The sequence below is a fragment of the Amblyomma mixtum genome, chromosome 1, assembly GCF_055824585.1.
Source record: "Amblyomma mixtum isolate Tamu chromosome 1, ASM5582458v1, whole genome shotgun sequence".
Classification (NCBI taxonomy): domain Eukaryota; kingdom Metazoa; phylum Arthropoda; class Arachnida; order Ixodida; family Ixodidae; genus Amblyomma; species Amblyomma mixtum.
The window spans coordinates 322,136,179-322,280,357 of NC_143012.1; the positions used below are offsets into that span (position 1 = coordinate 322,136,179).

At 46.6% G+C, this 144,179-nt stretch overlaps 4 protein-coding genes across 6 annotated transcripts; 2 read left to right on the forward strand and 2 right to left on the reverse strand.

The window, feature by feature from the left end:
• Positions 1–254: 254 nt before the first annotated feature.
• Positions 255–75,615, reverse strand: LOC149372703 (oxysterol-binding protein-related protein 1-like). Of its 2 annotated transcripts, XM_089567259.1 has the most exons (26): positions 75,439–75,615; positions 75,156–75,324; positions 74,310–74,395; positions 68,802–68,876; positions 65,303–65,414; positions 65,051–65,136; positions 62,868–63,012; positions 62,396–62,508; positions 60,129–60,202; positions 59,905–59,968; positions 58,726–58,827; positions 57,381–57,506; positions 54,281–54,493; positions 52,791–52,962; positions 33,075–33,195; positions 26,526–26,601; positions 25,562–25,696; positions 24,019–24,116; positions 19,593–19,769; positions 15,717–15,795; positions 15,527–15,645; positions 14,559–14,811; positions 12,563–12,685; positions 9,839–9,962; positions 9,411–9,501; positions 255–1,236 (listed from the first exon to the last, which is right to left on the reverse strand). In XM_089567259.1, the coding sequence occupies exons 1-26, from the start codon at positions 75,532–75,534 to the stop codon at positions 1,134–1,136; spliced, it is 3,132 nt and encodes a 1,043-aa protein (XP_089423385.1). In that variant the 5' UTR covers positions 75,535–75,615; the 3' UTR covers positions 255–1,133. The 2 variants fall into 2 exon arrangements, with proteins under 2 accessions (XP_089423385.1, XP_089423386.1); XM_089567260.1 differs by having other exon boundaries at positions 75,156–75,615.
• Positions 75,616–75,801: 186 nt separating this feature from the next.
• Positions 75,802–81,036, forward strand: LOC149372704 (ATPase inhibitor mai-2, mitochondrial-like). The gene is made up of 4 exons (XM_089567256.1): positions 75,802–75,907; positions 76,319–76,373; positions 76,659–76,748; positions 80,762–81,036. Exons 1-4 carry the CDS (start codon positions 75,849–75,851, stop codon positions 80,891–80,893), a joined length of 336 nt encoding a protein of 111 aa, XP_089423382.1. The 5' UTR covers positions 75,802–75,848; the 3' UTR covers positions 80,894–81,036.
• Positions 81,037–96,407: 15,371 nt separating this feature from the next.
• Positions 96,408–113,218, reverse strand: LOC149372705 (uncharacterized). Of its 2 annotated transcripts, none has more exons than XM_089567257.1 (3): positions 113,029–113,218; positions 101,899–102,013; positions 96,408–100,017 (listed from the first exon to the last, which is right to left on the reverse strand). In XM_089567257.1, exon 3 carries the CDS (start codon positions 99,959–99,961, stop codon positions 96,560–96,562), a length of 3,402 nt encoding a protein of 1,133 aa, XP_089423383.1. In that variant the 5' UTR covers positions 99,962–100,017; positions 101,899–102,013; positions 113,029–113,218; the 3' UTR covers positions 96,408–96,559. The 2 variants fall into 2 exon arrangements, with proteins under 2 accessions (XP_089423383.1, XP_089423384.1); XM_089567258.1 differs by lacking the exon at positions 113,029–113,218 and adding an exon at positions 109,213–109,420.
• A 2,132-nt stretch (positions 113,219–115,350) lies between these two features.
• LOC149372706 (neprilysin-1-like) lies at positions 115,351–117,498 on the forward strand. The gene has a single exon (XM_089582440.1). The coding sequence runs from the start codon at positions 115,351–115,353 to the stop codon at positions 117,496–117,498; it is 2,148 nt and encodes a 715-aa protein (XP_089438566.1).
• The last annotated feature ends 26,681 nt before the right edge of the window (positions 117,499–144,179 follow it).

The following is a 144,179-nucleotide window of genomic DNA, read 5'->3' on the forward strand; positions in this document are numbered from 1 at the left end:
GACATCGCACAATACACGGACCTCTAGAATTTCGCCTCCATCGAAATTAGACCGCCACGGCCGGGAACGAACCCGCATCTTTCGGGTCAAGAGCCGAGTGCCATAGCCACTGAGCCACCGTGGCAGCTCTAGGGCTTTGAAAGAGTGCTTTTAGTGCATGCAAAGGCTACAAGCCTATACAGTGCGACAGAATATGTTGGCACTGCCAGGAATATTTCGCCGCACAAATCACTGCACTACACAGAGGCAACACAATGGCTCACATCTTTTAATTTGAAAAACATATAAAACAGTATGCACAAATGTTTTTGTATATCAGCTCCATGGCTGCTGCTTACCTCGCAGATGCCACTGTCAATAGCCGCTCTGAGGTGTAAAACAAAAAGTGACTAGCTACTGACACCATGTAGCTGCTAGTACATGTCTCCCAACGTCTTAAAACACTGTATTGCAGCCTATTACAGGGGAGTAAGCAGCACGTGTAGTGGACATCCAGGAACTTATTCATGCTAAAAGCTATTCTAAAAGTAACAATAACAGACACGAGCCCTACAAAAACAATCCGGCCCTGCTTCAAAACCTGTACACTAGCCAACGCATGCACAACAAATGCCACGGTTCAACACTCTGCAACAGGAGGACCACCCACAGTCTAGAGAGCTCCTTACGCATTATGATGGATCTGCTCTCGGGAACAACAGCAGCACAGATCTACATTCTTGGCCCGAACTACCGTGTGCACGCACCACATTATGCTACAGCTACATAACAGACATGCACCATTTGCCGCCTCTGGGGCGAGACGAAAATGCCACTGCTGCTTCGCACACACAGCAGCGGCAGCAGTTGTTGCCTGTGTGCTGCACGCGACAGACAAGCTTCACCACCCTGGCTAACCCAGTGTGGCCGCCCTTGAACCACCCTGCTGGGCTTTGCAGGGGTTGTAACAATGGCCTGCTGAGAATTCAATGTCGTGCACCCAAAGTCCGCTTGTTTTGTGCCGATGGGCTGTTTCTTTTCCCACGTCAAGCACATACTTTGCCGCTTCATTCGTCTCTTCTGAGTGTGGGAGGACACTTTGCTGGCTGATGGCTGAAAGTAGTCCCAACACGCTGGGCTTAGGCCGAGAAACTTCAAAAGATGTCGGGGCATGAGGAAAAGTCTCGGTCCCAATATTTGCCCGTGAACTGCCACTCGTCACTGTGTGAGTGTGCTCCCTTGATATGGCGAAACCACCTGGGAAAAAAAATTAAGCAAAATGAATTAACGATAGTAACTAAATGCTTCCTGGTGACAGCCACCAGAAATTGAAAACTGTAGCTAGCTCCGAAATGATTTCAGCTCAAATTGACCAATTTGTTTACACACCCGAAATTTGCACAATTCCAACAGTATGTTTTTCATGCTGCCTCATTTGCATCAACAGATCTGTTGTAATCAATCACAAACAAAATGAATTTAGCCACTATATCGGTTGTCAAAACAAATTCTTGCTCCTATCATACCTTGCGTAGTAATAAATCCCCAAATTTTTGTAACTTTCTCAGAAAAGGGATGTATCATGTGACTAAATATGATATTACCTGAGGAAAAATCTTAGGTCCTCTCTACTCAGGCAACAGCATCAAAGCAGTCTGCACCTTAAGGGGAGGCGCGGGTCTTGAAATAGCAAAAGGGAAAATTTCGATTTTTCTGAAATGGCATATTCGGATTAAATATACTATAAAATATTTACCTAGAAAGTATTAAGATCTAATTCGACCTCCAACTACCAAGAAAATTTGATGCCATTTAAGCGCTGAAATGGCGATTTTGGGGCAAAATTCAGAACTTCGTGCCCGTCACTCCCCTCAACTGCATCCCCAATGGCTGAAATCTTGGTCTTGCTCGAAAGCTGCGCTCTTCCTTACATCCTGGGATTACTGACACTTACGAAATCTTCTAAGAACGCCCTTTACATTCTGCTGTTTTTCGAGGCCTCTACAACTACCTCCGTATGGCTGGCGCATGCACTTCCAATGCGATTTTCTCAACTTGAGTGTTTTTTTTGCCAAAATGACAAATTTAAGACATTTCCATTACATTTTGGTGCGATTTCATTTACTCCAATAAAGTCTAATTTAGAAAGGACTGAACTATGGTGCTATGCTATATTTTTATGGCCGAGTCGAACATATAAAATTTTGTGAACAATAATGTCACCTATCATATTTCATAATTATAGTGCCACAACTGAATATATTTATATGATGATGTCAGTATCAATATGATATATCAATGACAACATAAATAGCACAGCTCCGCATGGCAGGTTTTTTGCTACAGCTCCATTTCAATGAGAACTAAGAAATTTTCATAGAAAGTGTCTTAATGACTCGCAAGAAATCACCGAATCAAGCTTCAGTTATTTTACCATAACATGGGAACTAACTGATATATGCTGACAGTAATTATACTTGTGAAAGCTGAAGGAAGAAATACATATATACATTAACACCTAGTAACTTATAATCCAAACTGCCTAATTTTGAGAAACCTAATAGTTCAATGAGGTACAGAGATACTAACTGACAATATCACTTTGTAAAAATGTCGATAGGCATTTCTTTGCACAAGACCCGTTGCACAAGATCTGAACAGATCCTTTTCTAGTGCTCGTAGGAATCATTCCGCGTTTGCGCTGTCTCAAGCGCGGAAGGAACCTCGGAACCCATCCGGTCCGTCGAAGGCAATGGCGAAAGTAAGCAAAATCTCTGCCTAGTCATTTTCGGATGCTTCGCCCAAAGCACCTATGTACTGCGGGGCAGACCCACCCCGCTCATATGTAAGCGCACTGCTGTAGTTCGCAGTTGCTTCGGCCGCTTGCCCTTATGTACCGCGAAGAAATGTCGGCGTTTTTCCTTGACCTAACAAGACCTAACTGACAACAATGCACATGGAAGTTATGCAATGCTCATCATGCGAGACATCATGCATGATGAGCCTTGCATAACTTCCATGTGCATTGTTGTCAGTTAGGTCTTGTTATCTGTTGCTTTTCATTCATTCTTCTTTTTACCTGATTGTAAGATCGCACGTGCCTCTGTCTTTAAAAAGCCATGAAGTTTCAAATAAAATTTTAGTTGCAAGTACCGCCCGTGTCGTCTTCTTTCTCTGTCCCGTGTCCGCTGCGGTGTTTAGCTCCATGTCTCACCAACTGGCCTACACATCTACCCTCCTAAACACTAGTCATTAGGTACACACCGTGAGCAGTGAGCAGCGGCACGCGGCCCTCACTTTACCGACTCTGCGATCGCTAGTCAAGCTGCATGCACAGAAAGCAGCAAGTGGCAGATATCGCTGACGTCGCGGGTGAGCATGGTCACGTGGCCTGCACGTCACAGACTTCACGATTGTGAGTTGCGCTGTACGCATCGTGAGTAGTGGGCTGTGGTTGTGTGGCTGTAAATAAATCCCGTCAGCCATAAACAGATCTGCATGAATGAGTCTACCATGCTTCTAAAAAACGGACTATTTCCGTTTTGGATGATAAGAAATTTCAAATGATACGAATTATTTTGCGACCCTGCGCGATTCATATCACAGAGAGCCTACTGTATTAACAGCCAGTGATGCTTGCTTCTGCTTTGTGCAACGAACATGCATACATGCTAGTGCTTTCTAGAACATGTTTCAACTTTTGCTTAGTGTGAGGCACTATGTACGCTACTCAGCACTGGAACATCCAGGCTCTGATGATGATGTCAACAGCTGCGCCGTCTCGAAGGGTGGCCTGCATGGCTGCGGAAAAGCAAGCTGAGCTGATTTGGAGACCAACAGCAATGGCAGTGACATTTGCTGGGATTACACAAATCTAGAGGCACGTAAAACAGGATGCGCATGGAAAAAAAAAGAGTCGAAGTGACTACCACAGGAAGGATGAATATAATGAAAGAATGGGCTGTGCAAAGATGTACAGTAAAATCTCGTTACAAGAGACATGGTTACAAGAGAAACTTGGTTATAAGAGACATTTGAAAGTGGTTTGGTTGGTTTTTCTATGTTCGCCATGTTAACATCGTATACAAGAGACATAGTTACAAGAAACACTCGGTTACTAAGGACAACTTTTTTAGGTCCCTAAAGTAAATTCTTCCCTATTTAGAAGACACAACCCAGACAGGCTCACACAACGTGGGCGACGTCGTACCAACTCGTAAGCGCTGCACTTTTCATTCCCTTGCCTCGATTCTGTTCCATTCTGCAGCTGTATGACACACATCACATAGTTGCGATTACTGTCTCGCTGCACCGAAATTGCTATCACAGACTGCGTGTCCTCATGGAGCGATCATGAACTTCCTCAGTTACTTCCCAATTACAGCCCCGATGATGTGTTCAACGTAGATGAGAGCAGTTTGTTGCACAAAATGAGGCCACGAAAGACACTGTCATTCGTCCGATGCATGCCACAGCAGGAAGCGGTCGAAGGAGCGCATCAGCATCCTTCTTTGTTGCAATACATCAGAAACTGGGAAGCAGCATCTCCTTGTGATTGGGAAGGCAAAACGACACCGCTGTTTCAGCCACTGGCATCACATTCTCGTGACGTACGAAGCAAATCAGAATGCATGGATGACATCCAGCACTTTCAACTCCTGGCTGTTAAAATCTGTTCAGAAGATGAAAGCTCAGAATCATGATGTGCTTCTCTTTGTGGACAATGCTTCTCGCCACACCAAAGTCCCTGTGCTCAAAGCCACTAAAGTTATTTTTTTCCCTCCAAACTCTACATCCAACCTTCAACCAATATAAAAAGGAATTGTGCACTTTGTCAAGTTGCAGTACAGAACAGGGTTGGTAGAATGTCTGTTGTTCAACATGCAGCAAGACCGTGCAACAGTAATTGACGTGAAGTTTGCTGTTCAGGTGATTTCAGCCATCTGGAATGGCCTGAGAAGTGAATTTATGGAAAAGTGCTTCAGAAAAGCAGGCTTTACATGTTGTGACATGATAAAAGTGAGGTCTTATATGGATCCCGTGCAAAACTTCCTTGAAAATGAAGCTTGGGCGAGCATCCAAATGACTGCAGAGGTACCAGAATCTTTTGAGGAGTTCGTATCTGCAGATGTGGACCTTGTGTGCTTTGAAGAGCTTACAGACCGTGCAATCCTCGTGGAAGTAAATGGTACGTGTGCCATAGAGGACAAACCAGAGGAGGACGAAGATGACGTCAAGGACATTGCAGGGGAAAATGTGTCAGTATTTGAGGCTGACGAGCATCTAAAAGCGGTTCAAAGGTATTGTGAGCAACAGGAAGGCCTGCAAAGCGAAGTGCTTTACCTCCAGAAGTTGGGAAGGAAGCTAATACACTCTGCACTCACAAAAAGACAAACTACTATGAAGGACTTCTTTAAGCCATCCTGAACAAACTCCTGTTAATGTGTGTGAATGTGTTTAAACGCACTCATATGCTGATGTGCAATAAACTTATCTAGTCCAACTCCTCAGAGTTTTTAGAATCTCTGGTTACAAGAGACCTTGGTTATAAGAGAGATCTTTCTCGGGTCCCTTGAGTGTCTCTTGTGAAGAGGTTTTACTGTATGTGACATTTCTCTGGCGTTTGAATTTCCATCAGAATGCACACTGCTGCAAAAGAATGCAAAAACAGTGTACCTGCAACACATGTATGAGCTCAGAGATCACAGTCACAAAAACAAGAAATATCTGCTAGAATAATAGCCTCAAAATATACAAAAGCCTACAGATTACAGTAAATAATCAGAGCTTCAAGGAACCGAAAAATGTTCTAATTAACGAATAACCCCGAAAAATGCTGTCAAGAACTGCGTGCATCATTGTAAATCTCTGTGGTGAGAGACTTGGCAACTGCTCTGAAAATCTTAAGGGTTTCTGGTATCCTTCACGGTGTGATGCGGTGGAGCTCTATTGCTACCACAGCACACCCAACGTACACGGCACATTACAAACAGCGAACGGCACGTGATGAGTGCGCAGTTCAAGTGCACTGGAAGAACGGAACCGCATGGATGGAAGCAAAAGAAATGGCTCAGTGGATACAAAGCCGGGTTAAAAATAAAGACAAAAGAAAACACCTGCGACGTGCCAGTCAATGTCCGAAACAGTGCACAGCTGGGTTAGGTTGGCTGGTTGGCGAGCAGCTATCGCTGCAGGCTGGCACAAAGCTCACAGAAGTGAAACCGAAACCAGGCGTTTGGACAGTCCTCAGATCAGTCTGTCGTCATGCCTGCTATTGCGCCAACATCAGAGGTGTGTGAGAGACTCTGCAGCATAGAACTTGGGTTCTGTGTAGGGCTATTTCGACGATTTCTTGCATGCTGGTCATACCCGGACGTGGCCTTCCTTCAGGAGCTGTTCGGATTAACAGGTGCGAGATCTGTAGTGTCTTAATTAGCGAGCGTCTGACACTACAGGCTTAAATGGGCGTTAACTGGGGCTGAGCCAACAGTTCAAACTGTCCAGATTTCCTAATTATTTGGGGTAGAATTAACAAGCTTTTACTGTATTACAGGAAGCATACAAAGGAAACCACACAGCTGAAGGTGCTGGATGTTATAAGATCTTTTCCACGGCTTTTCCATGTACAGTAGAATCTCGATAAACGGAAATCGGTTAAACGGAACTACCGCTTAAACGGAACAAACGCCTCGCGATTGGTTGGTTTTGTATTAAGCCGATGTAAAAAAAATCTTGTTAATCGGAACTCAAATTTTGCGACCACCGCGTTAACGGAACCGAAAAACTCGAAACCGCAACTAGTTGGACAAGCGCAGTGCCATCGCGGTACGCATCAATGCTCCCCTCCTCCTCCTCCCCGCGTCACCTTTCCGGTTTCCGTCTCCGGCGGTTTCCGGTTTGCTCGTACACTGCCCTCCGCATCGCTCGCTCACGTTCACGGCGGTTGTGTTCAGTTAGGCCTAAGCCCTAGAGCTTTTGTTCGGTCCGATGGCAGCGCAAAAACGACCGCACAATGCACTTGCGTTGGAAAGGAAGATGGAGATCATCAACGACTTCGAGAGTGGTCGCTTCACGAAAACGGCGCTAGCGACGAAGTACGCCGTCCCCAAAAGCAGCCTAACAAGAATTCTTCAGGACAAGGACAAGCTGCGGGAGGCGTTCGAGACGTCACGCTTTGGTCCTCAAAGAAAACGACTGCGAGCGGCTGACCACGAAGACTTGGAGAAATGCCTGGTGCTTTGGCTGCGCAGAGCCCGCAGTGAAAACATCCCAATCAGCGGGCCACTAATTCGTGCAAAAGCGGAAGAATTTGTTCTTCACCTCGGCATCGAGGGTTTCTCGTGCAGCGAGGGGTGGCTGACCCGGTTTAAAGAGCGCAATGGACTGGTGTTTCGTGCTGTTTCAGGGGAAGCTGCCGCTGCTGACGCGACGGCATGCGGAGACTGGCGAGAAAGACGGCTGCCCGAGATTCTGGAGGAATACGATCCAGAGAACATCTACAATGTAGATGAGACTGCACTCTTTTACAAGTTGCTCCCCTCAAAATCGCTATCATTTAGAGGAGAGAAATGCACCGGAGGGAAACTGAGCAAGGACAGGCTGACCGTCCTTATCGGTGCCAACATGACGGGCAGCGATAAGTTGAAGCCGCTAGTGATCGGCAAATCGAAGCATCCTCGTTGCTTCAAAAACGTCGCAACCTTGCCCGTTTCATACCAGGCCAATGGCAAGGCGTGGATGACGCAAGCCATTTTTAGTGAGTGGATTTATCGCGAGGATGCGCGCTTCTCTCGCAACAAGCGGAAAGTTTTGTTCCTGGTGGATAACTGCCCTGGACACGGAACTGTGCCAGGTTTGAAGTCCATACAGCTGGAATTCCTGCCAGCGAACACCACAGCACTGCTGCAGCCTATGGATCAGGGTGTGATTCAAGCGCTCAAGTCGCGCTTCCGCAAAAATCTTCTTAGGAGGATGCTCTTATGCATGGACCAGGGGAAAGAGTACAAGGTAGATGTACTGCGTGCCGTTTACCTCCTGGATGATGCTTGGCGGCAGGTTAGTGCAACCACCATTGCCAGCTGCTTCAGGCATGCGGGGTTTGCCGCAACCACAGAAAAACCCAGCACACAGAGTGAGCCTGATGATGTTCACGACGCAGCCGAGGAAGATTTGCTACTAGAGAATTGTGCTGCGATGGGCATTCAACTTGATGAATATGTCCAGATCGACAGCGATGTGGCAACGTGCCCAGAAAATACCGTGCACAGCATTATAGCTGATGTCTGCCCCCCTGATGAAAGTGAAGACGAGGAGGAAGAGCTTGAAAACGAGACCGCTGACTCTGATCCTGTGGTGACACCTGCGCAGGCGGAATCGGCAGTCCAAATGCTGAAGAGTTTCTTCCAACGAGAAGAAGGTTCGGAAGTGTTTCTGCACAGCCTGTCAAGTATGGGTGATGCCATTAACAAAAAACGGCTGCGAGAGCTCAAACAAGCAAATATAAAATCCTTTTTCACTAGCCAATAAGTGGTAATTCCCACTCTTTTGACATTTTTTTAAAAATTTCAGTACTAGTACTACTGGAAAAAAAATTCACTGCTTATTTTTCTCTAATAAAGTTTGTTCTCATAGTGTACCGTTCTCCTTATTACCTAGATTTCGCAAATTGAGATCCGCTGAGACTGCCAACTGCGCGTGCGCGCCAGCCGCGTAGGGATCACGCGGAAGCGGATTGCGCAATGCTGAACCTATTCTCTCTCTAAACGAAACTCCTGATAAACGGAACATATTTTCCCGGTCCCTTGAGGTTCCGTTTAACGAGAGTCCACTGTACATCCTTGTCTTCATTGTTGATGTAATGACAGCCAGACTTCAGTAAGAAAGAGGTCTTTAAGCATTTATGGTCAGAAGCATCAAAACTACTAGAAAACTATTAAGCCAAGTCAGTACAACCACTACTCTCTATGGGTTTTGTTATCTTTGTCATCACTGCCACCATTACTCACATATGTGACGGTTAGGTACTACTCACTGAATAGCTGACTACAAGACTGCTGCTTTAAACCCAACGAAGCACATGATTCAGCACTTGATTTGTGCTTGTGAATTTACCTCTCTTCAAGGTAAGAACATTAGATGGACACGCTGATTTCATCTGCACACTAAGGCAATTTGTACGGTCACACGAATTTAAAATGAAATTTAGTTATTCAGCATAATGTTCAGCAGACTATCCCAGCTTCATGCAGAAAGACTATGCTGAAATTACACATTACTGTAACAGACCTTCAATACTTTGAATTGGAGAGTTTTTACACCGAGCCTACATTCATTGCTGCACAACAATTGGTGATCCTTTGCATGTAATGCCTACACCTAAGAATGAAAAGAAAGAAAAAGAGAGAGAGACAAAGGTAGAAGTGTGTGCTTACCTTGGCTCCCAGATATCCTTGTGCTTCTTGCGATGCTTTCGGGCTTCCCTCTGCTTCTCTTCCAGACGGTTTTTCTCTGCCGCAGCACCATCTGCAAAATAAAGAATATAGGATGTGTGAAACACCACTGCATTTGGTAACATGATGAATCGATTAATCAAGAATCAACATGTACAAATGACATCTTGCATTATAAGTAAGATAAAAATAGTCTAATTAGGCTTGGACAGATAGCGCTAAATTCAAGCTTTCAAATGGTACTGAATCACTACTTGTAATGCCTAAATGTGTATTATTAAAGGTCACTGAAACACTGACATACTGCTTTCGGAGGACTAATAAAAACTGAGTGTCTCGACTCACTTAAATCTGCACTACAATATGCACAAATGCTTAGAAAAGAGTCACCACAGGCAGGGAAACTATACCGAGGTCTCCGGCTTCCAGCAGACGCATGTCTGGCCGCAGTCGGCAATCAGTCGAGGGCAGAGTCTTGTCCATTCCCTCCTCCATCTCATTTAGCGCCATTGCAAACAACGTGAAGTTGTAATACTGCACAGAACACAAGAGAGAGGAGCACAGCACATCAGGGCAAATGGAATCAACCACAGAGTGCAGCACACATACTATTGTGCAACATTGTGGAAGCCATGAACTGTGCCCTGTGGGTATAAGTGTGAATGTGGAAGTAGTGAAGTTTTGAGAACTCCATGACCGTAGTGGGCACAGCCAAGTGAGCGTTAGCGACTGTGCACATGTGTGTTGCCCACATAACACAAGCAAGTGACACCGCAAACCTGATGGCTCAGCTAACCTTTGCTGTACTGTGCGTGCTCTCACTCCGAAGAAAGCAGGGCACAAGACTGATGGCACTAGAGCTTATTCAAACAGAAAGGTGCATTATAAGCACTGCATCAATCTCCAGACCTTAGCACAACCCATAGCTGTAGGCCTAGCCCAAAGGTGGTGGTCAGTGGACCCAAATTTGCAAGTTGGAGACTTAATGGGTGTCGGAAGAACTAAGGGTGTTTTTGCAGGCCACGTGACTAACCTCAAGGTTCAGCTGAGCAACATCACACAAAGGGTGGGGAGAACCAAATGCACGCAGATAATCCGGGTGACAAGGGTCACATATTGGTGGCTCTTTCCGTTTCACCACTGGCAATGGTCAGCCCCTCCCAACTCCACAAAATGTACATCCACATTGGAAAGTGACAGAACACACCCTAGGCCTTGACTCAAGCAAACATACAACGTGCATGCCTGCCATCCGATGAGATAGGTCCCTTAGCAAGGGCCACGCAATTGGCAGAAAAGACTGTGCACTTCGCTGCTGCGCACATTAGCTGTGGCTCCGTCTGGATTACCACCCATGACTTTGCACTGAAACACCACTCCAGTGGATCACTGGAAGTGGCCCAAAGGGGATGCAAAGCCCGAATAAGAACAGTTGTGGTCAAGAATGATATTGCAAAGTAAGTGAGACACCCAAGAAACTTCTCTGCTGTGCAGACATGTTTTGGTTCTTCAGCGACGTCTAGACTTCATTTGGAAGCTCTCAGAATGTCCTCCTGGGTGGGGACCAGATGTATGCTGCCAGTCTTGAAGCAAAATATCACCTCTCATCTGCCACATTTAGCAAACTAGAGTTTATTTACAATACTGCCAGCTGCCTTTTAACCGCCAAAGCAGGAATGGGCAGAGTGCAGTGCATTAGCAAACAAACAGGCACACACATGGTATACATTGGGTTATGACAGAAAAATAAATAGAAGAGAAGATACAACAAAGTACATCAGATGCGAGGCCTGTGCATAGCTTACAAATATCTGAACTATAGTTTAGAAATATAATTAGGCGACATTATTGTTCCCAAAATTTGAGATGTGACCCAGCCATAACAAAAATAGCATACCTCTATAGCTTAGTTCTTTCTGGAATCAACAGTATAAGAGTAACTGAAAATTAGGGGTGTGCGAATATTCGAAATTTTCGAATATCATATTTTTAGTATTCGTATTCGATTCGGAATCCAAGTATTCGTGTTGTCTCGAATATTCGTATCTAGCCGAATATCCATTGTGAGCACCGGCGTTCATTTCGGTCCGCAAGCCCCATCGACAGAGACACAACAAGGCGGCGCCCAGAGCAATGCGCGAAAATTCTTCCTTCCTCCAAGGGCCATGCCGTAGCTGACTGCGCTGGTGAGCTCTTTTGTGGGTAAAACTGCGAAGCTGGTATAGTCAGAGCTGTGCAAGAAGTACCTCGCAATACGTGCCAGTTCAGTGCCAAGTGAGAGGGTATTTTCTGTGGCTGGAGAAGTCGTTTCAGCTAGAAGGGAACTACTTCTGCCTGACCATGTGGAACAGCGCAATTTCCTTCACTACAACCTTTTATGTTCATCCCAGCAACACGCGTTTGTGCTGATGGCAAGCTAGCCTTAATGCTGTGTATCAGCCATCTTCTCTGATATTTCCACTCTTCTAAGAATAATGTTCGAGTCTGATAATTTTTGTGCAGCCACACACACCTTTTGTGTTCATTTAATCATCGCTAGTTTAACTGTGATGTTCTTGGGTGCTCAAATAATGTTTTGTAGTGGTTAAATGCGTCTGTCCTTGATTATTCGATATTCGATTCGATATTCGGAACCAAGTATTCGTATTCGATTCGTATTCGAAAAATTTGATATTCGCACACCCCTACTGAAAATGCACCATAAAAACACAATAAAAAATTCCACAAGGCTGGCCATGCTGGCAAAATCGTTGGAAGTTGAGAAAATAGTGTTTGAAGTTCGTGTGCCAGCCATTTGGAGGTAGTTGCAGAGGCTTCAGAAAATGGCAAGTATGGACGTTCCAAAAGGATCTGACAACAGTGAGTAATACCGGAATGCAGAGAAGAGCCCTAACTTTTGAACAGGACGAAGATGGCAGCCACTGGGGACGTAGTTGCGGGAAGTGACAGGTGCTAAGTTCTGCAGCATTTTATAGCCAAATCGCCATTTTGCCACTTTGGAGGCGTCGAATACATCAATTTTTTTTTTAGTAGTTGGAGGTCGAATTAGACCCTGAAGCTTGTAGGTAGGTAGTTTAGTGTACAATGAACCTGACCCATGCCTTCCGCTAACAGGCCAAGAGAATATAACATACCTGAGCTGCATACTCTGGTCGTGGGGTGGCCCTCCAGAGCAAGCGGGAGTTTGGGATGTCCAGTGAGTAAGTTGAATCACTCTTGGGAATCTCTCCATCATCAAGGTCGCAGGGTTCGGGGCTCTGCACAGACCGAACAAAATATTCAAGTACGGGGCATTGTGCAAGGAAGCAGCTACATGCCATGGGAGTGGCGAGGGTTCTCAATTAAAGGCTCAGTCTAGTGTAGGCAACAAATAACAAAATATTGGCACACTCTGGTAGCCCTCTGGCACAGGAAACAAATGCAGTGTTAGTTGTTTTGTCAGAAATTCATAATTTTCAATAGGCAGAAGAAGCAATGCTGGAACTGATGGCGGCAATGTGCAAAATGTCACTCAGCTGGTACATAGGTTGCGGTGTTAGGTTTATTGGGGTTTAACGTCCCAAACCGACTGAGGCTATGAGAGACGCCGTAGTGGAGGGCTCCGGAAATTTCGACCACCTGGGGTTCTTTAACGTGCACTGACATCGCACAGCACACGGGCCTCTAGAATTTCGCCTTCAAGAAATTCAGCCGCCGCGGCCGGGATCGAACCCGCGTCTTTCGGGTCAGCAGCCGAGCGCCGTAACCATTGAGCCACCGCGGCGGGGCGTTGCAGTGTTAGGAGTTATTTCTTAAAATAAATGTTAGGCTGCTTATGCCTCTTCTTTTTTTCCATGATAGGCTACGACGTCTTTTCAGAAATGCTTTCTTCATCTTAAAAAATGTTTTGGAAAAAGTAAATCGCATTCACTAGGTGCCGCTCTTAACATGCTTGAACCAACGATGCTTTGTAGACTATGCGTTGTGTGCCCTCCTGGCAAGCAGAGAGCCTGGGTTCTAACCCCAATGCCAGCTATATTCTTTTTCTACATTTTGATTTCTGGGATTCCGGGATTTTTTCCGAATGACAGCAGAATGCGCTCTTTACACTATAGCATAAAAAGTTCTTTAAACAAGTTTTGTAAACTGTTTCACTGCCTGCTCTGTGCCATCATTTTGATGCGAACTTTTCCGTAAAGCAGCATGTTAGCTGCTTGTAGACAGATGCCGATTCAGAACTGAAGATTTGTCAGAAAAGGTGCGACAGTAGAAGAATAACGCATTGCTAACATATTTGTAGGGGTGTGCGAATATCAAATTTTTCGAATACGAATCGAATACGAATACTTGGTTCCGAATATCGAATCGAATATCGAATAATCAAGGACAGATGCATTTAACCACTACAAAACCTTTTTTTTGAGCACCCAAGAACATCACAGTTCAACTATCAGTGACGGAATGAACGCAAAAGATATGTGTAGCTGCACAAAAAGTATCAAAGTCTCGAACATTAATCTTAGAAGAGTAGAAATATCAGAGAAGATGGCTAGTACACAGCATTGATTAAGGCTAGCTTGCCATAAGCACAAAAGCGCGTTGCTGGGATGAACATAAAAGGTTGTCGTGAAGGGAAACACCGGCTGCTACACATGGTCAAGCAGAAGTAGTTTGTTCCCTTCTAGCTGAAGCGACTTCTCCAGCCCCAAAAATGCCCTCTTACTTGGCACTGAACTGGCTCGTATTGCGAGGTATTTTGTGCACAGCTCTGACTATACCAGCTTCGCAGGTATAGCCACAAAGAAGCTCACCAGCGCAGTCAGCTACGGCATGGCCCTTGGAGGAAGGAATGCGCATTGCTCTGGGCGCCGCCATGTTGTTATGTCTCTGTCAATAGGGCTTGCGGACCGAAATGAACGCCGGTGCTCACAATGAATATTCGGCTTGATACGAATATTCGCGTCGGGTTGAATATTTGAGACAACACGAATACTTGGATTTCGAATCGAATACGAATACTAAAAATGTAATATTCGAATTATATTCGAAAATTTCGAATATTCGCACACCCCTACATATTTGCAATGATCTTGTGACCATCTTGCGAGGGCTACAGAGGAACCAGCACAGGGAGAATGACAAGCCACGCACCTTGGGACCCGGCATATCGCCCTGAGATCCTCCCGTGAGCGAGCGTGTCAGGCTGTTCAGTTTGGCATACATGCGCCTGGGTGTGTGTGCGGGACTAGGCCCTGCGCTCGCTGAAGTGGCCGTGCCCGATGGTGGCGGATGGTCTGGAGGGGCACGGAAGTTGTGCGTCTGCATGTACTCCTCATACTCTGCCACAGGGGCTGCCTTGAGGTAGTCTGTCCACTTGCCGTACAGGAAGCGCAGGCGGGACTTCCTGAGGGGAAACAAAACACGGACATCGCATTTTCAGTGATGGTAGCTGAACGATAGGGAAGGGAGCTCAAATGCCCAAGTCGGGCACCTGAGTATGTTTCAGCACCTCTCCAGACATCTTTTTAAGTGGTGGAGAAGTGAACAATTTGTAGCACAACATTCACTTTGCCGGACATTGCATCATAGCTCCTGCACTTTCATTCCTTCGCGGTTAGACCAACTAATGCATCAAGTTTCCCCTCGAAACATACCGCTTAAGCACATGCACATATGACTGGCTTCGCAACCAACAGGTTTTTGGGTTTCACACTTCGGTTCTGGTTGGTTGGTTTATCGGGTTTAACGTCCCAAAGCGACTAAGGCTATGAGAGACGCCGTAGTGAAGGGCTCCGGAAATTTCGACCACCTGGGGTTCTTTAACGTGCACTGACATCGCACAGTACACGGGCCTCTAGAATTTCTCCTCCAAAGAAATTCCAGCCGCCGCGGCCGGGATCGAACCCGCGTCTTTCGGGTCAGCAGCCGAGCACCGTAACAACTGAGCCACCGCGGCGGCCACACTTCGGTTCTGTCACAAAGCACAGTAAATTGCAACAAACTGTGCAACAAAAAGGTTGCAAGGAAAAGCACGAAGAGTGCCAATATGAATGTGAACTGCCCATTACTTTGAAAGGCACAGGCAGCATGACATGTTGCAATCGTCAATGCACACTCACAGTTTGTCATAGATGAAGCCCTCTATCCGGTGAAGATCTTTGTAGAACCAGCCAGCTTGCTTGAATGTGAGTGCCGACGTCAGCCCCGACTTCTGGCAGACAATCTCCATGAGGCCATACTAGAATGAAGATGAAGCATGTTTTTTTGTCAGGGGCAGGAACAGAGGAGGCTGCAAGCTCTCAAGCTTACCTGTTCAAACCACAGCTTTCCCACAATGATGTTGTGAATGCAGCAGTTTACGTTGGTCCACGTGTACGCTTCACCATGCCTGGAAAAAAAAAAAAAAATGAATATGCCCGCCTCTCTGCCCCACCCAATCGGAGCCATTTTTACATGTGCAGTATTTTCACAATATGTATTATGTGGGGTAGTGCATTCCTGCAGCAAGAAATACAGTAGACTCCCGTTAAGACAAACTCGCTTAAGATGAACCCTTGGTTAAGATGAACCGTGGTGGTCATTTGTTCGGTTTCCCATAGAGTCAATGCAAAAAAAATCTGCTTAAGATGTACACTGCACACGTGCTAATTGGTTAAGATGAACTTTCACGACCAGCCGTGCCCAAGCCATGCAGCTTTACTCGACCATTCGAGCAGTATTTCAGCGGAAGGAAAGAAAAAAAAGCTAAAAAATTGAAAGCTTTTTTGCACCGCCGACGAACCATGCGACGCGGGGAGGCATAGAGACCTAACCACGTCTCCGTTGAAAGGGCGATTCTGTGAAAGCAGAACTGTCGCTGCTCCTCCCCTGTGAGGGCACTGAAGGATATCTTGGAAGGTTAAGTGATATGCCTACGTTGTAGCAAGCAGACGATTTTCTCGACAGACACAAAAAAAAATAACAGACTGGGCAACACTCAACAGTGCCTGATGCACTGCACTAGTAGTGCAATAAATGCTTATGTTGCAATTATTTTTTTTCTTAAAAGACTATTTCATGGCTTTGTTCACATATACGAAGTATTTGGACACACACTGCATGCTCGAACATCATTTTAAGAAGCACTCCTAATTAGATGAACTTCTGATAAGATGAAGTCTTCATGGTCCCTTGGAGTTCGTCTTAAAGGGAGTCTACTACACTGACACTGCCATGTTTCTGGTGGTGCATTCTAATGAATTATGTGGGCCAAATCTTATTTCTGCGTTGAAAGCGACGTCAGAATGCTTTTCCGAGATTGCAAGATATGCTGTAATATAGTAATGAGAGCGTCAGCTTGAAGAGAGGACCAATGTGAAAACATGCATGGTTTGTAGAAAGGTGGCTGTACGAATGTTTCAAAAATGAATACCAATCATTCGATGTCTGCTGTTAACAGAGGTTGATTTGGTATGGTACGGTATGGTACGCTATGGTACGTGGAGTTTAAGGGGGGACACTGGTCTTAGACCTATTTTCCTTATTTTTAGCCCAATCCTAATAAAACTGTACTATCTTGCTCAGTTTTTTATACTGATTTCAACAATGCAATTATCTTTCTCATAAATTAGTTGGTTCCCAAGATAATTAATTTTAATTAGTCATTCATTAGTACCTTGCTGCAAAAATAACTGCTCTATAAAAAGTCATTTTTACTCCACGGCTGCATAGTATGGTGAGTAAAGAGTGCAATAATCAAAGCAGTTTTTCCGTTTTACCCTCATTAGTAATTTTACAGCACTTGGAATATCAGTGTTCAAGGTATGAATGTAGTGCATCGGTAAAATTTGCGAAATTATAAATTTTTGAAGTGTGATTGCACAAATCTGCTTCGATTATTGCACACACTGTGCCTTCAGCTTCCCTTAGCAACTAATACAACATCTCTATCTATCCTAGATGTTGAGATATCGACATACTAAGATAGCCAGATGTCCAAAATTTTCATGCTAATAAATTGTCAGCGCCTGCATAAATTCAGCCCACACGATGATCTGAATTTAATATTATGGTCAAAATGATGACTTCTTAAAGGAAGAAAGTGGTACAGTTGGAAAATGATAGCTATAAATTCCACAAATGTCATTTTTTGAAAATCGTTTTTTTGGTCATTTTTTGGTCTCAAAGACCAGTGTCCCCCCTTAACACCCCAAAATTGTACACGGGCTACGAGAGATTCCATAGTGGAGAGCTCCAGGTTATTTTCATTTATTTAGACATGCAGTCAGCCTCTCAGAGGCCGCTACAGGAAAGGGTGAAATTAAAGAGCAAATATATACTGACATATAAATGTAGGCACAGGAACTTAAACACCGGTTAAACTTAAAAATTGCTGCCACGAAACAAGTCAGTATTTTGAGCAAAAGGGAGAGAGTACATTCTAGGAAGCATTTTGTATAAAAATAGGAACAGCACATTCTCACAAGTACGCAGAAGAAATTGAGAAAAAAGGAAGTGTTCTTGGCAAATATTCAAACAAGAAAGAATTAGACTGATAAAAATGCTAGAAGAAAGAATACATGGTAAAACTCAAGAGGGATGAGCAGAACTTAGCTAGGATAGGTTTTGGTTTTATGAGGTTTACCGTTTCCAAGTGACTCAATCTATGAGGGACGCTATAGTGGAGAGCAGTGGAAATTTCGACCCCCTGGGGTCCTTTAACGCGCACTGACATCGCACAATGCATGGGCTCTAGCATTTCGCCTCCATCGAAATGCGACCACCATGGCTGGGATCGAACCTGTCTTTCGGGCCAACAGCCATGCGCCATAGCCGCTGAGCTATGGCGGCGGCTCACTAAACGTAGTGGCCGGGAAATCATATTATCTGGCAGTGTAACTCTATGGGACATTATTATTGCCTGTGATTTTGAGCATAAGAACCGGGCAATCACAAGAACTGTGAATGTATCGATGAGGTCTACTGTATTTGTGATTTGATTAGATTAGCACTGTACTTTTGCTGCTTAAGCATTGGAATGCTTATTCGAAGACTACAAATTTTCCTGCACCCCTGAACTCGCAGTCGAGAATTGGTTGCTCTGAAAGATGATCACCAGTTTCTCGCATTGGTTACATACATGAACCTGTGCCCTCCTCGTGCATCAATTGCCAGCACACAGCAAAAGTGCACACGCAGTACTTCCAGGCCTTACATCTGTGCATAGCTATATGTGCTGATCACACTGATCAGACCCTCAAACCAAATGCACTCAGGACCACTGACTTCAACACTTCGACTGTGGTAGCAATTTTTAAAGTCTTAAACCCTGTGCATCTGACTCACCCTGTGTGGTTTGACCTACCGGTGAGCCACTGGCAAAACCAGCTTTGTGCCATGAACAGATCCTTGCATGGGTGCTTTTTGCAGGCTCCTTGAACATAGTGAGCTACCCATGGCTTTATCATGCGATTTAGAATTTGCAGCCACACAGCTGCATACAGGACTTGACCCACCATTGACCCACAACGCAGTGAATGTGTGAATTAAAGGTGCACTGAAGAGGAATCTGAACTCGTCTTTTTGACACGGGAACTCAATCTACACATTCTAAGCATTCTTAGAAACTTCGATTTATTGCCCTGTGTGGCTGATTTTCCTAATTAAATTGAATTAACGTCCGGCTCCCGCCTATTTTTATTTTTTTTAATTCTCCCTCGTACGGTGGGCGGAGTCGACCAACGCATGGAGGGCCTTGCAGCCAGCTCCGTGGAGGCTTTGCTTTCGCTTTATTTTGTTTTTTTAGGTTTCCGTGAATAAATAGTTTCATTCGCAGATAATATAGCCGCAAAACAAGCCCGCAGAAATAAAAATACGCGCGGACTATTTGCTTCTACGGACTACTACGTATTACTCCGCCGATGGCAGAGCGGCAAGCCGCCACGGGACTGGGTGAAAGGTGCGCCACGCGTTGGTCGACTCCGCCCACCGTACGAGGGAGAATAAAAAAAAAAAATAGGCGGGAGCCGGACGTTAATTCAATTTAATTAGGAAAATCAGCCACACAGGGCAATAAATCGAAGTTTCTAAAAATGCTCAGAACGTGTACATCGAGTTCCCGCGGCAAAAAGACGAGTTCAGATTCCTCTTCAGTGCACCTTTAAGGCCCTGGCACCTGTCTCCCCACAACTGTACTGAGATACTCACGAGAGGAGCTCCACGGTCAGGTGGCCCTCGGGTTTGATCTCAATGGACTTGCCCCAGAATTTCAGCTTGGGGTAAACGGAGCCATGCACCTTGAAGTGGGATGACTCAGCATGGAATGCACTCACAGGAGGGTGGTGGCTCACTTGCTCACACACCATGCGGAAGCCCACGTCGTCCCTGCAGAGGAGAGGACGCAGAAGCAGGGAATCCAAATTAGATGTCTCTTTCGAAGCAATCAGCACATATACATGAGGCCTGAAAGGACACAGAGCTGAGCGTTTCTTTTTGACCAGTGCACAGTAACCCGAGATAACCTTGTGTCCCTTTCCATGAACACCCACCAACCCTACTACTACTTTGCCTCCACCCTGCCTGGACGTCAACAACACCATGTGGGATGCTCACTGCAAGCACACACATAATTCCAAAGCAACTCCCGAGGTTGTGGCCCCTGGCAGAAACTGAGTGAGACCACCTAACGACACAAAAGTGGACGTCTAGCAAGAGAACACAAACTGAGGGCAAAAGACCTCCATCAATGTGACAACATGAGCTCTCTTCTCACTTTCCCACTGCTTGCCTGCCTCTCTTCTCAGTGTAACCACCATTAAGGGAAGCCTTTCCAATTCTACGATTCGCAATAGACTGTCTGCCACTTGGCTAGCTCATTTTTTTGGAAGTTTCTGTAGCCACAAGTGCGCTGGCTGCATGCAGGCATGGGGGGAGTTCGTGCAGTGGCCCCTGCCCGAGCGTGAGATGTGCAACACCTGTAGAAGCCTTAAAGGGGCTGCGAAACACTGCTTGGGGGGATACCGGCTATACTTCAGGTGGGTTCTTTATGTCACACAGATGCTGACTTAAAAATAGTTACAGAAATCGATGCACAGGAACGGGAGTTATTCAATGAAGAAATTTCAAAGTACAAGCAAACAAAACACTGCCCTCAACTCGATTTTGGCGGGGCTTCCCACTCCTATTTCGCTCTCCCAATGACGGCACCTGGCGCAACCAATCAAAACAGCCAGCCAGAGCACATCGCGGAAGTTTGCATTCCATGGTTGCCTGCTCTCTGTAACTCGTTCTTGCTGAGACTGGCAGCGTCGTTTCCATGCCAGAGCCCCTGGTGGTGTATTTTTATTTTACTTGCTTTGCAGGGCTTTTATCTAAGACAAACAGGTTGTTTTTGTTGATCTAATATAAAACGCAGACAGGTGACAAAATGTGTCTGTATTTATTCAAACAATTTGCATTATATTTACTGTTTGTAAAATCATCGAGCTCGCGCCAGGTGATGTCATATCCGCTGCTAAAACCCGCCACTGTGTGGGGACACCATCAGAGCCATGAATTTGTTTTTGGGAGGACATTAAAATATTCAAAAACGGAATATACGCGATATTACCGACGCTAATAGCACCATTATAACTCACTGTATGCGATCAACAGGCAAAACAGTCAACTAAGATTGTGTTTCTGGGCCCCTTTAAAAGCCAAAGGAAGGTTGTTGATCCAAAGAATGCATTACCGTATAAACGCACGTAAGGGCCGCACCCGTGTGTGGGCCGCACCCCATTTTCCCGAAGGAAATATTTAAAAAAAAATAAATCCGTGTAAGGGCCGCACTTGAACTTTCCATGACCCTGGTGGGAATAGCCTCCTAAATGCATGCGCCGTGGCCTCCGCGATCGGCTCAGACTGCGAGCAAAAGTGCGCTTGATCGCCGAGGCCATGCACGCGCACAGGAGCTTCCAAGTGCCGTCCATGGATGGCACCCCAGGCCGCGGTCATCATCATCATCATCGTAAACTTTTTCTCTGCCGTGACCTCCCGCCATCCACATCGACATCAGCATCGCCAGCTCCAGCCTTTTGTTGTATTTGTGGCGCGTTAGCGTGCTTGCCGTTGTTGTGGTGGTTGTAGCTTTCGCGTGCTGCCGCCGAGCCTAGCAGTTTTAGCATGATGGGCAAGCGCCTTAATAGCTACACGGCTGGGAGTTAGCTCTCGAACACGCAAGCGTGCGGCGGGCAGGAAATTCAGCGCGGCCGAGGAGTGCGTCTGATGATGGTGCAACCAGAAGGATGCATTGAGAAACACAAGCTGCAAAAAGCCCGCTTTCCGATGCAAGCCGTGCGAGTTTTCCGAAATGGAAGAAGAGCTGCTCTCTTATGTGATGGAAGTGCGGAACAACGGCTATGCATTGACAGCGGATGTGCTGCGCAGCTTCTTTTGGGATGAGCGTGCACCAGAGCACAGCACCAGCTCAGAGTCGTAATACTCGGCGAGTGACGATTGGACGCAGAATAAATGCCGTTCATTCCCTGATTGGTGTGTTTTTAATTAAAAAAGAAATTTTTTTTTTCGCAAATCGCGTGTATGGGCCGCACCCCGAAAATTGGCCCTCGAATCTGAAAAAAAAAAGTGCGGCCCTTACACGCGTTCATACGGTAATTCACGTAAAAGGCAGCATGCTAAACATGCTGTTGGTAATGCCCTCACTATAAAGTTGTTAAACGCTGACATAGTCCCACAGGTATCAGTCACCTACAAATGCCAACTAGGTTTAACAATTTTAAACATAGTTCTTAGAGCTTTTTTTCTAAGTACATTTTAACTCTTACCAGGGCGAATGTGTTCTGCAAAAATATCAGCCCATGTTTGCTTGATAGCTGATGCCCTAGCCATGCATAACAGCCAATATCTCACAGTTTACAGCAAAGAACCAGATGATTCAATAAGCTACGTAGATGCAATTTATTTCACTGTGTAGTTTCTTCAAGAGTACTCACAAATGCACTGAAAAAAAAAAAAAACATTTGCCACATTTTACATGTGTGCTCATGTATTTTAGCAGCGCCTGACATTAGATAGTGTCTGTAGCACGCTGTCAATATGTTACAGCAAACAAAAGGAAGGATGATAAAATGCACATGTCATCCTTCACATAATGTTAAAGCCCATGCAGCACTTTCATGTTTCTAACTTATTTCAACTTATCCCTATCTTCTATTCTTCCGATAGAAAGTGTGGCAAGACAAAAACAGTATTACCTATTACAGTGAACAAAAAAAATACAAAAAGAGGCAGGCTAGCAACAAACAAGGGAGCGGAAAAACCAAGGGAAGTAAAAACGACAAAAAGAAAAAAACAAAGCAAACACACTAAGTAAAACTGAGAACAATGATGAGAGTTGAATGCACACAAAGCAAGTGCACAACTGTTAGGTGTAGCATCTCTCAAGTGCTGTATAGTGTTCACAGTAGGTCCTGTTGTGTGCATTGATGATACAATTCCCTGCTTGGTGACAATTGTAAACGTTGGCATTAACAATGTGTTTAGTGAATGCTAAATGTAAGCATTCAAAACCAGTTTCATTCTACATAGCTTCACTGTGACTGGATCTGTCGATGATAGAACCTGCAGCCACTGAATGTCAAATGACATTCATCTCACTTGGTTTTCTTAAACGTAACCTCAGATACGCCCCTATACACATTAAAAAGCTTGCTTATATAACTCTAATACGCCCTAAAATCGAATATGCTGCGGCCATTTGGGACCCTATTCAAGCCTACGTTATCACTAACATTGAATCCTTGCAAAACCGTGCTGTTCGTTTCATATTTTCAGACTACTCACCCTTCACAAGCGTTTCAGCATTAAAAAAACGTGCCGAACTGGAAGATTTGTCATATCGCCGTAAACTTGCTCGCTTAACCCTTTTCCATAAGCTTTATCACCACCCATCCCTTCGCCGTGATTTGTTTCAGTCACCTGATGCTCTCTTTCCACGCCGTGATCATTCTTTCAAAGTTAAACGCGTAAACTGTCATTCATCGTCTCATGCCAATTCATTTATTCCCCGTACTATCACTGAATGGAATAGTTTGCCATCAGTCATTGCCACAGAAACTGACAATAAAAAATTCCATGAGCTTCTTCGCTGTGACGGAAATGTGTAAATGTTTGCTGTTTTTGTTAGTGTTCAATTTTTCTCTGTGTGATGCCTTATGTCTTAATTAATGATTTTTTGTTACACTTACTTGTTAAATGTATCGTGATTACTTATGATTGTACCCCCCCCCCTATGTAATACCCTCTTCTGGAGGGCCTTTAGGGGTAACTTGAATAAATAAATAAATAAAATAAATAAATAAATAAATCTAAATATTGGCTAAATGTTGGTTCAAAGTTTTCAGGGGAATCCCTAAGGTGGAGTAGATTTGTAATAAAGGAGCAATTACCCATTAGCACCAACCCAAGCAAAGGCTTTCCTTTGTAGCCGTTTGACTGCACTCGAGTGGATGCTAAGGAGTAATTACTGACTGCTCCTTTATTACTGACTAAATGTAGAATGGTGCTACAACAATACTGTAGTACCATCTGAAACACTGCTACATTTCGTGATGCACCGAGGCATGCTACTCACCTGACTAGCTCGTATGTTTCACCAAGCAGTGGGTTGAATGGCTTGCTCAATCGTTCGAGGTTTGATGCAAGCGCCGACACCGCAAAGGCAGTCACCAGCTGAAATGTAGACCAGTCTCTCTCAGTGATTCATGTTGCAAGAAACTTCAATAAAAACACAATAAGCAGTGATAAATCCTAACTGCCATGACTGCACTCCTGAATCACTTTTCCATGCCAAGGATAAAAAGAAATTAATGACCAGGAGAGCACTGAAACGCAAGCGTTTGATACTTCATAATAAAACATGGAAGTGTTGCTGTGTTTCAGAGTAGCAAAAGTAAGGTAAAAAATATACTGCAAGCCTGATTATGTCCACCCACTGTCAGAAGTTCATGAAATGCAACCTTGGAGAAGAAAAACTATTTCTTTGCTTATGACATGCACTGCTCATGGCTTTACGCTGCACTGTAGTTCTCGCTATACACTTTTCAATCCCTTGATGTCCGAATGGCAAAAGCGGGAAACAACATCTTCGTACACTACATAAAGCAGACACAAGAATAAGAAAAAACTGAAGACTAATAATGCCAGTAATACTGCCCTTACAGTTAGAGAAAAATTCCAACTGCAGACAGCAGCACACTGCCAGAGTTTTGTGTTGTTACATGTGAAAGCTTCGTGAAAAGAGCAAACCCCCCAAGGGCATAGGTAAGAAATATTAGTAATTATACATTGCAATTGAAGCTTTCCAAACACCAATGTTTTATGTGCCATAAAAGCAATGTGTTTGGTGCAATGCGTCTACTACTACACAAGAGCGTCAGCTTCTACAATGAACATAAGTGACATGATGAACTATACTTTTCCATCAGCATGTAAGCTCTTGCAAAATTGCTCAAGTGCACAGCTGAAATGGATGGGCGCACACCAATGGCAGTACACACCAAACATGAAGGCATAAATTACTTTACTTTATGAAAATTTTTGTTCAATTCTGGGACAGGCTTCCTTATGAAAGAAACTAGTAAGGCCGTACTTTTGAGGGAGAATCCATTTCTTATTATACCACTTTTAGCACAAGAGGCAGTGGACAACCTTAGGCAACAACAGCGCCACAACAATTTTCATATAAAACAAGCTACTATACACCAATATGGAAAACTTTTGCTATGATAGCGATATGCCAAAGATTTTTCATTTTTTCATCAGAAACTCTGAAACTCTGAAACAATGCTGCACGTCTCAGAGCCCTGCCCTGAGGAACAAACCATTACTAATATTACAAGTGTGTGGATGGCAACACGACTGCAACACGACTGCTTTCAGGGAGCAGAGATATGATACTAGACTGCACTCATTTGAGAAAACAAATTGCAATGCTGATTTCATTTTTTTTTTTACATTGCTGGCCACTGGCATCATATCTTTTGTCCTTTTCTGCTAATTATGATGAACAAATTCTCAGTTCAAGATCTGCCCTCCCTTACGTTCTCTGTCAACAGACAGCAACGAACAGCAAGCCAGGTTTCAATAGAAGGAAGCAGGAAAAGTGTGCTCGCTACCTCAATCCTGTCTATGGGGTCAGTAGCTTCATCAGCTTGAACAAGAAGCTCGCTGTACTCCATGTTCTCCGAGATGCGCTGCAGGAAGCTCAGAGGTTCGTTGAACACCACTGGCATTGTGATCTTCGAGAGTTCCTGCAAAAAGCACGGGCATTCCTCTTACCGCATGTTCACATAATTGCTACTTACGAACGCAATTCCCGCATGGAATGCTCAGAATGAGATAATTTGTAGTACAGCTCGTTAAAATTCTGTTTACGTTTCGATGCTTTCAATGTGCATTAAGAGCGCTTAATTAAGATAGCACATTCACTTCATCCATTCTTGCTTTAATCTTTTGTTTTAGTGATAAGCAGGCTGTGCAGAGGAGAGCCTGAAAATCGGCTTTGCGTGAACACTCACTCAAGTAACACACCAAATTCACACCTGATTGTATGTGCAGAAAATGATCACAGACAAGGAACAGTCTGAATTTCGCAGAGTGAACCTTCAAATGAGGCTGACGCATTGCTGAAGTTATTAAATGGCACTGCAAGGCCAATGCTTCATTGCATACGAACAGTCATTTTTGGTAAATTAAACATAAGCAAGCAGCTACAGTCAGCTCTGTATGAAATCAGAGAGATAAAAATGAATTCTTTAGCTGGCAGAAACACTTGCACCAGCCTCCAAGTGGTGTACAACAACAGTTCATGCTTCAAGAGCAGTATGACTTTTCTTCAAACAAGCTGTCATGTAATATGAATAAATGAGATGGGACAACAAGACTTCCATGGTATTCTCCTCTAAAAAGATACATACGGTTTCTAGCTGCAATGCAATACTATCTGCTATCTTTCAAGTTAAAACACAGTCAGCATATGCATGATCAGTCACAGGTAAGATTTCTTTTGAGGTCCCAAAGCATGCACGGAAGCTGAACACCAAAGCTGCAACAAAAAGTGTGCTGAATTGGCCACCATACCTTTCCTATACATTGCTTTAGTATGCTCCACAGGCTGAAGTCATTCTTTGAGAACATGGGTACTGGAAGACGTGTTCTGGACACAGAAGAAAAAAAGAAAGAGCCAGTAAGCCTTTTGTAAGGGATTTATGGTGAACAAGTACTAAATTACTGCGATTACTAAAGTACTGCCATTGCTTCCCACGTGACTTAAAAGCAGCTCCTGCGGCAACAAAAAGTGTTATACCCCTGTCAATCGGGCAAGTTAAGTGCACTTACGGGGAGTGCGCTTTGGCATCCCGAGTGACACTTTGGGCTACGCAGTGCTAAACGGGAAAGCAAAGTGCACTCGTAGTAAAAAAAAATGACGACAGAAAATGAGCGGAATTTCTGAACAGGACGATGGAAAAGAAAAAAGGCTCATAATATTTGATTCCTTAACGTGATAGCGCAAATAAAACAAGGTTCAACAATTTTTAACTATGAAAAAAAGTGAAAATAGAAGAAAAGCCAAGTCCAGCCAAGACTATCCAGAATTTTGACAACAAACAAGATGGCGGCGGGCAGCAATGTTGCATCTGATCACATTTACTTGTTTTGTTGCTTTGCTTGTAGCTATAACATACGAACTTTTTTTCTGAAAACAGTGTTATAGCACGTAAAATAAAGTTCTAAGTACTTTTTATGCACTATAAATTTTGTACCATTGGAACCGCTGGCGTCGAGGCTTCGCACTCGGCCACCAAAGTGTGGTCTGTGAACGCACTCCTAGCGGAGTGCACTCTTCCGCGAGTGACACTCCACTTGCGTCGTTTAGATGCGACAAAGTGTACTTACAGCGAAGTACACTCTCCGTAAGTGAACTTAACTTGCCCGCTTGACAGGGGTATTATTTTGGTACAGCAGGACTTTTCTGGCACAGCTACATGTTTATTTGTACACATGGACGCACAAATACAAATGAAAAAACCCCATGCCCCCATTTTTAACTCAACCTTCACAGAAACTTACCAACAAAGCTAAGAGCATTTAAATGCTTTAATTACAAAGCTACTCTAACAGAAACATCAAAGTTCCTTTAAATGACTTAACCCCTTCACCGTTTTTTTGTACCAACGAATTTCATAACAAAACTGCTTATTTTTTTAATTTCTGATTTCGAATATTATTGCAATAAAAAGCATGCATTCGATCTTTGAAAAATATTTGGAGCAAACACAAAGTCAAATTAGCATATTGAAGTTTATTATTCCTCACAATACAGAAAACCAACTTGTGGTTGGTAATGAGCAATAAAAATTAAAGAATGACCATCATCAGGCTAGCTTACAGTGAACGTCTTACCAGGAACTGCCAGAAAAGGAAACTGAGGGGGTTGCGTTGGAATGCTACTGGCGTTGATCTTCATCTACTGACGCGCGCCCGCAAAGTTCGCTTCTGAGCTCTCCTCTTCTTCATCGGAAAAACTGCTCAGCATAACGTCATCACTGTCATCCTCGCTCCCTGAAACAATGTACACTTCGGTGTCTAAGTCACCATCGTCTGAAGAAGATGACGACGAAGAAAAGCGTATTTTCCGCGAAGACGGGCCAGGAATACACGCGTCGCCTCCGCCGGGTGCCATTTTTAAAACCCAGGTTGCCATACGAAAAAAACATTTATGCGGTAGAAGAAAACGAAATAAACAGGTCAGTGCTGCCATCTGTCGACGAAAAAGCCATCTAAGCCACGCACGAGCGCTGATCGTCCGAAACGCTGAAGGGAAGAACCTATTCAGCGAGGACGAGCTACAGTCGTCCAAAACAGTTTGGGGACAGCTTGGCAGGGACGAGCCCAGCTCGTCCAAAACGGTTAAGGGGTTAAAATGAACAATACTCACTTTAGGCTTCGCTCTATGAGAAAGCAATAGTTCATAAATACGGCTTCTATAAACCTCACGCAACTATAGGTATAAAGTGGTAATATACAATGCAAATTATGTCAGTTTTGCTTGTCTTAGAAACATTTACATCACGGCCACGGCAGCTGTACTTGGATGGAGGAGAATTGCGAAAACGTTTGAGTGCTGTGCGATGCCAAAGGACGTTGAAGAATTCCAGGTGGTTGAAATTAATCTAGAGCCCTGCACTATGGCACCCCTGATGGCCCATGTGCATCTTTGCAATGTTAAACACCCCCCATCATCAAAAGGTACACATCTCCATATTTTTCACGTGCTTCAATCCCACTAACTTGAGACTTTTTTGGAACTTCTACAGATGCTTGAACAGACAAAGTGGTGCTCTGTTCCCGCCCAAGACAGGAAATATTTAGATGAGACACACTTTACTGCGACTTCTTCAGAGGCTACCTAAACAGTGTTAATACATTCATTATGAATTCAAGTAAAAGAAAATCACATGGGCCAGAAACTGAAATCTGCATTAACTGTGATCTTGCCAATACAATGCAAGACATAAGACATCAAGCTTCATGATGTGCAAAATGCCATGAAGCAAAACAAAAACTGTCAAACTTCTTGGTAACTGACATTCTTGTGAAACGTAACTGCACTTCTCGCACAGCCTTGCTTCCCGAAGGCTGCTACAGCTATGAGCAGGTAAGCTGTCAGAAATGGGCAAATTAAAATTTTTTTTTTTTTTGCTTGACTGAGGACAGAAGTGTTTCTGATGCAGCTTGACAGTTTTACTGCTGTGCAGCCAGGCTTTCCCCTTGACCTAGTGTATCTCAATGCTACAAGTGTCAAGGCATTCACTTTCCGATGAAGGACAACGGGTAAATGGGTTAATGGGCACGCTGTACAGAAGGGCTCCAGACTAACCTTGACCACCCAGAGTATTTCAACGTGCACCGAAATCTTAGTATGCAAGCGTTTTTTCGTTCAACTTCATTTGAAGTCCAGCCGCTGTGGCCATAGCTGAACCAACAAGCTTGTGCTCAGCAGCCAAAAAATACCACAGCCCTTGAGCCACCACAGTGAAGGAGAATGTTTGAACAGGAATGATGATGAGCAGCTCTCAATCAAAGTGAAAAACGACTTAAACCAATGTCATGGCTGACTGTTTAGATGTGGAAGCTCCAGTACGATTCCCAAAATGTTGGGCAAGCAAAGGGCGAGACACACAAAAGAAAGCATACTGCTGTACCACATTTACTTGCTCCACTGGTACCTAACTGTACTCAGTACTTTAAAAAGAGTGTGTCTGACATGCGAGATAATTCAAACAGACACTCGGCCATGCTCATTGCACTCTTCGAAAGACGAAACAATCCACTGCAGCGATATTCTCGATGCGGGTTTAAATATACTGTTATAAGAGCCTCCTCAGCATTTCTGTGCTTTGGAAAGACACGAGTAAGAAAGTTAGTTGGCGAACAAGTCGCCAGCTAGCCTCAGCATGCTCAGAAATCTGTGCTTTTAGGTTTTAACAGATTCAATATCATTTCAATTGCAGACTTTTATCAGTGTGTCTGTAAAACCAGAAAATATACGGTCTAATTACAAGCAAAAGAGGAGAAAGGCATTAGCCTTGCTTTGACAACTACGCATTATGCAGCAGCTGCAGAAATCCATAAGCAGATTTTCTGGCCTGATGCACCATGGCCGGCTGTTACAACAGTACATGCTTCATATGACTTAAACTAGAAGTAAAAAATGTTTAACCTGTTTTTGCACAGCTACATTTCCGCAGATAAAAGGGCTAAAAAAAAAAACAAGCATGTGCATCTGCTGAACACGGTACACGCAAAGTCCGACGCAAAGACGTGAACAGGAAAATAAAATGGTCAAAATAATCAAAGAAGAAAAACGGCATAAAAAAAAAAGGTGAACAGGCGGCCACTGACATCACCAGCTGTGCTTCCCCTCTCGCATTTAATGCCCAACGGTGAAACACGCTGCGCAGGTGTCACTGCCACGACGCTCAAACCGACAAGGATGAAGGGAAAATCCGGTAAGCTGAATTTCAGCCCTGAATTTCCCGACCACCGATCACCCCTGCCGGCCATGTTCGCCGCTATGAGGCTCCCTCGATCGCGGTTCAATCGAATGCCGCCGCGACGCGACCTTCGCGAGTTGCCGACAGCAACCGCCCAGACGGAACGAAGGGCGCAGAAACCCGCCGCGAGAAGGAATTATGCTCCCGCAACCCCTGCGCGTTCGGGGGCAGAAGGACTGATCGGAGCTAGACGCGTGGTTTACGCACTCTCACAGAAGGACTGGATAAGATGACGTCATTGACAGCCGCCAGCGCGATACCGCTCACGATTGGAACTCAGAAGAGAGAAAGGCTAACGCGGGAAAAACAGGATTAAACGTAAGAACTCTTCTCCACCGGCGGCGGTCAGCGCGCCAATTCGAACGTATCAGCGGCGGCAGATCTCAATCGATTTTCGACGGGTATGCATACACACACGCGCGCACACATCACATACACGCGCCGAACAGGGCTCGGGTGTGTGACACAGACTGCTGAGCTGCGAGGTAAATGATCTCTCCAGGCAAACAGGAAAGCACAACTAAGTAGTCAGGTCCTCGTCCCCACTTCCTGCCTCGGCCCGACAGGATGAAACGCCTTCTATTGAGCTGCCGATAAGCGTTCTTTTTTCCTTCTCGGCGATATTAAACACACCTCCGCAGTTTTTTGGTTCCCCTCCATTTGCGAAGCAAATCAAGCGCGGTTATTAGCAAAACTCCTTGCCGAATCTGTATGCCATAAAACGCCTCTCCGCATCAGCAGCGTGTGTGCGCACCGGGATGACCCTGAGGAGGACCACCAGTACAGTGGCTAACCCACAAGATAGGCGATAATGAGCACGGTCGGAGCACTGCTCCATAACAGCGATTAGTTAAAGCGACGCCTACAACGACAGCAAGGAAAGCTCCGCTGAACGGAAAAATCCACTACTGAGCACAAAAAGATGAAACGGAACAGCGAAAGATGACCACCTGTATGGTGGGGCCATGTCATCCAGCGGAGCGGGAAACCCTCGCACGGACGTTCAGGGGCTCGCAGGTACCTCCGAAAATCGAGCAGGCACGCAGGCAAGAGAGGCGGCGACAAGATGGTTCAGGATGAAAGCGAAAGGACGCACGCCCACAGACACTCGAAGCACAAAAACCACCGGCTCTGCCGAGACGGCCGCACGGGTGTAGCGCGAGACTTCGCAGGTCTCGCGTCACGGGGCCTCGGGTTTCATCGCGGCGGACGCCCTGCTGTGGTCAACAGTCAGCCGTTCGCGGCGGTTCGATCACTGTCACCTGTGCGCGCACACACGACACACGGACCCACGGGGGAAAAAAAAAAAGTACTAGGAGGAGGGGGGAGAGAGCCGGGCAATTTGGGCGCTGTCACGTCGTCAGCAGCGTAGCGGTTTTCTCTTTCTTTCGTCTCGGCCGCTAGTGATGAGCGCTCCAATAAGACCGAAGGACACGGGACTACGGGTCGAGAGCAAGAAGTCGCCGCGCGGAGCGGGGGAGGAGTGGCCCAGCGCTGTCGGCTGCTGCTCAGCGGAGCCAAGAGTCGCACGAAGCGGCGCCGGCGGTGGATCCGAGCCGAAGGCTCTCCGGAACCCTTTTCCTCTCTGTACTCCCGGGCGGCGAAGCGGTGGTTGTCGCGCACTCGCAGTCCGATGCCGGCACCAGCAGCGTGTTTATTACACCCGGCCTAGCAGCACCTCAAACGTTGCCGTCTTGCCACAGCACAAGATTGCGGAAGAGGACAGTGCGGGGAGGAGGGGACATCGCATTCCAGCAGCGGTTTTTCCTCTTCTAAAGTTGAACGCAAAGACGGACGTATATTCTCAGTCTGCCAGGCCACGTATTATCACGCCGTGAGGAGTCTGAACTCGGGTGTGGTCCCTCTCGGTCGACCGTGAAGGCGTGATGAGCCTCGCCGACGAGCTGCTGATAATTAGCGGTCTCGAGAAGGTCGTGAAACGATTCTTTTCTGACTCCTCTTTCGCAGCACGAGCGGTCCGCGGGACGGCGAGCGACCCGCACGGCGTCAACCGCGCGACGAGCACCGGTTTCGACGCGCCCCTCTCCTTTTCGCTCCGGCGTCGCAACACCGCGCAGCGCTCACAGCCGGGACGCGTGCGCGCGCGATCCCGCAATCGGGAATAGACACAGGCGCCGGGGCGGCCAATCGATGGTCGCACAGCTGATGAGAAATAGAGCTCGGCGCACTACTAAAGTGTAGTTCACTTTAGCACTACCGCCACCGGTCGCTCGCGAGGGGAAACGCGACGGCGATCACGATGATGATGACAACGCCCTCAGACGACAAAGAGACACCTGGTGGCCGGCGACGAGCCGAAAGCGAAACTCAACTTGCACGATGTCAGCAGGGAAGGATGAGAGCGCGCGCGTTTCAGATTTCTACTTTCAAAGACAACACACGCGCTACCTTGTACCGGCTATACGAATTTCGCGTACGAGAAACATGTCCGGCGGCCAAAAGCAGCCAAAAAAGCACGAAAAACGCATTCCAGAAAACGACAATGCAGCGGGAAATCGTGATGAGCCCACAAGACAATGAGGCGTGGAAACAAAGGCATTCATTCTCTCACCTTCCCCAGAACCCTCTGTCCACTTCCTTCGGCAGTGACGAGTACACCTCCTCAGGCATGCTGTCTCCCTTTGTAGTTTCTACCTCGAGTGGTACTTGACTGTCGCTTCCAGGAGAGGACTCTGCATCGATAAAAGGTTGTGAGAGGTCAATGTCCAGCACTGATGGAGAATTGTTTTTGACAGCCATAAAAAAAAAAAAAATTCTAAGTAGTTCGAGCTACAGAAAAACAGTTTCTAAGTAGTCCGAGCTGCAGAGAAACAGTCAGCATGTAGATGATCCTAAAGGGAATTCTTTTATTGAGCTCATTCATGTTACCTAGAGCACGCATCAGGCTTTCTGGGTAGGGCAAAAACGAAATTCTAGTGAATAAAAATAAGTGCCATAAAGCCAGAAAGTGCTGTGGAAACTTGAGGGCACTTCTAGTGTCAGCAACAGTGCAGTTCCTTTCCATTCAAACTGAAAACAAAATGTAGTGTAAATAAACGTTCAATGCAAACTCAAGAAGAACTCCAAAGACACAACCCTTCAGTGGGCGGTGTCACAATCATAACTCAAGCGGGACAAATCCCACTTGAGAAGCTACAGCCTGAACTAGCAAGTGCTTTGTGTGACTTGCTGTACAATGCTTCTATTCAAAAGGACAGCATGAAATTGGACAGGGAAGTTTTTGCCTGTCCAGAGCAGGCACACATAAAACTCTTGACCCCATTTCCGCGCGCGCGCGCACACGCACGCACGCACGCACGCACGCGCATGCACGCACACAACAGGAGTGATAAAAGCATTGCACATGAACCCATGAAATAAAATAAAAACTGAAATTAATATGCATGCAGTTCAACAACGTGCCACAGAAATGAACAAAACGCAAACACAGCTATACAAACTATTCACTTCCTCTCAAAGCCACAGCGTTTAAAGAAATAAACTATAGTTTATATAGTGTGTATACACACAGCCGCCACATAAGAAAGACAAATAAACTCCAAATATGTTTGCGAACAACGGTCGCCGCGTTGTTTAGTACCAAATGTGCCGCCTTTTAGCCTGTCTCGTTCCCTACCTCTTCCGGCAACCCGCACGCTTGGGCGACCAAGCGCGACCAGTCAGGGTCGGCAATTTCCCGTGCAGAAGCACCGCTCGCATCAAAACCAATCGAGGGCCCGTCGGGGTACAGTATTTTCGTTGGGCCCCCGGAATTTCCTCGAGCAGCTGAGGGACAGAACTGGAGCTGGAATAAAGGGCTGACAACAATACCTTCCTTCCAACCCCCACCCCCTTCCCCCGCAACTTACGCGGCCAGCTGTGGCTGCGAGGGTACGGGACTAGCTTTGAACCCCCCCCAAAAAAAAAGCGCTGGCAAGAACGAAGAGATCCGAAACCTCGCTACGTCTACAAATAGAGAAAGTTCCGAGGAACGATCTACGCGATAGACGATCGATGCAACATCGGGAGACGAAATACAGTCAAGCCAGCAGTCGTTCGTCGTATTCAACGATCAAGGCCCCTAAAAGATGTCCAGTAGTCGGCGCGTGCAGGCGATTAAGACTCGGTGCATGCGCTCGACTAGGGCAGTCGCTTCCGTAGATAACACACACGCAGCGTTGTTCGCGAATAAAAACTGAATGAACGAAAAGCGCATGGACAGAGAAAGGTTTTCAGCGGCTGAGAGTTCCATAGTGCTGCGTGTCGTACCGCGCCAGTGACCACGGGCGTGCGATAACGAAGCGTCCTTGATAACATTGTGCTTCTGATGCATTATTCCACGGTACTAAGCGAGCAGGTCAATGGCGACCGCGTTTTTCGCTGCTGGCGAAGGAAGCCTTTTTTACTCGGCATCGGAAACAACCCGACATGCTGGATTAGCCTGCTGGAAGTTGCCATGCGAACGGTTGCTAATCACGTAACTAGCGACGCAGTACCAGGCGCTTCGTAACCGGCGCAAACAAGCAGGCCGGAAGGTGAACAGTGTTCTCGCCCGGAAGAAGCCTAGCTGCCGATTTCGCAAGGGCAGCTAACTGCAGCTAACAAAAAGGTCAACATGCGAATGTGCGCACTGTAGCAGCGCTCGGCGCCATGCAGTGCGCATTAAAACAACGAACTACAAAACGGCGTTTCCGGTTATCCCAATGATTTGAGGTCGCAGCTCGTGGGGCGCTCTAACAGGAAGTAGGGGGTGGATGTTGAGAAAAAAAAAAAACACGCACAGCGAGAACAAGAAAACGGAAAGTATATCGTATCACAGACCGTCCAATGCGCGAGAAGCAAGCAGCTGGTGGGAAGCTTTGCGCGGCCGACTTTCCCTCCGTTCCCGGCACAGCAACACACACACGCGCGCGAGCTGAAGCGCTGTTTATAGCCCACACCAAAAGCAGGAAAAACGGCTCCCAGAACTCAGGAAAGGCACGAAACCCGCGTGCGGTCCGCCTAAGTACGGGAAAATTCAGCTACGACGATCTCTGCCACCCCCAATCGCGGCTTCCCTCGCACGCGTCACATCCTTCGCGCGTACACGGCACACGACTTCCCAGTCATCACCATCGATTGCGAGGAAGGGGTGCATGAACTCGGGTGCACGCGCACCCAGAGAGAGCAGTCAAACGGCGGTCGCTCACTTCACACAGCTGCGGCACAGCACTGAGCGCCGATCTTGGCGAGCGGCAACCGCGACGTCACACGAACTTGAAATGTCTGCCAGCAGCAGCGGCTGGCCGAATTCGCAGCAATAATGACGACAGAGCGTCACGCGACGGCCACGAACTCATACGTACCCTGGCGACAGCTGCTGCGCTGTTCCGCTGCATACTCGCCGCTGCCGCTACTGCTGCTGCCATACGAGTAAAGGTATTCCGCTATGGACGCTAGCATCAACGCGGCGGCAAGAACAGCTGTTCACCCGGGAAGAGAAGGACAAAGAACGCGACGACACCGCCACACAAATGTGGGTGAGCGATCGGCACACACCGAGGGTTTCACGCACGCCGTTGACTCACACAGGCCGCGCACAACACGGGACACCGCAGACAGCGCGTCCACAGCAGCACGGAGTAACAGCGCTCAGAGCAGCAGTCCACTAGCGAGGGGGGAAAGAGAGCGCCTGTGCCGCGATCCAGCCAGCCGCGTCGTACTACGTCCGTCGGTGGGGGGAAGAGTCAGACACTGCAGCTCGCCGGCTGTTGCTCGGATGACTCGGTCGCCACTCGTTCGCAGCTACCAGGTGCGTTGTCAAGAGCGCGCACTCGGCAATCACCTCCAGCGAACAGCGGCGAGACGACGCTCGTCGACCCAGTGCGAGTCACGGGCATGAAGCGAGCGCGAAAGCGAAACGGGCTCCAGCGATCCACAAGCGGACGAAGCAAAAAAGGAACAAAACAGCAGGAGCTGCAGCTCGCGCAGCGTGGAAGTGACGGGCGCGAGCAAACTGTTCGCAGCAGCAGGCAGGCCAGTTTCGAGGACCCGCGCCAAAAACGACAAAGAAAACGACGCAAAGGAAGAAGCAAAAAAACGGAACAGGCTGGGCGCCGGCGCGTACGGTGGCGACACCTGGGAACCATCGCGAAAACCTGCCGTAAGCGCCCATCGCAACAAAACGAGCGCGCGCCTTTTCTCTGCCCTTTTCCGGCCCCAGCGGCAGCAGCGCTCAGCTAGCGTCAGCCAACGTTGCAACGCCTGCCCCAGGCCACGTCATCGCACACCAGCCTCCAGAACGCATCTGCACTTTTTTTTTCTCTTTGCCCAGAGAGGTGTCGGCTTTTAAACCAAACAACCCCCACTGCTTTTTTTCTTTTTACCGCAGTGCGAGGAGAGGCGCAAGGCATCATCTTTCCTAGAGTGGGTGCAGAACACTGACGAAAACACAGTCACGTGCGAAAGAACTTACGAAGTTGCTCTCAGCAACAACGAACATACATTTGCACGGACATCCTGTAACGCAACACGACGTCGCAGACTCACGGATAAGCAGTTCCGCTCAGAAAGCACGAAGCAAGAGATCTGAGATAAGAACGACTTCACACCGAGTAACGACGACCCGCCGCAGTGTCTCTGACGCTCGGCTGCCCATCCCAAGGTCGAGGGTTCGGATCCCGGTCGCAGCGGCCGTATTTAGATGGAGGCGAAACACAAACACGCCCGTCTGCCGTGCGATGTCAGCGCACGTTAAAGCTGGTCTAAACTAATCCGGAGCCCACCACTACGGCGTCCCGCGTAGCGCATGTATCACTTTGTGCCATTAAACCCCACACAACGACGCAAGAAGAATACAACGGGACTTCAGCGTTTTACTGGGTGAACAAATATTTCACTGTGAAGTTTTAAATGGTTATCTTGGATGACCAGAGACAGCAAAAAATTTGTAGGACGCTTAAGCTTCGCCTTTAAGAGAGGAACGCGACAGCGTGTTACAGCGCTGCCAAGAGGTCCACGAAACGCCTTGCCCGTTGGAAACACCTTTGAAAGCATTTTTCATTTTAAAAAAATATTATATGGCCATGTACGCGTCATCAAAAAGTGTCCGCAAATTTTGTCCGCACGTTCATGTCGTTATATAAAGATGTATTAAAAAAGATTGCTTGCATTAGGTCGTGGGCCAGAAAATCCAAATTTGGTTGATGTGGTTTGGTCTCCACCAAAGAAATTCAACCGCCGCGGCCGGATTCGAACGCGCGTCTTTCGGGTCAACAGCCGAGCACCATAACCACTGGGCCACCGCGGCGGCGACACTTTCTGGGGAGAACAAGATATGTGTTGGACGGCCGGATTCGAACGCGCGTCTTTCGGGTCAACAGCCGAGCACCATAACCACTGGGCCACCGCGGCGGCGACACTTTCTGGGGAGAACAAGATATGTGTTGGACAAATATGTAAATGTGGCTCCACAACCATGAGCCAAGTATTTATCCATGTTGTGAAACATGCAAGCAAAATGACGAAAGCAAAAATTACGATGTGGAGCAATTACTTAATTAAACGCCAAAAACACACTTAGACGTCGCAATAGCTATGTACGTCGATATAGCACTTGGACGTCAGAATAGCCAACGCGTGGACGTTTTGCTTTCCCATTGCTCCAATGCGGGTCGCCACAGTGACAGAAAAAGAAAAAAGAGGAATAAAAAAATGAGGGAGAAGAAAAGAACAGGGAAAGGCTCTCGCATTTCCGCTCTTCAGCAGACTTAAGCGCAATTCTGTGATTTTTTTTTTTTTCAGCTTACTACCACGTGCCGAATAAATCAAAGTTGAGTCAACGACCTTACGCGTTAAGCCGAAGCCGCCCTCCACTCATAAGGTTACCGACACCGGCTCGGAGGAAGCGATCAAGTTGCGCGAAGCGGGCTGCCAGCGACCTTCCGCGCATACAGGATTCAGGACGCGCTTGGCAACGTTGTGGCTTTTCGGCGAATTCTTTGGTCTAAACCTCTTCCACTGTCGCCACATGCAGGGCAAACGAGGTGACAGTTAAAACTGTGGTCCCTAGAAATAGTATATATAGGGACCATATAGTTAAGCCACGCATAGCGCAGGCCAAGTTTATTATCTCTTCTGTCACTTTGGATGGCGGTTACAGAGCCAAGCGTTATCAGTTTCGGAAAGCTTCCGATTACAGTGAGGAAAGAAAAACAAAAACTGAAAAGCAGCGCCAGAAGAAACAGCAGTAGCGCTCGCTCGCCACAAACGCAGCCCCACATATGGGACACGGTCGCTTTCGACATTAGCTGCGCGCTATGCAACAAATACTGCTTTACTGACCGTGTACTGAAACGCATAGTGTACTTACACTACGGCTTAAGTGGCTCCATCGAAGGAAAGGGATGGTGGCTCTAGTTATTGGCTCTAGTGCTTATGGTGCTCGGCTGCTGACCCGAAAGACGCGGGTTCGATCCCGGCCGCGGCGGTCGAATTTCTTTGGAGGAGAAATTCTAGAGGCCCGTGTACTGTGCGATGTCAGTGCACGTTAAAGAGCCCCAGGTGGTCGAAATTTCTGGAGCCCTTCACTACGGCGTCTCTCATAGCCTGAGTCGCTTTGGGACGTTAAACCCCATAAACCAAACCAAATCAGTTATTTAAGCACAGGTGGAGAGAGGAAAAAATTCAGGGGGCACTTTGACTGTCTAAAGTGCGTAGAGGCGAAAGCGTTTTCCGCACCACTGTCGCTGCTTCTGTGGCACTGGTGGCGTCACATATAATTGAGTACTAATTACTAAGTGATGACAAATCACTAATTAATGGTTAATTACTGATCAATGCCTGAATACTAATTAACTGCTAATTAATGACGCTTAAGCTTCGCCTTTAGGAGTGGAACGCGATAGAACTGTAGCGCTGCCAGGGAGTCCACGGAACGCCACCACCTGTTCGGCGCGATGCCTTGCCCTTTGAACGCAACGCTTTTTGAGGAAAGGAAATGGCGCAGTAATTGTGTGTCATCTCGGTATAGTAACGTTGACCTGAACCGCACTGTAGAGGAAGGGAGGAAGTGGGAGTGAAAGAAGACAGAGAGGGCCCGTAATGAAGAAAATGAAAATTCTATTTGAGGAAAGGAAATCACGCATTAACTGTCTCACATATCTCGGTGGACACCCGTCAAAATTCAGGGGGGCACTTTTTTGACCTAAAGTGTGGTCACTGATGTGTGGTTAAGATGTTAAGCTCCGCCGCTAAGAGTGGAACGCGACAGCGTCTTGCAACGCTGCCATGGAGTCCATAGAACGCCATCGCCCATTCGGTTCTACGCGTCGCTCGTCGGTAAATTGGTTTTTGAGGAAAGGAAATGTATGTCTCATAACTCGGTGGACACCTAAACCTCGCCGGAAGGGAAGGGAGGAGGATGAGAGTGAGCGAAGACACCGTATTCACTAGACGCGCTTTTGTTCATTCCAAACCATCGAGCTGGCATGGCGGAATGGATAGCACGCTCGTCTCGCACGCCGAAGACCGGGGTTCGATTCCCGAGCTCGACCAATTTCCTACTCGGTTTTATTTATTTATATGGCCTGACTAGAAACGTTAATTAGGGTAATTAAGCAATTAATTAAGCTTAGTCCCTCTTACTTGGAGCATCACTATACGATCCCTTCAATTGGTTGCATGGTTACTAGCCAAAGTACAATTGGCCCCGTTTGAAATTCGCGCACTGTGACGTCACGACCGTTTCGGCCAATTGAAAAGCGTGACATTTCTGTCGACAACTGCTGCTTACAACGATGAGACATTAAAGGCTTTCGCCTTAAAAAGAAGGAAGAGAAAAAGCGGCTGGCGGCCTGTTTTACACAGGGCTTTACACAAAGGGGAGATACATTTTTAAGGCTGCGTTCTTAGCTCAATTTATGACACGAACCTGAAACAAGCGGTGCCCACACGCTGCCATTGTGCTCGTAGTTGTCGTACAGCCTTGGAGCTGAGTGGCAAGCTGTGGTCTGACTTGTGGTGTTAGGGCACGGGTTTAAAAATGTGCTGCGCTAGAGGACAAGTTTACACTGTTTTTACCCCTCTCTCCTTAGAGTGCACTCTGACATTCAACGCCCACAAAATGGAGTGTTGCCGGCCCATTTACTTTGCACGCCGCGCTGTCGACAACTGGTCGCGCTTGCTCGTGCTAACGGATGAATAAGTATTCCCGCATCGAACCCGCCGCTGCTCTCTTGATAAAAGCGCTGCGCTGTGCGCTTTTAATGCGGCTTATTTACAATGCAGATTCGCGCACGGCAGCTCGGTCGAAGATATTGATTGCCTCATGGATTGAATTTCAAAACTCGAAGCGGATACATGGCACGGCATCACGGGGGGGCACATCATCACGGCACCCAGTGCTTGCAATCGCTGATGCAAAGAAAGAACTGCGCAGACGAGACGCGGACGGCAAAGACGCACACAAACGCAGACGCGCACATTGCGCTTGTATGCGTCTTCGCCGTACGCGTCTCGTTTGCGCAGTTCTTTCTTTGCATCTATAATGGACCAAATGGCCCGACAGTTCCGCCCGCTATTAGTGAGCTACGCACGCTTTGAAATCTACACTTTCTGGACATTCTTCTTTCGCACTGCGGGACGGCTGCACCCGCACGCAGAGAAACTCCAACACGCCAGCCACCGGAAATCAACGCCGCCGGATCACTCGAACGGCCGGAAACAGTAATGGCCTCAACATGGGCAGCCAGCAAGCGAGCGCATCCGCCAAGCATGTGAAACTTTCAGGAGAAAAATCTTAAACGCAAAGTAGAAATATATGCGCCGAGAAAGTAAAACAATTTAATCTTTACTCACGCGTTTGACGAGTTTTCTTTACTGCAAATCGCAATTCCCATTTCTTCGCCATCATTTTTCAAGGACTTTCAAGGGTGTTAAAAAAAAAAAAATCCTGAGCATTTTCAAAAGCTCCGCATATGGGATTTCTAAGGAACGCACCTTGAAATTTAATTCGCTCTCCTAACTACGCCATGGACCCACCGGTTTCGAAACGGCACCTGCGGCACCCAAAGAAACAGTTTCCTACGCGAAGTTAGCGAAGTTAAAATGCGGCGATAATTCGCAACAACAGCTTAGCTGGACGACCCAAGGAAGACCACCGTGAATGGAAAGCGGCAAATAAAAATTGGAGGGGATAATTCAGCTCCGCCTTAAGGGTGTGACGCGATAGCGTGACCTGCGGAACTGGTCATTCCCGACTTCACACGACTCCCTGGGAGTGACCCCCCCCCCCCCCCCCCCCCCCTCCTGGCGCAGTGGTGCAGCGGTTAAGCGGTGCGCCACTGCCCTGCGATGGCAGGTGCTGCCACTGGTGACACTCGTGCGACCCAGGTTGCTCTTATTGAGCGACCAATCATCAATTTAACTGCCACTGCAGTCAGTTTGCTCACAAATCCTATGGGCAGGTTGTGATGACGCCACGAGGTCACGTGACCTAGGTGGCCAACCAGGTTGCTCAGAACGGAATTTTTCGCTCACAACGACGCCGGCGACGCCGGATTTTGTGCACAACGGCAGCTTGAATGCCATCGCCTTAAAACAGTAAGAAAACAAGGAAGCGTGCACTGTTTCCTTTGGATTGCCTTTTCCATCCCGACAATGGTAGCCCCAAACACCCAGAAGCAAATACGTTTGCGGTCAGAGGAGGGCAAGTATATTGGAACCCTATTGCAAAAGCGCTTCAAAAACCGCACAGTACTGCATCGTGCGGCCTTGGAAAGATTTGAACACAGCGGTATTGTGAACTTAGCGCTCTTAGTATTCGAGAAAGCTTCCCAGCTCAGTACATGCAGTGTTGTGGTAGCTACTGGTACAGTTACGTCCAACGTTACCAGAACAAACTCTAGTAACGTTGGTTACGTCCTCGTTAGTCAGTTCGGGACAGCAAGAATGCGTTCCATCACCGCGCCGCTCCGCTTTGCCCCGCCATTATGCGTACATGCAATTCCTTTCCTGGAATCGTCCGCAGCTCAGCATCCGTATGCACCGGCTTTGCTCAGTGTTTTTTTTTTTCTTTTGCAATTTGATGCCCTTTTGTAAGCGACAAGAGGCTTACGGAGTACAATGCGCTGGTTTAGAAAAGCATGTGCAAGAGTCATCACGGAGCAATTCAATCTTCGCACGCAACCGCGGGCTAAGTTTTCGAAGTGTGGTAAAATATGGCTGCAATTGACGCCGCAAAGTTTCTTTTTCTCTTGCTGCTGCTGATCATCGTGCTTTTCACACGATGTGGTAAGACCACCGCTGTCAACAGCGGTGTCAGATGCACGCATGTATAACAACCGCGCGTGACGGTTTGGTTTGGTTTATGGGGTTTAACGTCCCAAAGCGACTAAGGCTATGAGAGACGCCGTAGTGGAGGGCTCCGGAAATTTCGACCACCTGGGGTTCTTTAACGTGCACTGACATCGCACAGTACACGGGCCTCGAATTTCTCCTCCAAAGAAATTCAGCCGCCGCGGCCGGGATCGAACCCGCGTCTTTCGGGCCAGCAGCCGAGCACCATAGCCACTGAGCCACCGCGGCGGCTCGTTCGATCCCAGTTGCGGCGGCCGCGTTTCGATGGAGGCGGAACGCAAAAAGCGCCCGTGTGCTGTGCGATGTCAGTGCACGTTAACGATCAATAAGAGGTCGAAATAAGATGTACAGGAGGTCGAAATTATTCCGAAGACCTCCACTACGGCGTTCGTCATAGCCTGAGTTGCTTTGGGACGTTAAATCCCCATAAACCACGCACGCACGCACGCACGCGCACGCACGCGCGCGCACGCACGCGCGCGCACACACGCGCGCGCACACACGCGCACACACGCGCACACACACGCGCGCGCACACACGCGCACACACACACACACACACACACACACACACACACACACACACACACACACACACACACACACACACACACACACACACACACACACACACACACACACACACACACACACACACACACACACACACACACACACAAAATCACAAGACACTCAGTGGTCTCATGGTGAAGTTCAAGGCAGAAAGGGGTCTCTCACTTCCATTCACAGCTGTACAGGGTCCATCAGATCCGCGAGTCGAAACGTTACAAAGCGCGCAAATTCGTGCGCGACGAACGTGCGTACGAATCATACTCATCATCGCCAGTCAGACTGCGTTCACTGTAGGATAAAAGCCCCGCCCATTTATCTCCAGTAAACTACCTAATCACCACCTCCACGCCTGACTACCCGCCGCCCTCGGCTAAATTACCGTTCCCTCGGAATCCGCTCTCAAGTACTCGAACAGACAACAATTGCTTACCTGCTATTCGCATTACATGTTGTCCGCCAAGTCCATTCCCTCCTCTCGGTTTCCTCTGGGATATCATTAACGTGAACGACGATGGCCTAACGAGGCACACGCCGAGTCATTTGCTCGCCTGGTACAAACTGCCGCCCCCTCCATTCGTTCTCGTTTCAAGGCCATTGTTGGAATCGTAGCCCGGTGACGGTACATTTTCTCCTAATAAGGCACGGGGGGGGGGGGGGGGGGGGGGACCCGTCACCGCCGACTTCGATCGCGTCCGCGTGCTGTGATGATGGGACACGGCCCGAGACGCTGCACCCTAATGTCTCGCTTCGAAAGCAAAGGCGACGCAATGAGCCGACCCAGACCAAACCCCGTCTAGGACGACGGCGCTGCTAAGTTGTTTACACGGCGCCGGGTCGCATAAGCACACGCGGTATGTGGGAGAGGGAAGGTGCATTCAACGCCGCTCGTCGCCGTCCCAACGGAGGGAGCGAGCTCCGTCTCTCCCTTTGTCTGTAAGCCCCGCCGTGCTCTAAAAAGGACAGCCGCATACAGCCGCCGGTTAGCAGCTAGGTTCGAGACAGCGTTCAAGGCTGCCACATGCCACTTCTGTTTGGAGCGCTTATTCGTTCACACTTACGCTCAGCTGCTTGCTTGAAAAAAAAAAAAAAGCTAAATCACAGAAAAACTCTGCCAAGCACTCCGCTCAGGCCCTGACGCGTCGGACGTCTCATTTCATTTCATTCATTTTACCCTCAAGGCCCGAGGGCATTGAAGAGGGGAGTGGTTGTATACAGTGGTTCAATACAGGGCGTTTCAGTTCTAATTATACAATGGTAACTAAGGCGGAACAAAAACGCTAATGGTCGATGATGGAGGCTGACAAGTGCGACAATAAGTGCAGGCCGCATTGGACCTCCTCGCTGCAATGTGCAGTTCTCACCACTGCACTTCATTCATTAATTTAATACACAGCAATGCCACAAATGTGTCACTTCTACCCCACATTTTACACAGAACAAAACGTGTTTTTGATGTAAAAAAAAACAACAACCTATATTTAGGTATTACTGTCGGTTGAGACAACCTCTATTATGCGACAGCTCCACCACTGGAGCGAACGGCGCTAGTGTCGATCTTGCGCCACAGGTAGGATCACGTGACTCTTCTTGCTGCGGGAGCATAGTGTGTTCGAAATAATTTTTGCGTTAAAAGTCGCAGGTCGCATTATTCCCTTTACGGGGGTAGTACAGCCAAACAGGCTTTAAAGCAGCTCTCGGAGCAGAAAAGTATGCGTTCTGGAGCATCTACGGAGCGTAAAATGAGCATTCCGGAGCAGCTGTGGAGCAGCAATATTTCGGAGCAGTAATATGAACAATTTGCAGCTACTTCGAGCGCAATACGTAAACTGTAATTGATGTGAACTCGCATATCTCGTAGTATCAGTGACGTCGAGTTTTTCACGCCCCACAATAAACTTCAATAGGCGCTGCATGTCACCGCTAAACTTGGATGGTTTTCGTGACGATACTTGGATATATGAAACTCTGGACAGCGAGAATTTGAAAAACATGCCATCAGCCGGCAATCGGCGCCATCCACAGGTCACACTGCGTAACATGCATAGGCAAATTTGTACATTCGCGCGCTGCTTGTGCTCACGAACGTGAAGCTAAGCGAGGACAGTGTCCGTTTCCAAGAACAACGACAACCAGAAAAATCAACAGAGGGGTGATGCGGAAAGCCGCCTCCAACCTGCGACTTCGATTAGTTCTTTCTGGGCGAGAACATACCGATGTGCAATATCAAATTCATAGCGAATCGAATCATTTCGTATAAAAATGCAGGCAGCCGAGACTAAAGCATACACATTATATTCACAAAACAGCCATGAAAATAAACATGCATTCAATAAACATTTTGCTTCACTCATCATCGATCATGTTATCGTGAAAGATGGACAGATATTTCTTCACCGGTGGAGGGACATCAGTGGTTGCTATCGAAGCTGGCGCCAACAGAGCTCCACACTGCCGGCAGAACGAAGGAAAACACAGAGTGGCCCCTTGGTATATAACGCGAGCGGGAAAATGCTTTACACTTTATGCACTTGTCCTGACGCCGATGGCGGAATGCTTGCCAAATGAGCTGATCCCGTCACGGCATAAACTGCCTAGCTAGCCCTTAATTGCGTATCAGGTTCGCCGCACTGCTGTTCGCAGGACGGGCAAAAGGCGCCCGTGTGCTGTGCGATGTCAGAGCACGTTAAAGATCTCCACGTGGTCAGCTACAACTCGTCCGACTGGCCGAAGCCGCCGCGGAGAGACCTTTCGGCCATCGTATAGGGGGTAGCCACCCTCCGTCTGTTGGACATTAAAAGTTTTCCTATCCTATCCCAGGTGGTCGAAATTACTCTGAGGCCTCCACTACAGCCCCTCTTTCTTCATTTTTTATTTCGGCTTTCACTCCCTCCTTTATACCTCCCCTTACAGCACGGTTCGGGCGTCCACCGGGATATGGGAGACAGTTACTGCGCCATTCACTTTCCTCAAAAACCAATTTTAATTTTTCCGAAGGCGCAAAAACGAAACTGCGCGGCTAGATGCCCCATGCGGGTCACGCTGCACGAGACGCAGTTGCGTGGGCTGGCTTCAAGGTCTTCGTTCCTGTCATCCGTTTTAAAATGACAGCGTGTCCTTGTCCAGCGCAAATCCGGCGTCGGCGTTGTAATACGTAGTTGCCGGCTATGTGAATGAAAATTTCGGATAGGCCGAAAAGGTGGCTACGTCATCTGGGAAGCGGAGGATCTGAAAGTGATTAAAACAGAAGTGCCCATAAATACGGGACTGGTGATTCTCTACTTCACAATCATAGATCCCTGGGAGTCCTCATACCCCTCCTGGCGCTGTGACGAAGCGGTTAAGCGGTGGGTCACTGCCCTGCGATGGCAGGTGCTGCCACCGGTGGGACTTGCGCGGCCCTGGTTGCTTTGCGGAGCAACCTCACGCGACCAATCATTAAATTTAAGTGCCACATGCCGCGGCGGGCAGTTTGCTCACAATCCGGTGGGCAGGTTGTGATGACGTCACAAGGTCGCGTGACCTAGATGGCTCATCCAGTCACCCACCTCTTCAAGATCGCAGAGGAACTTGAGAAGCACGAGCGAAATCGGCGAGTGGAGGCTGTAATGCTAGCGCACTAAGATCCGCAGAGAGGCAACCTAGGTGGCAGGTGGGCCAGCTAAGTCACGTGACCTTGGGGCGTCATCACAACCTGGCCGTACAACGGCTACGCAGCTGAGTGGGTGGAAGTACTACTGCTAGCAAACTAAATATCGAGCTCGCCAGGCAACTTGGCCCATTCATGCCAAATTTATTGCTCTTGGTTAACACCCCCCCCCCCCCCCCCTCCCCCACCGCACCTACTGGCCCTCTCCAAGAGCAACCCATAAATCCGCTCCTGACGTGTAACTGCCGAAAAAGTCAATTTAATACCTCACATAGAATGCAAGCAGGCAAAACAAGAAGCCATAAACGCGCTGCACAGCAGGAGAGCGACACACGTGATCCTCTTTTCAGCGTTAGGCGAGCGCAGCCGAGAGGTGGCGCCTCGGTATGTCCTCGCGCCCAATAATTTATGTAAGAGGTGTACACACACACGCACGCACTACTACTGAATTCTTGGCCTGCGCTGAGCGGGCGATGTCCCACAGATTCCCTTTCCAGGAGTAGCAATTTTCGACGCTCTCCAGTACATCTCAGTTCGCTCAGTGTAATAAACAGACTGGCAAGATAACGTCGTCGATGAAAGTGCTTCCTTCCTTAAAAGTTCGGTTGCGACGTCTTTCTGTGCATGCACTCGCCGCCACGGTGTCACACCCAAGGACCCAATTTCCACGACGATCCCGCAACTCGGTGATAAAACACAGCACACTAAAACAATTACGCGCGTGCGATAAAAGAGTAGCAAATCATACGGCACACCGCCAACGCAAGTCGAGCGCCGGCGGCTCGCGTGCCAAGAGTAATTACAAGCGCCGTACCCTATCGCAATTCCCAGCTGCACAGGCGAAAGGCAATAAACGCACTCGTACTACATCGCGCTACTGAAGTGGAGATTATCGCTCCCACCCAGATAGGATACCGTGCGGAACGCAGACGCAGGGCTGTATCCTGATATGGCGTCATTTCTTTTTATGGGATGCAAAGATAAACGTAGGGTCCAGACAGTGAGTACCGTTAGCACAGCCGGTGAGAGAGGAACTGACTGCTCACGGAAACCTTCATCGTTATAACTGATAGCAGCAGACCAAAGTTCGCGCATTATCTAATAGTGCGCCACATGCAGCACCCATGTAGGCGGGGGGGGGGGGGGGGGGTATATTTTTGATCACGACCATCATCACTACACACCCGTAATTTAATATGGGTGTGTTCTGATAAGAACGGTAATCGAGGACCCACGACCATTTCTTGTTTTCAAGGAAATTTTTATATGACATGGGCAAATTTGTTGACACAAGGGAATCTCACTTAGTTTTGAAAGAAATGCTGTAGTTTTTCTGGAAAAAATCGTGTATGTGCCGGCGTGCGTCAGAGAGTTGTTCAGGCAAATCTACGTGTGCAGTTTTTTGAGGTGGAAACGCATATGAAAAATGGAAACTATTTTTTTTTTTTGCGAATGGATGGAAAAAATAACAAACTTTGGGCCTCGCTGCTCATCCGGTAAGCAAGGACAGTGCCAAAGAATGTAAGAACGTGTCTAGTTTTTCTCTGTACTTGGAAGGCGGCCAAGAGTTCCACGAAGCATAGCTGATGCGGCAAGGTACAGCAGGGAGAAAAAAAACTGTGCCAGAGGTAGAGGGCTGCAACCCACTGACCGAGTCAAGATGCCTTAACATCCTGTTGTCACAAAATTCGGTGCATTACAAAAAAAAAAAAAAAACGGTGCCGTGCGGACACAATCTCCCCAGCGTGTGTCCTTAGAAAGGGGAACCACGGAGAGCGCCTCGCCTTGTTGTTGCCCTCTCCACCATTGCTTGTTGGTGCGATGCCAAGGGGATGGCGTCAGCGCATGTCATCGATTTTTCTGGAATGTCGGAGTCGTTTCTGCTCGATGATGGTGGAGAGGACGTAGCTTTGAGTGTGCTAAGTGATGCCCTCTTCCTCTTCACTCGTGAGTCGGTGGTGGCGCCAGACCAGAAATATCTCGAAGAAACTCGAAGCCAGTCTCAGCGCCTGACCAATAGGGACGCGCGCCCGGCATGAGAAGGAGACTGCACAGCTGATACTGTGTGTATGTGCGCGCCTGCCTTGGCGCGAAGAACAAACAGACACGGAGCGCGGCTATAAATGAAGGGCGTTGACCGCCGTCAGTCAGCCCTAGCAGCTGTTTAAGCTTCCGAGAAGCGCGCCCGCTCGACTCTCGGGACAACACCACTCGCCCAGCCATGGTCCAACGAGGCAGCGCGCCAGTCTGAGGGACGGCACCGTCGTGAACCTCTGGTCGTTGGACTGCCGCAGTGCCCGGTGAACAATGTTTTTTGTTTGTCACCTCTCTCTTGTGTTGGTGCACTTAAATTGCAATAATTCATTTGTATTGTAATCTTTCTCGAGTGCAACTTTGCAAGAGTTGCATTGTTTTCTTAATCACTTTGTATGTGCTCGTACGAGTGATCCTGTATAGTGGCTCTGTATCCTCTCTTTGCTGTATAAAGTTTGATTTTTTTGTGAACCTTTGGTTCTGACCCATTCTATGGCTTGTGACCGGTGAAAGCTGGGCACCAAACAACCAAACCACTTGTCACTTGGTAGGTGGTCTTCGCTGAGCTTGCCACGCTGAGTCGAGGGCATCTCCTTTGTGTCCGAGACCGCTACCCCCCCCCCACGCTCTAAGGGTGTCTGGGAATGCACGCTAAAGTGTGCGAAGTGGTGACACTTGTGCATCGCCCGTAGAGGCTTAAAGGCACCCTTGAAAGCCTCCTAGCGTCACCCGCTTGAAACAGGGCCGGTTCGCTCTCTCCGGCTTCTCCATTACAGCGAATTTTATTTGCCGATCATGAGGGTGTGCGCTGACCATTTCTGGGGTAACAGGGGTTGAAAACAAATCAAACTGTTCGATAGTGGGCATGCGTCCAACGACGGATCAGAGCTTTGTGAGCAGATCTATTCGATGTACACACAGCATGCTTACCACAGGCTAATGTCACAAAGCCCAGCTACGACATTCAACTTATCATGACATCGGCGTTGTTTTTAATGTGTAAGCATTACTAGCCTCATGCGTAGTGTGAATAGAAAGTGTCCACCGGCTGCAATCTGCAGCCATTAGGAGCAAGCTCAGGCAAGTTTGGAGGAGTGCTGCACCAGCTGTGCGAGAAGTTGCTCAGGAAGAGCAACACGGGTCACACAATCCCCACGGGTGGCTGTGACAGGAACAGCCACTTGCCAGTGCAGTGGTGCATCGCTTAACCGCTCCGCCACTGCTCTAGAAGTGGTGTGAGAACTCGCCGCCAACTAAGAATGGTAAGTGGAGGATGACCAATTCTGCATATATGGGCATTAACCCATGGAACTCCGAATGATGTGCGGTTTGGCGGCGAGCGCAAACTAAGTTACACAAATGTGCAGAATAACACAGACATAACCAACCGCAAACACACCAAAGGAAACAGCAGTAGTAAAACAATGCTTTCACATTTATAGCATGTAAAAAGACTTAAGTGCCTCTGGTAGTTTTTTTGGTGTTTTAAATCAGTGCCGTTGTCTACGTGGCATGTCTGAGCAAAAATCCGATAGGTGAATTTTTTCCGTGAACTGCGTGTGGTGCCTGCCTCGTGTGCCCGATCAAGCGGACAGCGACAAAAGCGCGCATGAAAAGTGCTTCAAAGGCAGCCTTGTGGTGAACATGATGAAGGAAAACCTGGCTTTACTGTATATATGAAATTATACAATGCAATGGTGCACTGTTTGGCCATGGCCTCTATGCACAGCATGCTCCCTGATGTGGAGAACTAATGCAGGACCTCTACTTTATTTCAGCCAGTTGTACTATCCTCACAGCAGCAACAGCATCCCTTCCCTTCAGTTCAAGAAGCAGTCCTTGTACATGACTTCGACTGTTTTCGAGCAGTCCCTTATTGAGATTCCAACCTTTTCAAAGTTCACGTTTCAATGTTGAAGTGAATGAGAAAAAATTCGCGTATGCCTCCTTCCAAGCTCATCCATTTCTTCCACAATATTTCTCACCCTCATAAATACGCACAAAATGGCAATACCTATTTAAAACAAATATAAGCTAGGTAATTTCTTAATGGCACATTTATGCATTTATCGGCTTTTACAGGCAGATGCCTAAAGATCAGGATCCTAGTAATGAACAATGGACTGTTTCCAGAATTCTGCAAGCCCGTCTAATTAGAGAAACAGCAAAACCTTATAACTGAATACAGCTTGGTTGATATGTTTCATGAAGCAGAACATGTCAATGTCGTTTTCTTGATAACACCAGGTACTACAGGGCGCAAAAGTCTCCAGGACACCTGACTGGCAGCTTTGGTGTATAGGAGCGATGTGTGCCAATGATTACTCGATTCCACTAGCACACATTAGGAAACTTTCACCTCCCTGAGTACGGTCTGGATCCACTAAAGAATAGCAAATATAGGCACTTCAGTTACTGCACGCGTGTCCTGGGGACCTTAGTCCGCTATAGTACATCTTTCAAGTACTAGTAGCATGTTTTTCCCTTGTTTTACTGATGGCCAGTGGAGCCATAATTAGAGGAACATGCAACATGGTGAAACCAACACAAGTCACGAAAAGGGTGCATACTATCAGTGCTTTTGCTAAGAGCAATAGGAAAACAGCCTTTGGGACAGTACATGCATGGATATGGTGCTTCTCAACAACGATCCTCAAAAAGGATTTCAAAATTACAAAGTAGTATTCTTTATGTTTCTAAATAGCACGAATAAGCAGAGGTGGTACATTTTACACATACATACCTACTTACACATGATGGCCAGTAGGAACAGTGCATTTATTTCACCCTCAAAGGATTCAGAAGCTTTGCTTTCGAAGAAGGAACTTTACTCGGAGGAGAAGACTTGTAGCATGTGCACAACCTGAGCAGTCTTTTCTGTGATGGGTTCTGCTACCATGCAGACCGCACTTAATCAGAGACGTGGGCCTTGAAATGGTAAAAAAATGAAAATTTTGATTTTCAAAAATGGCATATTTCGGTTCAACCGTGAAATGATTTTGACAGGAATATTCTAGTGCAACAGATCTGTAGCGGTAATCTTTGTGGGTATTCGAGTCGAATTTGAAAGCTCTGCGTGGACCCTGTAATTTAGAAATAATTTATACAAATCACTGCTCACTGTAGCTCGCCAGCGATTAGGGTGACACACCTTACTGCGTGCCCCCTACTGTGATGACGTAAGTGGACAGCCCTTCTGCCCACTCACGTCATCGGGGAAGAGGACGTGTGGTGAGGTGTGCCGCCCTAATTGGTTGCGAGCAACTGCGAGCAGCGATTTTTAAAGATTATTTCTAAATTACAGGGTCCACGCAGAGCTTTCAAATTCGACTCGAATACCCACAAAGACCACCTCTACAGATCTGTTGCACAAGAATATGCCCACTGAAATCATTTACGGGTCCCTCTAAGTACCTACCTTCAAAGTTTTAAGGTCTAAATCGACTTCAACTACTAAAAAAACTATATATTTCCGCCTCCGAAGCACCAACATGGTGATTTCGGAGAAAAATATTGCAGAACTTTGCACCTGTCACTCCCCGCGACAGCATCCCCAATGGCCGCTATCTTGGTCTTATTCGAAAGCTGGTACTCTTCCCTATACATCCTGGTATTATTGCTCACTTATGTGAAGTCCGTTTGGAACGTTCACATCCACTAATCTTTGAACTGTATGCACACATGGTCAAAGGAACCTCACCCCCTTCAAAGGCGTCAAAGAACTCCTCATCGGTTTCCTCCTCTGGGACATGGTTGAGGTGGGGGTTGCTCAGTGTGCACTCCAGCTGATGGTGCTCCCTGGCGAGGACACTCAGGCTCTCCTGCAGCACTCGCGACCGTTCTCGCTCTTGCGCCAGCTCCGCTGCCCTTGACTGCGCAAAGAGAGCGGAAGACTCTTCTGCAGGTGCAGTCAACAAAAACCCCCCACCAACTGACAAAAGAAAAAAAAAATGCACAGGTGATCATACGATGTGATGAGACAAATCTCAATTAGCAACATTAGTTGTACATTGTGCTTTTACACTTATTGCCTTCCCATTGCGCATTGAAATTTGCTTTTTCTGTGGGCTTCTGTTGAGAGGAGGCTTCTGGAGGGTTGAGGTTGGTAGGCGGCTCGGTGGTGGATGAATGCTCATAACTGGTGGGTTACATGCATTTTCACTGGTGGGTAGCCCAGATTGGGCACCTTCTGGGCCCAGATAGTGCCCGCAAGGTGGATGCTTCCCACACACAGATAGAGAGACAGCAAGTTTTCATTGAAAGAGGACTATACTGCTAATGCAGTAAAATGGAGGTCATCCCAGCTAAATGAAATTCAAGCCCTTAAGTCTGAGTCACCGCTAATAAAACACGGCACCCTCTCCTGAGGAGCATGCTATGTAAGCTTCGGAAGTGAAATTCAATGGAACCTACGCAAACTTTTTAGTGAAACCAAAAATCAGTTCGTTCATCCACAGGGCCAACATAATAGCATCAAAGAAAGTTCAGAGTTGTGCAGCTGAGTCAAAAGCTTGCAAAGAATTGCGACATTTTAGACATCATACCAGAGCAGTGACAGCTAGGTAACAAGGAAACATTTCCAGATGAACTAGACAACAAGACGGCATGTGAATTATTTCTCAACGAATAAATGACACAGCTTAGGCCCGTGCGTTATGTGGGTTGCAGAAGTAAGAAAAACCTTAGGTCTGTGCGAATATTCGATAATTTCAAATAATTGGTCTGAATGTTCGGTATTTCAAATCTGCAAGTATTCATCTCCAGCAAACAACGTTTATGGAACATTTGCATCACGTGGTTTCAACTCAGCGGTACTATCTCTTTCACGATGGCACCATGGCACATGCCCAGTTAAAGCCCTAATATAATGGACACTAATATTATGGACACTAAAATCGTCAGCACTGGACACCACATACTGACATGGACATTGGCTGGGACTCTGTTGGCAATCCAAATCATTCAGATTTCCAAATTAACGAGGTTTTGTAGTAAATAGTCTTAGCTGTAAACCATTTAGCCTCTCCCCCAGCATGCTACTGGCATCAGGTGTGACCTAGCTTAGTTCTTACATGCAACGCGAAACGATGCTATGGTACCCCGTGTAAAGTATTTCATGCCTAAGCCAGTTACCTGCGATAAGGCAGGCGTGAATAGAAACGCTTTCCCCAGGAAGCATTTGCCCCGTACCTCTTCCTGCTGCTTGAGAAGCAGGGTGCACTTGGAGAGGCTGCTGGCCACCGAGCGGGACAGCAGGAGCAGCTCCCGCCACTGGGAGAGCAGCTCGGTGCAGGGGCCGGCCAGGCCCAGGCGGTGGGCATCCATGAGCTGCACCAGGCTGGCATGCAGGGAGGCCGCCCTGTCCACACCTCGCTCCAGCAGCTGCTGCTGGGCCTGGGCGGTCTGCAACACACAGACAGGAGTTTTGCCCTTCATTCAGCATAGTCACTTCATTCCTGCCGATCAGAACACAGCACTCAGCAGAGAGATGGGAAAGCATCTTACACTTGCTCAGGAAAAAGCAGCAAGCAACAGACAAGAAAGCTTGATGAAGAAGGTTTGCATGTCACTGAGACCCTGAAACAAAGTTTGTTTTGCTCTGCCATCACAACGATTTCATCTCTGTCCAAGTACTGTATTCAGTACTCGCATAAAAAAACAATTTTATTCTAAAGATATTATAAAATATGAGGGAGGAAGGGGGAGGGGTACATTCATTGTGCAGAGTGGTATATTAGCAAGTATCAGTCCTCTGACAACCAAAATAGCAGGTGCAATCATTATGCGAGTGCATACGTTATATGACAGTACAGTCTAACCTGATTATATCAAACTCGGTTAGATTGAATTATCCTTTATGAAGAATAATCTCTGAACACTGCTAAGCTACAATATAAATGAAGAGAAAAACGTATGGCTATGTCATACAAAAATTAGCCATCACAATCGATAGGCCAAACTTCGAGCAAGATTGGGTGACTAAAGGAACTGCAGTTCCCTGAATGTATCTCCAGGGGCCTGCAGGTATAATCGAACTTCGGACAACAACAGTCAATTCAAGAAGCTGGCTTTCACTCCACACATCTCCGGAGGTTAGTTTTCGTGCAAGGACCTGCGGGTGCTATGGTGCTGCGTATCGCGTGCAGACCGATGAGGACGTGGATTTTCTATGACATAAGACGGCGGCTGCGTACCCAGCCAACCAGAATATGCATTTTTAGTGCTCTGCGCCTGAGTTCTCAAGAAGTTTTCGCACATATGGTGTGCCGTGCTGCCATTGGCAATTTTGCACGGTTTTCGTTGCCTGTGTGCACGTGCAATGGCAGCAAAGAAACAGCAGAACCTCTCCTTTTCCATGAAAGTGGAAATTATCAAGCGAGCTGAACAAGGTGAGAAGAAATCCGAAGTCGCCACAGTGTTCAAGATTCCAAGGAGCATGCTGAGCACCATTTTGAAGAACAAGGCTCATTCAGGTTAAAGCGGAGAGGAGACCCGGGGCTCACGGCACCAGATGTGTACTCACAACAGTGCAGGAAAATGTTGAGCCAGCTGCGTATAAATAGTTCGATGTCTGCCTCATCACAGACAACAGTTGTCCTTGCGCTGCAGTGCAAGTTTCAGGAACATTGTGCTTAGCTTCCTGCTGCCGAATGCTATGCTGGAGCTTCAACCCTTGGACCAGGAAATAATCTTCACAGTGAAGGTTGCTTGTAGGAAACATCTGACTGAATGGCTCCCACAGAACCTCAGGACTGGAAGACGCCTCAAAATCGACCTCTCGGGTGCCCCGTCTAAGCTCAGTGGATCGTGGAATGATGTAAAAAACAAAATTATGCAAAGCTGCTTTTGACAATGATTTGTCTCTTGATGACTGTGGAACGAGTTGTCCGGATTTCCTAGTGCTATTTGTGATGGAGCAGCCGTAGGTGACTGTATCCGTGGACTATGACGTTGAGACTGTGGGAGAGCTTGCGGACAAAGACATCATTGCCAACGTCACAATAACCAGAACACCACTGATGTGAATTGTGACGAGGACTAGGGAGAACCGATGCCCACATGTTGGAACATGTGCCATGCACTAAGCATGGTTAGTCGCTACTATTGCATGTTGACAGAAGGCTGCGGTCTCAGCTCTTCCGAGTCCATCGATAACATTCCCACAAAAAGACGAGGAGACGAAGGACAGGTGCCTGTCTTTTGTCTCCCCGTCTTTTTATGCTTGTACTTGTAGTTCCATGTCTTTTTCAAAAATGCAAAACGAACTAGACGGCAACATACACTGCTGCTCCTTCTATATTGAATTACATATATATTGAACTCGTAGGAATTTTTTTTGTGAGCTTGATATATATGCGGGTTTGACTGTAAATACAGTAGACTCCCATTCAGACGAACTCTGTCAGGACGGATTCTCGGATAGAATGAAGATTAAACCATTTGGTTGGTTTCCCATAGACTAAATATAAAAAAATCTACTTAAGATGAACTGTTTTGTATGTTCCTTTCAGTTAAGACGACCCTTAGCAGCCACTGCAGCTCACAGCGACTCCAAGGAACAGTGCTCGCTGAGTGTCTGCGCGGCACTCTCAAAGCAGTCAGGAGAGAAAAAAACAGATGCTTCTCCCCATTCACTCACCCCCACAAGGAAGCTTTCCTGCACCTTTGCGCCAAGGTGCACGGAAGCTTTTTTGTGAGGAAGGCAAGGCAGGGCACTTTCGTGCAGGCCTGCACGTGGCACAGAATCTGTTGCGGTCAGATATCCGCACTGCAAGCACATTTTCTGCAGTGGACGGAAGGATGTGTAATGCATCCGCTTGTGATGCTAGCAACGGCCGTGTCACGAAGGAGTGGGAAAAGAAAGACAGAAATATGATCACATACTTTCAGAGCCTGTAGTGCAAAGCTAGCTAGCAGGGCACCGTCCGGCCAGTCGGAACCGGAAGAAAAGCAAAAAGCAGGAAAACAACCAACAGTAGTCACTGTAGAAAGGAGGGAGAAAGAGACCGCGAAAAAATTAAAATAGAGCAATGCTGCTTTCAAGTAGCATGTTGCGATTTTGTTTCATGCCCTCACTGTTCATCCGCCTTCAGGTATAGTGCAATAAATGCTCTCTTTGCTATGGATACAGTAGTCACATCGTTGAAGACAGCAACGAGGCTCGGACAGCTAATTGTTTCCTACTGGCTAGCACATACATGATTTGACTTTGAGGACTACAACAACTGTATTCTTGAGCTATTACACACTGCACAGACTTCATTCTGTCTGCAAAGGTCTGCTGACTCACCGCCAGGACATCCTCGATGGACCCCAGGGGCAGGGGCTCGTCCTCCTCGCTGTCCGAGGCCCGCATGCCCTGGTGCGTGTAGTGCCGGCTGAACTCTATGTGCTCCTTCAGCTTGGCCACCCACTTCTGCAAAGGGCACACACATGCAGTTCTCTATGAGCCTGCTTTTAAACCGATAATGTGAAGACAGAAATTACCGTCCACATAGTTCAAGAACGACTGACACGTTTTCTTCTCACTGTGTGCAGATGTGATGGTGATGGCTATACGTCTCCCACACAATGCTACAAATGAATTGTTCCTTTGCCTCTTGTTTAACACCATTCACTGAATGCATGCTAAATGGCTCGCTACAGCAAGACATTATAGTAACTGGTTTGCAGCAGGTGCAGGTTGGTCGCATGACTTAATGACACCAAAATGCTTTCGGTTACCGACGCTGACAATGATGACCACCCCTCCAACCCCACAAAACCTCCAATACACAGCTACTGCCACAAAACAACTTGGCACGGCTAGCGAAATGTACCATGCCTTCAAGCTTGTCTTGGCTTTCACTGAGGCCGTCCATCTGCGTGCACTGAAACCACCTCTCCCGCACATTGTATATGCCTCGCTTTTGCCCTTTCACCCGACCCCTCCTCAGCTGGACATGCCTCCTCTAACTCTATCCTCTTAATTCGATTCCCCCCGCATAATGCCGCTGAGGTGATCCTGAAATGTAAAATGGATGCAGTTTTAGCACTGCACTCATGCCTTTTTCACCGTCACTCCACACCCACTTACAACGATAACAGCCTTCCCCTCCAGAGTGGCAGACATCTGACAAATAGGAAAGCAGATGGAAGTGAATCTTGAAGTTCAATAACAAATTAGAGAACATGGTAAATGAAAGGCAGAAAAGCTTTTTTTTTTTTCTATCAGTGATTTTTAGCAATTGAGAATTTGAGAACACATTATGTGCAGTTCCAGATGTCTTACAACTACTGCAGTTCATATGTAAAAAAAAAAAAATAAATCCTCGTGAATAAGGATAAATGGAACTGTACTCAACATGCAGGTATGTCATCAGCACCATAGCAACAAAACTCCTAAGCAAATGCAAGGTCCATTTGGATAAGCATGAGTGCACTTAAGCCATATATAGAAGTAGCGTACCTTAAAGATGCATTGATACAATTATCTCCACATAAAAAGAAAAATAACTGGCTTGATTCAAGCATAGCGTCATACAATAAAGTGAAAGAGATGGCTGTCACATCAGAACGCTTGGTTTCAGTCAAGTTTCGCTGTAAGCAGACATTACAATGTCCACAACACGAAATACAAAGACAACATCACTTACCATGCGATCCACCTTGTCATTTTCATCAGGAGGTACTGCCAGCCTTTCAGGTGGATCTTCAGGAAATATCACTGTAAATGCTGCCTCGTCAACAGGGTCGCTCTGCAAAATTCAAATTCCGAAGTAAAAAACCATAATTTAAATCCCCAAATGGTGCGAACTATATACGACATAATATTCCATACTAAACACAAACACTATAAAAATATAGTCTGCCTTGCAGACATTCAGCTTACAAGATTTGCTCAAAAGGCTTCAGGTACCTCATAGCTTAGAACAAGAAAAATCAAATGAGCTTGAAATGGGAATCAGTTGAAATAACTAGAGCATTAGACTAGGACTACAGGCTTAGCACTACAGAGGATTAAGCACTTAAAAAAAAAAAAGAAGTAACAGCTGCCACTTTTTTTACAATTGACAATCACAGTGCTGCACACAATTGGGACTTCATCTAGTTAAGTGGAACTTCTTAGCCAAGCTTTTCAAACAATGCAAGCCCAATCGATATTGATTTAATCTGTGATTCAGAACAAAAGACCTTGAAGTACAATGCTAAGAGAACTGATGGGTGAGCACATAGTACCATAATGTGAGATCAGACTGTTAAGGGTCCTTCAAAAATAGCGCAGAAATTCCAAATATACTTTTCCATATCTCAAACACTGCTTTCTTTTTATGTCCTAATGAGAACGTCCTTTCAAAAAGCCTCGTAAAATATTCACAAGTGTTTCTCTGTAGTTTGCTGTTCTGAGCCCTATTCATGGTTTGTGCACACATTTTTGTGTTTACTGCAACCTACTGTTAGCCAACTTTTGCACACAGGTGCACGATTATGCCTAAAGAACCATCATCGACGATTTATTAAACTTGTGATAGCTCTATATTCACTGCGCCTTAAAAGGTGTTTGCTGTTATTTAAAATAAAATGTTCCTCTCCTAACACAGGTAAAACAAGCCAAATTATCTTCTCTCATTGTGCACCATAGTTTATGCAAAGAAACATTGGCCATTTTATCATGGACTCATCAGTTCAATGCCAAGACAAACGTGAGCAATGGAGACTAGGTTTGAAAACAGAGAACTGATGTGCTCCACAGGTTTAAGTTAACAATCTCTAATTTATAAGCAATGTGGTTCCAAGGAACATCTCCCCTAAAGGAACACAGCAGGCATTCATACCTCAACTTGTGCAGCATCCAAGTAGTAATAGCGCTTCCGACGCATCCCAGATGCAGCGTCACCACTGCAAAAAGAAGAGAAAGAAAATGAGTTGGCTCACTTGCACTGACCTCACAGCCCAGCCTACTAAAACGGCTCCCCATAAACACTGTTTGTTCAACTGAATTTGCATTGCACATGCACGTCTGCTGAGCATGCGGATGAGAGGAGGAAAATTTACTTACCGTGAACGAAAGAAGGACAGCACACCTCGATCAAGCACAGCCCAGACAAGGCGGGGGCCCAGGAACCTCTTCCTCTGTGATCAGTAAAGCAGAAAGTTGGGCTAGTTGGTAACGAACAATCAAAACACGGCGCACAGAAAAACACCGAAAAAACAGGGAGAACGAACTGGACAGGAGCCAATACAGGAGTGCAGTGCGATATGTGCACCAAATCGCACCGCATCAGCCTTCAATGCATGAAGTACATTATGAACACAGTCTACTCTGGGGTTCCCCCCCCCAACAAAATAAAACAGTGTCGATGCATGCATTTGAGTCATGAAATTAGCCAGCGATGGCAACACCTGTATTCCATTTCTTGGTCTTTTCTACCTAATGGAAGCTCCATTTTCAGTGAGAATGATCTGTTTGTGATTAGAATGGAGTATCCTATCGATGCAAGCCAACTTTATTTGTCCCCAGTGTCCCTTCAACAGGAGAGTTACAGCCATCGCAATCAAGCGACTTCGCCATGCTCCTCTCCTTCCATTTCCTATACAAATATTTTCTCTCTCCCGCCTGGTCAACAAGCCTCTACATGCGAAATTTATCCACCTAGTTCGATTTTAGTGAGGTGTGCACTCTGCTGGAGTACATCAGATGTCTATGTCGTAGCCCCATAATAGGGCTCCCCCACTGTATTTCTGTAATAGCAGTAGTGGTTTATTAAAATAATGATTAAATGGAAGGAAAAGGTTTTTGCAAGCCCCGGCATCTGCCATCTGAGCTGGGGCAAGCACCTGAGCTGGGGCAGCGGAAATAGAAGGATAGCAGGCAGACTGGAGAAATGAAATGAAAGAGGTGAGGGGACAGCCAGAAAGGATAGGAGGGAGAGAGGTACTATATACGAGTATTCCATTTACCCAATAACATATGTACAGGTGCCGCCAGAAGTAAATGGAAGGCGATATTAATGAAAAAATTTAATCATAACCTCCTGAATTCATGCTTCCTTGAATACATATGTGCAGCCTAATTGTGACTGTGCAAATTGCACTGTGACTCAACAAACATGGACCATTATGGTTTAGATTTAAATAAATCAAATTTTTTGACAAAGTCGCCTTCCATTTACTTTTGACGGCGAGTGTACAGGACATTTCTGTCTTCAGTGCACTTTGTTTGCTTTGCAGCCCGAAGTTGTCGACAGGCGCGTTGCTCATCGCTGGGATTGGGAAGTGTGCGATCATCCTGGACCCCACTGTGTGCGCCCATTTGGAAAGACACGAGAAATGGGATCAGCTCAACACAGCCCGAGAATTTAGTGCGATGACGCAGTGATGTGACCACTTCATGTTAGCGAGTGTCCTTTCTATTCCTATATATTTGTTTCCGTGAGGTCTTTGCTAGGTTTTACGACTGGAGTGGTGGGTATCCCTTCTGCTCGAAAGTCAGAAGGCGAATTTTTGATGTCTGAACTTAACAGAGGGAACTCTTCAGCACTTCTTGGAAAGCATGCCTGTGCACATGTGTATGTCTGTGTGTTTCTTCTCTGCATCTGTGTCTTTTCTGTGTTTCTAAGTGCTTGGCTGTCAATGGTGATGAGAAAAACCAGGACAGTGGCAGTGTGGACAGGAGGGATGGGAGAGAAGCAGCGTGTGCATGCGATGCTCGAGTGTGTGAATGAGGGGAAGGCTGTATGAACGACACAGCACACAGAATTCGCTGGAGCATACATGGACGGGGACAAGAAACTAAAAATCGTTTTGTGTCTCTGTGTGCATGTACAAAACAAAAAGTGTGTGTGTGCAACCAGGAGGCAACACAATGCCATAGGAAGTATGCCGTTTCTTGCTACTTCAATGACTGCCCTTCAACCATCCATCAGAATGGGAGACCAATAGAATACCATTCACTCGGACGTCATGGCTAACACTCAGACAGCGGCTTGGATGCCAGCGAAGAGAATGAGGTGGTTGGCTTTTTGAAAGAGAGCTCGAATGGAATTTGGTTTGAATATTCACTGCACACAGCAGCAGCATTTTCAGAGGTTATCTTCAATGCCTGATTCAAGCATTGGGTTTGTTTTTTTGATTAAAATGTCCAAATTCTGGTCATGGGCTAGTTACTATATAAAAAAAAAAATATCATTTAAGAAACCACTGCAGGAAAGAATTGACCAAACCTGAATCAACATATTGCAAGGGAATCAAAATGAAATGGCATGGTGCACCTCCGCCATACATCGTACAGCTCAGAAGGCCAAAGAGAGACGGAAAGAGACAAACCCGGAGTAATGGTCCTTCGTGCCTGCTGGCATTCTTCCGCAACTGACGGATGGGTTCCACATCCAGGATTTGTCTCATTTCATCCGTCCGTGCGAGGTCAGATGCCAGCTGCCCTGTAAAGAGAGAGTGTTCACAAACTGGCCTGCCATGATCTGTTTCTTGGTAGCAGCTGTGAAGCATCAATTAAAGATTCTTGCTCCCTTACTGATGCAATATCCGTGTAGACAGCTAACTCACTAATCTCTAATGCTGACCGTTACACGTCAGAAGCTCACAAGCTGTTCAACGAGACACTAAACGGCTTTAGCAATTGCAGTGTGTCTCAATCTCAAAGGCGAAGTGCAAAAAGTAAGAAGATCAGAGCAGCGTGGCCTGCTTTCCTACATTACCCATATGGTGAAAATTGCAAATGTTATATGTTCTAATAAAGAATGCTATAATGTGTGCTGGTCCCAACAATCAGTTGGCCTACCTCTGTGATTGCGTAGAGTTGAGTCAATCCCGCTTTGCAAGAGATAGACAGCCACTTGTTTCTTGTCACAGTATGCTGCACAATGCAATGCAGTGTTGCCAAAGCCATCGACACTGTTGACGCTCGGTGGGTGCCTTCCACAAAACTGCCCACACGGAAAGAAAGCAAGGAAGAAAAGGAAAAGAGGGAAATAAGACAATTTTGTGAGGGCTTCACTATTTATGAAGTGCCGCCTTTCAAAGAACTAAGGTGCTTTCTTATGGGCCAGACTGTGTTGTGCAGAGATTGAGGACACGGATTGATTAGCTTGAGCAAGAAAGAAACTGTTGCGATGGCCTAGAAATCCACCTTTTTCACGCAGCAGCTCTCGCGCACTTCTCCTTCTCCAGCTCCACTAGTTGAAAACAAACCGCTAGCTCTTAGTGAACATGCTCAGCTCATGTTAGCGACAAGCACATGGGACAGACGGCAGCAGCTGTCAAGCATACAACTATCCAAGCATACAAATTCTTTTGAAATTTTTTACCTGTCTGCTATGACGAGGTTTGAATGTAGATACCTGAGCTAAGTTATAGACACCTGCGACAGCCTTATATAGTTACAATGAAATCCCTTGAGTTAGAACTCACTTAAACGGACACTGAAGAAAAATTGAAATTAGCTTGTGTCGGTAGATTACTACATTTCAAAGACAAAGACGACACTTTTGCTAAAAATGTAACGTTCATAAGCTAGAAAAGGCAGAAAAAATTAAATACAGGAGTGGCCATCACTGGCCACTTTCACAAGCAAACTGTGGCACGCCTAGACAGTTTTTTTACGCATGGATTCCAGAGGCTAGGCTACACTGCCATTTCACTTCAAAACAGTGATCTCGGAGTCTGTTTTAAGAGTAGGTGTCATGAGTTTGAATCGAGTGGCGGGAAAACTGTTATATTGAATTTCTGCACCGAAAAATGCGTCTTTTACTGCTGGGAAATCATCCACAAATCCAGAAAGAGCCACAGAGTTGATTTTAACTAAGAACAAAAAAATTGATCAAGTTGTCCTCATTGTCCTTCTGATTTGAGAAGTTGCATTCTTGGCCCGATGCTGTGCCCTGTCAAAATCAAGTGTATTGAAACTCTCACCTTATTATGAAAAATTTCGACCTCTTTGGAGCCTGAATTAATAAAAGACAATTGTACCCTAACTACAGAGGACCAAACAACGGACTATGAAACTATATGTCCTCCATGTGACAGTGGTTGAAAGCATACCCTAGCCATACTGGTAATACTAGACCATTTTAATACATGCTAAGAGGAACCTTGAACTACTGCCACAGATATCTGAGACTAGCTACATGACCCTTCCACAATGAGGTGCATAGTTAGTGCTTCTCAATTTCTTTTGCTGGTTCTTTCGTATGCCTTATGTGATGTGACCACAGTCGACCACATGGTTGCCAGCACCCTCCCTAAAGACCGTGGCGACAGCAGGAATGCAAAAGGAAATTGGGCACTGCTCATGTAGGCTCCCAAAGATGCAGGCCAAAATAAAGCAGAGCAGAGAGTTGAAGTTGAGAGGAAACCCATGCATCCCCAGTGCCACTGGGCAACCAATGGTTTCCAATGGGTACAAGCTAACCCCTGGCCTGGTGCTGAGCTTCTATGGAGTGAAAGGACAGGAATACGGTTCTTTAGCCCAACATTATGTCGAACAAAAACACCTTGTGCTAAGTCCCTCTTTAGGCAAAGCTGCCCTTGTGTCATTAAAATGTCATCACCATTTCTTGGAACTAGAAAAGAGGAAATTCTGGGTGAGTTTTAAGAAAAATCTAAGTGAGGTTAGTGTGAGAAAGCACGACAAGTCTCCAGTAGATCTAGAAAAGTTATACATTAAAGCTTATTCAGTCAAATCATGAAAATTCAACTGAAAGGAAACTGAGAACTTGTATGGGGAGTTTGAACTGAAGGGTGCCTTTTCAATAGCTTTGATCATGACGGGACCAAAAAGCCAGTTCGAATAAACCAGAAGTTTAAATTATGCGCATGTGAATTACAGCAATTCATCACACGTCTCTTTTATCCAGCTGTCCAAATCCAGTATAAAATACACAGCCCTTTCCACAAAAGAAAACCTACAGACACTTTGAGTGTTTTGAACCTATCTGATTGCTGAACAATTTAAAAAGCACGCACCAGACTTTGTATCGTTCGCACATTCCCCTCCTTTGCAGCAGCAAAAAGTTTGTCCGCTTTTCTCTTAGCATCAGCTACCTCCGCAGCTGGAAAAGACAAAAAGAGAAAGAGCAAGGTTACATCTGAGGTGCAAATTACCAACAATATGTCTGGCTCATGTTCGACAATATGCCAATGATGCTGGCACACAAATCTTGCATGCCAGCACTGTACAGTGACTTTGTGGAGAAGGACCAATCCACTTTTGCACACCTGCCAAAATGCGCTTGATGTCTTCATCCTTGGCCACATCCCGGGGAGACTGCCCTTCACAGTTTATTATGAAGACATCGGCATTGTGCTTCAAAAGAAGCATCACGAGACCCTGCAAGAAAGGCTTGCGTAAGGTCAGGGTTGATTTCCGTCAGTTTAAGGGGGGACACTGGTCTTGAAAAGAAAATTTTTATTAATGAAGTCACAGTTACGAAATCTTCAGGGCACATGTATTTTTGTGCGCTGATTCTAGATATGTCATTTAATTTCATGTAAAACAATTCCTTGAGCACTTATGCACTTTTTATGCAAGTATTTTTCAGAGAACTTTTGAAGAAAATTTGCTGCGGGAAACTCGCTGAAATGTATGCCATTGGGTTCTCTTGACACCAAGAAATACAATAAGGGTAAAATTGTCTTCCTGCCTATCATAGAACTTAAGTTATAGAATTTTGAAGTTGTTGCTTCAGAAATGAGAAGGAAATTGTGTATTCCTGTTTCTGAAGTGGCAGCTTCAGTACCCTATTACTCAAGTTCTATGAGAGCCAGGATGATAATTTTACCCTTATTGTATTCCTTGGTGTCAAGAGAACCCAATGGCATACATTTCAGCGAGTTTCCCACAGCAAATTTTCTTCAAAACTCTTTGCAAAATACTAGCATAAAAAGTGCATAATTGCTCAAGGAATTGTTTTACATGAAATTAAATGACATATTTAGAATCAGCACACAAAAATACATATTCCCTGAAGATTTCATAACTGTGACTTCATTAATAAATTTTTTTTTTCAAGACCAGTGTCCCCCCTTAAGTCAACATCAAGCAAAGAAACAACTCTTCTGTGTGGCAGCAGAGAAACTTTCGACAAATGCCTTTGTCATGGTTGCAGTGCAAAAGCAACAGCATACATAATATTATGCATTACTCATGACGCTGTTTCATTCTGCACATGTTGCGAAGAACAGGAATATAATAAAATAAATACAGCGATAATAATAAGATCAAAAAGGTTGGTTGGTTTATGGGGTTTAACGTCCCAAAGCGGCTCAGGCTATGAGAGACGCCCTAGTGAAGGGCTCCGGAAATTTCAACCACCTGGGGTTCTTTAACGTGCCCTGACATCCCACAGTACACGGGCCTCTAAATTTTGCCTAAGGTTGGACGTTTAAGGGACACTAAAATGAATTAGGACTATAACTGCAAATTGTACTATTGGGAGCAAAAGTTAAATATACCGTGCAAGCTTGTAAACTGCGCCGTAGTGCCAAGTTTTTAGCATTTTTGACAAAAACGAGCGCAACAGATATAAGCGGGGGAACTGATATGCCTGCATATAAAAGTGATGTCCCCTTCAGCAGTCCTGACATAAGTTATGGCTGTGATGTGGCACTATGATGCAGTTTAGCCGAAGTTGATGTGGTATATATCCTTTCTGTGCCTGACACTACATGACACTACCAGAATGAAGAGCTGATATTTGCTTGTAAAATGCAACTACACAGGAAGCCCTCACTGACTCCACTGATGCCTGAGATAGTAAAGGTTTGCATGCTGTTTATCATGTTGGCTTGAGTATGTCAACTTAAAGGGCAACTCCAGTAGTTTTTTAAACATTTTGAGTTGATAGTCACATAACATTCGTTAGAGTCCTTTCTCTCTGCCTCAACAAATCATTTGTAAAATATTCAATGAAACCATCTTAAAACTAGAAACAGCACTCCAAAACCGAAACTTAGCCCGTGGCCAGTGACTATGCTTGATGCAGTACAGCGATGACATCACAAACATTGCTAGAAAAACACTGGTACACATGTTGAACGGCTGAAGTAGCGAAAGAAAGCGGCGAGTCCTTTCATAAAATGCCTGTGACGACCTAGCACGAGCTCAAAATATTCTTAGTGAAGTGAGAAGTGAGTATTAACTTGCAGGGAATATTTATGATGCTAAAGTGCAGTCTTGCCCGAAAAAACTATCTCAACTGAGGCCGTGGAAACGGGAACTTTAAAATTGATTTGCGCCAGCATGATGAGTTCAACGGCTGCCAAACTTGGTAGAAATAAACAAGAAGAAAAGAAAAACCTACAGTATAAGGTTATTAGAATACAACTTAAACCTGAGGAACCCCTAGAGCAGTTCTTTAGCCAGAACCTTGCGCAATTATACAAGCCATCACAGCCATGTTCAGCTAAGCCACGGCCCCCTTAAATATATGCCTGGAATGTGGCTCACTTTCCCATTGCAGACACCCTGCCTTATGCTGTTAACAGGAGGTGAGGGATGGCATTAGACACCAATACTATTTCATTGAGACTGTTGGCAGCGGTTGGAGTCCTTGTAGCAACTAACCCACTTTTGTGCTGCTCTCATGTGCCTGGACAAAGGCACCGGGCTGAACATGTACTACACGACGTGCCATGTGCCACACAGCAGCAATTCCCGATAAGAGTTGCCTCTCGGATAGCTGATGCAGCAGTAAGCATCAAGTGAAATGCTCACCAAGCCAACAGCCATGGTAATGCTAGCACTGTCAGTTTCTCACTCCAGAAGAGGACAGGAAGTCTTGGAGTAGTATGACATGTTTACGCAAAAGGCGTACTGGCGCTAAAAAACGAAGACAACACACACAACAGGACAGGACTGGCGCCAGTACGCCTTTTGCGTAAACATGTCATGCTACAACCAACTAGCTCAAATCAAAGTATTGCTCGGAGTAGTACTTTTACCTGTAGTTAATTACATATTCGGTAAAACTGACTTTTCTCCATATGATTTTGTATAACTTCAGTTTTTACAACGAATAAAACTATCTTGAAGCTATGTGTTTTGTTGTGCGAAAAAATCTTATTTATACTTTCATAAACGAGCTGCACATGACATATGTTTCACACAGAAAATTTTCACTAATTTACGCGTTCTCTTACTTTATTATTTATCATCTTTCAGTCCCTCGAACGAAATGCCACGCTGATAATTTTCACAACCAAGCTTGATCTGCCAATCTTTGCTCGTACTCTGCGAGAATGTCACCAGTGCCATTTGAAATACAAATAGAATGTGAGGCATTGTTAGCGTCGAGTGGCTTACGTCTAACAGGTACTTTCTGAACTCATCCTGCAGGAAATAAATTTTTGTCCTGAACGTTTTGGTCACCTATGTTAGAAAGAGCTACAGACATAAGTGAGTAAATGAAAAGGCTCCTCTGAAATAAATTTAAGACATATGCCAATTACCACAGGATGGTATACCTTCACAACAGCAGACTATAACTTTGGAAATGTAGTGTTTCAGGTGGAAACTGACTCTAAATGCTACTAAAAAACTTGTCTGGGGCGCAAAAATTATGAAAGACCACGTTCTACCTGAAAGTGGAGTGCCCTCTTCATAACGGCCACAAGACTGGTTGGCATCATGTCAACACTTTCTCGCAAAAAAAAACTGAGCCTTCTTGCTGAAGCTGGAAAATGAGCAAGGCTTGCTTGTTGCTGCTTTCGCACCCACCTCTCGTCCAGTGTAGGCAGCCTTGTGCAAAGGAGTGTCCCCTTCACGATTGATGACGTCCACATAAGCACCATGCTGCACATGGAAGAAACCACCCATGCTGAAGGATTAGCAAAGACATTATTGAAATATCGGCATTCATTATTCCTACACTTCAAATCACGTCACCAATAGAAACGAAACGAAAGGTACACCTAAAAACAGAACATGCAAGAAGTGCATGGGCAACTTCTCTAATATTACCTTGACTGCCAGTGTTTCACCACCAGCATGTAAAAAGATCTTTCATGAGCTAATTGCTAAGATGCCAATTGCCATCCCCTACATCATGCGTTTGAACCTAAATCAATCCCATTGTTGTTGACTGGCACCAGGCCATAGTTAAAAATGGTCACAAGTAAAATTGGGCAGATGCTTAGTAATGAAAGGATGTAATGCAAAGACATTTAAATACAACGTAAGGCTCAACTTGTCCAGAGGCTGAACAACAAAGCATACAAGTTTATGATAAAAAAAGGAATGGTGCCTGCATACACAACAAATACTGCAAGGTTGCATTTAAACTGCTGCAGCCAGCTTTCTAAATTTGCTATTCTTTAAGCGTGTGTGAATATTCGAAATTTCGAATACGAATCATATATGTTTGATATTCAGTTAGCATTCATATTCGAGACATTGATATTTGAGGACTTCCAAATATTCGAAAATTCCCGAATACCCGCCAGCTTTTATAAAGTCGACCACTGCAAAACCGCATTATCTGGGAAAACTATCTGACGATCTAGTTTCAAGTTCGAGGCAAACAATACAAAGGTTCACATTCTTCTCCGTCGTTTATCGCGTGGACCGATCGCATTCCGACGCCGCTAGGCTTGACCTCGTGCGACATTCCGCAAGTGGGCTTTCCCACATATCACAAGTGCTGCGAACAAGACGGCCGACGGTCCGCTTTCAACAATGGCATCGCTAAAGCGCGCCTTTTTTTTTTATCCTTTCGCAATATATCACATACCTAGTGCCCACACCCATGGCATTCATTTTGTCGCATTCACAACTCTCTGAGCACGATCTCCGCCATCCCGTTTTGGTCAACAGCGGTATGCGGGAAAGCCTACTTGCGGAATTTCGCGTGAGGCTCCCAAAGGGGCTCGTCGAGATGTCACAACAGGGCAAGCGATCCTGCAAAAATCCTGCCTACTGCATGGTGTACTGTAACCCGCGCACCTATTAGGCCGGGGTAACGGCAGGCGTGACAATGCTCGGAGGGCCCCTGTCGCTATGCCAAAAGATAGCCTGGCCGCGTAGTTTCGGTTTCTCAGCCTCGCCGCTCTCCCGCGGCGACTGCAGCTGTTGGTCGGCCCGCGCAACCGCCGGTAGTCCGATCCCAGCTGCGCGCCGCTTTCGGACGCCGACTGGCGCGTCACTGGCCATTTCTTTTTCCTTTTTAGACGCAGTCTCGTCTTTCCGAGGCCTACGAGCGTTCCCCCCTTTGCTTACGTTAGCATTCTTACAGCACGCCGAAACTGGGCGCTCGACACGGGCTTACGGGCGTTTGCGCGATAGAGCCGCCTGATAAGGTTTCACCGCATTTACGGCTGGTTATTCTTTTTTTTTTTCGGTGCCGTGGGGTATTTTATAAATCGCCCTTCACATAACCTGGGAATTCCTTCCGGTCCCTTGACCTGCAAATTTATGAAGCTTTAGGTTATTTTTTGTTTCCAATCTCTTCTTGTCATGGATTTCATTTTGCATGACAATATTACAGGTTTATTTACATTTATTTATTCACAATACCATTAAGGGCCCTCGTGCGAGGGCATTACATAGGGGAGGGGGCGACGCAAACACGTGCCGGAAGAAGACAGCACAAGCACTCAAAATAAAACTAAAATCTAATGCAGCAGAAACACGAAACATAACTAATGCTCACATAAACAAAAGCGTGAATAATGCCACATCAATACGAACAGAGGGTGTGCACACCAATTCAAAACATACTTCATACACCAAATAGCATACTGATCATAACATCACGTGCAATACAAAATCAGCTAGCACACATCGTTTTGTTGCAGCAAATTTTGAAAAAAACTGTAATTTAACTTCAGTAGCAATGTGTGATGGCAGGTTATTCCAGTCTGTTATTATGTGAGGAATGAATGATCTTGCGTAAAGTGATGACTGGCACTTCGTGTGTTTGACTTTTTTATCGTGGTCACGGCGTGGGAAGACTGCAGGGGGTGGCAAAAAGAAGTCATTGTGGAGGGTGGAATGATGATGCAGTGTATGAAATAAGGTTAGGTGAGCAAAGTGGCATTGATGTGGTAGTGATTCCAGCTCGGCACATTGTTTTAGTGCTGTGACACTCGTGAAGTGTGAATAATCTGAAAAGATGAAGTCAACAGCATGGTTTAGCAGGGATTCGATGTTGTTTACAGGATTCAAGGTTGGATACTGCTATGCTGTCTAATCAAGTAGTTACATTTATGTGCACATCACATTATTTTATACAGTGCCAAGGCAGTCTATTTTTGTTTACTTCAATTGCAACGACCATACACTATCCTGAAAAAAAAAAAATACAAGGGTAACAACATTTGCCTGTGGATCATTTTCTGAAATATTTTTTTGTGTACTGAACAAGCATTCGATATTTGATCCGATATTCAAAGCTATTTTTTCTTCATATTCACATTCGAAAATTTCAATATTTGCACTCCCTACTGTTCTTGTTTTAGCATCCCTAGCTATTATGCACTGTGCATAACCAGCGGCAAGAGCTTGTGTAGAAACTGTTGAAACCTCCTACTTCACAGTGACTCAACATGCAGTTTCAAGATACCTGGCAGCACTACAGAACACTTCACATGAAACATCACCTTCAGCTGCGACACCACAATGGGTTGCACTGTTTTTTTCTTGCGAGTGGTTTTATGTTTGATTTGAAAATTTGCTTCCACTTCAAGGTATGCAAGGAATGCCCAATGATTATGCCCTCAGGGTATTGCAGGCATTCTTAATAAACAGATAAATGAAAGGTAGATATGAAGAAAGCAGGGGAAGCAGGGAATCATCGATTTCATAAGCCTGAGTATACAAGGCCTTAAATTCGCAAGAAATAGCACACTTCCAACTACTCTAGTAGTTCCTTCAAACTAAAAACTCTCAAAAGGATAGTTGCACAGAATACAGCGCAGCAAGTTAACATGCAACAATAAAAAGCAGTGGCACTGTAAATAGCTGCAGACATAATAGTCAAGGGCTTTACTGAGAGGCTAACTATATACCACTGGTTTATCGGAGATCATGATTGATGCACGTATACACAGCCTCTCACTGAACAGCTCGCAGTACTATCGCACTTAATATGAGCTGCAATGCACAAGGTATTGTGGGAGCTCAGTTCTTGAAGTAGTGTGAGCACAGTGGTGCCTGAAACTGATGCAGTTAGCCATTGATGCAAAGATCAATGTACGCTGAATTTTTGCACAAGTCGGGCGCTCTGTGTAAAGGCGCACTGATTCAATATAAAGCGAAAACCTCAGTTTGTTCACTTCAGATGCATTGCAAGTAGTACTGAGCGTGACTGTACAGGTAAGCTGCATGTCAAGGGCACTAACATTGCAGTTTGGGAGTGTTGGCATGACATGACATGAAAGTTTGGTCAAATGTTTAGGGGAATCCCCCAAGGTGGAGTACATTTGTAATAAGGGAGTAATTACTCATTGGCATCCACCCGAGCGCAGCCATACGGCTACAAAGGAAAGCTATACAGCTTTCTCAGAAACTTCGCAGTTAAAGAAAAATTCGTCCTGGTCCGGGGTTCGAACCCAGGACCACCGCTTCACCGGAGCAGTCGCTCTACCAATGAAAGTTTAAGTGCAAAACCAGACAAAGATGGTGAAGAAAGACATGTGGACACACGAGTGCTAACTTGCAGCAGTTTATTATGAACTGCTGAGTGGAATATATCGGCAAGTCGTGGCCTGACATCATACAAGCGTAGCCAGCACAATAATGAGTGGCAACGCAAGTATTGTAATTGCTTCGAAAATAGCACAATAGATAGCTTGGACACACAGATATGAACCATGTGCCAACAAACCACTCCTCCTGTATGACTCTGCTCATTCCAAACTTAAGAGGGGCACTGAAAGCTTATGTCTTTCTAGAGCCTTACAGAAGTCTTTTCCTGGAACTAATGGCTGCCAGCTTTAATGAACAAATCCTCTAGCTGCCGCTTCTGGGTACCCTACTCATGTCCTGGTCAGTGTCTCCGAAGGCATCCTAAAACCTATGTCGTCAAAACAGCCTGACGCCTTCCAGGCTTCTGCTAGAAAGCAGAAGATTGTAGTGATTCCGCACATTCACGGCTTGTCACATCAACTGAAAAAGTTAGGGCAAAGAACAAATTTTAAACTTGTTTTTTCTGCACTTGACAAGATCCAAAACCTGTGCAGAATGACAAATCCCGGCGCTTCTCACAAGCTTGGGTTCAAAAAGAAGCACAAGAACAAGTTCGTCAAATGTGTGTAATCAGTCGTCTACAGTTTTTATTTCATTTGGAAAGGAGTATGTAGGTCAGAGTGGGAGGTGTGTAAATGACTGCCTCAGTGAACACCGCAGAAAATGCAAGGTAAAGATACGGAGGGTTCCTTAATGTGCGCTGTAGGAAATGTGAATCAAGTGCAGAGCCCAGTTCCGGCCCAAAGGAAGACCGTAGTGCAAAATCGAACTGTTCACCAGTCTATCAGGATTGCACCATCATCACAATAAGCAGCTGACAACTGACACGCGAAATTATCAAGGCAGAGTTGATTGACCGTTTCGGGGATATCGGTGTGTCCAAGCCGTCTATTGTGCTATCTTTAAAGGATTTACAATACTTGCATTGTCACTGATTATTGTGCTGGCTGCGCTTTTGTGATGCCAGGCCACGACTTTATATTCTACTCTGCAGTTCGTAATAAATTGTTACAAGTAAGTGTTCGTGTGTCACCTATATTCACTGTCCTCATCGTTGAGCACTTAAACTTTCATGTCAGTATAAGGCCCTTCAGTTCTGGCAGCAAGTGGAAGCCCTTGTGCTGCCTGTACCCTTATCTACTCCACTGGCTGTGCTAACATGCTGTGCACATAACACGCCCACAATGGCAACAAGGTCACTGCGTAAGATGTTCTCCAGTGTTATCAGTGATTCACAGCTCTTCCGTTCTATTTTTTCGATGTCACTGAAGCCTAATTAAACAGCGAATAGATTATGGAAAGAGTTCACGCTGCTACCTAAATCTGGTCGGACAATAAATGTACAAACACTCAAGGTTTTCTACAGCACTGCCGCCGACGGCGAGAAGATGTAGGTGACTGATGGATAGCTCATCCATCCTTGTCAGCCAGCTGTAACTACATACATACACCTGCCCAGTGGCCAAGTACACCTCTACAAGAATTTTGGATAGTTCAAGGGATTTTACTATAGGAATGTTGTCCATAAATGTCCATACAAACCTCAAGCAGAAGTTCGGCCACATCAAAGTGCCCAAAGTAGCATGCTAGGTGCAGTGGCGTCCAGCCTAAGTTCGCCTTTTGTGTACCTTGAAAAAAAAAATACAAAAAATGACTGTTACAAGACAAAACGTCACCTATTTTCGTGTCAACTAGACATAATTGCATAGCTACGTACGAAAAAGATTTACGCGTTATGGTTTATGGGGTTTAACATCCCAAAGCGACTCGGGTTATGGGGACGCCTTAGTGGAGGGCTCCGGATAATTTCGACCACCTGGGCTTCTTAAACGTGCACTGACACTGCCCAGTATACGGGTCTCTAGCATTTCGCCTCCACCGAAATTCGACCGCCGCGGCCGCGATCGAACCCGCGCGTTATTCGGGTCAGCAGCCGAGCACCATAACCACCGAGCCACCGCGGTGGCTGAAAAAAGATTTGCATGATGAACAGAACCAAGCAGTCAAAACACCATAGCAGTAAGCAACTATAAACGCCCCAAAGCTTAGGGGCACAATATTTCCTTCGCTAACTTTTAAATCACAGTCATGCATCTTTTCGAACTGATTTCGATAGGATCGTTTAAACGCGAGTAAGAACGTTTACGAGGTACAAAAGTATGAGTTCAAACAAAGGCTGTCAAGATACGCTTCGTTCTACAACAAAGTTCATATGCGTTTATCGCGCTCACGCCTTCTTTTAATCGTGGTCCAAATGGATAAGCGAGCAGACGACTGCACACTACTGTCGGCACTGGTGACAAATAGGGTAAACTGTCAAGCAGCACAGCAACTGGTAACCGATAATTCGACCAACTGGCGAAGACAGAAATAATGACAGTCCCGAACCTTTGCAGTCAACGTTGGGGGCAACCTTATTCGCTGTGGCATTGTTCAGGAGATTCTCGACGACAGTGTAGGAGCCCGACCTAGCCGCTTGCAATAGTTCATCTTCGGGAGATAGATCGACAGCACCGCTGGCGTCTTCGTCGTCCGACAGAACGCTCATGATCGTCATCTACGAAACACAAAACACCGTTTTTCTTGTCTACGTCTGACGGGCGAGCACGAGACGGGCGTTACGTAAGCTGCGCACTGCTCCACACACACAACGCCTCCTCGGGGCACTCACAGAACAGACGACGCCTGGTGAACGCGCTCTAAGATGCGTTTCAGCACCGCGAAGCCGTATTGAATGTAATAAATAAGTGCGAGTGCGAGCTGTCATAAACGACCCGCTGCAGCACTTCAACGTTGCCGACAACCAGAAACCACACGCAGCGAAAGTCACGTGTCAAAACTATTGTCCAAATTTTGGCTTATCATTTTTTTCTTCAGAACACTGTTTTAGCGCCGAGGTTGCGTAATCATATCTCAATTCAAAATTTTTTTGACATTAATTTTATACTACAAAACAAATAAAAAATCATTTGTAGTGCTTTTAAGATATTAAAAATTACAATCACAACATTAGTCTTTTTTGATAATATTTCAGCAGCGTGCGTGCCTGCGGCGCGCCATTATCCTGCTTCCACTGGCAAAATGGCGTTGCAGCAGTGTAGCCGGGCGGTGAGGAACTTCAAGATTCTCCCGTGCTTAAGGTAAAATTGTGCTATGTTCTATGGTTGTGCATGTTTGCGAAAAAGAACTTAAGCAGTGAAATTGGTAAGCGCGAAATTTTCGTGCCAGTTGCAAGCATTGTTTACGAGATAGCTTATGGACGTTTAGCCCTAGACGACCTAGCGATCGTAAAGGGTCAACGTGTTTTCTGCGTGTAATTCTGCTGCATGCTCCCAATGTGCGTCGTTGATGATGAACCGTGCTTGTATGTATGTATATGACTCTACAGGCGTCCTTTTTTTTCGAGGTGTTTTGCTGCGTTAAGGCTGTCAGAATAACACTATGAAGTGCAGTGTGCATTCTCGTGTTTTCCTTTATTCGAGTTAGGTCAGGTGATCGTTTGCGTCTTAATAAATGCTACACTGGGTATTTAACTTTGTGCTCTCTTTCAGCCAAGCGCGCTTCCTGCAGTCACAGTCCGGTGAATGGGGCAGTGGTTCTGGCAAGGTGGGTCATCTCCAACTCTTTCATTAGTTTACTGCCTTTTCTTAGCTAAAGTCGGGTACCGCTACTACATCCTAGCTCTCATAGAAAGTTTTTCCGGCGTCAGAGCCGCGGGCAGTTTCATTAGCTTAACCGAGACGCTCTTTTATATGGCGAGTTGCTCTTATTTCAGGACGGGTACTGAGCCACTAAGTACTTCACGTCCGTGCCTATTTCTTATACCTGAAATTGCGCCGTAAGGCAGCTGTAACAAAAATGTGCTCACGTGTTGCTAACTTTGGTTTACAGGGTGGCGGCGGTGGCGGCAGCGTGCGTGAAGCTGGCGGTGCTTTCGGCAAGATGGAGGCAGCCCGGGAGGAAGAGTACTTTCGCAAGCTGGTCAGTTCAGACCGTAGCGACCGCACGTACAGTTATCGACTCGGGCATAATACCTCACAAGTCTCTGGCAGATGTTCAGTGTCGATAGCCGCGCAACTTTTTCTTGGGAAGTATAATGTTAACCTGAGGCAGATCAAAGCTTACTTGGAAGGAACCTAAGCCTGTTCATAAATAATGAGGGGCTCATTTTCTGCACTGATGAACAACATGATAAACATGCAAGGCTAGCACTTGTGTGGCAGTAGCATTCAGACGCTGTGGAGATGAAGCAACTCTACAAGTCGGGAACTGATACCCAGTTGAAATACAACAGGCAGCACAGATAGGGGTGTTCGGAGAGAGCCACATCTGTGCAGTAAATGACAACCAGCAACTTGTGCACTCATGTGGACAGCAGTGCTCATTCTGCTGTCTGCCAGTAGCATTTTGCATGTTAGCAGGGCTCATGTGAGAGCGCCTGAAATGTTTAGCATTTGGCGTCTTACATTAAGCATGCCTGAAGCAGCACTTGTTGAGTGTTGCTGTTTTCAGTATAATCTTCCGGATTGAGCTGACAGCTCAGCTGCTAGCATCGCTAATGCTCATTTCATGCATTGTACTACTCATGAACATTGGATACTACCAGTGGCATGTGGTTGTTTTTCCTTCTGCTCTGTAATCAATTATCCTTAACCATTTCAAGGCCAAATTTTCAAATCACAGCAAGATATTTTTTCATGGCTATTTTTTTATTACAAATTCAGGGAAAAATAAAGAACTCTTACTTGGCCTCTTGCCTGATATGGGATAATTATGATTCCGCCAGGAGTCACTGGTTAGTTAGGGCACTCCGTACGCCTCTACTTGTTGTGGAATTGTGGGTTTACACGAAGAAGTTCTTGCTGTTGATAAGGCAGAGCCTTATGTTGCATTTTCTGCACTTCCACTTTGTCTACGAAGAGACACAGTGCTCTTTGCAGCGTTCGTTTACATCTTCAAACTGAGGCCAGTGGCCCATCTGATCATACCTTGTGTCAGCAGCCGCAGTGGCTCAGTGGTTATGGCTCTCGGCTGCTGACACGAAAGACGCGGGTCTGATCCCGGCTGCGGTGGTCGAATTTCGATGGAGGTGGAATTCCAGAGGCCCGTGTGCTGAGTGATGTCAGTGCACATTAAAGAACCCCAGGTGGTCGAAATTTCCGGAGCCCTTCACTACGGCGTCCCTCATAGCCTGAGCCGCTTTGGGACGTTAAGCCCCCAAAAACCAAACCGTACCTTGTGTCACCTCATGGGTGGGGGTTCGGTGGTGGACCATATTTTTTCACGGATGGAATTTGACTTGTTGCCGGTCGGCCCCTTCTCCTTTTTGCAACTTTTCCTGACTTTCGGAGTGTGTCGGACACATTGAAGTCAAAATCAAATAATGTGAGCTGTTTTGAAACCTGGAGCTTATTTGCATGCCTTATGTATAGAAGCCACGAGTTCACTGCTATGAGGTTGAGGAAATGCACGAAAAGTTTTTTGTACCAAACGTCCACGATAGTGCGCCCTTGGAACTTCAAAAGACGTCTCAATTGTGACCGTTCATAGAACGTTCCAGGATACACCATTGTGGTTCAATGATTCCTGCAGGAATCAAAACATTAGAGAAGCTGCACGGAGGCATTCCTTCCTTCCAATCGAGTGCAAGCATAAATAAAGGCACCAAAAAGAGAGCAATTTTTTTGAAAGCTCGGGACTATCACGCTTTGAGTCGATGCACGAAATTATTGCCTGAATTGCCCTATTGAGCGGCAGCGGTGATGGGTACACAAATTTAATTTGGCTTTGTGTGTGAAGTAGTGAAACCAGCCTGTGTATTGTAATCCGTGCAGGAATCACTGGCCTCAAGAATAATTACACTATTAATCTTCGATTAATCAGCAGCACAAATTAAAAGGAGAAACATTCCGCTGTGCTTCTTGGTTTTAGTGGCTGTTGGCTTCCCTCATGTATGTACTCATGAACATGGCACTTTGGGGTCATAAAGGAGAAATAGGAACAAAGTTAGTCTAATTTGAACGAACAAACGTAGCGTTGAAACAGGACACCAACTGGCCCCACAGTGTACTCTGTTAAAGTTAGTCTATTTGGCTGTGAAAAAAAAAATTAATGACAGATGTCACTGTTTTCAAAATGGCAAACAAAAAAAGTGTTCCCTAAACCTTTCTAAAAGCCTTGTATCCTTGCTGCCCTGGAATTTTGGACTTCAACAGCTGCTGGGTGGTGTTAAACAATAGCGTTGACGGTCCCAGTGCATTGGCTCACTTTTGTGGGGGTGGGGCACTTGCATAATACATCACCTGCCCTCTGCTTGAGCCATCCGTTCAATAACCCAGTCATGATTGTCAGGAGGGAGGCTGAGAAGCCATCACGAGGGCATCTCAGTATGCCTTGGTTGGGCGAGGAGGTACACGGAACTCTGTGCCCAGCCTCACCATTTAGGGTCACTTGTGAGGATGTGGTCATGCTTTTTCATTCAGTCATCTGTGGATGACTTCTGACTGGCAGTATGAAGGTGATGTTGGTCATCCCACAATTAGCAGTCACATCACTTTTTTTTTACGATGGTAATTTACTTATTTATTATTTATTTATTTATCATAATATCCACAGCTCCCTTAAGTGGTATTACAGTGGCTATGTTCAGTTCACCAAGAAAAGTGGTTTAAAGTCACCACATTATCGGCTGCTTGTAAAGCTGACAGTCTCTCACCGTTGCCTGTGAGGCCCCAAAAGGCTGCACTCCCATGCTGATACCAAATTCTGTGTACTGCTATGCGATCTCATTTGAGTGCATAATGACTTCAGTCACTCTGTGATAGGCACAAACCTCAGGTATATTTGAAGGTGGACAGTCTTTTCCCGATTTTTCCATAGCGCAGGAATTGAAAAGCGTGGCCTGCTTCTATTTGACAGGGAAAAATAATGGTAAGGTTTTATTATTTTTAATTGTTTGTGTTTAACATGGTGGGCGATGTAAAAAAATGTCTATAGTATATAGTAGGAACTTTGCACTCCTCCTCCTAAATGCATGTATACATTACGTGGTGTCACATCATCAGTCAGGTCATATCTTGATGCCTTCTTGCCCACAGTGGCATTTTTTGTTCTAGGACCTTGTGTTAAAAGCACATCTTTTTAGCAGTCTTGGGTTGTGGCATAATGTTTAGATAATCTCTGAGTTTCAAGTTTTAGTGGCATATTGGCATTTCATTGTTGTAAGACCTGATAATTTGTTGCCTATATGTTACAGCTAGAATTAGAGGAAAAAATAGCGCCAAACCATACAAACCACAAGAAAGGAATGAGGACGAGACACAAGCGCTAACTCACAACTGAAACTTTATTGAAGCCAGGAAGCATCTTATATAAGGTGAAGTTTCAAGGGGAAAGAAGGGTGACAAGAAGGTGAACAAAGGCAACCATCTGGGATCGCAGAACCAGGCAGGCAGCCAAAAATCGCAAAAATAAAAGGAAAGTTACCTGATAGCGGAATCTAGGAAATCGAACTCAGAGGCAAAAAAAAGCTATTTTTTCCTCTAATTCAAGTATGCACCAACTAGCCCAAAAAGAGGTGTTAATGTTACAGCTAATGTCCTATGCGTCACTGTTGTTTATCGACATGACTCAAACTGTTTGTTAAGTTCATTACACCACTGCCAAGTTTCATGTGCTCCGATTGGTTTAGTTCATGCTGAGAAACTTTTCTTGAAGTCTTCAAAACAGTAAACCTTTTTTTGATTAGTAATAGATTTGTTTTTGTTAATCTTGGCTTAATGACTGGTAATAATTTTCTTTGCTTGTTTAATGGCATGGTTCAAGTTGTTAGCCAACTGCTTATCACGCCATTGCCAAGTTTCATGTGCTATGATTGGTTTAGCTCATGCTGAGAAACTTGGCTTGAAGGTCTGAAAATAGAAAGCCTTTTTGATTAGAAATAGATTTATTTTTATAATTAATCCTGGCCTAATGACTATTTTCTTTGCCCACAGCAAAATCAGCAAATAGAGTTGCTGAAGACCCACATTGAAGACGAGATCAAGCAGCACGAGAAGCTCATCAAGCAGCACCAGGAAGAGATCGACAGGCACAAGAAGAAGATCCGAGACCTGAAGGAGCACTGAGTGGGCAGTTCTGGAGACCCGTTGATTCCGTCTTTGTTCCAATTTTTTGTTTTGCCTGTTGCTGTGTGGATGAAACAGTGAGCAAGCCCCAGCATGCAGTGGTTTTTGTAGCTATGGAGAAAGTAAAGGACTTGCAAAGTGTATTGCTGTTGACTCCGTGTTTCACTTAAGGTTTAAACATAAGGCATGCAGCCACCAAGCTTAGTGGATGTGGTTCTAGTGACAAAGGTTAAGAGGCAGGCTGAGAGACACCCATCTATTTTAGATGGGGTGTATAGCAGTAAACTTGATGTGTCTCTAGGTATTTCAGCACCCTATTCCTTGTCATGGTGAAAGGTGCGAATCTAACTGCCTAAGTGCCTATTTTGAAGTGGCAGCATTAAGGGTCCCTTTCAGCGGAAAACCCGGCATTGGTGTCGTCGAGAGGAGCCACGGTCAGATGACCTCTGTAGGTAACTCAAATACCCCCACAACTATCACACAGTACAACAGTGGTGACACCATTACACAATTCCTCATTGGTCTGCAGGGTCGTGACATTCCACCACCATTGCGTAGTGCCTCTTCAAGAAGAACAATTGTGCTGAACAGAAAAATGGTTGAGCTGGGACTCGAACCGCTGGCCTTTGGTTTATGAGCTGGGGTTACTACCCCTTGACCACTGAGAAACATTTTTTCGACTAGGTTAAAGGGAGACCTTGTGTGTCTAATGGTAAATTAAAAGAAAAAAACAAGCAAATTAAAGAACGTCCACGTCTGCGAAGTGTTATACAAAAAGGGCCCCAGGCCCCTGAAGTTGCCCATTAATGCTATCGTGTCGTACCCTTGAGGCGGAGCTTTAGTGTCCTTCAAATTTTTTGGTGCATATGTGTGCATGTCTTCCCCTCATCATCCCTCTCTCCCGGTGGATGGTGGTGTACCAGGTGTTTTGATTGACCCTCCTAATCTTTCCTTGTTACAGCAGTGGTTGTGCAGGGGACTAGCTGTGGCTTGAAGGTCGTCTTTGTTGCAGTATGTCGTAACTGAAAGTTCTCTTGCTCACTTGCTGGCTAATGAGTATGTTATTTAGGTGGACAGGACTTCATTGTTGGCTCTCCAAAGATGCTGGAGAAGGGAGGAGGTTGCAGCTTTTGTTATTACTTATTAAACCGCAAGGAAAACAGTAAGGCGTAGATTTCTAATTCTTCCTCGTTCATTGCTCTTGCTGCAGCTTAGTCCCTGCTAAGCAGCTCAGTTGTGTAGCATGGCTTTGTGTAGTGTAAGGTTGGCACTTCAGTGGTGGAATTTCAAGCATGCTAATTTTTTCAGTGCTGATTAGTCTAGTGGTCTGTCTTTCCATTTTTGTTATTATAGCTTCACAACTTCTATTTGGAAAGCTTTTTCTTTTTCTTGCATATTGGCTGTATCTGGGCTAAAGCGCTATGCTATTAGCAGCATACCTTATTTATGCACCTTCTGTCTGAGCTTTCTGCATGAATATGTCTTTGTTCAACAGTAGGGCTCATTTTGTGTGTTGCTTTTTGTCTTGTTGGTCCTCACACATGAGTTAACCAGGCAGGCTTGCAGCTTGTTCCCATCTGGTGTGCTTATGCATGCACACAAGCGATAAACTCTGCTAGTTCTTCTCAGCTATGCAGTATTGTACAGGCTATTTCCAAACCATGCTTTGTGAATGTCGTCATGTTGGCAGAGTGGTATTGTTTCCTCCAAGTGTGGTCTGATTGCCTTCCCAGCTCTGCTTTTTCCATTGAGTCAGGAGGCACTCTTTATTCATCAAGGAATAAAACAATTAAATATTGTTGCAGTGTCTGATTGATGTGTGAGCTTGTCAACACATGGTGGTTGGCTGTAAGCTACTGATTCTTCTTTTATGTCTTGTTGTGATAACGTATCAAAAGTTCTCAGTGCTATAGTGCATGTGCTTTACTTTGAGCTGAGAGGACCAGGTCTTAGGTGGCTACCCTCTCACGCACTTAGCAGCTAATTTTTTTGCACCTCGTGGTCTGATTTTATGTGGAGCTACTAAAGTAATTCAGTGGTGAAAGTGAACTGCTTTAGTATTTGAATGTATTTCAGTTACTTGCCTGGCTTGCTACAATTCTGCAACTACCTTCAGAAAGTAAAGGTCTGCCAGTGGTCAATTATTTGCCTGGTTGTTACTGATGCAGTTTGTCGTAAAAGCCTGCTGCAGTTCGTATGTATCATCAGAGTTTTTCTGGAACTTCATCTCTGGATGCGCTCTATCGCAACCAGAAATGGATATCTACTTATTTTGCCTGTGCCCTTTGTGCTATCGGTTTTTTTTATGATATACCTTGATATACTTTGCAAAGGAACTTGAGAGTATTTTGCATGGCTGAGGGGAATGGTAGGTATTTCTTTGGAGAGGGAAACCTGAGCTGGTTTGATTCCTCATAAGTTAGCATCTGTGGAAGGGGGATAACAAGTACAGGCCAACACATAGCCCTCTTGTTACGTCCTGCTGCAAATCTGTGGGGAACAATAGTGCAGCATCAAGCTCATCAGAAAAGACCTGATTGCAGCCTGATTTATTTCTGTAGATATGGAGAGCCTTTCTTCGGATTACTGAGGCAGTGGGCCAATCCGCAGTAAGGTTGGCGGTTAAGCTCCAGTGCTGAAGGAGACAAAATATCCGCACTGCTTGGCCTACGCTTACAAGCATTGTATGAGCAACAGAACAGTTCCAAAAGGTAGACGAAGTGAACGTCTTTTCCTGGCATGCCACCCTTATCGTGTTGATGTGAACTGTATTCGGAAACACAGACGCACTCTTCTAATCAAATACTCAAGACGCCACCTTTATTCCAACACTCAACCAATATATTTTGTTTTCTTGTGCGGACACTGCTATCTTTCCATTCACCCCAATCCCCCATGACACGGTTAAAGAGGAACTGAGAACAACTCCATCTGGTTTTGCGATGGCACAAAAGTTGCAAAATTTGCGTTAGACTAAATGATTGGAGATAATGCAGAGCAAATTGGCACCTAAAGTTGAACTCTTTGATTCGAGTTCTTGATGATATTGATGACGTATCGAGGTGACTGGTTTGCTTTGCTTCGTTTTCTGCATGTAGTTTTTCTTTATGCCTGCCTTGTCCCATGAAATGACTAGTGATGATGAAGCAAAGGTTAGTTTAATATTCAGGCATACAATCTGTCGTTCTATGCAATTAGGCCTTGCTTAAAACAATGCGCTGAAAGGCCATCGCGAGCAGCCGCGGCGTGGCCGCTGCGCGCTTGTGGGTATGGAAACGAAGTGCTTCACCAAGCAGCACATACGTCTTGCGTTGTGACACGATGCAACTGGCTGGGAACCTCTCTGGCAGCGATCCTCTTGTTTTAGATCACTACGATAAGAGGGTGGCCGTGGCTAGCGCGAGACAGGGTTAACTGGACAGATATAGGAGAGGCCTTTGCCCTGCAGTGGGCGTAGTCAGGCTGCTGATGATGATAACAGCCGCGGTGCGCACTGAAGCAGCTGGCTTGTGGAGTCTAGTTGAACAGGCGAAGTTGCGGCTCTCGTGCGCTGCCGCGGTTGATTCACAGCGACCGCTGTGATCGTTCTGCGTATCTTAGACCACAGGGGACCAGAAAAAGGTGTATGACAGAAACATGCCTCGTAGCCAGCCCGCACAACTGCACCGCATGCAGCGCGACCCGCGCGCTGGGGCATCCAAGATCTAACAGTGTACTTTCATTTTTGCACCTTCGACATATAGCGCAACAACACACAGGGACAAGAAAGAACACACATGAGCGCTAATTTCCAACATTTTATTGTGAACGGCGAGGTGGTAATATACACGGAACGGCCATACATTACGCAGGCGCCGGAGACAAACATTTTAGTGATTTCTTAGGTAATCTAATTTTCTGCCAGGCATAGCCCGATAGATGGTTTAGCCATGCAAGTGTCACTTAAGCTGTCTGGTTTGCGACAGCGTTTCGGGCCCACCACGCGGCTTGCAGTCCTGCGAAACCGATATTCGAGTGGGCTACGTGTCGTCGTAAACACTGCATTTCGGGCGACATTTTTCACAACCGGCGTTTTTTAGTGTTCAGGCGTCGCGAGGGATCGTGGAGGGGATCTTCCTGCTCGCGTTGCAGCTCAGATTGCTGCTCTTATTTCCATTTCGCGAGCCGTCTTATTGCGTTTTGCCAGCAGTGCCGTACGCCTTGCCCTTCCGATAATCGACCGCTGACGTCTCCAGTAAAGAGATATCTGCAGATACCTCATGGCCGCCTTATAATTATAGTGCTTCGTGGCAGCATTCCGAGCTTCTTTGTCACAGGAGCATTGTAAAACTGCGGTACTGAGTTTTTTTTTCTCTGAATTCAGCTGTTATCCTAAGAATCATAAACATGGTATTGTCTACACAATAATGTGTATCACTAAAGTTAATTAGTGCCTGGTAGGCCTTACATGTATAATATAGTTGATTATGACTGTAAACTACATTTGTTTGCATTATCCATGTTTCTTTTCAAAGCTGTGTTTTCTGGAAAATCATTTGTCTTTAGTTTGAATTATTTGTACTGAATTCGATTTGATTGGCAACCAATTTTTTTATTTCTTTTCATTTATTTTTTTCCCCTGTGCATTGTATGGGAAGGGGCGTGTAAAACTGTACTGAGCAGCTTGAGAAACCCAACACTCCAGGTTACATTTACATCACTTTATTACAGATTAAATTTATTATTCGTATTTGCTTCACAATTAAAAAATTGATATTCGCGCACCACTGTCTATAACTGACCCATTTTAAGTGAGTAGCCTACTTTCATTAAAAAGTGGTAATCCATTCAGCTAAGCCAACTTTACTAAATCTGTCCTCAGTCGCCCTTTAAGGATACCGCGAACTGGGAGGCAATTACGGCGTCTTTCCTTTTTTTTAGTGGCCTGCACAACTTATTTATATGTAGTGTTTTAAAATTCAAGGAAATGTGGCGGCGCAACTACTGCTGTTTTGAATGTGTCCATATTAGTAAGCCTAATTATTCCTCACTAAGGCCCAATCCAGCTAAAAAATACTCAAGAAGGAATGCGCACCTGCGTTCGTAGGAGCGAATCGGGGACTGGTAAGAGCTCCCAAGGGCGGTGAGATGTTCTTCAATTCACCTTGCGACGTAGGTATTTGCTGCGATAAAAATTCCTTGCCAGTGCTGTTGCAATTTTGCGCTTTGTCATGATTATGAAAGAAGTATTTAACAGGTGACAAAGCAAAACATGGGGATTGCGTACGAGGGCATCTATATACTCGCACATCAAATTAGATGGTTACATTTCCCATTGTGTATCCTCTGCAGAAATTCTCTACATTCGTTATCGTCGACAGCCGCTGTTTGGTTGGGGATAGCTTGAGTGGCGCTGAACATCAAAACCATTACTATACTCAAACGGCGAAACCGTACGAGTCGAAGATGGCGAAGGTGAACGCGCTGCTTGGGCCGCCGAGGACACTACGGCATTACTGATGTAACCAAGAAGAACGCTTTTCTTAACACATGCCGAGCCATGATCAAAACGCGAAGGCGGCTTCACCTCACATTTACTATCTCTGTAGTGAAGCTCGCTTTCCGTTTCAGCAAAAAAGCAAGGAAAAGCTTATTCATTGGTGAAGAATAAGCAAATTCGTGCGCGGTCGAACTGGCGAAGCAAGAGGAGAGAGAAAAAATAAAAAGGGAACGATACGACTTACAAGCAACAACGTGACCTGCACTGATTCGATCTGCCACGTTAAGAAAAAAAAGTTTTTTGCGCAGTTGCGACAGGTGTCGAAGCTGGACTGGATGAAAGCCGAAAAATGTAACGCTGAGCGTCTCGTAAATTAGACCAGAAGTAGAATGCCGCAATGTTCCCCTTCACCCCCCACCCCCCCCCCAACCAAAAAAAAAAGAAAACAAAAACGAGTAGAGCTCTTTAAGCGCATGCGGGACAAAAGAAAAAATAGACTGGCTCTCTCTTCGGCAGCTCCCGAAGGCGTTATAAATTCTTAACACTTATAGTGCCCCAGGGAGCTCCATCTAGAAAGGAAACTAGGATAGGCATTAGGCCCAGAGGAAACCTTTTTTACACCTGTTTCGGCCTGCCGCTGAGCTTGCACTGCGCAGGAGTGTGCGCCCGTTCTTTCGCCACTTGTTCCAGCCGTATAGTCTAAAGGCAACACGTCCAGCTCCCAATACGAACTTAGATTGCACGCTCCTGCGCAATTTATTTTTCTTATCTCACTTGAAAATTCACCAGGAAACTGAGATTCATGATGAAAGTAGTAAGGCGTGCCCCTATAAATGACAAGCATTTAATAAGTTTTAAAACTCCTTGCCGTAGCCGAAAAAAAGGGCGGGCATCGATTGCTAGGTTGACTGCCGTTCTTTGGAAGGCGCGAGGTATGTGAGCCTTCAGCTTGCAGAACTACTTTCATCGACTGTCCGCAACCGCGTGACTTGCTCCTCCATATGTGATGGAGGCACTGAGGGAAGGGGCGGTCACGAGAAATGAAAAGGGGTGGTAACCCTCGCTCGAAACAGACGCCTGAACTACTCCGTAGGGAAAGAAATGAAAGGAGTGAAAGGGGACAAAATAAAAAGAGGGACGCACGCCAGAGTGGGTTTGATTCACCCGCGCACATCATGCACCGTGCGTGTCATATGTGCCTGCCTTTGCTCCACTCTCGTCCCTTTTCACTGTCTTCATCCCATCCCTCACGGCATGGTTCAGGCGTGCGCTCAGAGTGAGTTACCGCGCCTTTCATATCTCCGTAACCAATTCACCGCTGAGATCAGGCAAACGCAACAAACCATCACCAAGAGCAGTAGTATTATATGAAGTTTCAAGTCCTAAAGTGACATGGGCGATGACGGAATCCGCAGTAGAGAGCTCGGGACTAATTTCGACCACCTGGAGTTCTTTGCCGTGCACTGACATCGCGTAGTTCACGGGTGTCTTGCGTCTGGCCTCCATCGAAGCTTGGCCGCCGAGGCCGAACACGCGCCCTCAGGCTCAGCAGTCGAGCGCCCTAACCACCGAGCCAGTTTACTGCGCTGGTTTTGCAGAAGACCACGTATGAGTAGTTAAAACATGGTCTGTAGACAGAGCAGCAGTTCACTGTAGACGCATGCATTGGAAAACGCATGCACCATGGGTTGCGCTGAAAGAATTGGCCTTCTGTCAGGAAGTGCACGCACGACAGCTGGGATGCATCCGATAACTAATATGGATTTTTTTTTTCTCTGGAAAACGCTCCAGAGATTCCCAGCCAGGCATTACAGATCAAATACAAGCTGGTGCTATTCTACCCTTAGTTAAGATGATAAGATGCCCTTAGAAGGGACAGTTATTGTATACCCAGCAATTCTGGAAAAAAGTATTTTTCAACGGGAAAAGTTTATGAACGCAGTTTTTTTTTCTATATTGTAAGATTTCACTATAACAATCATTGTATCCAACATTTTTTCTATCATAAGAAAACGTTCCTCATTAGTTTTTTATGGCAGTCTTAACTACTCTATGCGAACCATAGAAAAATTTTGAAATAAGGATCTTGCTACGCATCGAAAGAAAGGACCAATACCTTCAATATTTCCATAACAGTATACCTCATAATATCCCAATATTCAAAAATTTTGTCCAAGAATGCTGGACATGATCGGCAAGTGGCGATAGGAAGTGTAGATGCACTTGAGGGCGACAAAGAAGCAGATAGAAAAATTAGAATGGAAATATTGCTATAGAAGAGTTGACGAGGCTTGAAGAAGGCAGTTGAAGGTCATTGGGAAAGGCAATTTCCTGAATCTGTGGCTGCTGTTGACGATAATTGTGGGAAAACTCTTAACATACATTGAAAACATTAGATGTTTCAGAACCATTCTATTTGTTTGCGAGCATGACTCCAGTGTAGCATTATTACATTCGGTGTTCGATAGGTTCGAGTGTTCGCGTTACGCTGCCAATGTATACTGAGTGAAATACCAGTTCAGCGCTGTCATAACCTGTCCTCTGCATACTATCCGCTTTGAGTCGCTGCTTGTCTTTATTAGACGTTTCGTTTTGTTCGAGCTGTAAACGATGATGTGCAGTTGTTTTCTTGCCTATCATTGCCCATGCATTCGAGTTGAATGCATGAGACTGGACACATGTCATAGAAACGTACAGTCGTGACGAAAAACGATTAGTACTCTGACGTTCTACCCGAGCGGCAGCGAGCAACGCTCGGCGCTGTACTTGCGAACATGCCGATAACAAATGAGCCAGGCGTGTTCGCGAAGCACGGCGCCGCGCCAGAAGTACTGTGCGATTTTCGTCGCTACTGTGATGTCATTGTGCTAATCTTTTTTCGTCCCGACTGTACCACTGGCTGCTTCCAAAAGTACAAGTGCGAACCATATATTTTGGGGCTTCTAAAGCGGTTAAGTCCTTTATTGAGCGCCCTCTAGGTGTTCCTTATGTATTGCGCAAGGCTGTGCATCACGTGTACCGAGGGATTTAGATGGGCGTTGCTGTAAATTTGTAAGTGCTAAATAGGACTAGGATTTTTCAGGAGTGATGCAGCTTAAGACGACAGTCTAATGGATTAGGCCAGATAGATATCTGTTGGGAGGCCGAATTCAATAAATTATAAAGCCTATGCAATCTATAGTCAAATCGAGTAGTTAGCATAATTATTTGTTTCCAATGATTGCCATATAGCAAGTCGTTGAATAAATAAACTGATAAAAATAGCACATGCTCTTATAGCTTGTCGAGAAATCTGGTTACGAAATTTGTGACGAATCTCGTTCAAACGCAGAGCTTTGTCCAGAACGCGGTTGTCAGCTCAATTTCACTTCTTTTTGGTCCCAGAAAGAAGTCAAACAATTCGTGAGATTTTTTTAGGCGAAGCCAAGTCATTCTCTCTCCCGACACCAGTAGTTCCAGTTCTTCTCCGTTCTGCTGCTTGAGTTGCCCAAAAGAAACCAGAGGCCTGGATCGACTGAACAAAGCAGAACGATGTCAGCGCAAAAATGATGAGTGATGAGATTAATGATGATGATACTGCTGCTGATTAGGACAACATTTGAAGGGCTCCAAACCGAAAAAATTACAGGACACGCGCTGAAAAGAGGCAAATTAGTGTAAACTAAGAGTTCACCCAGACCTTCTCAGTCAGGCCTCATTTTGGGCTTAAGACCTGAACCGTCCCGTTTTTTTTTTCGCACCGCATTGATCGAAAACGTGGGAGTTTGCTTTTCGTTCTGGGTAAAATTTAAAAGGGGAGCACGCTGAGCGAAATGCACGAATGCTTCGGAGCCTTTTATCGAAGTAAACTCTGAAAAAGAAAATAAAAGAACGTGCAACGGGAAAGGAAAGTATAAGCTAGAAACTAGGAAAAACGAAGCTACAATTCACGAATGAGTGACAGTTCTTGCTTTTGCTGCTCGGACTCCAAGTCGGTTAACTCCGTTTCGTTTCACCCGTCAATTCCAGGCAGACGCCCGGAAAAAGAGCGCTTTGAAAACAAGAACGCGAAAACGACGACGGTCACTGAATTTGACAAACCCCGAGCAGATTACACATAAGTCGCGGGCGTAGCCGTGAAGAGAGTTGCGATTGGAAGAGAAAAGTGATGAACAAGGAACAGCGAACAAACACTGATGGCAAACAATGTGAAACTCTTCAAGAATAAAAAAAGCCCTAGGTTTCGAAGGAGACATTTTTAATCTTTTGTTTGGCTATGTGACGTATGGCTTGTACGTATCAGAGGAACCGTCGTAAAATTACTTGGTTATGGAAAAAGAGAAACAAGCTGCAAGAAATTGACGGTAGCGCGAGGCCACGCGCTGATCGAAATATACAGAATGCTGGTTCATGCGACACTGCTGAGAGGAAGGGCGCGTCCTCACGCACGCACGCGCGCACGCCCCCTGCACACACACGCACGCACACGCACGCGCACGCGCGCGCGCGCGCGCGCGCACACACACACACACACACACACACACACACACACACACACACACACACACACACACACACACACACACACACACACACACACACACACACACACACACACACACACACACACACACACACACACACACACACACACACACACACACACACACACACACACACACACACACACACACACACACACACACACACACACACACACACACACACACACACACACACACACACACACACACACACACACACACACACACACACACACACACACACACACACACACACACACACACACACACACACACACACACACACACACACACACACACACACACACACACACACACACACACACACACACACACACACACACACACACACACACACACACACACACACACACACACACACACACACACACACACACACACACACACACACACACACACACACACACACACACACACACACACACACACACACACACACACACACACACACACACACACACACACACACACACACACACACACACACACACACACACACACACACACACACACACACACACACACACACACACACACACACACACACACACACACACACACACACACACACACACACACACACACACACACACACACACACACACACACACACACACACACACACACACACACACACACACACACACACACACACACACACACACACACACACACACACACACACACACACACACACACACACACACACACACACACACACACACACACACACACACACACAATGCAGTTGATGTGAGGATTGCTGAAACTCTGCCAAATCACTTGTGAAACTGATCCCATTGCTGTGCAACTACGTTGAAAACACCCCTTCTTCACTGCTATTATTTCTTTGCGCATCTGTGCGTTTATTCTCCTGCATTTTCTTTAGCTGTCTCTCACTGCAGAGGCTAACTTGTCACACGTCTGTTTGATATTTTTGATATTACATAGGTGTTCTGAATGGGAATATTTATTTCCCTGCATTGCCGTCTGCTGTCCGGCACTGCAGGAATCGATGAGCTTGCAAAATGCTTTCGTAGCTTTTACCCTCGGCTCTCTCCGAGTGAAAATGGGAAAATAAACTCAGTCCATTTGAGTTCAAACGACAGTTCTGTTTCTTCATCTTTTTTTGTTCACATCTGTATACCATCGCTGAACAAATATTTAATTTGTGATCCGCTTACTATATTCAAAACCGTTACATTCAAACTTTCTCACTATTTGGCTCACCGCGTATTTTATCTTAGCCTTCGCGTACGTGAAAGTCCTAACAAGAAATGCACTCACTCGTAAGGTGCTTCATACGTGCTTCAGCAGTCGCGCTATCTTACTAACTTTCTAATATTTTACTTGTTTCGCGTTTACAGCTCAGCACGATGTCTTGTGGTAAATATGCAGCCAAGTCAAATATTACGTTTTGATGTACATTGAAAAGAATGTTCCCTTATTCCGCAATGTTTTCCGCTTTGCAAGTGGGCTAGAAGACAATTCAGCTGAAGCCTGATGTGTTTGTTCTTTAGTTTGTTCTAACATAAGATATTACGCGGATGGAACTCCCGTTGCCGCTAAAGAGTAGAATCTAAAGAGTGGCGATGCAGTTTAGGTTTCCCTCACGTTTCCATTGAAGGTTCGAACAGCTGGAATGTAGCAAAGCGATACTGAAAACCGTAAGGACCCGCATGTGCCGTTAAAAATTGCGGCCCGAATATATTTTGCTCAAAGTGTGCTTAAATAGTCGATTTTTAATCTTTGCGCGTCGTACGCGGGGCACTCAACTCACCTGCCGCGAATACCAGCAAGGGAAGGGAGGAGGAGGAAGAAAAGGAAAGGCAAGGAAGTTAATCGGAAGCATAAACTGGTTTGCTAACCTGCACTGGGGGAAAGGGATGAGGGATATAAGGATGAAGGAGAAGAGGGAATAAAAAGGAAAGGAAATGGCGCATAAACTTTCCTCCTCACAAAGCTCTCCTCCTGGCGCGCGAGGAGGATTCGCGGCGAGAGCACAAACTATTAGTACACAGGGGACAGGATAGGGTGTCTGATCCGTGTTGAAGCTCGCCACTGTCCAGCGAGGCGTACGGAAGCGAGCCCCAAGGTTGTTAAATGAGCCAGAGTCGAATCTCAAGATAGTGAAAAGCGTTCCTAACGTTCGAGACCAAAACGCGGTCGGAGCGGCATAACGTTCACCATCGTGACTGTCACCAGCCAGGCTGTGCCCATTGTAAGACAAGGGCCTCCGCAGGAAGTCTCCAGCTCCCCAGTTCCGCAGTTGTGGCCACTCATACCCAGCAAATCTTCTAATCTCAACTCTTCGCCTGAGTCTCTGCCGCCCTCGGATACACCGTTTATACACCCTAAGCGACCATCGGTTACCTGCTCTGAGGCAATAAATGTTCTGTAAGTCCTAAGTATATTTTGATTTCATTTCATTCTCTATTTAATTCTCTTTTATTCTTTAGATTTCCATCAGGGTACCATTAGATCGAGTTTATTCCCTCACCTCCTCTGTTGTCTTTCTATCGCTTTTGTTAGGTGTTATATGCACCAGAAGGAAGGACAGTGGATGGGACCACGGAATCCACTGGATCACGGAGCATGTGATCAAGTCATGGTATAGACCTTCAAATTATAGACCTTCAAAACGCTCACAGCGCTATCGAAACGCCTCCATATGACCCGGCACAACTCCGCGATGCATATGTACAGGCGCGGCCATAAGTAAACGGAGCACGCTATTGCGTTCGAAGTGCAATCACGCTTTCTCCATTGATAATGAAGGAGCGTTGTTTGTCTTAAAGAAAGCCCACCAACCTCCGCTACCAGCATGCGCGTACCACTGCTGGAAATTTCAATTATGTAACGCGTGAAAAATATTTGAAGACAGTTGCGTGCTCCGTTTACTTTTGTCCGCGCCTGTACAGTCATGGTGCGTAAAGGTTCGATGCGAAGATGCAACGGAAGTAATTGGCTTGCGGAGGCTTTTTTTGATATCAAATGCATCGCGACAGGAGAATTTTTTTCGCGGTTGAAACCACCTCCACAGGCGAGCTTCAGAAATTCGGTTCGTGTTATCAACAAATGACAGTTGGATTGAGAACTGGCGTTATAGAGTGTGGAATCGGAATAATAAAATGACGAAGGATTTAGCGTGGTTAGGCCAAATGCGAATCAGGTGCGCCACCAGTTTGGTTTTCACTTCGGTTCCGGTTCGAGGCTCGGTTTCCAAGGTCAAGAAGGCTTAAAAGAAAGATAGAAGAATTCAGTGAGTGCAGGCGTTAGTGCTAGGGCACTAAAACTAGGAGGGACACTCAAGCTGCACCTTAAGGGTATGACGCGATAACGTTAACAGGTTGATGCTCATATATGCGGAATTGGTCATTATCTATTTTACATTCATAGATGACTGGGAGTCCTCCTACCACCGTCACTGCTGCCACAGGGGGGGGGGGGGGGCGGTGAGACCTACACATCTCTGCCCGATCAACCTCTCGCCACCAGCCCTTAATTGAACTCCCACCTGCCACGGTGTTCAGTTTGCTCACAATCCGGCGGGCTGGTTGCGATGACGTCACAAGGTCACGTGGCCTGGATGGCTTGAGCCTTCGTCTTGCACGCGGGAGGTGTGGGGTTCGACCCCTGTACTGCCGGGTATGCACCGGTGATAAATGGATATAAGCTTTCCCCTGCAAGTTGCTCGGCTTTTGTGGGGTGATATGCTTTAGAAATGGGTCTCTCACCACACCTTGTGCCACCGAAAAAGGGTCACAATGGGCTTTACTACACAAGGCGGATTTCGGTCCCTCACGGATAGATTTTCTATCGAAGGAGATGTAGTCTTGGCCAAAGGTCTCTTTTCCCAGCATTTCAAGCTGAGCACCAGGCCGGGGGAAACCTCGTACACATTGAAAAATCGGTGGGTACCCGGCGGCACTGCGGATCGAGTAGAGCACCTCCCGAATGCGAGGCGGGTGCTCTACTATAAGGCCACCGCTTCGGTCCAAGATGGCCGCCGCTATCAACAGGGCAATTTCAAAGAACGAGCTGGGCTATCTTCAGATAAAGATCAGCGGAATCGGTGAGCGAGAGTGGTGAACGGGGGCCTTAGTTATAGCGCTCTAAAACTTGAGGGAACACTTAAGCTGCGCCATAAGGGTATGACGGAGTAGCGTTAATGGCTGAATGTCCATATACAGCTAAAACTCTATCTAGCTAAGCCCAATTTTGCGAAATTCCGATCTAACGAACAAATTTTGATTTCCCGGCGAGTACCTATATGGTTCAGTGTTCTCAATAACCCGAAATACCGAAAAAAACTACAACTAAACCCGATTTCACGAAAATTTTGAAGGAATAAATGCATAAAAAAGGTGATCTCTAATTTATTTGGCCCACGATGCCTCTTAGCTTGTTGGTAGCGCGCCAGCATTAAAGTCTTTGCGCCAAGTCACGGCCATTGTTTTGTTTTGAGGGGGCTGCAAGCTGCGCCGCTGCGCGAAACAAAGGACTCGGCAGTCGGCGGCGCTTTCCACCTTAGCTTGGAATCTGTTTTACCAGATGGCGCTTTCACGCAGAAGCGACTGAGCTGCTATCGCGGACTTTTCATATGCGCAGGTGCAGGTTGTCGGCAGATAAGCTTTTAGATGCCGCTACGTTACGGTTTTACGTTTTGAAGGACGAAAAATTGTCTTCCTCGATTTTACAAATTTCCCCATTTAACGAAATAACTCGTGACTGCTCTTCACTTCGTTAAATATAGTTATAACTGTATGCGGAATTGGTGATTCTGTACTTTACATTCATAGATCGTGGGGGTCCTCATACTACTCCTGGCGTAGTATACTGAAGCGGTTAAGCAATGCGCCACTGCCCTGAGATGGCAGGTGCTGCCACCGGTGATGCTCGTGAGACCCATGTTGCTCTTTCTGAGCAACCCGTGCCACCCGACGGGCAGTGGTGACTGACAACCCACGTCGCCAGACAGATGATGAAATAGATGTAAAGATGATGAAATAGATGAACAATCGCTTTCTTTTTATATGGCAGCGGCGGTGATAGCTGTCCCCCTAAGAAACCACTGAGCCAATTTCCTCCTCACCTGGCTGAACTACTTTTTCGCTCCTGTGCGCCAGTCCTCAATGCAATCTTCTTTTAATTGTTCCCATTCAGTTAAATATGACCGCACTTTGGCTGTTTTTAACACCTAAACCGTATCGGTTGTCTGTAATAGCCTCGTTTCAAGGTGGCGATCATCTGCCTTCTTATGGCCGCCTGTTAGACCCCCTATTATGGCCCTGTTACAGCTCTGTTATGGCTCCCTGTTCTTATGGCCCCCTGTTGCGAAGGCCCTTCGTGTGCCGTCGCAAACAATTCGGTCAGGGTTTCCCCTTACATTTTCCCCCTAAATAGCAGACAGTGTACGCACCTTTCTGTGGCACGCGGGGCTCCTACAACTCGATTCAGAAATGATTTCAACGACGCCTTGTTGGGCCATGAGGCGTACGAGTCGATTTATTGATGCCACGGGAGTGTTAAGTGGGAGCGTCGAAATAACAGTCAAGCGCGACAGTTTTTTTGTTCCTTTTATAATTGTATGAAAAAAAAAAGCACTTAGTCACGAGCCGCCTTGGTCCTGCTTATGCAGACTCAATACCTTCCTTTGACGGTGTCGTCGTGAAGTTGGAATAACTGTCCTTGGAAGCCAATCGCGCGCGGCGCGCCATCTTTCCCGCCTTTCACCTCGACTCCAGCGTTTGCGAGTGTCTTGCGCACAGCGTTCCAGTTCCAACGGCGTGACGACAGCACCCGTGCCAGCTGCGCCAATTCGTGTGGTACTTGGAACGGTCTACCATTCTTCTCGGTCATCACATTGACGCGGAACCGAACCGGGAACCGGATCAGCCGTCCTCCGTGAACCCGCATGCCGTAGAACGTTCCCTGGTCGTCCACTTCCAGTTTGTGTCCTGCCCGATGAAGCGCTGTGATCAACTCGCCGTACTGGAAGCCCGGTAGCTCCCGGGGAAGGCGGGCGATGTCGCCTGGCACCGTGAACTCGCGACCGCGGATGATGACGCGGAATGCCTTGCCCGAGTCTCCGTCGTCCCCATTACCGTAGATGGAACCAGAAGGTGCTGCCCTCGAACCGGTAGTGTATCCACTCTGGCTGGGAACTGGAATTTCTTGACCCATGATGACCAAGGACACGATGTCGTCGCCATTGGGTGTAAGTTTGACCTGGACGCCATTGGACTGCAAAGTCTTGGTGAGCAGAGTGATGGCTTGGGGGCCGATTGCACGAACGGCTGTCACTAGATCGGTGGTGTCCTTGGGAAGGCCGTACCAGCGGCCGTTGAAGTTGACGCTTATGGCTGGTCCCGACGTCCCACCGGTGCCTGGACTCCCGGAACGTTGTTGGGGATGAATAGGGAAAGTGTGCTTCTCACCGTTGAAGCTGAGCGTCACTTGGTTGGGACTCCTGTGCACGTCCACGCCGATAAGTCTGAGACTGTCGAGCAACCTGTCGATTGCGGGACCGTTTCTGATTGTACGCAAGAGCTCGCCGATGCGCGGTATATCTTTGGGTATTGCGTACTTCACACCATTGATGCCGATGACCAGCCGAACACCCGCGGGGAGCTGGATGACCTCGTAGCCCTTGTGAGCAGATTGAAGTACACCGTCCGGCCCAGGAACGAGCTTGTACCCCGCTCTCTGAAGAACGCGGAGAAATTCGTCCACTGGTACCCTGTGGTCTGAGATTAACTGAATAAGCTTATCGTTATCTCTAGGAAGGACTAGGTGATTTCCTCCGATGTCTATGCTTGTCTTTGGTTGCGGCCTTATTGGGTAGCGTTTCCCATTGAACTCGATAGCTGTGACGTCATTGTTTGGTCCTCGAACTGGGATTATTCCGTAATTGTTGTACAGTACGTTGAGGACGTCACTGGGCATACCGTGTTGCTCGAGTTGTGTAACGATAGAAGGAAGATCACGTGGTATCAAGAAGTCCCGGCCGCCCAACTTAATCCCCAGGCGAATGGCCACGGGGAAAGGAATGGTGACGCCATCTTTTTCAATGCCAACAACATTTCCACTGTCCCTGTCGACTACGACGGGAATCTTAGATTTCTGAAGGGCGCTGATGATTTCGCCTATTATCTGGCTGTCGGGATGGGCGAGAATTCTTTCTAGGTCTGCAGGGATGTTGTACCTTCTTCCACGAATGATGACTGGTACTGGGGACACGGAGCGGACGGGAAAGCTTCTCCCTCCGAAGCGTATGGTCTTGATTTCCCCAGAGGGCGACTTTTCGGGGCGTGCACCAAATTCCTCAAGAATTGGTAATATTTTATGAAACACTTCAGGTTTGTCCTGAACAGCACGGACCAATTCCGGCAAATCCTTAGGGAGTGTGAATGGACGCCCATTAACGACAATCGTTGGAGCGACAGGCTGCGGAAGAGGGGTCTTTTTGTCGAACAGCGTGAATCCCGGGACCTTGCCGGTTGCGTCTGGCCTAACATCCCCACCGAGCTGTCGAATGGCAGTAGTGATTGCCGGAAGTTGATCAGGGTGTTCAGAGGTGTAAGTGGCGAGCTCGTCGGCGTCTCTCGGGAGTGTAAACCTCCGACCATTGATTTTAATAGTAAAAGAGGGCGCCACCTTTGTAGGAAGGTGGATAGGTTTACCGTGAAGTGTGACGTGCTGAAAAGGCTTGCTTAGGTCGGGAAATTTCACCCCTTTGTTGACTAATGTTTTGTAAATGGGGACAAATAAATTGGGGTTCTTTTCTAGAAAATCCAGGTATGAGCGGACGTCTCCAGGAACAATTTTGTCTTTGTGCGGAATTTTGACAACGCCGGGAAGGCTGACTTCAGGGTTTTCTTCGTTTAGATCAGCGGTTGGAAGCTCCTCTACAGGATGTGAAGGTCGGTGCTCAGAGTCGCTTGAAGGAAATCTGTCGAAAGGGTTTGAAGGTTCGAAATTTGATGGTTGGAAAGATGGAAAATGTTTTGACTTAGGAAAAAAGGGCTTAAAATCTTCAGGGCTAGAGGGTTGGAAGCCGTCAGGACTTGAGAATTCGGGGCCTTTTGGGTTGTGCTCTTCAGGCTTGTTGCGTCCTGGTCTGTGAGGTTGAGATTGTGTAGGACTGCCGGGGTTTTCTTCTTCGGGGCCAAACTGAGGGTTGTCCAGGGTATTTGAAGGTAACGAAGTTTCGGGGCTTGACTGATCAGAGTTGCCAGGACTCGAAGGTTCTCCGGGCTCAAGGCCAGGGATCTCTGAATCTTTCGGACGTGAAGGCTCCATACTTTCTTCATTCGGCTCTGGTTCCTCGGAAGCAGTAGGCTTGACGCGCCTAGGGCCATGTTCGAGAGGTTCTTCAGGTCCCCTTGGCTTTGGGTGTTTGGGGCCTGAGAAGTCGGTACCTAAAGAGCCACCAGGCTCAGCAGGTTGAAAATCTGAAGGCTCCACAGAGCCAGGACCGAATACACTCGGAGCCCAGGATGTGGGAGACTCAGGAATCTCTTGCCCGGGACGCTGTTTGTGACCGACACCAAACGGCTCGGCGTTTTGAGGGCCAACCGGTTCAGATGGTTTAGATTCGGGTGCACCAAATTGTGGAGGACCGAAAGTCTGGAAAGTATCTGACGGTTGCATCGGGTTCTCTGGGGTCTCTGAGGGCCCTACATGCGACCCGGGCGAAGATGGTCTGCGAGGTCTCAGCATGTCGAGGATAACAGAAGACAGTTCCGGGTATGTCTTCAGGACCCTTAGTATCTTGGGCTTGATCTTAGTAGGTACAGGAACCTTGTCGCCTTCGATAGTTATCTCGTCAAGTGGCGATGACGGACGAACCTCGGAGATCTCTTTTATGACGTCGGCAACATTCTTAGCTGCAGGGCCCCCGATCCACCTCACTCCTCTGTCGGTAGGCACCGCGAAGGAATCGACGCATTGCAGAGGGCAAGACAAGTGGCCGTGGCCACCCTGGTAGGTTGCGAACAACGCGAGCAGTGCAACTTGCAGCCGCCGGCTGGAGGACAGCATCTTGGTGTTGAGGAGCTCAGAGCAGCTCTAGCATGTAGATTCCTTCTGGCAGCTTACTGAAAGAGATTCGCGCGTGGGACACATTAAGGTTACGCGCTTTTAGCAACAATGGCTACTAGGTTCTGATTACTCATCTTTTATGCAATTACGATGGAAACACTAACAGTTTACAGACAGTTTACAGTTTCGTTTTACTTACTGAAGATTTATCTCTCCGCAGAGCTTGTTGCCATGTCATCATTCGTCTGAAAATGTTTTTTCTTTAAGACCGAAAAATAAAGGCCTTTATAATCAATGGGCACTTTTTCACTCGTGTTCTGACATGGGCTCGGCTGTATGAATATTTTTTCTTAAAACACTATGCCCTGAAAGATCCGTTGCTCTAAGCCAGTAGATAACATATCAAACATGTATTGCTGCACTGCGGACTTACTGACACAAATTCTGTGCAGCAGCTTAAAACAAATAAGTAAGTAAAGGACGAACTTTTACATGCACCGAAAGCCCAGCTGCTCAAGGCAATAATTCTTGTAGAATCGCCTTATCACTCGGCTGGACTGTACAAATATGTAGCTGCGTTACTTTGAGAAGTTGATTTAATCTGACCGGTCCAAGTGTGAACCTGCTTATCATCAGTATCCCAAGCAATGACTGATAACCTATTTTCTTGCGGGGGCATACCTGCTTAGGGTACTTCATTATAAGGCGATGCGCTTTTCGGTTCAGGCGTAAGCGAGATAGTTGCCATAGCAACGGTGGGTGGGGCCAGGAGCACATACGAAAAGAAGGGGCGCAGGTGTATCCCAATTTTGATTCCTTTGTCTTTTACTCACCAGTGTATTCCAATTTTGATTTTATTTCAATTCTGTTCTATTACAATTTTGGTTCTATTCTTGGTCCATTTCTAATAGTTGATTTTATTCATTATAGTGCGAAAGCACTATTTAATGGGGTAAAACCCAACCAAGAGTCTTGTGTGAAGCCTCGGAGTGGCTCGGTAAGCTCGGGTGAGTTCAGAGGAGCGTCGCGCCAGCTGTAGCCAATGAAAGGAGGGCGTCGCGCCAGTTGCCGCCGAGTGGAGAGAGGGTGTGAAGATGAAGAGCGAGAAACGAGGTTGCGTGCACATGCAGATGCCAGAAAAAAGAGGCGACCCAAGAGTGAACACATACTTTCGCACGTCTGCTCGGTTTAACCACTTTAAAACCCTACCACTTTTCTGCTGAGCCATTTTTAGTCCGTGCTCTCCCTCCTGTCCCCTACAATTAGATAGGGGGACTTCCCTCTGTCTCGCTCCTGCCAACCGTGGCAGGTAGAGAGAGGGAAATCCTTCTCAGCAACACCTGCCACGGTTACGAGGTGGAGGTTTCGCAAAGACGTCAACGCAGGACAGATTTCGCCTCCATGGTCCTCCTAATAAAAATAAAGCTAATATAGGTGAGAGGCGGGGGGGGGGGATGTAAATTTTGTGGAGATGCCGGGGCGCATGCCACAGTCATGTGTGCTTTTGAAGGTCGCAGTGAATGCGCGGCAACCGCACTTTGCGCAGGTAAATAACTACGTATGATTGATTGGCTGATGATAAGGGCACTTCAGGTGCCACACCGGCAACGTTACTCTTGCGGCACTGGGAGCCATGAATCTTACGGCGGGGCAGGAACACCGAGGCGAGAAAGCTAGTCGGAGAGGCATAGAAAGAGAGCTGAGCGAGTCATGGTTCAGAGCTCCATTGATATAAAGATAAATAAAGGTCATACGGCAGAGTTACCATGTGGTAATAGAAAGGAGCGCTAATGGGATACCCCCTGGTAAGCCCCTATGGTTAATGGATGAAAATTAGGTCCCGACTACTGGCTGATGCCGGAGGAGTTAATCCGAGGAGAAGCAGTGCCATATCATTGAAGGTGAAGCCACTGATTGGTAAGAAAACGGTCCTTTACCAGAACAGGACCCGACCTCGTTGTTGTAGACGGCCAGCACCTCCCACATGGATCTGACAACCACTCCGCACTGAATCCTCAGCGGCGGCGGCGCGCTTCAAGTTGGCGGTCAGGCCTGCGACAAAGAAAAGGCTGTTGAAAACCCTTGCCAGGTACCGCACATATTGCCACTGGAGACTAAACGTGATTACGTTTGACACAGCTCAAATTGGCAGAACATGGCAAGAAGCATAGGAATTATTGAGAACTGTTATCAAATTGAATGCAGGCCCACTCTGGCGCTGCGCATGAACCTTGCGGGAACTCGGAAAGAGCAACCTGGGTCTTACAACCCCCGCCGATGGATGTGTTTCAAGCAGACACCTGACGGGGCAATGACGCATCACTTAACCGCCTCACCACTGGGCAATTAGGGGTGTGAGGACTCCCAGCGATCCATGAATGGGCTTCAGTGGCTCGTGGCGTCATCAGCACCGCGTGGCCACCAGTTTACCAATCAAAGGAACCAGATGAATTTTAAAGTGGGACCACCCCCGACATTTGGAAGTGCGCCCATCCTTCAAAATTCGTAAAGACCCCAAAATTTCTGAAATAGGCCCACCTCTGAAAATGGATTAGATGAATTAGTGGGCCGGAATAGTATGACTCAGTATGATCTAATGGAAGGTGCTGAAACTTCTAGAAGGTGATGACTCATGTATAGACCAGATTTTTGAGCCTCTCCTGGGCGCGGCCATTTTGCACCGACTGGCGCGCCGCGGTGCGGGCGTTTCTTTGGGGACTGCGGGGCTGCGGCAGTTCCGCGGCCGCGCCTGCATATAGCCGCGCTTCGGGCGCTAAAAAAACATTGTCGAGCATACTTCCGCTACGTGGCTGTGTTGCAGGAAGTATTTACGTTATCAAAGCGATAACATTGACGCGTTTTAATGACATTTAGTTTGACATTCAGGTTAATTGTGCCGGCGCTTAGCACGCGCTCGTGCTGATATCGAATTCCGTCTTGGTGCTCCACCGCAAAGAAACTTTTGTTCAATATCAAGCATTAGGTGTGCGCCTAGCATGCAGTTCCAATTCCCATGCACTCTTATTCCTTCCTGCCGGCCGGACATAAAGCCCCCCCCCCACCCCTTCCACAAACAGGGCTTTCTTGTCGCCGCGCCAGTTTATCAACAAATTACCGCTGTGAGCCCACTGAGTCGCAGCGCCTACAGAAAAGAAATTTTGTCATGGTTTATGCAACCTGGTGCATAAAAACGTACTTTCGCTTAATTTATCAAAGCTTGAATAGATATGAGCAGCTAATCCAGCTTTCACTAATTCTGAGGTCCGAAGTCGCGTTATTTTATTCAGGAGCTCTCGCCGCGTGTGAGAGCGTTGCGTAGGCGTTTGGCTAAGTGTGGAAAATGTAATGAAATCGCGCATATTTTCCTATGAATAATGTAGATACCGCACCGCTGCGGTGGCTCAGTGGTTACGGCTCTCTGCTCTGGCCCAAAAGACGCGGGTTCGATCCCGGCCGCGGCGGCCGAATTTCGAAGGAGGCGAAATTCTAGAGGCCCGTGTACTGTGCGATGTCAGTGCACGTTAAAGAACCCCAGGTGGTCGAAATTTCCGGAGCCCTTCACTACGGCGTCCCTCATAGCCTGAGTCGCTTTGGGACGTAAAACCTTAATAAACCAAACCAAGCTAAGGTAGATACCAACAGCAGAAAGATACTATAGATAAACCTTTACCCCCCAGATACCTCTGACATGCGTGCGGAAAAAGCAGCTGAAATCGGTAGCGGTCGTGCTTACAATCCTGTGCATGAAATGTTCTTAATGGGAACAAGAGCAAGCTCAGCGCAAGGATGCTGAACACGTACTGGTGATCGAAAACACGCGCTCCGTCGGGACAACCTGCAGCTCGCCTATCCAGTTACTACTCCACTGAGTCAAGTCAATAGATTTACATTCTGATGCATAATAGTATCATAGATGATATCGCACGTAAAAGGCGACAACAAACGACACGACAGCGCAGAAATCTGCTTCGAAGTGCCGGTTTCCAGTCGGTACACTACCTGGTCGACTACCCTCGGATGTCACGTTAACGAGTAACTGCGCACAAGATAACCGCAGCACTGTCTGGAAGAGGGCAAATGTGAGTAGTGACGCACAGCACACACCCTCATACGTTAGCTGATGGAGCACAAAACGGCAGAAGCGAACACGTAAACATGCGTTCTATGCGCGGCGCCGGCGCGACCCGCAGTCCCTCGGGCCGCGCGCGCCGACAGATGGCGACTGGTGTCGAGAGTAGGCGCGCGTCCGCAGCCTGCGTAAGAAGGTAAAAAAATCTGGTCTATAACATATAAGGGCAATGGAACCGGCTCCAACGAAAGATTGGCTGGAAAATCGCAAGAACATTAGACACTCACTGTAAACACCACAGCAAAACCTGAATGCTATGGCATTTTCTTCTGTAGAAATGTAGTTAAGAAGGCCTCCAAGTTTTTTTTTCTAATTTTTATAGCTTGCTACGTTGTACTCGAGGTCCTGATCGGTGGACATTACATGCCCTGGGTAGATGTATCCCCTCATCATTTTCAGTATCTCGCTGTCTATCGGAAACTTGTTCCCTCCGCAGACTGCTGAACATCGCTTCAGTTTTCTTCATGTTAACTTTAGTCTCTCCGTTCTGGTTTTAGTGTTTGGGTCTTCAAACATGCACTGCGATTCCTTGCTTCTGTTACTTATTCGTGCAACTGTAGAGAGAGGGCAGGTGCATAGGTTTCCTGCAAACACAAAGTAAAAAAGGGAGGGGGAGTCCCAGGGTGGTTGCCAACGTTTTGACAAGTGGACTTCGTCTGGACGATGTCATCGGAATAAAACTGGAGGAGACACTTCAGCTCCACTTTAAGGGTATGACGGGATAGCCTTACTGGGTTGATGCCCCTATATGCGGAATTGGCCATTCTCTACTTCACGTTCAAGGATCGCTGGGAGTCCACGTACCCCTGATGGCGCAGTGGTGTAGCGGTTAGGCGATGCGCCAGGATGTAGGCGATACCGGCTGGAGGCTGCATCAAGCACAGCCACATACCGGTAGAGTCTGTGAGAACCCGGTTGCTCTTCCCGAGCAACCTCTCGCGACCGATTTTAAACTTAACTGCCACCTGCTACGGTGCGGAGTTTGTTCACAAACCGGTGGGCAGGTTGTGATGACGTCACAAGGTCACGTGACCTGGTAGGCCCATCTAGGTTTGCTTTTTTTTATTTTCCGCTCACGCCGCGTCCGTCGCCGCCGCCGACGCAGGGTTTCCCGCTGAACGGGATCATTAACGCTGTTCCGTAACAATCGGAGGCTTCTAAGCTGTCTTCCATTATCTCTTAACCCCAACTCGTCTTTGCTTCTGAATGCTTTCTGTAAACACGCAGGGAATAGCAGTGTGGCGAAGATATAACGTTTCCTGGCACCCTTTCCGGTTAGTACCTTATCGCTTTCCTTTTTGAGGACTATAGTCACTACACATTCTCTATGGATATTTTAGCACCTCATTTATGAGCATGTAAAGATGTTCATAGTGAAAGACAAACATGAGAACTTAATTAGCAACTAATAAATGTAATTAGAGAAAGCACGGGCATTTTGCAAGTAATTAAGACATGTATGTATTGAAGCAATTCTATAATGAAATGCTGAATAGCCTAGTTAATTTTAGAGCTGTTCATCGAAAATATTAGGGGTATAGGATACATTTCCACGGACATTAAGAAATGAAAGGAAGCCCTAAGAACAATAAAGAAAGGAAAAGCGGGTGGTTAATAGAAGTGATTCCGCATGCCTATTTAAAGGCGGCTAAGACATTTTCAAAGAAAGCTTGCAACACTGAGTACCTTTGCTGCAAGTTTTCTAGCACACCATGGCATGGGAAAATCTTAGCACAATACTATCCGTTCAAAAAAGCTTGTCTAACACATGACAAGCTACAGGCCAATCAGTCCATTCAAAGTTACGGGTGAATTGAACGTCCGCAATTCTCACAAAATGTTTTTATTTTGCTGGTAATTTTTCGGACAAGCGGTAATTGTACAGACAGCACTAAGAACCAGATATTACAGACCCAGAAAGATACAGAAAGTACGCAGACCCAGACTGGGTGTGCAGAACAGAACAAGACGGTGTGAAAAAGTACCCCGAAAATAGAGCATGTCCATGTCTTCAATCAAGTTGGACAGAAATAAGCAAAGCGTAAAGACCTTCTAGGTGTGGCATTCACATAAAACGAACCACAGTTCTACCCTACGTGACATCAGTGGTCGCTAGGAACAGTGGAAAAAAAGTGTTGAAAATGCGTACATAAATGTGCCAGAAAATAAGGAATAAAAAATTAGAGGAATAAGAAAGGAATAAGAAAATATAACGGTAGGATTAAAAGATATAAAACAAAAATGAAGTCAGGTAATGTTATACAGTATCTCCTTTGTTATTTTCCGTATGTTTCTGAGAAGCCTCCAGAAGGTTAAGAGGAGCAGAATTGTGCTCTATAGTTATGAAATAATCTGAGTATTCTATTCATTAGATCAGCAAGTATTTTTTATTCATATAACCATCCATATATTATTTGCTAAGTCAATAAACGCCCACTAAAGAAACAAAAACGTCTGCACATTGCTGTTTCCTGATGATAACATTGCTGTTTCCTGAAGATATTGTCAGATATTCATTCCGGTAAATGTCTTAAGATTCAACAGGAGAATTACAAGGTCACAGTATGAAGGTGATATAAAGAAAAGTAAGGTAGTGCTCAACAGCTGGTGGAAAGTTTGGAACAGCTGTTTACTTTAAGCGGTAAGACATGTAGTAGTGAGCAAGTGTTTCGGGACACGTAATCACGGTCGATATCTATCGTGAGGGAGGAAATCGCGGGAAAAAAAAGAGGGGTTCTTAGTACGCTTGATAGACGCGCGCGTCACGAAGAACTGCTGCTCGATATGATCAAAAGGAGAGCATTCAATCATTGTATCCTGCTAGTAAGGGGTCGAAAATTTAAAGCCAACGAAGGAGTTTTAAATGACAACGGCAATAGTATGCAATCAATTGAAAGAAAAAACTAGTACAAGAGAAAAATGCAGCAACATAAATTAAAGAAGAAACGGCGGTTGAGGATCTACCTGAAATTAAGATAAGAAATAGACTTCCACAAGAAAACGTACAGCACAGAACAGAAAAACCATGAGCCATATCAGTGCAGAGTGAATGCGAAGCAAATAAGAGTCGCTGGATCAGTATCAGGGTACTGCGATCCTCTTCTCCTTGCCACCGGAATTGGAAGCTTCATGACTACCCCAGTCTGACGTTATCACTGCAATCGCATCCCTGGTTCCTTGTGTATCTGTTCTGTGAATGTCGTTTCTAGTAGGTGATAAATAAAACTTCTGCGTAATTGGAACAGTTAACTTTCAGATATTTCGAATGAACAGTCAGATAAACGGCAACAGTTATTTGCACAACTCATCTGCACAGCACATTGCGCATGTATGCTGGTCCTAGAGGAAAGCTTAAAGGCTTTGGAAGCTGGTCGACTTATGGTTTGGTTTGGTTTATGGGGTTTAACGTCCCAAAGCGAGTAGGGCTATGAGAGACGCCGTAGTGGAGGACTCCGGAAATTTCGACCACCTGGGGTTCTTTAACGCGCACTGACACCGCACAGTACACGGGCCTCTAGAATTTCTCCTCCAAAGAAATTCTAGCCGCCGCGGCCGGGATCGAACCCGCGTCTTTCGGGTCAGCAGCCGAGCACCATAACCACTGAGCCACCGCGGCGGCCGACTTATGGAAATTCCCCACAGGCGTTGGCGTTTGCTGCCATTGCAGCCTTGGGCCGCGACCGTCGTATATGTGGCGTCGTAGTGGTGATGTTCGGTAGTTTACTTTTCTTAGGAAAGAGGGATATAAGTGTGAAGTCTGAACGAAGATGCAAATAACTGAAGAAAAAATTGCTTGCTCTACAGCGAACTCAACAAGATTTATGTAAAGCATAGTGTGAAATAAGCCCAGTGCGCTGAATAGAACTTATTTAGAGACTGGCGTAAAGGCGCGGCGCCATCGAAGTGCCGGTGTGCCGAAGACAAGATAGCCAAACAAAAGTCCTTGAGAATATGCCTTGCATGTTTGCCAGGCTGGGGAACATGACCGATGTGTATGCACAGGTACCTGTCATGTTCTTTAAGAGTCAGCGAGTGGCATAAAACTGTTTTCTAAGGATGACTCCTAGCTTTATCTAATCACTGATTATCTGTTCGTGCTAAGCAGGCGCACTGAGACAATCGGTTTAGAATGCTACTTAACTTTCGTTCAACATTACACGGCCTTCAATGGACAACGCGGGAACGTGTAATCTACCTTCAGCAGCATTCTTGTATATTTTTTATTATCTCGTGGAAGGAACGCAGAACCAGCTCTCAGAACACGTGCTACACGTCATTCCGACTTCGTTTTAAGCACTGCAATTTAAAGGCGCCAAAAACCACACACACAGACAAGACAAGAGAACGCGACAGAGCGCTCTGTCCCGTTCTCTTGTCTCGCCTGCGTGTGGTTTTTGGCGCCTTTAAATTAAAATTAGCAATTACAAACTAGCCCAACAGGAAGTTATCTTAAGCTAGATGATCGTTTTAATCGTCAAGAATCTTTGTAAGCAATTAAAATATCATTCCATGAACTATTCAAGCGAAGTCAGACTAAAGACTTCAGAGAAGGCAGTCTTTAAGAAGAAGGCTATTATAGCAAAGTAAGATTAACGACATTAGAAAACCTATAATTGTCCTTGTCACTCTCTTTCTCAGAGCTTTAATTAGCTCAGGTTCTGTTTCTTTCAGTTCCTGCGCTACAGCCATGTGTTCCAATGAACACGATGCATGACAGCTAACAATGAACGCAGCTGATTCCGATCCCAATTCCCGCCACACCTCCTTTGTCTTTTCCTTGTCTCAATATACGGATTGCCTCTGCTTTACCAGAAAACCTTAATGAATACCCAGTGTCTCTACCATACCTTCTTTTTTCTGTTGCTCTCATAGTGCGTGTTATGAAGTACCGCTAAATAAGGTCTATTCTCGTCCTTAATTGTCCTTGTCCGCACGGTTTCCCGAGCCCTATTGAGGGCAACGTTATCCATTAATCAAGCGAGTCGGATAGTGAGCCCTCCGGAGAGGTAACATTGTCCTTGCCTATTATTCGCGTACGAATTCCCGTCGCTGCTGCATACGCAGCAGCGTAAATACGTGACACAAACACACACACACGAGCCCGTATTAGCCCCGCACTTACGAATATCGTGACGCCCCGTCGAGTCGTCCACGTGCTCTGCTTCGGGCTCCCTATTATACCGCTTCTGCAAGCGGCGCTGGCGGCGGATAAATCTGCGTCCGGGCTAAGCGGCCGGTCGTTCCGCTCTGAAGAAGCAGCTTTCGGGCAGCAGCAGAAGCAAGTAGCAGCACTTCGGCGGCTCCTTGTGGTCGCCGGAGCTGTCCGCAGGATCGACCTCCTTGTCGAAGAGGGGTGCCTCCCCCCCCCCCTCCCCTTTTCACACACAGACACACAAACCCCTTCTTCTCTATCGCCTCCCCCCACCTCGCTTCTATTAAGAGCAGCTTTGTTTATTGGCCAGGGGCTCGCAGATATACGGTCCGCGGCTTGACAGGCCCGCGTCAGCTGCCTTCAATGGTCGCCCTAACGAACTCCTTCGGCACAGCCGACGCCATAGTAGCGGCTTGCCGCACCGCCAATCTTGCGCGGGACCCAAGGAGAGGCTTCCGTTGAAAGGGGTGGGGAGGGAGAGGGGAAGAGAGAGGGAAAGAAAGGAGAGGGCGATGAGGCGCGCGTTTCGTTAAGTCGAGCTATTGTTGCTGCCCAAGCCTAGAAAATTGAGGTTTCCCGAGCGCGTGCGCGGTGCGTGCGTTTATGTATTGCTTTGGGGCTAAGGAACGATGTCGTCGAGCGAGTCGCGACGTACATTATGCGCGACGCGATGCATTCGGGGCCGTGTCGTAATGAATTTGACAATGTGTCGTTACTCGCACATCGCGTCGCGCGTGCAAACGCCAGTAAGAAAGGGGCGCTGCTGAAGGACATTGGAGAAATGAGGGAAGGGGTTGCTGCTGCGGCTGCTTTTTAGTTTAGTTTTTATTTTCATTGCGGCGTAAACCCGTCTGTTTCGGCGGTTTAGGCAGTCTTTGATGGCGCATTTCTGCGATCTCATCGGCTCGTTTTAAAAACGCGCACGAGCAGGATGTCTGTCTTCGAAGCGCTAGGCGTAAAAGGTGCAAAAAAAAAAAAAGAACTTTCTGTTTTTGGGAGCGGCCAACGACTTCCTGTTTTAGGGACTCATGAGAGCAGCTGTGGCGCTTCCAAGCTACAAAAAAGTATAGATAGCTACGCTCCGCTTAAAATTTTTTACTGCGTGCACGTGATGAGCTTCCTTTGTTTCGGCGCGCTAAATGGAGACTTTTGTGCGGCCATGATATGTGTATGTTTTGTCGCCAGATAACGCTTGCTGAGTTCCTGACAGCGACTTGCATAAGGTTTTGCTGAAACCAGTGCACCGCATGTGTTGCCATCGCGACTCAAAGAGCTTAGGGCTCAAATTATAGGTGTGCGCATACGCCTTGAGCTCCGCAGGGCAATCCGCATTCTAGAGGCATTTGGAGCTGCGACAGCACGAGATGGAACGCATGTGGCTTTGACTCATTCAAACCTTTTTCCTCAAGCGCGACCTTTCTGCGCAGACGCTTTCACGTCGGAAAACTTCGATATCTATGGCCGACAGAAATCGCTCAAAGAGAGTTGTTACGTGCACATCACTACGCCTTACTTATTGTCCTGCATATACTCCTGTATTTGATGCTATATATGCATCGAGGTCTTCCGAACTCACTAGCATTCCCGATCATGTTGGAAGCGCACAGCCGGGCCTCCTTGTATCCGCTACTCATACCATTTAAACCTTGCAAGACCGGTCTCAGGACGAAGAAGTGGATGAGTTTCTCAGGTCATCATCGTCGCGACATCAAGTGCTGTCAACGACGTCGGCCTCATTCATTTTTAACCAACACAGATGCATCCTCCTCTCCAAGCCTGTCTCTCAGTCTGATTGTGCTAAAATGGAAGCTAACAGCCGGGGCCAGCTAATAAGAAGTCCTACTATGAAAGCACCTCGCTGTCTGACCGGCTAGCGCCCGTGACATCGGCAGTCATGTCTGGGCTGCTAAGGTGCTGAACAATCACGAACTACTGCAACGCGTGAAGAGCTTCCTGATTTGCTCGAGCCCTTCGAAGCTTCTACTCCAGCGCTAAGAAGTCGTACAACAAAGTACAGTTGTCGGCGTCCCTCAGTTTGGCCTCCCATTAAGTACTTTTGGTCACGTGCCGTCTGCTGTACGCATCACACCTATAGCGGGCTCATAAATACGCCACTTACTCTCTAACGTCATCGTCACCTTTCACTACTCGTCTCGTTCATTTTATGCGGCGCGGAGCAGATTAACGCGACAAGCAGCCCAAGCCAAAGTTCTTTGTACGTTATCGCTTCCCATTAATGCTTTCTCTCGTCTGCAAACAAAAAAACAAACAAAAAAAACACACAAGGAAACAGCAAAGCTGCATTCAAACGCGAAAGATTATAAATATGCCTCCTCTCTACATACAAGACGTCGGTTCGGCCTCAATTTGTTCGAGACGAATATGGATAGGCGGGCTCTCGTAAGATATGGTACGGTGGGCCCACATTCTAACAGCCATAGCGACGACTGTGCAACGGCCACGCTTTCCGCATAAACTGACTAGCCGGAACACGACGGAGCGGCGCCCGGTTGACCGAACCCCAGCAGCTGCGGGGCTGGTCTTACTCCATCACGCGGGAGCCGTTGTGTCCGGACCCGTGTGAAAGGCCGTGTCAAACGGTTCGACAGGGCACGAGCTCGTGACAAAAAGCTTGAACCTGGCGGGGCCGAGTGAACAGCGAGCGACGAGGGGCATTTACTTGCGTCAGAAAAATAATAACAATAAAAAACTCAAAAACAGTCGCTGCACCCCCCCCCCCCCCCCTTCCACTCTTTCACAAGTCCGGCGTTCGTCCTGTCTCGTCTACCTTCGTCCGTGTCTTTTTAGCCGCTGGAATGTATCACAATAGTACTACCAACCAACTAGCCCAACTTTCTACGCTTAATCACATCTTTTCTATTGCTAATACATCTTTTGCCGGCTTATAAGAACTGATTATAACTAAATGACGGTAGCAATTTAATGATAGTTAGCACGGAGTCTGGAAAACTTGAAGAGCTGCTAACGCAGGCTGTTCTTGTTGCTGTTGTTGTGGTTGACCTCTTTTGGAGTGGCACATAACCACAGTGGGGAATTGGCCACTGTGTCTTGTACATTCAGGCAGTAGTGACACATTTGCGCAATTAAGGAATGACGTTGTTGAAGTTTTGCATTAAAGGAAATAATCTTGAAAATTTTGACTAACAAAGAAACCGGTTGGACGCAATGATTTAATCATGAAGATAATCGCACATGACTCAATGAGGGCAGTTGCAGGAAATGTTGAAAACGTGCTGTTATCCAATGCAGTGTTTGAAATAAATGTCACCACAGGTCCGCAAAGGACAGACTTTGCTACAAAATCAGCCATCACACTAGCATCAATGCCGTAATGTCCACATACCTAGTGAAGACGCGCTTCTTCAATATGTGGTGGAATGAAAAACCTTAGGGAACGGCTTAGAAGTGCGGCCCTCGAGCCTTTGAGCGCAGTCAGGACAGAAAGGTTATCAGCAAGTATAATGAACTGATTAACATAGCAAGGGACCTTTTGCGAGGCAAACTGAAACGATAGAAATACGCCAACCAATATAGGCGCATAATCTGGGGCCCGAAATGAATAACTCCAATCAAGAGGCTGTTCTTGTAGAGTGAAGACATGCAGAACCTCTTTCTCCTTTTTCCTTCGCACTTGAAGCCAAACTCGCGCATCACGTGTTCCGAGCAGTTGCAGTTAAAAGTGTACAAAGTCCAATATAGTTGAAAATGTGGATGAGAAGGCTTAATGAGGGCGAGTACAGGAAGTGCCCTGCAGTTCATGCTCACCATTTCTGGGATGTTTTAGAGCTCTCCAGTGGGACTTCCGTTCTGTCTGGTTCTTGTATACACAGGTCTGGTGGAACAAAGGAGACAGGGACAAGAATCTGGCCAGAATTTCACCGTTTCAAAGGTGAGCTCGAATTTCGTTGCCACTTTCCAAAGAAGGCCACAGCGACTAAACGCGAACCTGAGAAACAAAGCTTGGTTTGGTTTGGTTTATGGGGTTTAACGTCCCAAAGCAACTAAGGCTATGAGAGACGCCGTAGTGGAGGGTTCCGGAAATTTCGACCACCTGGGGTTCTTTAACGTGCACTGACATCGCACAGTACACGGGCCTCTAGAATTTCTCCTCCAAAGAAATTCTAGCCGCCGCAGCCGGGATCGAACCCGCGTCTTTCGGGTCAGCAGCCGAGCACCATAACCGCTGAGCCACCGCGGCGGCAGAAACAAAGCTGGTCAGCTATTATTCAATCCTGATTATCGCGCATGATTTGTTATCAGTGACTTTTCGTGTGACTGACTTCTCATAAGACTGTCGTTATTATCCTTCCTTGGCTGATGCCACTCTACGTAAGAATTCTCATTTTGGCCATGTTCGAGACGAGAAACATTTCTTGTACGGAGCCAGATGACAATTAAGCTAGAAGGGCGACTATGGGTTTCTTTTTTAACGTTCGAGTTGACAATGACACCAAATTCCTTAGAGTCCCCTCTATAGCTTTTTAAAGCACCCCGTAGAAGAATTAGGAAAGAGCACAAGGCCGGAAACAGACACCCGCCAAATATGGTGTCACGACAGACCAACCTATGACGTCATGAATACTGTCACAAAACCTACCATGTGCCCTTTGGTTGGCTAAACATGGCGAGTGTAACTGACAACTTAGATCATTATTTATCTAACTTGACCGAAAGCAAGCTCGAAATTTTGTCCTTCAGTAAAAGCAGAGCAAATGTTATGCCTTATGGCAAGTGTTAAAAAATATATAAATGAACGTGCAAACTGCGACGTCACACAAGCAAGGTCGCCTGGAGAAATCTTTGCAATTCAGGCCTCGAAATGGTAAATTTTGAAATTCATATACGCTGCAGTAAAACTCTGCCCTGCTGCGAAATTTGGAACGAAGGACTAGAAAACTCGGAGAACGTAAAAAGATGCAGTAAAATCTGAATAGTCAAGAAAAACTCCGGAGTTGCCTTTTAATGAAGTCAAGAGTATGACAGAATCCCGTCTGACCGGGACAATATAAAGGAAAAAAACACTGATGCCAACCAGCTTAATTAAGATTGGATATGGAAATACAAAGACTAGTTTTTAGGTGTCTCATATCGTGCTACTGTCCGAGTTATTTCAAAAATGCGCCTAGGTGTTAAAATGGGCCTAAGTGACGTTGCGCGTGCCTCACACGCTTTGTGGTGAATTCGAATATATAAGGCACCAATTGAAACTAGGTTGGTGTTTACGTCGGTAGTTGCGAGGCCATTTTTGCCCGACAGCACTACCGAATGCCAGTGTTAAATGTACGCTTTACCTGGCCTTATCTGCCACACCTTGATGAGTACAACTTGTAGGTATATGTGTAGATAGATGGGTAGTAAAGAGTACTGACGCATCTTCGGCGTCCTATCGATAGCCCCCACGCCGCCTGCCGCGGAAGCATTAGAACTGCATCCGTGCGTGTTGCTTTTTTTTCTGTCCTTGTTCTTTTGCGCCACGTTTTCCATGTTCCAAATTCGACCAGCACGTACAAACATCAACTGTGGTAAAGTTTATTATGCTCCTGTGGGCCTTTTCATCCAGTAAACACGTTCTTTTGGACTGTCGCGAGCAGGTGCAGAGATCGCGCTAACATGTCCATGGTGTTTGCGCCACGGAAGCTCAATAGTGCAGCGAACAGAATAGCGAAAACCAGGAACCGCTTATTGGAAAAGTCTATGCGTCGGCCCTTATGTAGTCTGCTCATGCCTGTTGGTTACCTTTGGCTCAGGCATCAAGCGATGGTCCTTCCTACCGCTCACGTTTGCGCCACAGGATAAACCAGGTAACAGTAGCGTAATAAAAAGGAATACCTTTGCGATTTATGGCTACGCACACTAGCTCTTTCGACTTTTTAATGCGTATAGCATACATTAAATGCCGTCCCGCTATGCCACGACCTACCCGATGAGCGCGAGAAAGAAGAGGAGGATGTCTGCAGCAGGCTAATGGCCTCACGGGCGCAGCAAGAGCATCATCATCATCATCATAATCATCATCAAAAACTCGTACTAGACCATCAAAGCACCAGGGAAAGAAGTAGAAGAAGCGACAAGCCGTAAGGAGAGGCCATGGGCAGCGACGAATTCGACTCGGATGAGTCCTTCTCGTCCTCCCCTTCATCAAAGGCTAGTGTCAGCGACCAGGACAAGACTGGCTGGCAAGCAAGCTCTCCTTTCGCAGCATTACTAGCCGCTGTCCTTCTGGTCTGTCTGGTAGTTGCCCTTGTCAACTTGTCCAACGTGTCCCGGGAGAACGAGCGGGCTGCTGGCGCCACCAAGGGCAGGCCTTGCTACACTGCCGGCTGCCGACGTCTGGCGCACTTCCTACAATCCTCTATCAACCGGTCCATCGACCCCTGCAACGACTTCTACGGGTACGTCTGCTCGAAGTCCGCGTACGCCAGTACTTTCAAGAAGGTCAAGAATACAACAATGGATAGCTTGGTATCGCTGCTGCATACATCCACACTGCCCGAGCAGGGACAGTCGGCGATGCAGAAGATGGTGGCACTGTTTCGAGCCTGCGTGTCACTCGCAAGAGAGAACAGGTCGGAAGGTGGGGACTTGCGCCAGTTCCTGGTGTCTCTACGGTTGAACCCAGCATCCCGCGGCCGAAGTGCAGGCGACCCCCGCGAGGACCCTCTCGATGCAATGCTGAAACTCTCAGTGGAATACGGCCTGCACCTCTTCTTGGAGTTCAGCACAACGGGAAATGCCACTCTGTCTCGATATCATAAACTGGCCGTTAGTAAGGATTATAAGGAGTGGTGCGAAAAGCGCGCAAATTTGACCGACACAAACAGCCTTACGGTCTATGTCACAGAGCGCGTCAGCGTACTGGCTCCACCATGGGGCCACGAAGACGTCCTCAGCTTCAGCCACGATTTAATTTCACTCGAAAACGATGTGATCGTCTTCTTAGCACAAGCGGAACAGTCCTTGGAGCAAGCTGGTCAACCAAAATCACTGGCCACGAAAATCCGTTCGCTCGGCAAATTCACAAGAAACGCGGTAAGCTCCGAGCGATGGATGTCAGCCATACGGCGATGGAGCGAGCCGAAGTCTGTGCCGGAAGACACAATTCTAACGGAGCCTCTGGCGCTGTGGCTCTCTTGGCACCTACTGGGGCAGGGCCGCTGGCCTACCACCCGGCGGCTCATGGTCTGGGGGCTACTGCGCAAGCTGGCGCCGTACGCGAGCGCTCGTCAATTACCTCGCGGAGGCCGCGAGCTGGACAGATACTGCGTGAAACGCGTTGCGCACTATGCCGAGCTGGCTATCATGGCCGTGCACCTCTACCGCACGGTGACCCCGTCAGTGCTGGGAGATGCCGAACGCATGGCTAGACAGCTTCGCATTGCCTTCGTCAACGAGCTCCAAGCTTCGGACTGGCTTCGCGGAGAGCCTCGTAAGACGGCATTGCGCAAAATAGCCGCCATGCGAATGATCATCGGGTTTCCCAAGGGCCTGTCACGGACGGAACAGCTTAACGAGTACTACGCCCAGCTGCCGGACCTCTCGAGCCGACAATCCCTGCGGTCGTGGCTGGAACTGATGCGCTTCCAGCAGCTGAAGAGGCGCTCATCGTCGGTCCTCGAAGCGGACGCGCTGCGTGTGGGCAAAGTGAACGCGTACTATTTCTCTGGGAACCGGGTCTGGATGTCAGCCGGCCTGATACAAGCGCCCATATACTTCAACCACGCGCCGGACGCGTACAACTTCGGCTCCCTGGGACAAGCCATCGGGCACGAGATTATGCACGCGTACGACGTGGGCGGCCGCAACGTGGACGACGAGGGACGTCGCCGCGACTGGTGGAGCAACGAGACCAACTTCCAGTACCAGGAGAACGCGCTGTGCATACGCCACAGCCATGAGCAGGTCCTCAAGCAGCGCGCCTGGCTGCTGAGAGGCGAGCTGGACTCGGAGAACCTGGCCGACTTCGCTGGAGCGAGTGCCGCCATTCGAGCTTACAGAGCGCAACCGCCCAGCAGGCGCCTGCTCACAGTGCCCGGCTATCGGCCAGACCAGTTGTTCTTTGTGGCCCAGTGCGTCAAGTGGTGCGCGCCACTGGATTCATACCGTCCAGGCTCGTGGCACGGGCGTGCCCGGTCTCGCTGCATTGTGCCTCTTATGCACATGCGCCAATTTTCCAAGGCCTTCCGATGCGCCAAGGGCGCCTACATGAATCCGGAAAAGAAGTGCCGCTTCTGGTGACTCCTGGCGACCGGTCTCCGTAGCTGCTGGCTGCGGATGGAATTCGTTTGTACTGTTTGGACCCGATCATGCGTGATTTGTTGACGCCCTCCAGGGGCGATATCTGCTTGAGATAAATTGGTTAAAACTAAATACTGCGTGAGATTAGGAGAAAAAAAAAGCGCTAAATAAAGCGCGAAACTTGACTGCACAATCATTCCCTGGTGTCATTAACCTGACCCTAAATTTTAGGCCCCAATGGGAGACGGTAAATGTTAACAGGATATCCGGTTTCGCTTTCTTTGTGAGAAGAAAAATGAAAAAGTGTGAGTTAACGTGTCGAGGCTACATGATGTTCAGGTATGAAGAAACGTCCTCTTGCCCTTCAGGCAGCCCTGTGCACCCCTTGCGTGCGATGTCGACAGAAATGATGAAGCAAATATTAAAGGCATCCATTCTACAGCGGAAGCTGTTATTATTGTTGTTGCCTCTGAAGCAATGGCATATAAGCGCGGTGGGGATGAGACAGAATTTTTTGCAGACCCAAGCAGAGAATTCGCCCTAGCTGCATGAGGCACGTTCGGGGAAACCATGTCGTCGTCGTCCTCGCACCTCGTAGGGATGAGGCGAGGGCGGCGTGACAAGAGCAGCGAGCCGCGACAGTATACTTGCCGTGACCACTTGTATGGCCGTAATTCATGCGTGTACTCTACACGCCTCGCATCAGTACCTCTCCTTCCCACAAACCTCTCTCCAGGGTTTGACACTAAACACTCTTGACTTACATTAACCTTTCGCGCCAACACAGCTGCCGCTGAAATGTGCTTTACTACAAGCGCAAACGTCCCGTAAATTTTTGCAGCGACAGCTATAATGGAGCCGTTCCTGGGTCTCGCGTCGGTGTAGGTTAATAGCAGTAGCAGTAATAGTCAGCGCGTGGTTGCAATGGAAACCATTGGAAGTGTGGTTACCATGCAAAAAGAACGGCATGACGAGTGCGAGGAATGTGCAAGTGGAGGTTGATTGCCAAGGTAGTCACCCTGCGGGTGCTAACCGTTGAAGTACGGTATGTCAAGAGCCACCCTGAGGTTGGTTACCGCGGAAGGGCGATGATTACAGCGGAAGCACAGGAAGGCAGGTGCGGAGCGCATAACCGGGGGGTGGTTACTGCGGGAACCATCTGAAGGGTGGTTACCGTGGAAGGAGGAGCTCATGGCGAGAACGGAGGGATGGGCAACCGCAAGGTGGTTGCCAATAGAAGAACTTGGAGAGTGGTTACCATGGAAGGTAAGGAGAGTACGTAATACCTAGACAGCTGTCGCTTGAGTCTTGCGTTACACGGCTGTAAACGCCCTGTGAATTTTTTTTAATGCTTGCGCACTAAATGTCTCACTAGGGATCAAAGTGAAACAATTTTGCTTCGTTAGGCCAAATGCGACACAAGTGTTATAGCGCTAGTTGTGCTTAGTTTAACTTGATTATTTGTTTGAATTGGGTTGTTTAATTTGATTATGCAGATTTGATTTAATTTGACAGTGGAGGGGACACTTAAGCTACGCCTAAAGGGTATGAGGCGATAGCGTTAATAGGTTAGGGCCCATATATATGTAATTGGTCATTCTCTACTTTACGTCCATAAATCCCCGGCAGTCTTCATACCTCTCCTGGCGCAGTGGTGTAGCGGTTAAGTGATGCGGCCCTGCTCTGCGATGACAGATACTGCCACCGGTGGGGCTTGTGTGACACGGCTAGGTTGATATTCTCGAGCATATTCACGTGACTAATCATTAATTAAACTGCCACCTGCCACGGTTTTGTGGCAGCTGCAGCCACGTGGAAAGGCAGAAACCACGTCGTGCTAGCTGTCGCTTACACTGTTTGCAAAAACGTCACAAGTAACCTATGCGAAGGGTCTATACAAATTCTGCTCGCGGTCCTACGTAGCATTTAGTTTAACGAAGTCAATCGGGGGTTATTTTTTTTTTCGTCATAAAGATCAATGAGGTGCTCCGTATTGGCTGGGAGCTTTCTGCCTGTATAGTGCGAGTACTTTTAGCACCCTCTTCCGAATCTCCTTTATGAAGGCAATTAAGTAGTCTATGGGAAGGCCTGAAATGAATTAAAAATGAAGGAAAGCGGAATTTCAGGCTTCGCTATACAAAGAATGTAATTACTATTTGGTTTGAAAGCAGGTTTAAACAAACGCCGTACGCTGCTTTTGCACGCTGTCTACGTGACACTGTAGGAGAGCATTTCAGACATGTCTCAAACAGGGAAACCAGGTTGCTTGCTACAGACTAGATCGTACTGTGCCCAACGCTACCCGTAAAGGCTGCCTGCCCTTATTGCATGTGGTTAAAATCCCTGCGACCTGATTTTCAGAGAAGCCGCTGTACTCACTGCCGGGAATGAGAGCTGTGCCTAGCGCATATAACTATAGAAAAGTTTTCATTGTGGTTTCAAAGTACTTTTGGTGGTGTTCATTAAAACGAAAGGGTTTATCAACGTACTCACTATGACAGGTTTAATGGAGGTGCCTCGTTTCCAACTGTTGGCTAAATCAGCTCACAGATCGAGGTTGGTTGTCAGGTGTGATTTTTATATATATTTTTTCACCATCAAAACAGTTACTCCTGAGGGGGCGGGTGTTGTTCACAGATGTTTCTCAACTTTCAGGGGGAATCTTTGGGCTTTTTTTTAGTCGTTCATGATTTCAAAGCCAGAAACGGCTTTTTAGTGCGGTGTATGTATTGCTAACGAGTATTCTTCCTGCTGGCTGAATAACTTCAGCTTTTATATGGAAATTCTTTCATGTGCAGTCATGTACAGCATTCATCAGTCGTGAAATGTACGCCTTGAGTAGCACATATTCGACGGTAAGAAAAAGTCCTTCTTTCCGCATTTTTGTAAAAGCTGGCTCTCTGCAGTTCTGTTTCTTTTCAGTTTCGTCCGTGTACAAAACACTTGACACTCCGCGGCGTAGTTTTGAGATGAATTATAACAAAACATCGTTGCTGACAACTGCATATTCTTGATTGACCTTTTCTGGGTGCACAGAGCCTTAGCCTTAATTGGGCGTAGAGGCTGGATTACGTATATGGATGCGTTTTGTGCTCGAGTACGCGTAATTTAGTTTCGAGCTTGTAAGCTGCGCCCATTTCAACATTTCCTTGCACCTTGAACACATTCACTAATATGAGTACCTTCCTACGCTGTGTGTGAATATTGCTCCGAAATGTGCAGAGTGGCTTTTTTATCATAGTAGTCGTGTTCACCATGCGATAATTCGGCATGCTAGTTTATTAGATACTTTACAAGCGAAATATCGCGGCACATACGACCACAGGACGGCAAAGAAAACAGAAAACATTTATTTTACTTTAAAAGTAAAATAGCGCAGAACAATAATCTTGTGGCCAGAGGTCCTGCAGTCGTATGTGGGGCGCTATTAGTTTATATTTAATGAATTACTTACCAACTAGCATTGCACCAAGTTTTACTTTGATGAACCAGCGCCAAGGAACACAACGGACTACACAAAGGAGGGCGACATGGTCGGAAGCTCTCAACTTTTAACCTTTGTTTCAGGAGAATGGGGACTACATAGTATTTCTACGAGTTTTATAACAGGAACCATGACTAAGACAACTAAGCAAAAACCATTTGATGTGGAAACTTTGCTGCAGGAGGTACCAGAAGAGAGATAGAAAAAAAAAAAGACAGCAGGCCTTCATTCCACTGAAGGTTACGCAGAAATGCGATGCGCGGACATTTCGCACTGCACTGTTCGACGTATTACGAAACGTGAACATAAGGCGAATTTGAGCTACTTTGGCTTACTGAGCCTAACGCCTGGACAGACGGTATGAATTGTTTGGCATGCTAAAGGGAAGTTTTCGGCTGAATCTACCTGCGAAGCAGCAGGAATTGAAAACTGCGATGAAAGGTAATTGTGTTGGTTGCATTTAGGCACACACACACACATAAAAAAAGGGTATTCTCAGTAGAGACACTACTTCGCACAAATATTCCATATCTCCATCTTTGTGCAGTGGTTCGTCAGAGTACACAGTTAAGTCTGCCTTCGACACACCGGTATCGTGCATTCTGTACAGAGAGGTATTCAGGTGGTATTGTATAGCCACGCTCTGATGTCACCCTTCTTCACTCGACCGGCGAGGAAGTTAGTGTTGTGCTTGAAGTAACCATGTATTGCATAGTCACCGACTTCCTAGCGGGGCAGTGATTGCACCATTATTTCAACACTCACTGGAACGTTTGCAATTTGTCTTCTTACTGCATACTGCCTCTTGAATTTATACTGTCGCTACATGACCTTCACGATTGTAACTCCATGCAACACAAGACGTTCTGGAATCGCAGATGTGGTGTTGTTTTGACTGAAAATGTATCTACCTTGTTCATGATGTAGTCATAGCAGCATGAAGATTACACAATATGCTGAGACTCCTGGCGTTCTAAGACAGCACTGTCAAACTCGGTTAGGCTGCGGTCCATAGAGAAACTAAATGTGAGGGACAAATGACGTAGGAATTCCGGAACAAGCATACGACCATTGACTACTGCCTAATGTCGCAGACGCGAGCCGGAGGGGGGGGGGGGGGGGAGGGGTGATTTCTTTATTATTGTGAAAAAGCTCTTGCGAATATTAGGTATTCATGAGCTCTTGGAACCATTTAAAATTTTCAAATTCATGGTCAAAAACTAGCTAAAAGATATAGAGAGAGAGCGAGAGGAAGGGAAGAAGAGATTAATCATCGGGTGAGGAGTGCTCGAAACGCCTCCTCTCTGGTCTGTCGCAAACCGGTTCCGCTGACGCTTCTTCCGCGCTAGCGCCAAGTGCACAACAAACTTAGCCCAGCGTGCAATGTGGCGACGCCCAGGGATCCGTCAGTGAAAAGGTCTATACCAGTTTGCTACCTTGCACAGGGGAAAAGGGAAAGATGGATATAAAGTGGAAGAAGAAAAGAGAACCGAATTAAAAATGGCGAGCATCAAAACTGCAGAATTTGGGATTTGGTAAAGCACCAGGAGTTCGAGCAGGAAACTGCGTTGCCGCAAACTTGACAAACGCCCCAAACTTGATAAACACTGCACAGAGAATAGTAATGAGCGATCTAGAGATTTATACGAAAATTTTCAGCTGGAAATAATTACCCAAGCTTCCATTATACTTACACGAGATATTAGCAAGCGCTGAATGCCTGTTTCAAAGTAATAAGGGAGCAATTACTCATTGGTATCCACCCGAGCGCAGCCATACGGCTACAAAGGAAAGCTACACAGCTTTCCTTTGTAGCCATATGGCTGTGCTTGGGTGGATGCCAATCAGTAATTACTCCCTTATTACAAATCTGCTCCGCCTTGGGGGATCCCCCTAAACATTTGACCAGCCTGTGTCAAAGTGATATCATATCTCTCTTAATTATAAATTAATTAGGAGGAGGTTGCAACGAAGCGCACAGCACAGCACTGAATCGTTATATGTTGGCGCAAGAGGAACAAACCCGAAAAAAAAAATTCCGTACAATAAAGCACGTGCAGGACGACTTGACGGGCAGTAGCTGTGTAAGCTTTGGGCGAGCGCAAACGCAAGTGTTCGGGTAATTGGTCAGGTGGGCGGCGCGCGGCACAGGGCAGCGCCTACCTAATGAATCCCCTAACGATCCTCACCGGTCGCGCCCCTCGTTAGTCGGTTCCATCGCTCGCAGCCGCCGGCACGTGGCGGAATGTAGACGCCCAGCCACGGTTTATGCGGAGCAACGCTCCAATGTCCTCCTTTGCTTCCTTATGCGCGCTAAAAACACTTCAGATCAGTGCTTATTGAAGCCTAAGGCTTCAAGCACATATATTCTGTGCGGACGGTTATGGAGATGTGAAGCTACATCCAATCATAGAGCTATACTTTCGTAGACTGGAACTTCCAAGCGCACTGATTTATGGTCAGTTTTTCGTTATTCCAGATTTGATGGGAATGAAGTGGCTAAAAATGTAGCTTAGCACTGTGAAGATTTCTTGGACAGTGACGTTCCACGCCGTAACCGAAATAGCCTCAGTTAGACAAAAAAAAAAAAACTATTTAAGGCCTTCTTTCCCTGCAGCTGCTTGAAAACTCCGGCAATTTGGAAAAAAGTTAGAAAATTTCGGTTCTTAATATTTCCTCAAAACTAATAAAAGTGCCTTTTTCAACAAATTGCACTCCTCAAATTCTCTAAAAAAGAGGAAATTCCCCGAGTGGGGAATCACTGTTCTCGGTTGTGAGATAAGAACATTTGTGTTGTGTCCCCTTATTGCTTTTGTGTGTGTGCGCCCCCTCCTAACGACCACTCGCATTCCCCTCCTAACGACAGTTCGCATCCTCCTCCTAACGACCACTCAATCCTCCTCCTAACGACCACTCGCATCCCCTCCTAACGACCGCTTGCCCCTCGTCGCACGCTGTCGCCGGATGCCCCCCCACGGTGCGCCCCCGCACCCTCCTCCTGTTCTGGGAAGCCACTCCCTGCCGTGGACGCTTCTCCACTCCCTCCTTTCTTCGGGCGGCCAGTTCGGCTCCTGCCTCGGTCGACGCTGGTCGCACCCTCATCGGCTTTAAATAAACGAAGTCTTAAAGTACCGTGTGCGTCTTTCGCTGCATTCAACACAGCGACCGGACACGACAGTGGCGACGAGAAAGTGGATTCGACCCGCGCTACGCAACGCTATTGACAAGCCATGGCTACGCGAGGGTTTCCCAATCAGATACCAGAGTTCAACGGCTCATCGTGGTCATCGTGGGTTGGACGCCTTCAGTTCTACTTTGAAGCTAACAACATCACAGACCCAGCCTTGAAGAGGGCCAACCTGCTGACGCTGTGCGGGGAGCAGACCTACGATACTGTCTGCGCCCTTATTCAGCCAAGCACACCAGCGGCAGTGTCTTACGACGACATCGTAAAAGCGCTGCAAAAGCACTACGACCCAAGGCCATCCGAGGTCTACAGCCGGGCTCGCTTCCAACGACGAGATCAACTGGGAGGAGAAACTGTGAGCGCCTACGTAGCCGCGCTCAAGAAGCTCGCTGCCGACTGCAATTTTGGAACGCTGTCGACAACAGCTACCGGGCAGGAGGGAGACGCAGCTTCTTCTGCTAACACCACCATGCTTCCCTTGGACGTGATGTTACGCGACAGATTTGTGTGCGGACTGAGTGACGAGTCACTGCAGCAGCGCCTGTTCGCTGAGAAGGACCTCACATTCAGCAAAGCTTACGACATCGCCGTTCGAGCGGAGAGCGCCGGTCACCAGCAGAGAGGGATTCGCCGGAACACCGAGCCGGTACACCAGACAAGCAACCAGGTGCGCAAGCCTTCTGTTGTTGTAAAATCGGTCAAAAAGGCACAACGCTGCTGGCGGTGTGACGACCAACACAACCCCCAGGGATGTCGATTCCAGTCAGCCACGTGTAATTTTTGCCACAAGCGAGGGCATATCGAAAGAGCATGCATTACGAAACGGAGACTTGCCAAGATAAAGTCACCTTCCCAGCCTAATCACAGCGTCAACGCCTCAGAGAATACGCCGCTATCTGATCTCCATGGAACAACATCAGCAACACCATCTGTGTTGTACGACCTGAACACCATGAATCTCGGCACGCGACCGAAGATTTTTACAGAAGTAAGCGTACATCACCAGCTGATTAAGTTCGAGGTGGACTCCGGCGCAGCCTGTACTCTGATCAGTGAGGACACGTTCCGAACTTCATGGCCATCTGACGCACCCGCCCTGCAACAAGACGACACGCACCTGCGAACGTGGTCAGGACAGAATCTGCCACTATTGGGCTCTGCCAACGTGCAGGTTAACTACAACGGCCAGACCCATACGCTACCTCTGCTTGTTGTGAAGGGCACAGGATCAAGCCTTCTAGGGAGAAACTGTTTCTCCACTAGGCGTGATGATATGCGGCATACACCAGACGCCGAGCCAGAACATGGTTGAGCAACTGCAAGAGAAATACGAAAGAGTATTCTCGGAAGAGATTCCAGGAAACGAAGGGCCCCCGGTCACACTGGAGTTGTTGGACAACGCGCAACCCAAATTTCTGAAGGCCAGGCCGGTGCCGTTTGCTCTCCGAGATTCAGTTGAAAAAGAGTTGGACAAACTGGAGCAGCAAGGTGTCATTGAGCCGACGCAGCATTCAGAATGGGCCACACCACTTGTCGTAGTTCGCAAGAAGAACGGAACCATACGCCTCTGCGGAGACTACCGGAGCACCGTCAATCTTGCGACTAAAGCGTCCTCTTACCCGCTACCGACACCTGAAGAAGTATTCAGTGTACTACGTGGCGCAAGAGTCTTCAGCACATTGGACCTCACCCAGGCGTATCAGCAGCTGAAGGTGAGCGAGTCAACTGCTGAATTATTGGCAATTAACACACTGAAAGGCTTGTACAAAGTCAAGCGACTGCCTTTTGGCGTAGCTGCAGCCCCGGCCATATTTCAAAAATTCATGGAGACAGTGCTTCAGGGCATCCCAGGAGTTTGTGTCTACCTTGACGATGTCATCATCAGTGGCACTTCCACTGAAGAGCATGCAGTGCGCCTAGAGCTCGTTCTCGAAAGGCTAGCAAACGCTAATTTGTGCATAAGCAAATCGAAGTGCTGTTTTGCGGTGCCAGAGGTGCAATTTCTGGGACACCGAATTGATGCGGAAGGCATTCACCCTACCGAGGACAAAGTGCGAGCGATCACAGAAGCACGAGCTCCAACAAACAAGCAGGAGCTACAGGCTTTTCTCGGACTCTTGACGTTCTACGACCGGTTCTTGGAACAAAGAGCTACCGTGGCCAACGACTTATACCAACTCCTTCGGAAAGATGTGACATGGACATGGTCGCCACGCCATCAGCAGTCATTCGATGCCCTGAAAGACCTGATTCGAAGATGTACAGTCCTCCGCCACTACGACGAAAGGAAGCCTCTGCTTTTGGCTTGCGACGCATCACCGTACGGAGTCGGCGCGGTTCTATCGCAAACTGACGAGCAAGGAAGGGAAGCTCCCATCGCCTTCGCCTCACGTACGTTGTCGCAAGCAGAACGCAACTACGCGCAACTTGACAAAGAAGGGCTAGCCATCGTCTACGCGGCGACACATTTTCACCAGTACATTGCCGGCCGGAAGGTGACCTTTATAACCGATCACCGACCGCTATTGGGCATTCTGGGACCACAAAGGCCTATGCCACCAACTTTGTCTCCGCGAATGACACGTTGGTGCATCAAACTCTCAGCGTACGACTACGCTCTGGTCTACCGCAATGGGAGTAAACATCAAAACGCCGATGCGCTAAGCCGTCTGCCACTAGACGCAACTGTTGACGAACCATTTCCACCAGGAGACGTTCTGATGTTCGAAGCACTGCCAGAACCTCCGCTTACAGCAGGCACAGTTGCAGCATCTACGCAGAAGTGCGCAGCTCTCCGGCTAGTTTACACAGCTGTTCAACAAGGCAACGTGCATAAACTCAAAGGGGACAACTTCGACGCTTACCGCAGGCGAGCTACAGAGTTGAGCACCCATCGCGGCTGCATCATATTTGGGTCCCGAGTTGTGATGCCGAGAGAACTACGCGCACAAGCTATGTCTCTCATCCACGCCGGACATCGGGGCATCGTTGCAATGAAAAAGTGTGCCAGAAGCTACATGTGGTGGCCTGGCATTGACAACGACATCGAAACAGTGGTGCGAGAATGCAAGCCTTGCCAGAGCAGCCGGAGCGCCCCGCCGAAAGCTCCTGTCCCAGAATGGGAAAAGCCAGACACACCATGGCACACACTGCACATTGATTTTGCAGGACCAATTGAGGGCTGCACTTTCCTTGTGGTCGTAGATGCCTACACAAAGTGGCTTGAGATAAGGCAAATGGGACAGACGACTTCGGCAGCAGTCATTGACAACCTCCGATCACTATTTGCAACGTTCGGCCTGCCGCGCAAGGTAGTGTCGGACAACGGAACACCGTTTGTGTCTGCGGAGATCCTCAAGTTTTATCGCGACAACGGGATCTCATCAGTTACATCGGCCCCCTACCACCCAGCGACAAACGGACAAGCCGAGCGCTACGTAGCCGAGCTAAAACGCGCCCTTGAAAGAGATCAGACAGGCTCGCTGCAGCGCCGCCTTGCGCGCTTTCTCTTCAAGCAGCACACGACGGTTCAGAACACAACAGGCGAGACCCCCTCGAAAATGATGTTCGAGCGTGAAATGCGAACCCAGCTCACAGCCATTCTCCCCGAGCCAAAGGCAGAGACGTTCCGGGAAGAAAAAGCAATTCCGCGCTGCGGCACGCTTAATGAGGGGCAGCGCGTCCTCGCCCGACAGTTTCTGAAAAAGCCACGCTGGGAGGAAGCTACAATTGTCAGACGCATAGGCCTGCGCTCTTGGCTCGTCAACATACATGGCACAGTAGCACGCCGACATCTCAACCAGCTGCGTAGATTTACGACGCCGTCTGAGAGCTGTCCGCCAGCGGAGAGAACACGTGCACCATTTTCCCACATAGCCTGGCACCTCTTCCCGGAAGAAGAGACTTCGTACAGGACAGACCTAGGAGACACAGCGAACAACAGCCAGCCTACAAGTGTTTCTCCCCCGAGCGCACAAAGCCAGCGCGCCTCCACGCGTGAGCGCCGACCCCCTGCACGATACCAGGCAACTTTCTAAGGGGGAAGGAAGTGTTGTGTCCCCTTATTGCTTTTGTGTGTGTGCGCCCCCTCCTAACGACCACTCGCATTCCCCTCCTAACGACAGTTCGCATCCTCCTCCTAACGACCACTCAATCCTCCTCCTAACGACCACTCGCATCCCCTCCTAACGACCGCTTGCCCCTCGTCGCACGCTGTCGCCGGATGCCCCCCCACGGTGCGCCCCCGCACCCTCCTCCTGTTCTGGGAAGCCACTCCCTGCCGTGGACGCTTCTCCACTCCCTCCTTTCTTCGGGCGGCCAGTTGCATCCTCCTCCTAACGACCACTCAATCCTCCTCCTAACGACCACTCGCATCCCCTCCTAACGACCGCTTGCCCCTCGTCGCACGCTGTCGCCGGATGCCCCCCCCACGGTGCGCCCCCGCACCCTCCTCCTGTTCTGGGAAGCCACTCCCTGCCGTGGACGCTTCTCCACTCCCTCCTTTCTTCGGGCGGCCAGTTCGGCTCCTGCCTCGGTCGACGCTGGTCGCACCCTCATCGGCTTTAAATAAACGAAGTCTTAAAGTACCGTGTGCGTCTTTCGCTGCATTCAACACAGCGACCGGACACGACAATTTGTTTTAATTTTTGTGTTTTGAATATTTTTACGAAAACACCCACCAAGGAGGCGCATTGGCTTGAGCGTCTGATACCAAGGTCACGCGGTAAGATTCGCAGCCGTGGCGGACGTACCTGCTTGTATGGAGGCGAAATACAAAAGCGCCCATGTGCTGTTGAGGCCGACGCACGTTAAAAAAACCAGTTGGTCAAAATTGAATCGCAGCCCTCCTCTACGACGTCCCTTATAGCCCATGTGTCGCTTCGGGACCTTAAACCCTACAGTTTACATTTCATTTTTTTTACCAAAACGCTGACGTCATTGACAATCTATGAATGCCCAAAACAAATTACACGCACGTATTGAACGGTTGGTGACATTAAACGACCCACACCACGCATATCCTAGCGAATTGGCCACTTTCTTGAAGGTCCACCCCAACGTGCCCGTGCTACTGCTTTTATAAAATATTTTTTTTTCTTGAGCTGCAGCTGGCTAGAACTGCCTTCCCTAATATATAACTGCCGTAATTTTCTCATCGAACTTCGTGACTGCTCTGGCATTTTGCATTTTGCAAACTCCGCCTCTTATGTTACACCACGAACGGGGTCTCACGAAAAAAACTTGTAACGTCATCCGGCGCCATCTTTGGTTTGAGTCTCGTCTTCATTCTGATTTCAGCTGGTTTTGCTCATACTACTAATGCTCACTATAGCTGCACCCTCTTCGGGCACCGCATGTATCCGCTACGGTAGCGTCATCTGTCGTGCCCGCAGGAAACTACAATACCTGTAACAAATGAAGCGCACCCAGGACAACTGAAACGCGAACATTACAAGGCGAAAACGGTAAATGCTGGAACGAAAATATATTTGGCTCATACGAAAACGCAGAGGAAACATGCTCCCTCTCAGCCTCTCTCTCTCTCACACACACACACACGCACGCACACGCACACACGCACACACACACACACACACACACACACACACACACACACACACACACACACACACACACACACACACACACACACACACACACACACACACACACACACACACACACACACACACACACACACACACACACACACACACACACACACACACACGCACGCACGCACGCACACACACACACACCGCTCGCGCGTTAAAAAACACAGGGTGTTGCGTCAGTACCAAATATTATGCATCTCAATCTTGATACGGACGAATTATAGCGCCAGACCAGTGTTGAAGAGGTGGAGCAACTACTTGACTGTAAAAAAACAAAATAAACATGCAAGTGCGAATTCTGAGTGATGAGGAATACAAAAAGAGAAATTTCGATCAATGCGAACGCCGTATTCCTTGGACGCTACCTCCTCGGGTTTTTTCTTGGTATCACTTGGTCTCAAGTCTGGAAACGGAGGGATTTTTTTCCTTGTTTCGACCAGTATGCGGCTAACAGCCCCGTCAAATGGAAGCTCCGAGCGAACGAGCTCTTCTTAAGTGCCGCATTTTCCTTCGTGCTTCCAAGGAAGCGGATTGTCTTGCTCTATACCGGTTTTAAAAAGAAATACAACCTTCAATTACGAAGGCTTCTCGGCTGGCTGATTCTGCAAGGACTCAAATTCGACTTTGGACAACCCAGTGTCTGTTACGGTCGAAGCATTCCCTTCTGCAGGCAATAAGCTTGTGCAGGCTTTCGTAAGACCTCTTAAAGCGGCCGGTTAATGCGTGCTTCCAAAAGCTTTCATGCTTGGTTATTGAGGCAGCTGAAACAAGACTGGTACATGTTCTTACATTGGTGCCATTTCAGGGTCACCTCGTTCGTGAAGAAAAGAACTGCATTTCCTCCACAAGCATCCCGCAGACATGAAATAGTTGTCTAGCTCTATTTTGCATTGTAAGTTTCTCGAAAATTTACCTTATGTTGCCAGTTTGAATTGGAAGCCCATTAATCTGACAACAGGAGTCACTATTGACCTGCGAGCAAGTTTTTTTTTCGAGTCTTGATGGCTATTGAAGCCAATTCAAAGGGCTGTAATGACAGAGGTAATCCATGAAATACAATGCTGTTCGCAGGTACTCCAACAAAATGTCAAAATTTTGTCCTGCCGAGTTAATGAATTCTGGCGCCTATGCTTACGAATGACTAGGAATGGTGCTACGCGAGTGCGGCCACTTTTCGCTTAGAACAAAAAGGTAACGTTATCTAATCGCAGCTGCAGCGTACAGTGCGGATGTATACCGGGTGTTTTTTTTAGAAGGTCCAAAATTTTTAAAGAAAGGTAAATTCCTTTAGATTTATTTTAACCCTGGGGCTATACTGATGGCTACGGCGGACACCAGGTAACAGGCAAACTACTTTAATTAGTTCGCTGATTAACTGAATACGTTAATTAACTTTTATAATGTTTATTTTAGGGGATATGTTGTATTAGCAGTATTGGAGATCGCCTTCTAAACAGTCCAGCCAAGAAAAAAGATTTTCATGAAAATTTTTTTTTTGCGCGTAACGAAGCGAGAAAAAGTCACCCTGGTAGGCAGCTTCACACTGTAACACAGCGTCTGTGAGCGCTTGTGACGTAGCTCGCTCCGCCCTGCACTTTGTGTCAATGAGTTTTTGTTCCAGCGCGGCATTCCGTGAGGCCGCGGAGCGAAGCGAGATAAGCAGCCATAGCGCAGTCCGCCAGTCCGGGACGCGTGACGCAAAGCGCAGGGCGGAGTGAACTACGTCAGAGGCGCTCCCGCCGCTGCGTTTCGGTGTGAAGATGCCTACCAGGGTGACTTTTTCGCGCCTCGTAACGTGCGTGAAAATTTTTTAATTAAAATTGTTTTTTCTCGGTTGGACTGTTCAGAGGACGATCTCCAATTCTGCGAATACAACATATCCCCTAAAACAAAAATTAGAAAAGTTAATTAACATATTTAGTTAATCAGCGAACTAATTAAAGCAGTTTTCCTCTTGCCTGGCGCCCGCCGTAGCCTCCAGTATAGCCCCAGTGCTAAAATAAATCTAAAGCAATTTACCTATTTTTAAAAATTTTGGACCTTCTAAAAAAAAAAACACCCGGTATACGCAATTAAAATGAACTCTTATATTTCGGAACGAACATGGAACACCCTGTAATACCGCTGTGGTTGGGGGTGGCGCTGGTGAACACACTAAATTTTAGTCTTTACAGTAGAGAAATACACTCTCAAGTAAAAGTTTGGACAGTCGCCGCAGTCATTCATTTGGTAGAGCACCATACGCAACAGGCGGATGTCGTGGTACGGGGTCTCACTGGTGGAATGTGATTGCTTGTTTCTCTACTTTTTGTTAAGGCATCTTTCCTCCAAAAAATAATTACGAGACTAATTTCTTACAATGATCATACCATCCGGGAAAACAATATTCTTAATTGTGATCACTGCAGCCATAAGTTTACGCAGCAGTTTCTGCAACAAGCTGCACTGATCTCGAGTGAAAAAGCGGGGATATGGATAGTAAATGAAGCGAACCAGCGAAGTGTAGTGGGAGAGCTCTCTGCCTCGATTAAGCAGCTGACTCAACATAGTGGCTTATCGCAATGTGAAGTAATTTGACAGCAATTGGGCTCGTTAGACAGGCTGAAGCTCCTAGCCCTTATGAAAACGGTTGTTTCTTCCACATCCAATAAAATGGCATATTTTAAAGGAGCATGGTGTCAAATAAAAGGGATTATCGTAAATTCGCGAGAAAGTCACGTTGATTCCCCAGTGCATGTGAATGGTTGTTTTATTCTTGTCTTTGTTTTTAATTAATGAGTTTTTGTTCGAAGACCAGCAGACCTTATCGACTTAACATAAGGAAGCTGCAAGCGGTTTAAGGGCTCTAAATATAAAGCTATGATACATTTTCTTGTGTAATTAGCACGTATTTTCTAGTATAATTGCTTGAAGAGAGTACAGATTTCTCGTTCATTTCAGACGTGATCTTAACCGTGGTTTTCACTGATGTTTGTGTTACTTAGTTTCCCTCGAGAGTTACTACGAACAGGAAGCGCTGCGCAGATGGCCGTCTAAATAAATGGGAAAGCTTTAAATAGCAGTAAAAGAAGATTGCGGAATGGCGATCTGAAATGCCCTTTTTCCGTTTAAATTTTTTTTTTCGATCTCAGCAAAAATGCGCCTACCTTGATTGGAATTCTTTCTCTTTTTCTACTATAAACAAAGGAACAAAAGAAAAAGGGCCGTTTACAGAAGCTTTTGGTACTTAAAGTTTTGAGTAAAATTGTTTTCTTTTTGTTCACGCACAGCTAAAACAAAAATAACGAGACAGAGTATCGCGAGGACAGCGAATTCTTCGAAAACGGCCAGGTCCCTGCGAAAAAAAAAAAAAAAAGAATTTGCCCGCCGTCTCTGTTCCCGTTCAGAAATGGAATCGTTTCTCGCCTGACGTACTTCCGCTGATTGCGCTATCAATCTACCTCAGCGCCAGGGCGCGGAGAGAGGCCCGCTTTCTTTTTGCTGTTCCGCCGTAGGGTTTATTACGGGCTCGTACGTAAGACGGAGCAATGCACCGAGAACAAATTACGAGCGACTCCTTTCTCGCCCACGCGGCATCTTTCTCGCGAAATTTTAATAGCCACTATTTCACTGACGGCTGCAGTCTTTGACAGTCGCTACGCAATGCTCTGTTTTCTGCTCCCCGAAGCGATTGTTTAAATATTTTCGACACGCCCACAGCTTCTTTGCGATCGGAAATAAATGACACGGTGGTATTCACAGCAGGCATCAAAACCTTTCGTAGCGGCTGAGTAAAAGGAAACCTAATTTGCTTTCAGCTTTAACGCCCTCCCTATATAGGATACAACTTAAAAAAACAGCCGTTGCTAACACTGGGTAACGGTTCGCGGCGTTCTGTATTACTCCGAAGGCCAATCGCAACACTAAACGAAATCAGCTTTTTAATGTTTCACTATATCAAACAACCCACGTATCAAAATTCTAGAGCTCATAATCTTTTTCTTGTGATATGCTTCTTGTTAAGGTAACAAGAGACGTTTAACCAGCGGGCTACTTTTTCGTCGTGGAGGAATTCTGTGCGCGGAGTTTGATAGTGGGCGGAACTTCACTGCAGACTTAGTTGTATCTGACCTAAAAAAGCGCACTTCGGCGTCATCATACGAAGTATAGGCTGAACGTCTCGATTTTAGACATGTATAGTTGCCTCGAGGGAGTTGACTTTTTGCGCGATTTACATATTCTGAAAAATTTTGACCAAATGCACAACCTTGCAGAAGAAATATTTTATTGTGATAAAGGCTACAACAGATTACCACGCAAAGTAGCCAGCACTCGGTTAGGGGTTTTAACCGATAAGTCGGTACATTTGAAGATACTCTTTCGTCTAGCCGATACGATGCGAAGCAGCTTTTAGGACTGCAAGCCGCCGCAAGGGCTCAGTGGTTATGGTGCTCGGCTGCAGATCAACCCGGAAGACGCAGTTTGAACCCCAGCCGCGGCGGTCGAGTTTCGATGGAGGGAAAGTACTAGAGGCCCGTGTACTGTGCGTTGTCAGTACACGTTAAAGAACCCCAGGTGGTCGAAATTTCCGGAGCCCTCCACTGCGGCTTCCCTCATAGCCTGAGTCGCCTTTGAACGTTAATCGCAGTAAACTAAAAACCAAGCATTTGGGACTGAAAAACAGCATTTATATTTAGACGATAAAGAAAATACTAAGCAAAGAGGAGTTCTCGGTTTTTACACCTTTATTTAGCAGTGTGTGAATATTAGAAATTTCCGAATAGCGAATAGAATATTCTCCTATTCTATTCGATCAACGAATCTAATAGTGCGTGTTCAAAATTATTTGAAGTGAATCGATTACGATCTTAAGTTTTTGAATATAAGTTCAAATAGCGCACGCCGTAGTTTTCTTGAACGACTGTTACAAAAAAAAGGACTCGCTCCGACGACGCACAGCATGCTTGCGCGGTCTATCTGTACGTTAAGGAGTGTGCTATCGCTGCGAGACGTTCCATTTTTGTGACGGCGTTCTTGATGCTCATACATACGGCCTCCAAGATGGGTGACAATGAAGGGTTCAGCCAGGTTCAGCAAGCCCTATCTTCATTCCCGATATCGGAGGCTATGTATCATAACTCTCTCCTCTCTCATCAACTGAGCTTGTTAGACGTCGTTGTCAGGATAAGGCTCTCTTGCCTTGAGTGGAAGGGAACGCTCTAGGAAGGGAGGGATATTGAATCGCGCCTATGCGTCTAGCCTTATTCAACGAATCTCTACACGCCGAGCCGCTGCCTTTCGTGTATGTTAGCTACGAAGCCCTGCGCGAATGTGTCGAAGGGACAAAAGCGGGGTGCTGATACCGGCAACAGCTGTAGTCTTCGGTGTGTTCCATACAAGGTATAATAGAGCTAATACCTGTTGTCCCTGTATTTAGAGGGTTAATGCCATCGGCAGTCTGAAAATGTTTGGTTTTGTTTATGGGGGTTTAACGTCTCAAAGAGTGTTCCCGCAGGTTTGCGATGGGGTGCAAGCTTTCTTCTGATCTGGTGTGCTGGCTGTCTGGGGTGAATGTTAGGAAAAATAGGTTTTTGCTTTTGACTCTACCTTGAGAACAGATCAAACACGTTGGCCATGGCGCTCTAGCTTTGGCCAAGCTATCCTTGCGGCCGTTAATAATAATAAAGAAATCAATATAAATACTTTGAACTAAGGTTAAACACGTCGTTGTTTTGCGTATACTCTTGATGGCGCTAGAGGTTCATTTCTAAGCAGCAGTCGACCTTGTTAGCCAGTGTGCGCGCGCCTCGTATGTAGACCTTTTGTTACTCTTTAGCGAATAGTGTTCCGTACGGCGAGGCAAACAAACATTGGGAAACGCGCTCCAAGCGCCTAGTTCGGCAGCGAGACAAGAATTCGCATCTGTTTCGCGTGTTAGAAGCAAGAGGCGCCACGCCGGCTCAGTGGCAGGGTCTTCCAGGAGTCAGAGGCGCGGATTGTCGAACCTAATGAAGCCTTCGCCTCGCTATCGTTCGGCTTACCACGTACGAGGAAAATGCGAGTTCCACGCGAAACGCTACCCCTTTGCATTCGCTCTCGCCTGGCTTTGTTTTCGGGAGCCGTTCAAAGGAAACCGCTTCTGGCGAAAACGTCTCGTTATACCTCGTGCGCACTCGTGAGACCCACCGTTTCTTTCCGAGATGGGCTTCTTGTTAGCGAATAAATAGCACCGAAACGGAGGTTAAGCGCGGCACTTGGGTGTATTAGATTATAAGGAATTGCGTTTATACGATCGAGGTGGTGGATACGCGCTCCGGGCATGATTTAAGCGTCACCCAAGCGCAGCTACAACTGAGAACGAAAATAGAGAAATATGTGAAGCGTACAGAAGCGCAATTTGTTCACATGTTACAGCAAAAGTGGATTTATTAGCAACCTATCAAAGGGAAAGAGGAGAAAAGACTGCTAGGAAAGCGGAAACCACCGGCGCGTGGTATTTCATGTTATACTGTGATCAGTTCTGTCTAACCTTTCCTTCCTAGTGAATAGGCCTAATTTGTTCCAGGAATGACATATGAATGTCACAATAATTGGTGTTCCGGCAACAGGCAATTCAAACAGTTCCTTAATGACCCTATTTAGGGAAGAAAACAAAGACCAAAGTACTAAGGGATAGGGAAAAGATAAAGATTTGTGGAAAGATAAAGGGGAAAGATTTGTCTTTTTAAATGATCTGGGCAGGTCCTCTTCTCTGGTATTATTCGATCACAGACCGAAGAACCAGACAGGCATTGCAAGTTCGGTGCTCAGTTTAATTTTCCTTGCACAAAATGTCACGTGTTAAATCGTACTCGAGTATCTTCTAAAGAGTTTCTCAGTGTACTAAGACGGGGGATAGTTCATCTTAAGCACCTCCGGCAATTCTGCTTTGACAGAGGGAGAAAATAAAGAAACAACTTCTTCGTGATCTGTGTTAGCTTGCGCTTTACCCAGTGTATCAAATTATTTGGTGCAATTTCTTCGCTTAGTAGTCATGAAAGACATGTCGTTTTGGTCTGTGTAGATGGACCTAATGTCAAGGCGGGCATTTTTTACATGATGGAGTGCAATTAGAATATTACTAATTAACTAGAGCTGAGAAATAATCATTGTAATTTTTTTCTTTGGGGCAAAAGATTATGTTGAAAAATGGCGTCGGAAAGCAATGGGCGGAGGGAAGAAACGTCAACATATCTACGTCATAAAACACATGAACTGCTTAGGTATTTACGGCATTCCAAATTAAAGCACCGGAGTGGTACTTGAAGCGTCCGTCTTGTATGCGGGAGGTGCGGGGTTCGAACCCCAGCGTCGCAAGGTACCCATCAGTGATACAATTTGTACAAGCTTCCCCTGGCGTGATGCCCAAAAAAAGCGGCCAAATAAAAAAAAATTGGCAAAACTTCTGCCGTTCTGCACGAAATAATCGTTCAACAATGGCAGACCAAAATACGCTTCTCTTTATATGGAAATGACTTGGTCTCGCCACGCTAATGACCTCGACGGCTTAATGACGCGCTGCACGTTTAGGAAGATAAGCGACTGAGACAGGCGGCTGTGGGAACTAAATGGGCCTCGACAAAGTTAAAGCGTGAGTCGCTCTTTGCTCAGTAGGCTCCGAGTTGAACGCTGTCGTCAGCACCAAAGTATTTGCATTTTTTTTTCGAATGTTTACCCTACGTTTCCACTTTGCCTGATGTGACGCGCTCAATGTGACACGCAACAAGACAGCAGCTCCTGATGGACACAATAAGCCTTGTGCCAAGTGGTGAGAAAGAGGCTGACGCATCGTAGACGGCTTTCTATCTTTTCATTTGGGTTCTATCTTTATTTATTGGCCACACCAGGCACAAGCAGCGAAGCAGAAGCTGTGGTTATGGGATGTCTCACCTCGAGTACTGATTGCTTTTTAGGTCATTACTGACAGTGAGTGTAGTCCCATTGCATACCATCATCGTACATACAAAGTGTATCTGAAAACAAACGAGTTATCAGCGCATCACTTTTGCAACAGCTTACTTATCGAAAGTTATCGTGCCTTACCCCAACAATGGCGAACGCATCAACATCAAGACGTTCTGTCAAGCTTTGCGTCAGCATAGGTAATGGACGGAGGCGAAGTGTGTATGACTATATATAATCACAAAAAATTAAATTCAACGAAACCTAAACATTGATGAATACAGAACTAGAGTGGCCACAGAAGCGGTACATGGGATGCCACTGAACCGTTTCTGCTTTTCAATGCAGGGCCTGTTCTTGCTGTTCCTGCTGGGGCTATCGGCCACATGGTGTGGGTCGATTTCGACCGCCGCTATACTGGCAGTACGAGGGGGTACCCAAAAGAAACCGGACTTATTTTTGTTTGAACTTATTTGTTCACATTTTAAGCACAGACCTTCAATCTCCTTCAAAGAATTCCCCACTTGCAATGATAAGCTTGTCGAATCTTTCATTCTAGTTTTCAAAACATTGTTTAAATTCATCTTTTGTTGTGCTTGACAGTGCCCCCGTCGTTTTTTTCTTCACCTCAGCAACATCAGCGAAACGCTTTCCATTCACCTATTTTTTAATTCTAGGAAACAAAGAAAGTAGCACGGGGCAAGGTCAGGAGAGTATGTGGGTTGAGGAATAGGATTCATGACATTTTTGGTACAAAATAGCCGTAGAGACATGGCTGTGTAAGCAGGGGCATTGCCATGATGGAAAAACCAGTCACCCGACTGCCACAAATCTGGCCGCTTCCACCGCACACTTTGCCCAATCTTTTCAAAACATACAAGTAGAAAGCCTGGCTAACTGTCTGACCCTGTGAAACAAATTCTCAATGGACGACTCCTCTCACGTCGAAAAAACAAATCAGCATTGTTTTGAGGTTTGGTTTCACCTGACGAGCTTTCCTGAGGCGAGGTGAATTTGAAGTTTTCCATTGGCATGATTGTTGCTTTGATTCAGGATTCGATTCAGGAACACTTGAGTTGTCCCCATAGCATCGTCCTTGTACGTCTTTCTTAATATTTCAAGAGTTTCCATTCAACTTTTTCCGAGCAAAAATCAGAATTTCAGCGGCGCACGCTGTTCACGAAAATCAGCCATTGCAAAAACGACATTAACACAAAACAGTCGTCACTCTAAAACTCTGCCTAAACTAGTCTGACCTCCTTCAACGACGGCACTCGGCTTACTGACTCTGGAATGTTCGTTCTATGCACTCCTAGTGGCAAAACGCGGTACCACAGAAGCTTTGCCGACCAAAAAATTCAGTCCGGTTTCTTTTGGGTACCCCCTCGTATAAACTCCATCGCGGCTGCGCAATGGGCATGGCTGAATCGTCATCAAGGCACCTTGACTGTCCGCATTTCCTTGACTCCGTAACTGAGCATCTAATTCCAATCAAGATTCCCGCCCGATCGAGACCAACACCGCTTACCAGCCGGTACTTACCCTCATCAGTCCTTCAGCAGGCACGGAAGCAGTACTCGAGACGCAGGGCCGAGTTATTTCGGCTTTCATTCCAGGTGTGACAAGTTTTTTTTTTGTACGCTTAAAAACCAGCAACCCTAACTTGCTACTGCTGCCATGTCTACAGGTCTTTTACGAAACCTTACTTGAATGTTTTTCAATGGCTTCTTTGTTATTACGAGCGGGTGACACCGAAAGTAGCCCCGGACCCATTCTTCGGCCAGAAATATTGCTTGAAGTCGATGCATTACCTAATTATCTGCTAAAACAAAACAAAACAAAATGGTAAAAAATCTTACAGAAGTAGTTGCGGTGCGCGCAGAGGTTGGAAGTTTACTCGTGCTTTGCGTAGTTTTAAGATTCTAAACGGTCTTCACATGCACGACCATTGCTAAACTCGAAATGTACGGTCGCACTAGTACCGGACGTGAAAGCAGTTAAAGCAGAAATGAAAAACTGGAATTAGTCATCAAAGGCTAGAAGTATTGTAAGATAAATTCAAAAACCATGAAACACTTACTGAAGAACTCGCCGCCCATAGCAGAGTATTACACTCTCGCCTTGATGAATCTGATGATAGGTTGTGACGGAATAACCTAACATTTTGTGGAATTTAATTCTTTCAAATTTGAGGCACCATAATATGACATGGTATTCGTTCTTCAAGATGAGATTTTAATATTCTGCTGAAGGTTGGCGAGTCGGTATTAAATGAGTACGCACCTGATTGCATTTAATTCGGTGCAGTGGAACGCGCTCACCGCTGAGGCACCTGTTAAAAAAAGAAATAGCGTCGAACCATAGTGAGGTTCGTGAGAGAGAGAGAGAGAGAGAGAGAGAGAGAGAGAGAGAGAGAGAGAGAGAGAGAGAGAGAGAGAGAGAGAGAGAGAGAGAGAGGGAAAGGCAGGGATGTTAACCAGAAAGGATTCCGGTTGGCTACCCTGCACAGGGGAAGGGAATGAGGGGAATTAAAGAGGAAAGAGAGAAGTAACGGGAAATAATCACAGTCTGTCAATCAAGGCAGTCGCTCTCAAAAAGCGAAAGAGTGCCTTGTAAGCCTTGATGGCAGTTGACTGTTGTGGCCACGAACCGAGGATCTTGACCTCTGTGAAAGGGCGAGGGTCCAGGCGGTCCAGAGCACATCGCAGCTAGTGAGGTTCGTGACTTTTAAAACAAAAGAAGGCTCTCACCACGCAAGGAATTCAAGCAAACATACATTTTTATATCCTGAGATTATTCCCTGCTAACCCACCTCGCCCAGAAAAAGCTGATTAATTTCGTAAACGCTCCATTTGCTTTCAATCGCTCTCTTTCATTCGCTCCGTTTTGGTTTCGACAATTGTTACCCATAAAACCCCAATTGTGCATGTTTAATGGTCTAGTTCAGTCTCACATGACGCCTCTCTGTGCATGCCTCTCAGCTTGCGCGTATTTGTTTATACGTCGAAAAAAGCCGTGACGCGTTTGTGCATTATAAAGGGTTCTGTATGACTGATAGGAACAAGATTAATCTTGGACGTCGGTTCCGGCTTTTATTTTGAAAAAAAAAAAAAAAGACTAACAAATATTGGCTTCCTAAGAGCGTCAAAATAAAAAAAAAAAAGGTATTTCGTCACTCATGCCAAGTCATTTGTTGTCACGACAGTTTGGTTTATCGACCTTCGTCCGAAAAAAAAAAATATACTAAGTAGGCTGTCTTACACGTCAAGTGAAAAAGCAAGAAAGAAGGGCTTCGTTTCATAAAAACACAGCAAAGAGGCGCGCGTGGTCCGAGCTCCGGCGTTTGCTTTTTGACGCAGAGCCCACGTGTTTTCATCCTCTATTTTGCATGTTTCTCCAGAATGCTGGCAGAGAAGGGAGAGAACGAGAGGAAAAAAAAAAAGACAGAGAGAAGACTCGTGAATACTGATGTCATGGTGCTGACGTGCGTAGCGCGTGCCTTGAAAACCCTGTTGCAAGTACAAATTCTATGCCTATCTATACATGGTTCAAAGTTTCATGAAAGCAGCACGGAAAGTTTGGGAAGAACGTTATACATATGCTTGACACTTTGCATATGGGAGAGTGCTAGAGAGGAATGAGAAAAAGAATGCATGCCAAAAAGAATAACTCGAAGCAAAAAGCAGGAAGACCATGAGGGAAAGAGGGGGAGGGCATTTGATCCCGCCTGCTTCGAAATTTGATCCGCCTTGTATAAAGGAGAACTTTGAAACTGAAGGTTTTTTTGAGCGATAAAATAATGAGTTAAAATGGCTCTTCAGAGCTTCCTTCTATTTCGTTGGTTTTTTATTTAAGAAGTTGCCACGTGCTTGCTCCGCTGACATTTTCTCTCGCGATATTGTATGATAGCGACTGTTACCTAGTTTTCTAAGTGGTTGTGTTGCCCTGAAGACTAAAAAGAAAAATGATTCTTTTTTTCTTAAAAAAAATTGTGAAAACTTTCCTAACGTTTCCTCAAGGTTTTTAGAGGTTGACACTGGGCGTCTCTGAGAAAGAACCGGTTAAATAGTGTCATTTCTTACGTATGGAAATGGAAGCTCTTAGCCTCGCTGTGAAACGCAGAGGGCATGTTCGATGTGGCGCAAACTGATTGACTGGTACAACAGATGCTTGCTGATGAGGAAAGTCGGGGGCTTACTTTGAAAAGGAGCACCCGGATAAAGCGGCTCGTCGAATGCATATATGGACGCTCCGAAAAACGGATTAAGAACATTTTATTCCCACTAAATTCTCTCTCCCTTTCTCTGAGTGGGCGAAACCCTAATAGCGCCGCTTGCCTGCTTTTTGTTTTTCGGACGAACGTACGCCATTTTAGGTGCGACAATAGTACTGTTAGCTGGCGAAAAGAACCAAATAAAGGTGAATAAACAGAATACTATGCCCCAGAGAAATGAGGAAGAACAGGGCTGGGCTCTGGAAACGTGACTTCTACGCCCTGCGGATAGGCAGCATTTGTCGCGGGTCGGTCGCCTGGCTAATACCCGTAAACAGAGCGCGGCTACGCATCACGCCACTGCACTTTCATCTGCAGGAATGATGCCCACTTCACCCGCGCGTCAACGTCACGCTCAACGCGGCTGTATGCCCGGTGGTGAATGCCATGTGCGCGTGCGTGCGTCGTGTGTGTGTTTGTGTGTAGTTGCGTGTGAAGTATAGCTTACAGACTGCTGGAATCTGGTCTTGGTCAGCTTCAGAATGTTCCCTTCGTAATGTGATGACCGGCAGACGCTAAAAACACAGCTTCGAAATCAGCTTAATTGCTGCTCAACGCGAAGACCGCGGCAGCGTAGCTGATTTAATTTAGATTTCTTCATCCCTGTTATTCACCTGCTTCGGGTATTGGGATCCTAAACAAGAAAAACGCTTGGTTTGCCGCACAGTCTGTGCATGAATAGTTTTAGTATTCAACAATGACACCAGATGATCGCCTTTTGCCATCTGTCATACGTTGCGAAACATCCATTCAGAGCTCAGAAAATTGCGTGGTCTTCCGCAAATTAACGAAGTGTACTGATGGTCCAGTTGGTCAGATATACTGTCTGAACAAAGGACGCAGCAATGAGAGACAGAACACGCAAAAGGCGCAAGTGTAAGGCCCGTCGTGTACTCGCTTTTCGTGGGTGCTGTCTCAATGCTGCGTTCTTCGTTCAAACAGTAAGCGTTTCGCAGAACATGAGAAGCCTGCTTGTGAGCATGCATTAAGTGACACTTGCATCAAACACTTGTCGTTTCTTTGGGCGCCTGATGACAACTTTCTGGACGCTTTAATAAACCACCGTCCAGTGTCTGCCGCCATATCTGTTTTCACTCGGAGTGACGCAAATAAATAAAGGGAGACGTAAAAATGAAGAAGATACTTATACAAAGAAACTAAAAACTGAGAAGAAACACTAATTCTAATAAATTCCCATTTTAATTCTGTGCACACCATTAACTATTAAAGACCGAAAGAAGCCCGGCTACTTCACCACGTCCAGGGGACAACGCCGTATTGATTTCTACAAAAAGGCTGGAGAAATCAATATAAATGAGCGCTGTCGAAACGAAACAGCCGAACATCGCGCACCAAGTGTTATCTTTTTGAATTGCCAGGAAGAAAAGTAAAATAATCTGAGACACACACAGAAGCTGCAAACAAAATATAGAACTTTAAAGCTATCGCGAGGAGGTCGCGATGGTGGCTCTCCCGGGAGACCAGAGTTTATTTTCTCCGAGAAACTCTGGTCTTGTGGAGCCAACAACAGCGACGAGGAAAATAACCTGGGCCAACGTATCCGCTATGCACCCTGGCCAGTCCCCCGCCGTAGGTGTGTGCCATTAAGTCTTAGAACATCATCATCATTATCATTAACTTTGGGTGAAAGAACTTCGAGCTGAAGGGATTGCAGAGGCCAATGCTTATGGCGATAGTGGCATTGTCCATAGGCGTACTCCGTACGCATGATTCTGTTCTCTCAGCGCTGCAGTCTCATAGAAAGACCGAAGGACCAATGGAAGGACAAGAAGCCCGAATGAATCCCCTTTTAGCCGGGGCAGTGACGAGTGCTACTTTGCCTAGTAAATTGAAGGTGTTTATGTATTTCATATTGTTTTCGTTTTTGACTTTGAGTTATATTGTTTATCCCCCCTTCTGCCTTTCCAGGCTATTGTTCATTTTGTAAGCTATATTACTTTGATTTGAGTGGCGGTTATTACAGTTTCTACATGCTGCTTTTATGCCATCAGTACTCTATTATTCTTTTGCTCGTCATTACTGCTGAAGTGTTAATTTTGCTTTACTATCCCCAAAACCCAAAGCTGCTGGAAAGCTCACCATGTCCTCAACATGGTGAGCTCAACATATTTATTGCTTTTAAAGGTTCTTCCGTATGCTACACAAATATCATCTGCCGGTTCACATTTATTTATAGCCTGG

Excerpts from the sequence above, each read along its gene's own strand:
- LOC149372705 (XM_089567257.1), bottom strand. The coding sequence starts at position 99,961 with ATGCTGTCCTCCAGCCGGCGGCTGCAAGTTGCACTGCTCGCGTTGTTC.
- LOC149372704 (XM_089567256.1), top strand. The coding sequence starts at position 75,849 with ATGGCGTTGCAGCAGTGTAGCCGGGCGGTGAGGAACTTCAAGATTCTC. Across the intron at positions 75,908-76,318 it reads AAGATTCTCCCGTGCTTAAG|CCAAGCGCGCTTCCTGCAGT; the intron begins GTAAAATTGTGC and ends GCTCTCTTTCAG. Across the intron at positions 76,749-80,761 it reads AAGAGTACTTTCGCAAGCTG|CAAAATCAGCAAATAGAGTT; the intron begins GTCAGTTCAGAC and ends CTTTGCCCACAG.
- LOC149372703 (XM_089567259.1), bottom strand. The coding sequence starts at position 75,534 with ATGACAGCTCGCACTCGCACTTATTTATTACATTCAATACGGCTTCGC. Across the intron at positions 60,203-62,395 it reads ACGAAGGACCATTACTCCGG|AGGAAGAGGTTCCTGGGCCC; the intron begins GTTTGTCTCTTT and ends TACTGATCACAG. Across the intron at positions 26,602-33,074 it reads GACAGAGGGTTCTGGGGAAG|AACACGTCTTCCAGTACCCA; the intron begins GTGAGAGAATGA and ends TTCTGTGTCCAG.
- LOC149372706 (XM_089582440.1), top strand. The coding sequence starts at position 115,351 with ATGGGCAGCGACGAATTCGACTCGGATGAGTCCTTCTCGTCCTCCCCT.